The following is a 144,179-nucleotide window of genomic DNA, read 5'->3' as shown; positions in this document are numbered from 1 at the left end:
GGGCTAATAAATAATATACATTGAAATTGACAAAATGAATAGATTCAGTTAAAAAACTGCTTTTTATGATGCAGTTACAAAAGCTTCTAAGAAAGTTTTTCCTTCCAAAAATTTACTTTTTGCTTATGGTCTATGCCACTGAGAAAATGATTAAAAAAAATATAATAAACCAAAAGTTAATGTCCAGAGCTGTCAGCGTAACGTCAAAAAGCTAATATTATGCATGATGCTTAACATCAAAGAATCACAAAAATACAAGTAAAAGGGAGCGGGAATGATTTCGAACCTTTAAACCTGAAACAGATGCTTAAAGTGTTCAAAATAAAATACTTTTTTTCCCTTAAAAATGACAGCTTTTTTCCTACAACAGTGCTTGTATTTCTATGCATACCTTGAGTTCTACTGAATATAAGTTTTTAATTTCTCTGGAAGAGGGGTTTACGAAACTACAGTTTTGTAAACATTCCAGGCTGTTTCGTCACCAGGCTGTTCGTTAACATTCAAAAGTTGTTTCTTGGGAGAAGGTTCTTTCATTTTTTTTCCTGTAAAACTTTTACAAACTATTTTGTCTTGCTGGTATATAAAACATACTTGCTAACTCTTTCAGATTAGAAGTTGAATTTACGCATTTTAGCCTTTTTTTACGCATCAGTCCCAATCTTTTATGGATTTTAAACTCCAATTGCATCTACCTCAGTAAAACTCGCCAATCATTATTTGCTATGTCACAGGCTGAGGAGTCGGTCACTTTTCTCACCGTCTCACCTTTTTCTCAAAAAGTCACTCATTGTCATTTTTTAAATCTTTGTTCAAGTATGTTTGTGGGAAACTTAGAAAATTCTTCGAAATTTGTGATAATGCCCAAAAAAAAAAAAAGCTTGAACATTGTGAATTATAAAATTTTATAAAAAAACCCCTCTTTCCTGCTCCTGTAGTTGAGTTTGATTTATACAAAATTTCAAAACATAAATATGTGCAAGCTTTAATGTCTAAGGAAGTCATCAAGAATTAGAGCATCTGTAGGTTAGAGCAAAAGTTCATACCTCGAAAGAGTTTACAGCAGAGTTAGTAGTTGCAAAATAATCACTTGAGAAAAAGTTCCGAAGAAAAGTATTCTTTTGTTCAGCTTCAAACATCTCTTAAGTTTTTTAAATTAATGCAATAGCTTTAAATCAAGTTCAACTGGAAATTAATTAACACTAAACATCTTTTAATCTATTTCATCACTGAGTTAGCAAGCGACTAATACAAATTTTTATAGTGCAAAGGCGACAACACTTCTCAAAAACAGATTTAGGCCAGAGCCTTTTCTTTTTCAGGTGCTTCTAGCTATTGCAAAACAACAACTACATGAACTACACAGCACATCACAGAAATTGTAAAAAATCAAGCAAACAAGGCACAAATTCTCAAACGAGACATTACATAGCATTCTCCCCACGTGCAAGGAGAATCTCTTCATTGCTACCATTGTTGCCAAACTAAAAAACTTTGAAGAAATTCTCGCAGTTAAGAGAGAGAGAGAGAAAAAAACTTTTGTGCCCATTGTAAAACTTTCTTCTATATCTATCATGAATTCTTGGGTTTAATGGTATAATTACTTATGTAATCGCAACTACAAAATTTTGCTATTTGCAGGGAAGATTTCGATAATTGGGAAATTTGCAATCTTAATTCATTGCTGATAAATTTTTGGCACCAGTGCCTGCGTGAGAAATGTTTTTCCTTTGAGTATGTTAACAAAGTTGAAGGAAATATCTATTTGCATAGGGTTACTATTCAAGAACAAGGTTACCAAAATGAAATTACTTGTGCAAAAATTTGACCGTGCCAATTTTTGAACTATACAAATATTCCAGCTGAAGCAGAGTCAAAATGCGAAAATTGAAAATCATCTTAAAAGCCTTGTTTAAATTAATTACAAACATTTTATTTGTTAACAAATAGAAAATGGCAACAGAATTTTTTTTAACTCATTCCGATTTTTCCAATCCCTTGTGTTTCAAATTATGTAGATCATTCAATTGATTCAGTTTTCTGTTCTTACACTTACATCAATTTTCTAGGAAACTGGTTTTCTTCCTGGTGGTGCCACACTCCATAGTATGATGACTGCGCATGGACCAGATGCGGACTGTTTTAATAAAGCATCATCTGTCAAATTGGGGCCAGAGAAAGTAGCCGAAAATACAATGGTGAGTGCAAACACTCCAGACTGTGGCGAGGGAGATCGTAAAGCTTGATTTATTCGCAAGTATGTGCAGTATTTAGTTTAATTTCAGATCTGACCATTGAAAGCATTTTTTAAAGTGAGGTATATAAAGGGTGTCTCAAAATTAACGCAAAATTTGAATTTGCCACAATTTTTGCTATGAATTGTTGGCAGCTACGGAAAAAGAACAATTTGACAGCTGGGAGTTTAGGGTTAGTAAAAATGGAGTGTTATGCTATTATACAGCCAGCGAAACAATTCAATCACTGCATGAGGAATTTCCTGTTCGTATACTCTCTTATTTCGGTGATACGAATTGTACCCTAGATCGTGTGATTTTACATCATTAGACTTCTTCCTATGGGGTTATTTGAAGTCAAACGTCTATGTCAGCAATCCCACAACCACCTGCGCATTACCTAATTGCGAGATCGAGCGCCAATAACAGTAAACCGCTTGACCCGCCCAAACTTTCATTATTTTTCAAAAAATTGTTCGATAATGAAAACGCATTATAGAATCGAAAACGCTCTATTTGTAATAACCCTAAACCTTCAGCTGCCAAATTGTTCTTTTTCCAAGATTGCCCACAATTTATTGCAAAAATGGCGGCAAATTCAAATCTTGCATTAATTTTGGGACACCCTTTATTTCGTTTGAAAACTTAATAATTTTGGAGTAGTGAACTGATTTTCTCTTCACTTCTAAAAAAGAATATTGCATACTTTAACTACTTTTACATAATTCCTTCGACCAGTGCTGTAGTTGGGAAACAATATTTGGAAGGACCTCACCTTTTTGTAAGTAGGTTACATGTCATGGTTAACAGATTTTTGATAGACCAAAAAAGGTTATTATGAAGTATGTTACCACCCTTAAGCAGGGCTATGTCAGAACTGCATGCAATATACTAACAGCCCAGTTAAGGAGGATACAGTCTCTGGATGTCATAACCAGACTGTTGTTATATTGCATGTACAAAAAAGTTAGTTTAATTACTTCACCAGCTTCTATTTTATAAACCAGTTTTTTTTTTTTTTTTTCCTTTTTCTTAAAGTTTTGAACCAATTTCCATTAAAACTAGCATCATTGGCTTTGCTGCCAATGATGCTAGTCTTAATGAATTAAAATTAAATCGTCAATCGAATTAAATCGTCATGTACACTCCTTCTAACATAGATTTGATTTTCAAAATACTGAATGAATAAGCATCATATTTTGAATAAAACTTTGAAAATTATTTCTTTCACTCTTATGTGATAAAATTTTCAAAATCATAACTTAAAGAAAGATTCATGTGTGTTTGAGATCAAACATTGAGGATTTGGGATTTTATTTATTTATTTATTTATTTATTTTAAGTTTATTTTGTTTATTTCACTTACAGGCTTTCATGTTTGAAACTTCCCTAAGTCTGAGGGTCACTTCTTGGGGAGAGAAAACCTGCCAAAAGTTAGATCCAGAATACTACAAATGTTGGCAAGCCTTGAAGAAAAATTTTGACCCTAACTGGAAATCAAGCATGTGAGTAGTCCTTTCTAAAATACATTTGCATAATTAAAGAGTAGTAGTTTAAACAGAACTTCAAAAGCTCTATAAAAACTCATGAACAAAGCCCATGCTAAGGACTTAAAATTGCTAGCCAACCGATTAGTCAAATTTTAAAAGTTGTAGCCAAATTCCAAAAGTTTTAGTCAAAGACTTACTTTTAATGAATTTTTAGGTATGATTTTTTAAAAGAAAATATCAACCAGAAAACAAAGTAATAATTTTATAAAAATATACAATGTAAATGCTTATATTTTAACTAATACAGCTTGCATTTTACTTAAGTTTGATAAACACTTAATAATGCATAAGACATTAAATTGACAATTTGGTTTTTTTCCCTTGCAAAATTTCTAATAATAATTTTGAGGACTAAGGAGAATTTTTTTTCTTTTTTTTCCCCCTGTGTATGGAAATTTCTGAGAATTTTCCATTTGACACCACTTTTGCCAAGTCGTTCTCTTTTGAAAAAGGAACAACTTGTAATTAAACTGGTTGTAATTACTCCCTTTTTTATAGTATAGTCAATTAAAAGTCATTTTAATTAAAAACAGTTATAGCAATTACCTACTAAAACAAAATAGTAAAAGAAGAGTCTGGTAACATTTTACAAACTTTTTCTAAGTCAATTGTTTTTTTAAAGATGTTACCTTTTTAAAGTAAACCATTCAATTATGCATCAGCATTAAAACTAAATTTGTTTTGGAAGAAATAAAAAAATAAGTAGTTGTATTTTGAAAAGTAAAAAAAAAAATAAAATTATTTTAATGTTTTGTAATTTAAAATGTTTTTATTATATGAGGTGTGTTTTTAACCTAAGGTTTGTTTTGAAATAAAAAAGAATGAGTACAGGGGCTAGAGCAAAGAAATTTATAGTACAAAAATCTACCACCCTTATGCTATATTACGACATTGCTCCAATGATTTTCCAAGCATTTGTCATAGCATGGTACAGGTTTTTGTGTACATATTCGTACAAAGCTGTCGCCTGTGTAGTCAACCATGAGTACTCCTACAGGGTTCTGGCTGGGACATTTTTGAACATCCTCTGATCTGCCCCCACCTCGTTCGCAGCAACTTTCATTTGTTTCGGCATTTCAAGTCTTTCCTAGGTGGCCTGTGGCACAACAGCAATAATAAGCTCAGAGAACATGTTACTCCATGGTTGACTACACAGGCGGCAATTTTCTACGAATAGGTATACAAAAACCTCTACCACACTATGACAAATGTTTGGAAAATCATTGGAGCAATGCCAAAATATAGCTTAAGGGTGGTAGATTTTTGTGCTGAAAATTTCTTTGCTCTATCTGCACTCATTCTTTTTTATTTCAAAACAGACCTTTCTTTAAAAACGTCCCTCGTTTTTTTTCTTAGAAAATATTTTTAAAATATTCAGTATTTAAAGATAATCCAATCCATATTATTTTTCTTTTTAGCAGAAATGTCGAAAATTTATTAAAAATAACCAGTAACTTTCTTTGTTTAAGCCAGCAAAAATTATCTAAATGAGTCAAATCACTAATTTTGAGTAAGATGTAATTTTTGTGTTAAATCAAATATTTTTGTAGATGTTTTTTGTAAATTATGAGATGCTTAGTGGCAATGCAAAGTTGCTTTTTTTACTTACTTTTACAAAAAAGGAAGTTTTCGCAAAAAAAAAATTTCACTCAAAAATCGACCTTAATTTCTATTTTGCTCACCCCCAAATGAATATTGAGTTTTTTTCCCGTCCCGACCACAGGTGCATGTATACCTAAGAACGTATAAACGCCTGAAATATCCATTTTGACGATTCCTGAGTTAATCGAGAAACTCGGGGAGTTCAATGAATTTTCTCGTGACCTCTGTATGTACGCATGCGCGTATGTATGTTGCATAACTCAAGAACGGAATGTCCTAGAAAGTTGAAATTTGGTACGTAGATTCCTTGTGGGGTCTAGTTGTGCACCTTCCCTTTTGGTTGCATTCGGGTGTTTCTAAAGGGGTCTTTTGCACCTTTTTGGGGGGAAATCATTGTTAATTTCGATGCAAACTCAAGGGTGTTATAAATTTGCGGACACTTGGCGATATATCGCCAGTCTTTTAGTCGCCAACTTGGTGACAAATTTGGCGATTTTTGAGCAATCACGATTGCTTATTGCTTTCATTTGACTGTTTTTGGCGTTCCTTTGATTTTTCCCACCGCCACCCTCTGCACCATCACCGTGGACAGGCGGGCTCCTCACGCTGCTGCTCCTCTAGCGAAAGCCGTCTCCAGGTTGCATCCATGTCCTACACACACGCGCATACATACACAACTACACACACACGCGCACATACACACACACACAAACACATACACACATACACCTACACACACAAACACATACACCTACACACATATACACCTACACACACAAACACATACACACACACACGCATACATACACACACACACGCATACATACACACAACTACCCACACATTCATGCCTGCACACAGACACAAACACATATGCCGACATACACATACGCATACATACACACACATACACACAACTACCCACACATTCCTGCCTGCACACAGACACATATGCCTACACACACATACACATACCCCCCCACACACACATACACATACCCCCCCCCACACTTATGCCAGCACACAGACACAAACACACATACCCCGTACACACAAACACCCCCCCCCCCCCACACACACACACAAACACACATGCCTACATACACACACTCGTGATTGCGAAAAACATAATTTGAATTCAAGATGACAAAATTCAAATTAATTTTTTTTTATTTTTTTTGGCCACTGTTGGTGACATTTAGAGAGTTAATTATTGAATCACATAAAAATTGCCAATAATGGGGAAATAACATTAAATTGGTGTAAAAGGAAGTCATGGGATGCACGCATCAGCTTGTTTTCTTTTGTGTTCGTTACATGCATTTATATGTGCGTTGTGTACATAAGTGTAATGCATAGGTATTAAACACACATATTAATTAAAATAATTCAAAATTTTCAGTGAAACATTTCCACTAATTTATATTGATGTACTAAATCTGTTCCGTGCATACATAGTATTAGTGTTAATTACAAAAGTATCAAATAATACTTAGGTGTACATGCAAATTAAATAATGTTACAGCTGAGTTATGGTAGATAAGGTTTTCACATGGGATATTGAGCATTAGAAAATATTTTCACAAAAAAAGCATAGGAATGTAAAAGTAATAAATATCTGAACAAATATATTTTGTACTCAAAATTCCAAAATTTTCATTTTTTCCAGAATAGCAATAAATCCCTTCGGCGGGGGGGGGGGGGGGACTGGTTCTCTCACTCAAAATTTTTGTTTTTCTCGATTATTCACATTTTTTATTGCAATTGAGTAATATTTTTTTAAAGTTACTACCTGATAAAAATATAAATAATTATATTGCATGTGTTTAATGTATATATATATATATATATATATATATGTAATATGAAAAATCCTTTGCTAGGCCTTTTCCATATTAAGTTCTGTTCACTTATATGTCAGCGCGTATGAGTCACTGACATTATTTATTACACACTTAAATGCTTCTCACACCATATATGGCTATGTTCTAGGCTCAGATGAGATTCCCCTTAAAGTACCTACCAGACACTTTTTTCCCTTCCAGACTTAAGCCAGCCTCTGTCTGCGGTGCAAAGCCCAATAATATTTCGTTATTGCAATTTGCTCCTCCTATACAGATCACGTGAGATCACATGATCGAGGGATAATTATTTGTAATCTTTTAATGATATTCCCTATATAAAAATCGTGGCACAACTAAACAAGTGGGTTAGTTAAGAGAAGTTCCTGCTGTTATATTCCATGTAAAAATAAAGATGTGATTTGTGAATGTAGCTTTGTCCTCTTCCTACGTGGTGGATTATCACGGCACAACACTGCAACTTGCAAAAACCAAGATTCGTAATAAGAACCGAGCGGCGGTTCTCTCATATACATATTTATTGTTCAAAACTTGTTGGCACTAAAAAAAAAAAGTGGGATATTGTATTTAGGGGCTGTCTACAAATGATGTCACTTTTTATTACAAATCTTACTCGTCCATGTGTCGCACTTCATCTTACCCCTCCCCTGCTCTTGTCACATGTGACTCGGTTTTTTATGTATATATTTTCAAAAAAAAATTATGCGACACCTCTTGTTACCCCCTTCCCCCTTGTCACAAACTCACTATTTCATGAACCCTCTCTTTCCACAAAACGTGACAGCATTTGTCGAGGACCCTTTATCAAAAAAAAATGCACATAGACTAATTTCAACTGTAGCCATAATTTGTTCAGAGTGAAAATGGGAATGGTTAGGGGGAAAACAGAAAGTGGGGGGGGGGTCCAAAGCAGTTTATTTCCACTAGGGAAAAATTTAAATTTCTAGCCCAAAATTATGTACAGTCGACTTCCGCTACAACGCGATTCAACTTACGCGAAATGGCTATGACGCGAATTTTTCACGAGTAATGAATTTTAGAGGTTACGTGTATTCCTTGTCCACAGCATGATTTTTTTTTCTTGAAGGAAGTAAGTTATGATTCTCAATATGCTTGAACAACTACAAAACGTCGATGGTAGTGCAACAATAAGTATGAGTGAATCGTCCATACGTACAATTAATAGTCAAAACAAAAAGATAACCGTAAAAATTTAGAACTTAGTTTCAATATTGAAGCTTCCAGAGCAGTCTAGCAAAGTAAATGTTATGAAAATGGACTCTGCTCATGTATTGTGGATTAATAAAGAGATCAGAAAGAGTGGCTGTTGCTCCAAATTGAAATGTTATAAAAGAAAAGGCGAAGCTACCATATTTAAAGATGTATTAAAAAAGAATAACTATCTGATCATGGAGCATAAATTATCATCATCTTCTTTTTTTAACTCATAAATGTTATTACTGTATCTACTGTACAGTACTATTATAGTGCAGCATTTTATTATTGCTACATCTGTGCATACCCTGTTGACGTTCTGTGCGTACCGTTTCATGTCTTTTCCTTCCATCGATCATTAATTTTGTGTATCTAAAAGTATTTTATGTTAAATAAAACAATTTTTTTTATTTTTTAACCACAGTAAAAGTTCAGTTCTTCAGGTACGAAACTATAATTTATAGTTGAGGAATGCTTTAAAGCACTTTGAGGGGTGTTTAACAGTGTCTAGAAAATATTGGTACGTTTCTAAAGAAATTGTATGCATACATTTTTCCACAACCTGAAATTTCAACTTACGCGAGGATGCTTGGAACGCATCCCTCGTGTAAGTCGGGACTTGACTGTATTCAGAAATTAAAATACTTAAACTGGATTACCCTTTTTTTTTTTTTTTGTATGTGCGTGTGTGTTCTACACATGAAGTAGTCAACATGAAAGCATTGTTAATGCAAGCTCTAAGGTAACTTAATTTCCCTGCACACCAAAGTATTATTTGCAATTATTGTTGCTTCTCATTGATACTATAAATGTATACACATAACAGAATGCATTATATTGATAATATCAGTTTCTGGAAATGTGTGAGCAAAAAGTTTAACATATTTTCATTTAATGAATGTGTATATCTGTACACAAATGTGTATAAATGCATGTTACAAATTGAAAATAAAATAAAAAAAAAAACTTTTTGTTTAATGTCTCAAAACATACAAAAAAAAAAGCAAATTTCTCTTTAAAAATTTTAATTAACTAATTGACATAATTTTTGGTGTTCTGAACAAAGAAAGATACTGTCTTTTGTAACAGCTAAAGTTTTATGTGAATTTATGTTTAAAAGAAAATAATAACATATATTGCATGTCTCTTTCATGGTTTCATCTTTTTTTTTCCTAAAAAAATATAGCTATTAAATTCATTTTAATTTGCAAAAAAAAAAAAAAACCTTTCTTTTACCTGGGGGGGGAGGGGGGCTGTTTTTTTTCCCCCACTGCCTTAAAGGTTTTGGAAATTTTACATCTCTAGTTCAGAGTTACGTAAGTGAATGTGTGTGCCATATTAACTCATTTATTTTCTTTCTAGTTCTGATATAGTGTGATAACCTGCCTATGCAATAAAGACAAGATCAAAGGGGACGAAATCAACAAAAGATCTGTTTTTATCTTTATGCTTGGGGACTTAAGATTTTTATCGAACTGTTTTGTTATTCACTGTTTGTACAAAATAAAAAGTCATGTATTTTTGATTAAAAATATGCATTTTGTTTTTATGTTGTTAAGATTTTATTTTAATATGCTACAGTTAAATAAACTGTTAATTAATTAAAGCTGCTCTTTTAGTAGAAAATTTAGCTTTCTAAAATTACCAACACTGCTGTTAACTTTTCATGCAATCTTGCAGGATTTCAGTAGCTTTTGTTTTTAGCTTCCTTTGAAATATAAGTTTTGCTTTTTCTATCATCAGCTAGAAATACTTCCATTAAAACTATTTAACATAAAATCATGTTATTTGGTAAAATAGAATCCACCAACCATGGAATATGACTGAATCCCTTTTGGCACAAAACTTTCAAAACTCCTACCCACACTGAAATCCCATTATCAGTGGCACACACAAGGGAGGGGTCCAGGGGGTCCGGACCCCTTCCATAGGTCTTGCTTTTTTACCGATTGATTATGATTCTATGTATTTTGTACGTAGAATAATTTCAAACAAAGGTAACAATACTTTCAGTTGTTATAAGTGAAATAATAAAATCCTCATGTCAAAAGATTTTTTTAAATGTTGTGCTCTTTTTCTATAACGAATTGCTTGTAAGAAGCAGAATGGTGATTATAAATGAATACACCGCAATAACCATGTTTTTAGTTTTGTAATTACAGAATAAAATGAAAGTCTATGAAATTGAATCAATTTTTTAATTATAAGAAAAGTAAAAGCATAAATTATTTTGCTCTCTGGTTATTTTTTTAAGTATATTTCATTAAACAATGCTAATTCAATTTCAATAGTTTATTTTTTACTGTTTTTCATTCCCAGGAATCGATAAAATCAAGCCAATATATTTGACGGCATATTGGGGTATGATAAGAGAATAAGGCTTTTGATCTTGGACCCTCCCCATACAAAATTCCTGTGTGCGCCACTGCCCATTATAATGAAATATCCGTTTCAATGAAATAAAACTTCAATCCTGATTTATTTTCCATTGCATCCCTTGAATTCCATTACAACAAAATTTCCGTCACAAAGAAGAAGATTTGTGGTTCCTTGAAGTTGATTGTAATGGAATTTCTGTGTGCTTTAAATACGTTGTTAGCCATGTGCTGCATCACAAAGTCCAATTTTAACTTAACACCTTTTGAAAATAAGTACTTCAATTGAAAAAATGAAACAAATTACAAAAAAATAATTAATTTGAATTTTGACATCTTGAATTCAAATTATGTTTTTCGCAATCACGAGTGTGTGTATGTAGGCATGTGTGTTTGTGTGTGGGGAGGGGGGGTGTTTGTGTGTAGGGGGTATGTTTTGTTTATGTCTGTGTGCTGGCATAAGTGTGGGGGGGGGGGGGGTATGTGTATGGGTGTGTAGTGCCTGTGTGCATGCAGGAATGTGTGGGTAGTTGTGTGTATGCGTATGTGTATGTCGGCATATGTGTCTGTGTGCAGGCATGAATGTGTGGGTAGTTGTGTGTATGCGTGTGTGTTTGTGTGTGTAGGTGTATGTGTTTGTGTGTGTGTGTAGTCGTGTACAGGGCTGATCCTAGGGTGTCGGCCGCCCGTGTGCAAAGACCTGATGTGGCGCCCCTCAAGAGTAATTTGCATATTTTGACTAATCTTTAAAACGTCTATATAAATCTTTCTTCAAATTTCTGTATCAAGTTATAATTTAAAAAAGTGAGAAAAAAAAAAACCAGAAGAATGTTGAATTTGTAAAAAGGAAGAAAAGTTTTATAATAAGAAACTCCTTAGGTACAATTTATATCTTTGAAGAAAGTAATTGATACCGAAATTTACTAGTCTTAAAAACGCATTTTATAATCTGTCTTCGGTGACATCAGGGGAAGGACGGAAGCAGGGCGGGGGGGGGGGGGGGGATTACTCCGAGAAAATTATCGAAATTGGCGTATGAAAAATAGTTTTAGTTAGTCTTTGGTTGCATTCGGTTGCAAGGACAAAAGAGTCGGGTATATTCAAGGTGCATGGAGAAATTTTCGAAATTGACGTCAAATATCGCAATTTTAGGAACTTTTTCAAGACTTCAGGTGATAGTAATGTTGGAGTTCTTTCCTAAAATTCTTTCAAAATTTAAATCAGTTTGAAGCTATTTTTGTGACCGTAGCATAGGAAGGATCGGCGCTCTTCCCGAAAATTTTCCGAAACTGAAGTTTTTAAACACGCAATTTTGGGTTACCTTTGTTGACCTTGCTAGAGTGAGGGAGATTCAATCGTCTCCCATCGAAAGTTTTCGAAGTTGAAGTTCGCAAATTTAGGCTGTCTTTGGTGACGGTAGGGGATCTAGCGGCTTTCCACCGGTAATTTCTCGGCGCAATTGTTTCAAAAACCCATTTTTGGCTGTATTTGAAAACAATAGGGGAAACGTGAAAATATTCCGAAACGAAATATTTTTCAGAACTAAAATCTATTACAGGCTATTTTTTTTAGAAGGAAGGGTTTTGGGACTCCCAAGCTGATGTTTCTAAAAGCGCTATTTTATACTACTTTTGGTGACGTTAACGAAACTGGGAAGCTTTGGCGGATCTTTACGGATGTTCTTCGATATTAATACCGGAAAAATACAACTATAGAATTTTTTCCACCTTACCTTGACGACTGGTGGTTATGCCCTAGTGCGGTAGAAAGTTACATATGCCAAGCAGTTCTCCTCCGGAAATTTTTAGAAATTGAAGTCCCAAAAACGTATTTTAGGCATTGTTTGATAACGATGGGACTAAGAGCGGACGGGGGTTCAGTGTGTCCTCACGAACTGTGTTTTTTTTAAACTGAAGTCAATTTCAGGCTAGTTTAGGCAGGAAGGGTTCTGTGGCTCCACGGAACCGTCTAAACGAAATTTTGAGGTATAGTGATATTGCATTGGAGAAAAGGGGGATCTGGGGTCCTTCCCCGAAATTTCTTGAAACTGGTGTTTGAAAAACGCAACTTTACTTTGTTTTTCAATAAATTAAGTGAGAGGGGTAGGGATTAGGGGCCTCTCTAAAGACGCTAATTGAGACTGTCTTTGTTAGTAATCGCAAAAAGTCCATCGCAAAAATTTCGAAAAAGAAATCCGAAAAATGTCATTAAGCAATTTTTGAGGACAGTAGGAAGGGCTGTCTTCTAAAAACACATTTTGGATTTTGAAGCCAACATTTTTAGGCTATGTTTGATTAAGTTAAGGTGGAAGGGGTGAATCAAAGACTTAATAAATAATTTTAATTGGGAATCAGAGACTTAAGATCAGTGGTTCAACCAGCAAAATTTTCCGAAATTAAAGTCCTAGAAATGCAATTTTAAGCCTTCTTTAGTCTCGTAAAGGAGGTCATGGCATCCTTTTTGATCTTCGTTGAGGAGCTTCGTTTAAATTTGCTACCCGGGGGAAGAGCCCTGTCCTCCTACCTGATTTGAAATCAGGCAGTTCATTCGGGATTATAATTAGAAAAAATTTCCGTAAAGGGGGGAAATTACAAAATTCTAGTTCGTCATTCATATATGTTTGACTCTCAGAGTTGTCGCAATTTTCCACTTTCTTTCCATGCATCCACGATTGTTGAACACAGAATTTGTTGTTTGAAATGCTTGCGAGAGTGTCTAATCAGTATAGCTTTTTTTTCTATATAAATAAAATATGTCTTCATTGTTTAGGTCTATAAAAGCTTGGGGGGTAAACATTAGTGGCCGCCCTCGGTGCTCCCTTTAGAAGGCACCCTTTCATGCTTCAGGAGGGGGCCATTTCTCCTCCCCTGTATCCATGCCTGATTACCGGTTCTGTCACAAACTTTGCAACCAAATGAAGCATGTGTGTAAAGAGAAAATACTAATGGACAATGAACCAACACAATGTTCCTAAACATTCTATTTTTCTTAAACTATGCTATACTGCCGGGAAACCGACACTTACTTTGATAATTGAACATTTAAAATTCAGCATATTTATTCGACTAATTATAAGTTTTCTTGTGAGAAATTCTTGAGGAATTTTTCTTGCTTATAAGAACTACATGATGCGGCCTGCGGCCGCCCCTTGCTTTGGCCGCCCTTGTGCGGTGCACACTCTGCACACCTGCTAGGATCGGCCCTGGTTGTGTATGTATGCGCGTGTGTGTAGGACATGGATGCAACCTGGAGACGGCTTTCGCTATACTGCCGTGCTAAGCACAGATGTGGTATCTGCACATTTTATTAAAATTGAGTTATTGTCACCAGGTGGTCGTTAGTAATTTAATTTACCTAAATGTCAAGTTTTTTGGCGATTTGTGAACGCGAAATATTAAGAAAAAAGTCGTAACTGCATAGTTTGCGGAGTTTGCTAAGGCAACTTGAACGTAAGTGACAAATACTAAGCCTTTAAAGTGGTATCTGCGCAGTTACCACTTTTTTCCTTAGTATTTTTTTCGGATACGACTTTTATACCTTAGTAAAGCAGCATATTTAATAATGTAGCAGTTTATTGTAACAGTGAATATTAAAATTAGTTTACTTTGAATAGTTGATGCAGGTTGATAATAAAAACTAATACAACTTTGCATAATTGTTAAAGTATTTTTCTGCTTGAATGTTTATTTAAAATGCAAATTCTAAAAATGAAATGCATGTAAAATACTCATATTTAATTCTTTCATGCAAAAAAAAAAACGCATTTCATTCTACGGCCAGTAATATTTTTATTTAAGTATCGTCTGCTGTCAAAATTATCTTCATGCTCGGTAAAAATGAATCTAGAACTTAAAACATTATAAAAAACACATTCTTTGAATATAAAAAACAGAAAATTGTAATGGATTATAGTTTTAACTGTCCGGAATTTTAAAAATGGTATCTTTCAGAAGGTAGATTCTGTTATATTTGTATTAACAAAGCACAGCGAAACAGCTAAATCTAAAGAAAGCAGGTGTTTTCAGTATTATTTAATGATACTCCGAGCACGTTTTACTAAGCTATTTTTATCGTATCTGTGCAGATACCCCTAAAAATGCCTAGTAATTGTCACTTACGGTGAAAATAGCTTAGTATATGAAAAGGTTTTGAAAAGAAAATTTGTCGTAACTACATTTATTAATTTTAAATTAAGATTTTTACAAAAATACTCTCTTACAGTTTTTAGATAAGTTATTTACAAAACAACTACCGCAAGTTGAGCATTTAATTAAGTCATAAATCAAAGAAACGAGTTGTAAAACTTTAATCGTCAATTTCTCGTTTTGATCTCTACTGCAGATACCACATCTGTCCTTAGCACGGCAGTATAGGAGCAGCATCGTGAGGAGCCCGCCTGTCCACGGTGATGGTGCGGAGGGTGGCGGTGGGAAAATAAAATGATAGGACACCAAAATAACTGTCAAATGAAAGCAATAAGCAATCGTGATTGCTCAAAAACAAATAGAAAAATTTATAAAGATTTATTATTATTTACATTAATTTGTCATTTTTTTCTGAATATGAGATATAAGCTTGAGACAATAGAATTCCTTATAGCTGGCAGGTAACTTGGATAAGGTTGCAAGTGCCTTGTCCACTGACATAAAAGCTTGCTGTGCCGGTAGGTGGTCTTTATTTCCATAAGGATCCTTCTTGTCATACAACATAGGATCAAGCTCTTTCCAAAACACATTAACAGCTATACCAAAATCCAAGTACTTCATGTTGTGGAACCATAAAGCTTAAAACAGAAGAGGTAAATTTGTGTAACTATTGTAATGACACATAGTCGAGGCAGTGAAAGGGGGTGTAAATGCCAAAATCAGAAATTTGGAGATAAACAGTACAATTGGTAAAAGAACCTCTTCTTTGTTTTAAGACAAGTGGTGGTACTAGTAGCTCTGGTGGGTGCTACCATTCAGCCTGATTTAGAAAGACTTTTTGATGTTTATTACGCTTTGTTAAGAGGTAAACAATTAAAATAACTTTTTATTTTTGTTAAAATCACGGAATTTATACATTTTAAACGAAATTCTGTGCTTTTTAAGAGTGTCTTGGGTCACAAAGTTAAATGCTGAACCCTATTCTGAATTTTATTTATTTATTTATTTTTTTGTTACAATTATTTTAAATACTGGACAGAAATACTTGTAGTATAATTTAACAAAATGTAGAATGGTAGATAAATATTGATACTTGAGAGAGCGATGCGCCCCCCCCCCCCCCCGCCAAATATCAGAAAAACACTCCAGAATTATATTCTCGGCATAGAAGAGGAAAACACTCAACTTTAAGTTTAATTGATGCAGTTTGTGCCATCTCTAAATTATAAAATTTCGTTTTAACAAAAAAAATTTTTTTTTTTTTTTTTTTTTCGAAATTAATTATTTTTCACAAAATTTATTCATTTTTCACAAAATTATTTAATTTTTCACAAAAAACGGACCCTGTGAAAAATCCTGGACAGACCCCTGGTGTTACCATCTATACTCCCATGTAATTTATTTGCTACCGTGGAATACTGAAAACCTGAAAAATTTCAACATTCACCTAGCAAACATCAAAAGATTGGATATTTCTGGAGAATCATCTGCGAATACTGACATTCTGCAATTTTGATCTTTCTCTGTATCACATACATTTATGGTGATTGTTTTTGGGAATAAACAGAAAATTATGACAAAAATGAAGTTTCAAAGCAAACTCACCAGGAATGAAGAGAACATCCCCAGGTAATAAGCAACTTTCATATCTTGTTGCGTTACTGAATTTGGGAAACTTCTTTAAATCTGGATGATCTATGTCCAATACTTCCGATTTATCTCCTATAAGTTTTTAAAATGAGCTAGTTATAATGCATTTAATTTCTCTTCTTTAGTCAAGAACAACCGATGAGTTTTTGACCAAATGTAGTTTATGATAGAACTATATCCACTCAACTTTTCAGTGCAACAACAACCAATGTGATGCAAGGCCTGAGTCTTGAGTTATAGTCATGATCACATTTAACCGAGTCCGGAAATATTTTTTTCATCTACTAGTCTGTTTATTTAGAGCGTAAACAACTATAGTTGGGGCAAACCTTACCTGGTAGCCAGTGGCGGCTCGTGGGAGGGGTACCGGGCTCCCTCACTTTTTTTCAGAGGACAGTAATTTATAACTTTTCATTTATTTTCCTTTTTTTGTGCGTTCGTGCTTGTAATTTCAAAAAAAAAAAAAGATTGTACCGTACTATCCTGCATATAATCCGCAGATTATCTGTTAAAAAGTATAAAATTAATGAGGTGCGGATTATACGTTCTTGCGGGTTATCTGAACGTGTGTGTGTGTGTGTGTTTTTCCCTCAACACCAATGCATTGAACTTCAATATTTTCAGTAGGATTCGCAGAGATCGTTACCCTACCTGTATGCTGTTTATTTTACATAGCTTGAATGTTCTTAAGTGATTCAGGCTATGTAAAATAAACAACAGTAAAGAAAGAAGCCTTCATTTGCACAAGATTAGACCGTTTGCTCCTTTCTTGACTCTTTGTCTTCAAGTAATTAGCTTCATGGGCGTCGCGGTCGGGGGGGGGGGGCCGGACCCCCCCTTCCCAATATTTGAGGACCGGATCCCCTCAATATTTGAAAATCGGACCCCCTCGATGATTGTCAAGATGAAATTCATTATTTTGGGGAAATTATTTTTGCTTTGAAGACTTTAAACAGTTGCATAATACATAATTTACCATGTTTAATTCATGTCAAATAAAACGAAATGAACATCGAAAAAAAATGAACTAAAGAAAACAAAATAGGTGATGTGTATAGTGAACGGAAAGTTGGAAAGTGAACTCCAATGACAAACCATTGCTCTGCTTTCTGCGCACACTAGCTTCAGTGGAGGATGCTAGAAAGGGGACACCTTCACCCGAGTGCAATGTCAAACATCCATAGTCGTTCGCCGGCCTCCCTAGCTTGAAAGTCATTCCAGCATATTTGTTGCTATTTAGGGGGAAACAACGGGACAACTTTGAGATACTGAAACTAGATGGATAACTCCCCCCCCCCTTTTTTTTACGACTCTCGTGCTAATAAGTCAAAAATCACACGTGTATCTGAGTTTCTGCCCCTTTCTTTCTTATCTCGTTTCTTGGCGCTTAAAGGTTTCTGTTTCGAGTTTTGCAGTGTTTGTTTCTCCGATTCGATTCAATTTATAGCAACCCCAATGTTACCCAAACAAAATGAATCACCAGATCTCTTTGGCGGTTTTTTTTGCAACTGGGAACAACACCCTGGCCAAAGGGTGCACAAAAATTTAGAAGACCATTTAGCTGGTCAAAGGTTAAGTTTGGGGAAGAAAGGATAAGGAGACGTGTCATGTGTTTGACATTATTCAACACGTGGCTTCAAAGTACCTACCGAAGCGCGGTTTCTCAAATGTGATTGCGGCATCTCGAATTTGACCAAAAAAGCGTTACGTTACAGGAAAAAAAGAGGAGTCGTCTAAAAATTAACATGCAATTTCAAAAGCAAATCGTAAGCCAGCATAATGATGGATACTGTGATGTCACTTCCGATAGACCAACGAAAAAAGAAGCGCAAGATGACCAGAAAAAAAAAGGCAGAAATAAAAGAAGCTTCCCTATTGAGAAATGTTCCGACAAAAATAAAGATAATTTCATGTGGTCTTTTGGTCTCCTTGAGAGTAGGTGGCCTGAAGAGCGCTCCTATTTTGGTACAAAACTTTTTTTACATACTCGATTACGGCTATGGAGCTTGAAACAGGAAAATCTAGCAAACCTTCTACATCAAATGAACCTGAGCAATTTTTAACTACTGAATCATCATCAACATCCACGGAACCATCTTCAAAAAGTCAAAAGACCATGATAGGTAAGTACCATTCTGTTTAGTGTAATACATGCAGGGGCTCCCCGATTTTACACTATTCAGATGGGGTTACTTCTCAATTTTCCGAATGAAATTCCTAATTACTCACATCGCTACATCTAATGAGAATACCTTTTTAATGCAATATTTCACAAAAAACTACTCGAAATTTGAAGACTCGTCAGACAAAATTTTCTGGGAAAGGAAAGTTTATGAAAGTTCACAGTGACCTCCTATCGAGTAGCCCCTGAATGCCTTCTAATCAGGTATGCTTTACAGTCAATATTTTGACATTATGACTCCTATCGGAGCTAATGCGTTCAACTTTCTTTTTTTTTTTTTTTTTAAATGTTTCATCTTTTATAAATTTTAATGGAATAAATAATACTCCTTTTAGTTATTAAAGCTTAACAGAAAATTATCCATTAATAATCCTGCTTTACTGAACAAATTTTATTAAAATAACAATTTCAAAGCTTATTGTCACGTGTCAGAAAAAAGCAGTTCATTTCTCTATCTCTTTCCCCATCGTCCTCTGATCAGAATTCAATTATACACCAAATACTGTTTGTTCTCTGTGTAGGCCTGTACTTTTCAATCTGTGGGGTGTGCCTCTCAAGGCAGGCCTGTCACTTAAAGGGGATCAGGAGGGGCCCTTTCCCAGCTGACTTTGAGAAATCAGAAATTAATGTATTTACATGGGCATGGTTTTTGCTGTTTTTTGGTTTCATATGCAAAATTTTAGTGCATTTGTTACAAAAAACCTGAAAAAATTAAGAAAATACTTTAAAAGTTTGCACTATTAAAATATGATATTATGAGAGCTTAATTATTTGTGTTTTATTTTATTTTTGTAGTTGTGTTTTTCGTAGGTTCGTGAATGTCATAACGGTGAATTATATACTTTAACTTTTTTATTAAAAAACATCAAATTGCCAAGAACTTAGAGCTGCAGGGTTTATCACAATGTAATATGAAAATTTAATCATACAGTTGTCACGGCTTATATATAAGTCACATTTTGTTCTAAACAGATTTGATTCCATAAAGCAGCTGATTCAATGAATCTGGATTTAATTTTTGATGATTTCATTCATTAAGAACGGTTAATTCAATTGTCCACTGTTTCAAAATGTTGAAAATTTGGTGCGGCTTCTCTTGGTATGCCGCCCTTCGTCATGTAAAGCTGAAAGAAGCTTCAGTGCGCTGAGAAAGCTGAAATTGTATCTAAGATCGACTATGACACAAAAGCGGTTGAATCATGTTGCTTTATGTTATGTTCACAAAAACATCTTGGAGGAAATTGATCACAAGAAATAGCACGAATATTCGTATCCCATGTGCAGTCTAGAAAAAATGTATTTGTTGGTATTTAATTTTTTTTTCTTATTGTGTAATTATGTAAATCAAGATGTACCCGTTTAAAAGTATTGTATTAAATGTAAACCCATTTCTATTTGATGTCAAGTTTTTATCTATATATATATATCTTGAAAATAACAGAGTCAGAATGGTCCCCCCCAATAAGTTTCAGCTGACGACGCCAATGATTAGCTTACTATAACGACAATTTAGAGAAGCAATCATTATTTTTTAGATTATTTTCATATTCATTTTGAATGTACCTTAAAAATTACTACTTCCTCACGTTTTTAATTTAGTTGCAAAAATAAATTTAATTTTATTGATTTAACAAAAAAAAAGTTTGAATATTTAAAAAAATTCTCTTTTTTTTTCAAAAACCAAGCCGGGGGGGGGGGGGCGAGTGCACCCATGATCTGGCCCCCTCTCTTTTTCAAGGCACGAGCCGCCACTGCTGGTAGCATCGTAATGCAGTGATTAGGATCTGCATAGCCTTCACAATGTTGCCAGGTTAAGTTGTTAGGTTTGCCCCAACTATAATTTCAAATTATATCATTGACATCCCTACTGGGCTAGGGCTTGAAAGTTTGATAGATTCTGAAAACAAAGAAACTTCAGGGCCCCTTTTCTCTAAAAACATACTTTTTACATTGGTAGTTCTTGCTCCAAAGTACAGAGTTGATGAGCAGTAAAATGTTTACGGCTACTGAAACGAAAAATTGGAAAAATCATTTTTAAACCACAAATTGCAAAAATATAACAGATACATGCTTTATGGTTTCAAAGAACTCCTTGATACTTTTTTTATTACCCCCTTGATACCTCTATATTGAAGCTCTTCATTCATTGATTGGGTAACAAACAAAAGCCTTGAATTACGAGTCATTTCATGCATAAGCTCACTTATTTTGCATTGAAAAAGGGGTTCTTTTTAACCTCAAAACATGTGAATGCAGCAATCTGCAATTTTACAATGTTTTTTTCTTATTTATACTTTTTTAGATTTTCAAAAGTTGGCAGCTCTGCCGATACATCACCAAGTGGTGTGCTTTACGACACCACTTCCGTTAGCATTGAAATTAATTTGTTTGACATAAAAAACTAGAGCCCTTTTGGAACGTCAGTTTTCAACTATAAAAGACTATACAGACTCTGTATGTGCATGCTGTCAACCTACAATTTTCTATCTTTTTTCAGTTATACAGTGAAACTTCTATGAACAACCACCTCTATATAGCGACCACCTACATTAACAACCACTTTTCGGGGCACTGATTTTCCCCCGTATATATCTAATGTTAAAATACCTCTGAGAAAGACCATTGAAACCTCTCACTACGACTGGCCAATCGTAAACCTCAGCATTAACAAATATAGGAGTTTTTGTTAGAGAACCCCCCCCCCCCCCAAAAAAAAAAGAGAAACAACAAAAGAAAAGCAATAGAACATTTAGTTTGCTCATAGATCAGCTTTCACTTGTTAACCAAAGTGGAAAGAAACCAGAATAAGGGATTAAAATCTATTCTCTTGTGGGCATAAACATGTTCTTTTCTTGCCCTCTCTGTTTTGAACCTCAAAAAGGAGGGCGTTATTTTTCGGACCAATGGGAAGCTAAAGTAGCAATGCACATCTTGAGGCATGTCAAGCGTGCGCCCCTGTCATTGAAGGGGGCTGATAAGAATAGAAGTTCTCTAAATGTTTCTTGGAATTTCTTGGTTGCTTACAGGAGAACCGGAGAGGGGGATTAGAACAGAGCTTATTAAGTGGTCAAAATCTACTTTTAGCACATTTGAATAGCTCAAGAATTCATTTCGGTGAAGTTGCATTCTGCATTTCATCACCATGCATCGCAGTCAAAATGTTGAAAAAGTGAGTTATCTCATGCTCGAGAAAATAGTAGAAGTCATAAACTTACATAGGAAAGTTAATAAATAGTTTTTGAATGGAAAAATCATGTAAGAAATATATTTAATATTGAAAAAAAAAAGTTTATTTAAATGCATACTTCTCATAATATCCTTGATTAATAGACTACAGGAAGTAGATAAATGAAAGCTACTGGTGCTATATTTGAATGTTCGAAAATGACCTCTATGAGCGACCAACCTCCATTAACGACCACTTTTTTCAGGAACGGAGAGTGGTCGCTCCAGAGAAGTTTCACTGTACAAGATAAAGGATAGTCAAAGTAGATATTTGATCAAAATGAAAATTTATGACAAAAATTGAAACATAGAGCAAAATTTGAGGGAAAAAATCTTTATATGATAACAATACTTCCTTTACTTCATGCAAGGTAGTAAAAAAAAATGTTCAAATTGCCATTTTTTTCAATTTTCTGAAAATATTTTCTTTTAGTCTGCTATTTTAAGTGCCTTTGAAACAGTAATTTACTCGGAGAAACACTGAGCTCTACTCCATCCCCCCCCCCTTTTTTTTTTATTTTCTCCAGCATTAAAGGACTCGGTCTCTTTAACAGTTGAAAAGTTTTTAATACTTTAGCACAGTTTGAGATACAAATTAATTGTTTCTTCATTAGGATTTCTTGTCTTCATTGTTAGGTTTTTTAAATTAAATTTTTATTAATTTTTGCATACAGTTATATCTATTATTTGGTGAAAATTATAATCTAAAATCAAAATGCACTAACCATTTAAATACAAGTTGAGGGCGTCAGTTGGTGGAAACAAGACGGCCTTTTTACGTCCTTTTACCTGTATGAGTGCATTGTCCATCACCTATAATACAAATTGCTAGTTAAAACAAGATAAGATGTAATATCCTTTCAGCTCTTGCAAAAATCCACCAAGGATAGACTATAAGCATTATTTACTTACTAGTGGTACCCGCACAGCTTTGCCCATAGTTGAAAATTAAAATTTCATTCGGTTCGCCTGTATATTTACAAATAATGGATGACGAATTTCTCTCCAATTGGCTATGTTCATTCGCTCTCCCATTCCACGTCATGATAATTTCGTAATTTACTCGTCCATCTTATGATAATTTTGCTCTGGAAAATATTCTTAAAATTGAAATAGAAAAAGAACAAAATTGAATTTTCAAAAAATCGCTTGGAGGTGCACACCCCCATGCTACAAACTAACTTTGTGCCAAATTTCATGAAAATCGGCCGAACGGTCTAGGCGCAATCTGGATGCGCGTCACAGAGATCCAGACATCCTACAGACAGAGAGACTTTGAGCTTTATTATTAGTAAAGATAAAGATGTAAATATATCAGCCATTCTTTTTATTTTATATTTTCTTTCTGAATAATTGGACGATAGAACTCAAACAATGAGAAATCAGAGCTATAGACTGAGTAAAAAAATTCATTACATAACATGGGAGAATTGGATAACCTGAATTACAGCTCTGATGTTAGTTACAATACCTTTGAACTTTCTAAATAGTTGGAAATATTTACAGGATGCAAAAGGATTGAAAATTCAAACACTGTATGCAATGGCTTTTGTCGAATGTCTTTTTATCTATAAATTCATATCTTTTGCATTGAAAAAGGCATTCTGTGTAACACCGCAACGCCTGTATGCAGTAATCTATAAGAGAGTTTTGTGGGCGATTCTCAAAAAAATGTCCTGTGCGTAATGCTAAGTTTTTTATTTTTTCCAGCGAACCAAAGCCTTCAAAAAATAAGGCTGTTGGGGATATACATGATTTAATATACTATCAAAGCATAACGGTTAATTCCATGTTTAATTAATAGTTACTTGAATAAAACAATAAAACTTAGCGTTATGCACGGGAGATTTTTTCGAGAATCGCCCAAGTGCAATAAAACATTTATTCTATTTAATGTTTTGATGAAGTACGTGTTTCCATAACTGTTTTTTACCTATACTTGTTGGAAGTTATGAAAATTCAATGAAATGCTTGAGATATTTTTTTAAGTTCACAAAAGTTCTTCCTAATTCATTTTTTTCCCTTCTACAAAAGAAAATTTTTTCCTTTTTTAAAACACTTTAAAAAAGAAGTACAACACACTGAAAATGGTAAAATTCTCATCTCTAGATTAATTGGTGGCAAAATGAGCATTGCTGTGTTTTATAACTCATATTTCATTATTAACTATAATTACCAAAAGATCTTAACTAGCTATTATTTTTTTAAAACACAAAGAAATATTATAGAGCAATATTTTACAGTAGATGATTTTTTTTTTTTTAATTATGATTCAAATTGTTGCAACTATAACTTACATCATAATGTGTCCAGATGGAAACATTGGCGGAGGCCACCCTAAAAATACTGGAAAATATTTGATTTTCTGGAACAAAACCAGGAAAAAGCAAGTCCTGAGACAATTCAGGATATTGTTGCCGTATATCCGCAACTTCCTTTCTTGGATCCTTACCGACAGAACGCAGGTAGTAATACTCTGACTAAAAATATAAAAAAAATTACTTGAGAGCATTAAATCAAACCGTTTTCTAACATATATTTTTTTAATGCGATAAAATTTAAACAAACTATTTTAATGAATCCTTTTTCCTTACGCAAAAAGTTACTGTGTTTTATTATTGAAAGAATTATAAAAGAAAAGGAAACAAAATGCAAAAGGCTTTCAATGTTTTAATTCACTTAAATGTAACAATGTTATTTTTTAGAAATATTACATATATATATGCTGTGTAACACTTCCTTCAAAAATAAATCCTACAAAATGAATTAAACTCAAAAGAATTTTTTTCCTGTATGTGTTTAAGTTTACAACTCTTGTAGGTATAGATAATTTCTTCTGCACTATGCATTTTTTTTTCCCCCATTCTTGGAAATGCTTATTGTGAATAGACTATTTTTGTTAGCAATTTAATGTAAAAAAATTTAAATGCAGAATTTATTTAATCTTTTACATTTCCTTTCATTTTAATAATTTGTTTCAAATGCAAATTCAAAAGTAACAACCAGCAACAGGCTATGGTCTCTGGTCCTCGTCAATAAATCAATCCCTAATGAAGATGAGAATCCTTTCAAAACAACTTACCCCGTCGTAAGTAACAGCTGCCTGACAAACTATTTCAAAAACCTGTTGAAGTAGACATTTGGAATAGTTTGAAGCAGCTATTTTTCTATTGCATGATTAGCTTGGATTTGAAAAGTTTAAAACAACGACCCCTGGTTTGCTATCTATGCAGGAATTTAGCCCAAGGACAGCTTCCATTTTAATTAATTTAAATAACTGAATCATGTCCCCTCTTACTCTCCTTTGCTCAAGATTATACATATTAAGAATTTTAAACTTAAGTTTCATTATAACTTAAGATTTTACAAAAATGTTGTCATATTTACTTTGGATATGAAATAATGTTTTTCACTATGCGCTTCCTCAGCTGCACGTGAAAGCAGTTCTCCAAATTTTAGAGTCCTAGGAAAATAAAATTATTTAGTTAAATATACTGTTTAGGATTTTAATAGGCAGGGGGGGAGAGATTTGTTGAAAGAAATTGCATTTTATGAATTTTGTTATATTATAATATCAATAAAAGTTGAAAATAAAATATAAGTATATACATTTAGTCTCTTACACATTTGCTATTATCATTCATTTAATTTAATCCCCCCCCCCATTATATCCTTATCCCTTCTGCACTACCAATGAAGGATCCAGATTCTGGTTTACAGGGGTGATTGTGTTCCGGTATTTCACCGGATTTCCGGTATTTTCATCTTGAATTCCGGTATCTTCATCTTCGAAAATACTGGAACTTCTATATTTTCAGAAACACCCACTTTTGTAAAATTTAGGGCGATTAAATGAAATGCCAAAAGTCCAAATTGAAGACGTTTCGTTTGGTATAAAGCTTAAGCTAGGGTCATGGTTTTTAAACTCTATGGTAATTATCGAAGAACAGCTGGGGTGGGGGATTGAATAAAGGCTAGATAAGAAGAATCCTTAAAAAATTTTAAGAAATGAGAAAAATTAAAAAAATTTAATTCCCACCATTCGAGTTTTAGCCCCAACAAATAATTATGTATATAAGTGATTTAAATACATAATATAATGTGTACATACACATAATGTATATATATATGCCCATCAAAACACTTTTTTTTCTTGGGGAAAAAAAAGTTCAGGTATTTTTTCATGGAGTCACAATCACCCCTGGGTTTAGGAGGGGAGTGTTATAGAAATTAATTTTACCCACACTTGAAATGCTCAATTATAGTTGAGGCAAATCTAACCTGGCAGCATAGTGAAAGCTATGCAGATCCTAATCAAGGCATTACGATGCTTCTAGGTTAGGCTTGCCCCTACTATTGTAATATTTATCAATAAAAAAAGTGAAAGACTAAAAATAAATGTCATTTCAAACATACTTATATGCAAAATTCTTCTGCAGAAAATCTAAAGAGGGTGACTCTGAGACATGGATTTTCACTTCCTCATCCCCTATCATTTTTGACAGATACTCATTTGTCCATTTTTCCACACAAGATCCGATATCACACCCTCTCAACACAAATGGTTTTCTCTACAAAATATGTATAGTATATTTTTAATAAAAGACCAAAGCAATTATCATAACTAAATGATGATCAAAAAAAAAAAAAAGAAATGAATTCAAAAAAAAATACAAGGATAAATATTTCATAAAAGTTAGAAAAGATACTATTTAAAGAGAAAAAAATTAAAGAAAAAGAAAATGTACCTTGAAACAGTCAAAAAAAAAAAAAAAAAAAAAAAAAAATCAAGAGGTATATGGTTAGTTTTAGTCCTTCCAGTAGTCAAATAAGGAAAATTTCTGAGCTTCGAAAAGGGATATACATCTCTAAATCCCTTTCTCTGGCTATACCGCTCAATGTGTCTGGAAATTTAAAAAAAAAAACAATATCGCCTCAAAGCAACAGTAGGATATCTTACAGTTATTCCTGGGATTAGATGTCTTACTATATATTTTTAACCCATTCATGATATTTTTCTCAAAAATATAGCATAAATAGGTTCTACACATTTGTGGATTGAATTGAATGCAATATTGAGAGTATGTTAGATTTTAAAATAAATTTAAACTGATTTTTAAAAGATACATATTTATATAACTCCCACACAGCTTCATTCCATAAATACTTGAAAATGCTATTTTAAGAGTAATGTTGAGCAAAATATTCAGCTTTGTGTTGCAAAGGTAAGCTCAATCAAAGGTGGACCTAGATGCATGAGGAGGGGGACTACAGGAAGGTTTAATGCTAACAATTTTAATAGCACTTGTTGGCTTTAAGATGCAGTATTACACTATATCTATCAATATTTTTTTTTTTTTTTTGTTGAATGGTCTACTGACCAAATATATGAAAAAAAAAAAAAAAAAGATTCATTATAAGACAAAGACATTTGTGGCAAAGACTCATTGTAACAAACAAAGACATTCTAGGAAAATGCGTTTTGCCGAAAAAATTATTTCTCAACTAATCATAAAAGATGATATTTGATGAAGTTTTTTGCGATTGAAAAAATACCGTTTTTAAACAATGCCTTTATGCATGAAATACATAAAGGCATAGGGGGCGGTAACTTACTGAAAATATGCCTTTATGATTGAAATCATTATACAGAATACGATAAAATGTTACCAATAAAAACGTAACGTTCCTATTAATGCTTAGTTTTTCCTAATTCTAAAAAAAAAATTGAATCAAGCACTACTGCATCTGCATGCAGTAGTGCTAAGATTCACGTTTTGAGGAGATTATTGAACAAAATTAATCAATAATCATTCGATTGATTATTTATTAACACAATCAATAGGATGATTGTTCATTAATTTCGTTAATTAATCTCTTCCAAGATATAGAAGATAGAATCAGGCTACCTCAATGTAGGAGCTGTTTACGTCTTCCAACTGGACAATCGGGATGTTTATTGCAGCCATATCTTCTAAATATCACTTATGAGAATTGACATTTCTGTGCTAACAGAGTAAGACTCATGCTGCATTTGTTTACATCGCTCATTTGTTTACTTTACTTTTTTTTACACGGTTGTGCTTCGCCACAAAAGATTGGAAGATTTGTTTTAAAAATTCCCATTATTTCTAGACGTTTTCCATAAATTTACGTTTTAACAAACGTAATTCTATCTTTAAATGCTTCATAAACATTTTATTTCACTTAAAATATTTTTAAAAAATTTCTCTTAGGCTGCGTTCGGAAACGATCCACCGGTTACACCGCGTGGTTAGTCCGGTGTGGTTATGACGTATTTGGAATTTCTCTAGGAATTCCGGTAGAACAGCTGTGTTTCCGAACGCTCGTGTTTAAACCGCGGTAGTTCTAGTTCAGCAGCAAACGACACTCCAATCAACGCGTAACTTTCATAATAGGCAAGTCACGTGTGTTACGATCAAAACATGAAACACGACCGGATTGGCCAATACAGACTTTGTGATCTCGCTAACCGCTTCCAGACAGCGGTGCCACAGGTTGCTACCAAGTCGACCGCCAGAAAACAACCGCAGTGTTTCCGAACGCGGTTAAGTGACGTCAGCGGTTCCACCGCAAGCGTTTCCGAACGCTTGCGGTTGCACCGAGGCGACTGATCCGCGTTTCCGAATGCACCCTTAATGACCTTAACAGTGTAACTGTAACTGCAAAATTTAAAGGGGAGGAATTGTTTATGTTTTGAAATTTGAGTTTTCATTTCACGAAAACAATAAAATTACTCTTAATCTGTTCCTAAATAGAATCAAAATGTTATAATCCTCGAAAGAAAACACATACTGATAATTACCAATGCCATTATATGGAAATATATTTATTATGTATTACGAAAGCATCTGAAGAAAGTATGTCTCAATGTCATGTGCTTGTTTTCGATGTTATACCCAAATTTCTTATTTTGAATCGAGTTATGTTTAAAATACAATGAGATAACAAATGCAATAAATTTTAAGAATCATGCAACATATCTTCACACAATTTCAATAGCTCATCCAGCGGAATCGAGCAATTGTATAAAATCAAGTACGTTTTTCCTCTATGTAATAGTAAATATTTTTTAGCAAAGCACTGGCCTTCTGGTAAATTTACGATTACAGTCGAGTCCCGACTTACGCGAGGGATGCGTTCCAAGACACCTCGCGTAAGTCGGAATTTCGCGTTGTGGAACAAGGTATTTTTGTAATTTTTTTATAAGCATACCCAATTGTTTCAGACGTTTGTAAACACCCTTCATATTGTTTCAAACCATTTATTAACAATATATTGCAGTATCTTTTACAAAGAACCGACTTTTTCTGGGGAAGATTTCGATAATTGGGAATCTGGCTCTCTTTCTTCATTGGCGTTAATTTTTGGCTCCAGCGCCTGCGCGAGAGGTAGTTTTCTTTGCAAATCAAAACAAAAAGATCGGAAACATCTATTCACATAGGGTTACTATAAATCAGCAGGGTTATCAAAAATAAAATTATTTACGCCAAAAATGAGATGACCACGCCAGATTCCCAATTATCGAAATATGCCCTTTTTCTGTATTTTAGAAAAAACGTTATTATTTGACATAAAATTTTGTAATTAAGCACAAAATCAATGATTAATGGGGGAGAGAAATTTAAAATAAAGCAACTTACAGTAGCATTATTATAGCACTTAACAGTATATCAGGGGTCTGTACAGAATTTTTCACAGGGTCCGTTTTTTGTGAAAAATTAAATAATTTTGTGAAAAATGAATAAATTTTGTGAAAAATAATTAATTTCGCCAAAAAAAAAAAAAAGAATTTTTTTTGTTAAAACGAAATTTTATAATTTAGAGATGGCACAAACTGCATCAATTAAACTTAAAGTTGAGTGTTTTCCTCTTCTATGTCGAGAATATCATTCTGGAGTGTTTATCTGATATTTGGCGGGGGGGGGGGGGGCATCGCTGTCTCAAGTATCAATATTTATCTACCATTCTACATTTTGTTAAATTATACTACAAATATTTTTGTCCAGTATTTAAAATAATTGTAACAAAAAAAAAAAAAAAAAAAAATTCAGAATAGGGTTCAGCATTTAACTTTGTGACCCAAGACACTCTTAAAAAGCACAGAATTTCGTTTAAAACGTATAAATTCTGTGATTTTAACAAGAATAAAAAGTTATTTTAATTGTTTACCTCTTAACAAAGCGTAATAAACATCAAAAATTCGAAAAATCGGATTCCGATAGCGGATGCAAAGAGATCGCAATTCTCAAAGGGAAGGCATCAAAAGTATAAAAACGACTTGTAAAAGAAATATTTTTGATAAAATTATTTTAAAATTGCATTTTAGAGTCCTATGATAAACATTTCATTAACATCTGTGGACACAGTTGAAGCAAAAAAAAAAAAAAAAAATAAATGAATAAATAAATAAATGAAATAAAATAAACCATCTATTCAGCATTTTAATTTTTGACTCATAACAGAAAATGGAATTTTGCTTTTAAAACTTGAAATGAGAGTTCTAACAGAAATAAAGAGACTTTTCATTTATTTGCATCCTAATAAAGCGAAGTTAGCTCGAAAAAAGAACAAAATATGACTCTCATATCAGATTTAAAGGATTGCATTTTTCAAAATGTAGACATCTAAGGAAAAAAAATGGTAATTAAAAGAGTTTATTTAAAGTTAATCATCCTTCTTAGCATCGAAAAATCAAAACCCATATAATTTTCTCCCAAAATAACAATTAAACATCGCACCCGCACTGTAAAAACGCAAATATTGACAAGCTAGTAAAATGAGAATATTTTCTAATCAAGTCATTATAAAGGTTCAACGCCAGATGCTAAGTGGTGATAATTTTGAAGTTGGTAACCCTAGACCATATTTTTTCCCCACCCTTACTATCCTTTTGCAGTTCTAAGTTCATTTCGCAGATATATATTATTATTGTTTATTAAATATTATTATTGTTTATTAAATCATGAGCCTGGAGAAAAGTGCTTACAAATGCCTTTTCAGAAAAGTTTACAACAACACCGCTGCTAATTAGCTGTGATAAAACAAACAAACAACCATTATATTTATTTGGCAGTAGCAATTATTTATTGCTTGCAGGAGCATCAGCATCATTGCAAGAGTGCTGATTTTTTTCTTTCAAAATTAGCCGATTTTGTATAAGCTGATCCCTCTAATTTGACTTCAAAACAGGTTCCAAAAATTATCGGTTTATACACAGAAATATGCATTGTTCAGATTTGCTCTTCCAATTAACAATTTGTGAAAGATCCGATCCTGTTTATCAGAATTTTGTGAAGGGTCCGTTTTGTTTGATCGGGATTTTGTGAAAGGTCCGTTTTGTTTGATCGGGATTTTGTGAAAGGTCCGTTTTGGTTGATCGGATTTTTGTGAAGGGTCCGTTAACGGACCCAAATATCCTCTGGCCAGACTCCTGTATATAGTAAATATATTTATAATTTAAAAAATGAAGATGGTTTATGCAGCGCGATCAGAATGTTATCAGAATGTATTTTATCATCGTTCATATGTAAAATGAAAAAAAAAGTTAAGAATCTGAGTGGTTATTTGTATAAACTAAAGCAAAGCATTGTTTATACTAATACAATGGGTGAACTTCCACTTTCAGTGATGCTAAAGGGATGAAAGTCCATTCACAAAACCAATATTCAGTGTCAACGAAGCCCATTCTAACTCTCTGCCGCTCTTTTCCGAAAAATTTCATGTTGCAGGCGAGTAATTTGTGTCCGCACTAAAAAATTCATTACTCATGAAAAACCCACGTTATAGCCATTTCGCGCAAGTAGGATCGCGTTGTAGCGGGATCCAACTGTAGAGTAAATGCAACAAACTGTTGTGTAAAGTATTTTTTCACATTTCTTACTTTATTTTTTCTACAAAACAGTCATTTGAAAGGTAAAAGAAAAATTCTAAAATAATTGGCAGTAAAAAAAAAATATTTTTTGTTTTTGAGTCAATATTTAAATGCAGCATTTTTTGCTGTTGACGAAAAGATATTTTTACTGATTGTCAAAATTACATTATTAATAGGTTTTTCTTCATTAAGGTCATGAGTGAGAACGAATATTCGGCCCTTGGTTATCCATGGTTACAGGAGTTCCCTCTTGAGTCCGATTTTCTTAAGCACATTCCAGCTCGTGCACAAAGAGGACTGACAACTTTTGACCTGGTCTTAAGCTGTTTGGATGTGGATGGTTCCTACATTGCTCTTGGATCCAATGTGGGCATCGTTTACCTTTTCGACCGCAAGCGAGGCTGTTTGCAGAAGTTAAAAGATGCAGTATGATGGATTTTTCTTACATTACTTTTTATCTCTTAGTGGCTTTTAAATTATGTGTTTTTGTATAGTATATTTATGCTTAACCTTCAGTTATCTACAGTGAAGGCAGACCTATCATTTAGGAGGTCAGATGCAAAGCTTAATTTCTACTAAAAATGCGTAAGCCCCATATTTTTCAGAATCTATGTTTATATGTCATTGGTATGAAATTAGCCAAGAATTATATCTCTGCCCCCCTAATTAAAAATAATAAAAATAAAATTTAGGGAATGCAGTTCCCAGTTAGTGTGGAGGAGAGCTCTAATAATTTTCAGTTCGGGAATTTTCAATTTTATATTTGGCAGATTGCATTGGTTCAATACACCAGGCAAACTATACTATGACAGATGTCCATTATTTTAATAGTATAATTATAATGTAAACTTCTTTTTAATCAGGCAGTATAAAAGAGAAAAAGCATCTTGTACATCCACTTATATTTCAGTTGCAATTAGAACCATAACAATGGCAGCAAAAATATGAGAAATTTAATGATGTGCAAAATTGTTTTATTTGCTGAAAATTGGGAATGCTGGTAAGAAGCAAAATCATAAATAAAAGAATTAACGGCAGATATGGTAGATAGTCCTTAGTAATCGTTTTAGCTACATTACGTACAGAAGTATACCTACTTATCTTTTAGAAAGAAAATGAGAATCCCACCAAAAACATTCTGTAAAAAACTAGCCAAGTCTCGATGGAGCTGCTTGTTTATCTCTAAAAAGTAGTGAAATCTAGACAAAGTCATGACAAGTCTAAGGTTCCTTACTGCGATTTCTTTATTATTATAGTTAACGTTGTGTGACTTGGCCGTTAAACATTCTTTATACGTTAGTGGGTACAAGTCAATTTTGTTTACACGTTTTCCAAGTGGCAATTTTCCATCGTCAATGGGTAGCGGTTCTGGCGAAAGATTGGTGCAATGGTGTCATGGAGCACCTGGTTTTATACTCTTGTGTACCATTTAACGGCCAAGTCACACAACATTAACTATAATAATAAAGAAATCGCAGTAAGGAACCTTAGACTTGTCATGACTTTGTCTAGATTTCACTACTTTTTAGAGATAAACAAGCAGCTCCATCGAGACTTGGCTAGTTTTTTACAGAATGTTTTTGGTGGGATTTCACTTCTTTTTGTAGAAACATTTAATTTGTGCAATGTTCGAGTAGACTAAAGTTAGGCTAGATTAAATTAGAAGATGTGTCCCACTACGCTGGACTTTAGCAATGACAGTCGATTTTTTTATGTACCAATAGTAGAAGGGGGCATTACCATATCTCTAATACACCTGAGGGTTCTTCATTAGATACTTCAGCTTTCGATTTTTGACATCAAATAAAGCGGCCCGCCAAGTTGAATATTTTTTATAAAGGCGTTATGTCGATCTCGAATAGTTTGGTTGGGCTCTTGTGTTTTCTAATCAGGGTCACTCCAGATCTTCAATTAGCTTAGTTTTTATAGTTTTCCCTTTATGTGGCTATCAAACCCTAACTCTGTACCAAATTTCACATCTCTGAGTTCATGGGAAGTACTAGTTCTATTTTGATGATCATGAGTGAGTGAGTGTCATAAATGCGAAACTTTGCTTTCGCTTAACTTCAGAACTAAATGACCTACAGACTTGAAATTTCGGATTTTAAGTATGTGATGATAGCTTACTGGATGACGAAAATTTCTGCGTTCTAGTCTCACCAGAAGGTTCTCAAATAGGGGCCCGAAAATGCGGCGAAATGGTTCCAGTAAAGATGGTACGGCAGTGTTTGCTTCGCGCTCGACTTGGCGGGGGCACTGCCGTGCCCCCAAATACATCAGTTTGAAATTGATATATTTGTGAGCTCAGGAGCGTAATATCCAGGGGTGCTCATCAGGGTTGACGAGAGGCCTTGTTAGTCCTGTCTAGTTTTCCCGCTAGGCCGTTTTTGAAGGGCGCAGCGACCTCCCCTTTTCCACATCAGCAGAAGGCGCCCTGCCCTTCTTTTACATCGCAAAATTCGCCCAGCCCTTTAAAACAAAAGGGAAATTGCACCCTGTGTGTTTAAAAAGATGCCTTGTTAATAAACATTGTTGAATGCATTCTGGCTTTAAAGGGTTCAGTACTCAAATTTTAAAATGAAATATATATTTAATTCTTTTATGATTTATCATAAGGCACAGTTTTAAATTTAAAGGACAATATCATATAATAATAATTGTAAAAGAAAAATCTCAACACAAATTGATTCAGGCCGAAGCAGCCAAATCACAGCTCATGATTCGGCCAGGTCAAAGCTTTTGAGGAATGGCTGAAGCTTCGTTCCATTTCTAATCACAATCAATATTTTTAAATGAGCAAAATACTCAGGCAGCTGTTAAAAGCCAAAACATTTTTTTTTTAAAGCTTTCGTGGAAACAAATACAGTCAGGTGTTTAACAATTTCTTCTTGATGAGAATTATGCAATAAAGTTTGGCTCTAAGTTTCATTTTGTTTACCTTCAACTTTTACTGTTTAAACTGTCTTTTCTTTCACCTCACTGTTAGGAGCTATTTTGAAAGTTTAGGAGCTTGTCTCAATGCAGTTTTTGGGGCCCATTTGTCAATCACAGAACTAATTAAAACTGTTATCATGTGCAGTTTTGTTTCCCTTTGGGGCCCCTATGGTCATGGGTGCCCCTCTCACTTTAGGTGTGTTAAATCCGCTGTTGCACATTGCTTTTGTTGGTTGACTTTACTCCTTTTTCAATGCACTTTATTGCATTGAGAATGAAGTTCCTTGATACCCCAAAACATGTTTCTGCAAGCAGTTTCTAATTTGTGCTTTACCTATATCGTTTACTACTGTTTAGCAAAAGCTTGCTTATTCTGCATTCAAATAACCAAAATTTTAGCAGACAGCCTTTATTATCTGCGTTATTTAAAGAAAATGCATTTATATACAGTTCTGGTTTTTATGTTAAATGCAGAGCCTCTAGATGTTTTTTTCTCCTTGCTAACAGCTATGTTCACTAATTTCTAAAACTTAATTTGTAATTGTAATATATTTTCTCACCTGTTACCACTTACTCAGCCGGAATTCAATTTGAAAGAGGGGGGGGAGGAAGTAAAAAACGTTTTTACGGTATTAGAATTTGTGACACGGGTTTAAACAAAGGGCCCTCCCACCCCTAGGCACGACCTCTCACTGCATCCTTGCATGTTATAGAATGTTTATCTGCACTCTTAATTTGAAAACAAAAAAATTAAAAGCAGTGATATTGTCTATAAGAATTTACATGGCCGTATTTAAGGAAAGGCAGGCCGGGCTACTGCCCCGGGGCCTCCACAACAAAGGGGCCACCACAATAAAATTTTTACAAAAGATCCTAACTTTCACGGGTCAAAAATATTGGATATATACATATATATTAAAATATTCGGATATATATCAAAGTATATATCAAAGGATAGTTTTGAAAATATCATAATCTTTTCGAACCCTGATTAGGGGTAAAGTAAGACAAAACAACGTTAGAAGAAGCACAAATTTGCAAATTACAGCAGACTCGTGTTTCGGCATTACAGGGAACGCCTTTTTCAGTGCCCCAATTTTCTTCTATTTATCTTTATTTTTCCTTTTTTCGAATATTTTTTGTTTCTGTTTATTTTATTTCATGGTTTTTCCATTCAGCTTTTCCTTTCTTGCAATTCACGGTTACTGACAATTTCTTTTCTTTTTGTTTAAGCCTCGGCTTAATCTTTGTCCAATTGAATTCTTTCTTTCTGGGTTCGTACCTAAGAGAAAGCTCTTGGCCCTTTGCTTGCATTCCTATTGGTTCCTGATTGGTTTATAACTTTGTCATTGATGTTTGGCTAATCCGCTGTTTTTATCTTTTAAGCTGTATGCTTATCTGCTCTTGGCTTTTGTCGGATGTCTTTTCATCCATAAGCTCATTATTTTTTGCATTGAAAAAGGCGTTCCCTGTAACGCCGAAACAGGTGTCTGCTGTAATTTGCAAACTTCTTCTAACGTTGTTTTGTCTTACTTTACTGTTCAGTACAAAGGTATTTATTTACCTGATTAGGGGCCTCCACTCCTTTGTTGCCCCGGGGCCTCCACACTTCTAAATCCGGCCTTGAGAATTTAATCTGTTTTTACTTTGTATACTATTTTATTTTTATCCCTTATATTGGTATAGAGTTTGAATTATTTTATGTCATGTGAATACTATTTGTTTATCAACTTTTCTTTAAAGGAATTCAAAGATGAAGTGACTTGTGTTAAACTTTTATTATCCTTGGAGTGCTTAGTTGCTGTTGGTTTCAAAAATGGTCATGTTCTCATCTTCAGAGTGCCCTTTATCCAAGAGAATGAGGTACTGTTTACTTTTGTACTTGATCAAAAGCTTCTTAAAATACTGTATTGATAACTTTATACGTGCTAATAGTTTTTACTTTTTGTAATTTTCCCCCCAGGGTCATCCTTTTCATGCTTATAATGCGATAATCTAATTTTTAAACTTGCATTTGTAGTTTTAACATCTTGTTTATAATACACGGCGTTAACATATCAAACTGGGAAGGAACGATCGAACTTTCCATGTTTTCTCTGGCCCCAATGTGGACTCTGCTCTCTAACAGTTACATTTTAGCTTACTTATCAAAAAATTTTATGGCATAGCCTGATTCTTTTACTTTTCAGCATGGTTTATTTATGGTAATAATCAAGTTAATGCAATTAATCTGTCAAGATCAGCTGTAAAGTTTTAGGTGTGAAGAAAGTTTAACATCATAAGAAATATAATGATATCAATTAAAACTGTTTACTCTTGGATATTACTAATACAGTCGAGCCTCCATATATCAAACTTCCACGTATCGAAAGTTTCTATATATCCAAATTTCAGCAAATTTCAATGTTCATTACATAGAAAAATTGTTTCTATATATCGAAAAAATCTCTACATATCGAAAAAAATTTCGAGACATTCGTAGATTTTTTTTTTCCACTTTAGACTGTTTGTCTCATGAAAAATGAAGGTTATGGGAGAAAATTATGTTTACTAAAGGTTGCTAAGAAACTCATAAGAAATCTGGGTTTGAGGGGTGTGTACATAGGTCGTTGTTCCGTTCTGAAATTCTTAAATTCCCTCAAGTTTATTTCAAATCTTAGTTGTAACCAGTAACACTGTCAGTTTCGAGCTATCCGTTTTGTCTGTTGATTATCATTCCTAGTCTTTTTAGCTTCAGTAAAAATCAATCAAGTTAAGTAGATAGATTTTTTACTTTTCTCTCGATAGCATTGTTAAAACGAAAATCCCCTCATGTTGCGAATCAAGTTGAACTGCCGAAGAATGAAGATGTATGAAGGCACAAAAATGTAATTTCTGTTAATTTTTCAGTTATTAACTTTCGTTTAATCCAATGTTCGTATAAATTAGAAATTGGGTTTCATGCACAAAAATTAGCTTTAATTTTAATGTTTTAGGAGATTTTTATGATAAAATAAGATCGTTTCTATATATCAAATTTTTTTCCGGCAATTTGCTACTTGGATGTATTGAGGTCCGACTGTATTATCTACTGGGCTGCACAGAACTTAAATTTTTAGTGGGGCAGAAATTCTCAATTTGTGTAATGGAACTCAAAATTTTGCCGAATGATAAAATACTATACACATACAAGTACGTTGAATGAAAAAGGACATTTGGGCGTTTAAAAATTACAATTATCTAAAAATTTGCTGAATCGTCAGTTAAAATTTGCCGAACAAAAATTTTTTTGGAAAGTCACAGTGACCTCCCCTGACCTGCATATTCTGTAAAATTTGGATTTTAAAAACATTTTTGGGTAAATATTGCATGGCTTTCAAACAAATACCAAACAGATAAAATAATTTGCTTTCTTTTCCCTTTAAATTCAAGCTTGAAAATTCAAAACTGGAAAAATTTCAAATAAAGGGCTTGCATACATCTGCCATAACTGCTCTGGAGTGGTCCACAAATGGTACTACTATCTACAGTGGGGATCAAAATGGTCTTGTAGTATGCACAGAAATTGATCACTTGGAAGTAAGAGATTTTTTTTTTTTTTTTTGCTGTTTTACATAATTATTTATTTTATGATGTTTTTAATTTAATTTGATTCTTAATGTTTATTTAGCGCCAGAGTCGGTCAAAAGCTTTAAGAGAGGAAGGAAATCAAGTTCTGCAATTGAGTTGCAATAAGTACTTTCTCGTCATATCCACCGTGTTCCGATCTTTGGTGTTTTCCTTGAACCATGATACCTGTGTTCAGATAGGCCAGAAGGAAAGAAAACGGTAAATGCAGTAAACCTTTTTTGTAATGTTTCGCTTGGAAGTCTAAAAGTCTGACAAAATGGAAATCCACTGGGAGAGGGGGATGGGAAGAGAGAGATCAGACTTTTTGAAGGTTCATGCTGAGTTTATATTTTCTATTTAAAAAGGTTTTTTTTATATAAAAAAAAAGCCTCAGTTTTTCTTTTCTGTGACATGGATTAGAAACAGCATCCTTTTTTGACCCGGTAATCGTAAATGGTTTTTTAAAAACTTGCCCACCGTTGAGGGTTTTTTTTTTTACAAAAAAGAAAAAAAGAAAAAAACAAATTAGAAAATATATATATATATATATATATATATATATAATGCATTTCAGAACTTAAGAGATGAACTTAAGTTAAATTAAGGATTTTTATTGTAATATACTTGCAGTAGTACTTAAATGTAAAGATAAGTAGTTGTTGCAATTAGTATAGAAAAACCGCAGAATAATATGAAAAGTAAGCACATAATCTAATTAATAAATACCATATAAAATGTTGTTATTAACTTTTAAGAAGGAAAAAAAAAGACTAGAAACAGGTAAATTCTTCTAAGGATGAAACTGATGGTAGAAAATTGCTAAATTAGAAAGATTCCTTTTTTTTTTCTGAAAGAGATATTTATTCTGCTCAAAAGCTAATATGACATGGTTTATAAGTTTATATAAAAGTATTGAAACATATACTTCCTATAGGAAGATAATATTCTTATTGGTAATATTTCCTCTATTAAATCTTATGGATTACTTACTAGTTAGTGTAATCCATTTATGTTGTTATTTTTAGTTGAGCAATACTAAAAATATTTTGAAGTCCCACCCTCTTATCTCTTTTCCTCTCCATTTTTTCCCTTTTTACTCAATTTTATTGCTAGTCAACAAGTCTATATTGAACAATTTCTAGTATTTTTTAAGTTATCACACAACTATAATTAAGATAAGCTCAACATCTGTTTGTCTAATAATGAAGAAAATAAAACTATTCATCTGAAATGAAATACAAAATGTAATGCCTACCAAGGCATGATTTTGTTTTAAAAATCAGTAGCTAAGTTGGCTTATGCTAAAAACTAGAAGTAGCAAAATTAAGAGTTCATAGTAGAATTTTTTAAACCTCCAAACCTTTTTTCATACAAAAAATGCAACAAAATCTTTGTGCACTGTGTGACAAATTGCAATGTAAAGTAGTTATTAATGATTAATATTAAATAGTAAAATACATTTTAGTGAAAATAAATAGAATAAATACCTAGTTCAGCAAAATTTCTGCAAATTAAGCATATAGAAACATGAAAATAATTTCTATTTACAAAAGGCAGTGGTTGCAGACCCGACCGCCGGAAATGTAATGAAGCACCGACCAACTTCTGTGCATGCGCAGAGTAGAAATTACTGTCTGGGGTCGGGACTGTTTTATGAACCTGACCAAGGGGGCGTTACGATGGGCGGGATCTAATTTCAACAGCTGACCAATGATATTCTAAGCGATCGGACGAATTATGTATGGCCGACCACACAAATTAAGATGTATATGCCGAGCAAATGATAGTTCTGGAAACAATATAGATATTAAAACGGCATACACTATCTGTAATTATGCTTTAATCATATTTCAATTATTCGCTGCGATACATCGACCATCTCCGACCCATGCCCTCGGGTGCCGTTGCTTTGGGTCGGACATGATTTAAATAGACCTTATATGAATTTCCAGTGAAATACTATGTTTAGCGATAATTTAATAAGAATTTAGGTAGATTTACGGCGACTAACCGACGTCACCGCTGGTCGTATAATAAGGCAGTAATTCTTTTTCGAACTCGGACTCATGCCCTTGAGTGCGAAATTCTAGGGAGGTCCGAAGTGGTATTTTTGGTCGGGACAAGCATTAGCAACACAATTTGGATAGTGCTTTCTAGCTGCTTCCAAACTTCTGCAATCAGCGATGAAAAAATCCGAATAACTTTTCATTTTGAACTCTTTCAAACAGTTTTCGAATTCAATGTACGATTTGAAATTCGCACCGCGTTCCATGACGGTAGGCATTATTACACGAACCCACGCACGCACGATGTTCGGAAGCGGCGAAGTGGTTGGTAATGAGCAAGAGAATGCTCAAGACTAATAACTTCTAAATGCAATAACCCAATTAACTGTATGTCTAGAAATGCATGATTAAAAATAGTTGAAGACAACTTAAAAATAAAAACCAAATTTATTTGGTCATTTAGTAAAGTTAGTTAAAAATTAAAAACATTCGAAACAACGCGAACTAGAGCTGAGCTATATCAATCTATTATATATCTATTAAAAAGAACCCGCATCGTTGCATAAAAGCAAACGAACGCTCAAGTCAACCTTCCAGAGAGAAAACACCGAAGAAGTCTCCTTTCTACTCGAAACATTTCCTTTTATCGTAAGTGAACTCATTTGCATGCGGACGCCAAATCACTTGATACACGCCAGCATAGCACCTGGCCAATGAGCATCAGGCACGTGCCGATCTGTTATGATGCATCACCGATTACGTGAAGGTCGTGATGTCATAGATCGGCGACTGCACGTGCGAGATACGTCATCAGGCGTCCGCATTAGAAGAAAGAAAAACATTGTTGAAAATTTCTCAATGATTAGGCAAGTGACTGATATTATGGTGGGATAAGTGGTGAGATGAATTCGTTAATTATTATATAAGGGGCGCTAGGCCAACAGTTGGAACCGCCGCGCAAAGCGAAGGAGGTGTGTCAATCCGTTGAAAGTGTCAGATTTGCGCATGTGCTAGTTTCTAGGTCGGATGCCGAATCCAGCTCTGATGGTCGGTGCTGCAACCACTGCGTTTACAAAATGTGTAATCATATGCTTGACTTTGAAAAAACATCTTCTCAACTCTGTCTTTCTTTCCGGAATTCTCATCAGATTCGGGCCGTTCGGAGCCATCCTCTTCGAGAAAGACAGCCACGACCAAACCGTGTTCGCATCCCGTCCCGGCCAACGACTCTGGCGATCGGACACTTCCGGCTTCATCCACGAGACGATGATCTTCAAAGACGCCCTCTGTGATCCAAAACTTCCCTTACTGCCGCTGTCGTCCAGTACGAACGTACCATGTGATCCGTCAGAGATCCAGTTTGGCCCTCTGGCTGTGTACGACTACAGATACGTCCTCGTCTGGTCGGATTCTGCCGTCCTGTTGATAGATCCCGAGCAGAAGTCTGTCATCGGGTGTTCTCCGAAGCTGGATCCGGTCCTCGGTGTTGCCACTTCCGGGAATGAAATTTTCATCCTGAGAGGGCTGCGTGAGATTGTTAGAGTATCACCTCAACCAGATCCCTTCTGTGGTGTCAAAAGTATGCATTATTGCTGCAATTTTAACATGATAAATATTAGCTTGTTTTAATTTCTTCTGTAAATATGAAATATTTTGGTTGCGTTCGACGAGCTCGACCGAGAGCGACCGGTTAGTTAATCACGTGACAGCTAATGATCACGTGCACCAATCAACCAATCAACTGCTTAGAATGGTAACCGCCGTGGTAACCGGTTGATCATAGAACGATTTGGTTAGTAACCAGTTACTTACCAGTCGACCGGTGAGTTTCATCGAACGCAACCTTTGTGTCTACATGAAATACACCGCCAGCTCAGTCAATTCCAGCCGAAGACTGCAGTTTCGTGCTTATTAGCATTCATCAGCCCGGCATAGGACCAAGGGCGGATACAAGGGAGGGGCGATGGGGGCGATCGCCCCCTCCTTGAGCCGAGAAACTAGTACTTTCTTCAAGTATATTTTCAATATTAAAGTTCCAAAAACGCAATTTTACATAATCTTCACTGGTGTTAGAAGAAAAGGAGCTAGCTATTCCCCGGAATTCTTCCAGAATCGAAGTTTTGAAAACGCAATCGTAGCACATCTCTTATTACTCTGGGGATAGGAACTAGAACTTTCAATAAGATTTCTTTTTTGAAATTGAAGTTTTAAAATCTCATTTTTAGACGATCTTAGATGATAATTAGGGATAGGTTTAAAGGCTCACCCTGAATGTGTTTTAAAAGAAACACAATTATAGGACACCTTTGTTTACATAAGGGTAAGCGATGAGGTTCAGTACACTCCTTTGAAAGTTTTAAGAGATTGAAGTTCCAAAGAGTGAACAGTAAAAAACAATCGCCCCCTCCTTGAACATTTTCTGGATCCGCCCTTGCATAGGACTAACTGAGCTGGGGGTGGAAAACCTCTTAAGGAAGCCAGAAGTGCCAAACAAATGTGCTGGCAGTGTATTTCATGTATTTCTGCCTTAGCCCTGGCTATAGGTCGGTAACCTGCTGAATATTTTGTGTCTGTTCTTTGTTAATTTTATTTTTGTGGAAATATAATCTTTTCCCCTTTTGAAGCTTTTTTTTTTTTTTCAAGTTTGAGAGGCAACTTTAATTTACTTCCGAATTAAACCTTCAATTTAATTGAAAATATCTCCTAAACTATATGAATTAGTCTTTACAAAATTAAATAAATGAAATATGTAAATTTAATTATTTTATGACAATATGAAGGACTGTTTTTAATGTAAAAAATAGTAAAATGTGACTTGGTTTTTAAGAACCCAATTTCATAATAAATTAGATTCCTAAAAACAACCCCAAAACATATTCTTATTAGATTCCTAAGTACATGAAATAAAACATGTGAGTTATGAAAATGACTGCCTAACTTGGATCAAAACCAAAAAAAAAAAAAAGGGCAAGTATTTTTTCTGGAAAGTATTTCAAAACCTTAAAACTTTTGAAAACACATTGCACAAAGCAAATAATATTGAATTGTGGTTCAAGTTACATTCTTAGATTTTTGAATCAGTTCTGCCCAACCTAGGGCCTGCAAAACTAATTCATGTGGCTAAATGTTATGTTTTGTGCAAAAAATGGAAAATTATGTTCTGAAACCTTCTAAACCAACCAATCATCTTCATTTGGTATTAAAATTAATTGCTTTGCAATTTCAAACCCAAATAGTCAGAAGTTGATTTCAAAAAAAAAAAAAGGTGGAAACGTTGTATTAGTAAAATAAGCCTTTTGTAATGATATCAGCAATTATTGGTTTAACTACCTTTCTTTTTCTGTGTTTTCCCATATTAACTAGAGAAAAAAATGGGGTTATTTAAATGTTATTTGTGTTCTGGCCTGGGAGATTCATCTCAATATGTAGTGCAGCCCTCAGGTTAAAAAAAAAGTTGAGCACCACTGTGTTTAAATGAAATACTGTGTAAGTATTTCTTAAGTTTTAAATTTCAATTTGCTCCGTATTTTAAAAATTTGTCCACAATCTTATGTTGCTTTTCAATTAATATATATTTGAAATTTATAAAGCAAGTGTCATTAGTTCCAGTTTTTTCATGTGACCCAAACTTAACCTCTTCCATATACATCCAATCAAGTACATTAGTTTAAAAAATATAAAAAAATCATAAAAAAACGTTTTGAACAAACATCATTTAAAACTTTCTAATTTCATTTCCATGAAAGTGGCAGCGTAGGTTAGATTTTTTTATGTGTTGATCTAAAACAAAAATAGCAAATAATATAACTTGCTGAAATCTGGTCTTTCCTGTCATTTAAAACATTAAGTTATTTTCCTCTTCTGTTTTGAATTTTCAATTTTAATGTAAAAAAATCAAATATTTATTTTTCTAGTTACTTCCTTTTACAAAAAAGGAAGTATTGTATTTGCAAAAAAAAATTTCACTCAAAAATCAGCCTTAATTTCCATTTTGCTCACCCCCAAATGAATGTTGAGTTTATTTTTCAACCCGACCACACGTGGATAGAGGCCTAGGAACGTACAGACACCCGAAATATCCATTTTGACATTCTCCAAGTTAGTTACAACGAGTTTTCTCGTGACATCTGTATGTACATATGTATGTGCGTATGTGTGTATGTATTTTCACATAACTCAAGAACGGAATGTCCTAGAAAGTTGAAATTTGGTACTTAAGACTCCTAGTGGGGCCTAGTTGTGCACCTCCCTTTTTGGTTGCATTCGGATGCTCAAAAGGGGGTCTTTTGCACCTTTTTGGGGGGAACATTCTTAATTTCCATGTAAACTCAAGTTGTGTTATAATTTGGCGGACACTTGGCGATATATCGCCAAGTGTCCTTTTGGTCGCCAAGTTTTGTCGCCAACTTGGCGACAAATTTTTTCGATTTTTTTTTTTTTTTTTTAAAATCTGGTTTTAATTTGGCCACTGTTGGTAAAGCACATTAAAACTGCCAATAATGAGAAAATGACATTAAATTGGAGTAAAAGGAAGTCATGTGATGCACACATTGGTTTGTTTTTTATGCTATTAGATTTATAAAACAACAACATATAACAAAGAAATAATATATTTGAACCGTGATTTTTTTTTCTCAGGTGTTTAGAGGTTAAGAAAAAAATTTCTCAGTGTTACGTTTGTGCAGCACGTTCACATTATAATTTATTTTTTAATATAACTATTTTTCTTTGTATAGTTCCAGAAGAGCCCTCCCTAGTGGACGAAATCTTAGTTCCCTTGAAAGGTCTGAGCACTTTTATGAGAGAAAGAAGCGATTCGCTTTCACTACAGGTCAACGCCTCTTCTGACCTGTTCGGTTGGCTGAGAAAGAAAAGGTCTGAAAGCTCACCTACTGTGTTGGAACAGGAAATAGAGTTGGAAAGTGAGGACACAAAACTTCCCGAGATAGTGAACTTGAGTTTCGAGGATTGCATCCCGGTGCAGTTGGAGGCTGAAGCCAACAGACCTCGGATAAAGATTGAGGAGCCCCTGGAGAGCGAATACGATGACATAGTGTTCAAGCCTAAGAAGAAAAAGAAAAAGAAAGGTGTCTTGTTTGTTTCATTTCTGATGTTTCAAAATCTTATTGTTTTCTTGTGTCACTAGCATAGACTAATAATAAGAGTAGACCGAGCTTTTTCATTCTTGCTGATGAAGAAAATTGGTTCATAGATGTATCACGTGACTAGTGGAAGGGCTTGGCGAAGACTTTGGCAGCATGGTTGCTAGATGGCAGCATTATCTATAGTTTGGCACTCGACATGTATTTTAAGACAATGTATTTTCATTAAAAAAAACTTCCAGGTGCAGAGATTGAACTGTTTATTTTTTAGTTATGCATTATTTTGACATTAGTAATAGTTTTTGGTCACAGTTTTCAGTAACTTTTATTTCATTCGGAACTACTACGTCAGCGTTGGCGTGAACGTAATGGCGTAAACGTTTTGCGTTAACGCAAAAATGTACTAATCGGAATCTTAAATTGAAATTGTAGGTAAAAATCTTACCGTTTGCCGGTTCTTTTTTGGACGCTTGCATCTTTAATTGCTTAGAGATTTATTGAAACTGACTAAAGAAAATGCACAATACTATCTAAACGAAAAACTCACTATATTAACAAAATATTTACAACTTAGAATAACAAATTTACAAATCAGACTCCATAAAAGATCATTCTTCCGTGTTTCATAAATTCTATTTATTTTATTTCTCGCTCGCGTTGATCGTCTGCTACGATCAACGCCCGCTGTTGCTAGGATATCCACCAGTCACATGGTTTGGTTTATGAGCAGCAAAAGGGTTGCCATAGCTCGGTCTATTCTTATTATTAGTCTATGGTCACTAGCTAAAGCAGTTGGAACACCGCCAGCTGTTCCTAGAGAAATTAGTTATTAAGAAAGATGGTCGCTCTGAGAAGTGCCAACATTAGACTACTTAAACAAATTCAATAAAATTTTACTACTATTTTATACTTAAAATAATTGTTTTTGCTTTTATCTGTTGATTTTTTTTTTTTTTTAATGAACTGTTTCATATTTTGGAAAGAAATGTACTTGGACTCTTTAGGAAAAAGTTAAGATTTTTATTTTCCGGATTTCACTTGGATTTTTTCCCCCCATGAGAAGTATTTCTTCATATTTTGTTGTTTTTCTCCAAAGAACAAGCATTGAAGCATTGATATGTATGCTCTCTGAATTTGACATGATGCAGTGTATTTATTACTAGTAGTACCCGCACGGCTTTGCCCGTAATATAAAAATTAAAAGGTCTTTTGGTTCGCCTGTACATTTACAAATAGTGTATAGTGAATTTTTTCGCCAATTGGCTTGTGCCCATGTTACGGTTCCACGTTGTGATAATTTCGAATCTCGCCAATTGGCTTGTGCCCATGTTACGGTTCCACGTTATGATAATTTCGTAATTTATGATAGTTTTTTTCTTAAAATTGGAATAGAAAAAGAACCACATCGAATTTTCGAAAAATCGCTTCTAGGTGTACACCACCATGCTACAAGCTAACTTTGTGCCAGATTTCATGAAAATCGGCCGAACGGTCTAGGCGCTATGCGCGTCACAGACATCCTGACAGACAGAGACTTTCAGCTTTATTATTAGTAAAGATAAAATTTGTAAGGGATGGGGCTGTCATCGTAGGTTTATTTACTGAACGACCTCATTAGATGCACTCCCTTTACTTCTAATGTTATTTATGCCACAAAAGTCTACTTTTATTACCCTACTCTTAATGAGCCGTATTTGTTTTATGCTGGGTTGATATTGATTTTCATATTTTCAATTTTATGTATATTCATTATCCCCCCCCCCCTTCTTTTTTTCAAAGTAAAAAGAGCACAATTCTGTAACTTACTGGCATCCTTTCAAAATTAACTACTTTTTTTTAATAAAAAATTAAACGTGTACAAACATAACACTGGCAAAGGTTTTCAGAAAGTATTCTGCCTGTTTTTTACTTTAAATATTAAAAGAATTTCTATAAGATGTTTTCCATTAAAAAAATTTTTACAGATGCTGTAAATCACATGTAATTAACTTTCGCCATTTGAAGTGCACAAAAAATTATGTATCGAATACGTAATTGTTTATTAAGTCACAATTCAGTCCTTTTATATTTAAAAAAAATTCCAAATTTTTACATCAAGATGATTTTTTTTAATTTATTTTCTTTAATTAAGTTTTTGTTTTGTTTTGTTTGGGGAATATGTGATAGATTTTCAACTGAAATCTGAAATAAAATGTGAAGGTGATTGTATTATTAATTCAATTATCATGAAAGGGACTGACCCAATGAAGGAATGTTAACATAAACCTTTAAAGAGATTGTTTTTATACTAAAATGCACTAATAATTTTGTAAAGGGTCTGTTTTTCTGATTGTGGTTGTTTTCAAGGGTGTACCAGCAAGCTGGAACTTTGAAAAGGGCCTGCTGTTTAATATTAAAAAAAAGCGCTTAGAAAGGAAGGCTGTTAGGCTGTAGGGAGTTTCCTGCTCTATAGCCCTTTCCTTTGAAAATCAGCACTACAAAATGCTTATACTGCAATTCCTTTATTTTTTAAAGATGTTATATTAACTGTACAATAATTAATGCATGCTTTCTTGAGAACCTATTGACAGGGATCGAAGTAGTCCTATATATCCTATATTTTCAGGAAAAGCATCAAAATCATCCTATATTTTTGAAAAATGTCCTATATTTCCTATATTCCCGTTTTTTTTGTTGTTGTTGAACCAGGAGGACATTAATTCTACAAATTTTGGTGCATGGTGCACTAAAGGAAAAGATGATTTTACCGCTTTTTGCCATTTTTGCAACTGTTCAGTGCCCATAAGCAATAGTGGATTTTCGCAATTGAGGCAGCATGCTAAAACATTCAAGCATAAGGAAAACTCTGAAAAACGTCAGAAGAATCCTTCTCAAGCTCTGTTTGTTCTTAATACAAGTGGTAAAGGGTTCAGTTTAGATATAAAATCTAAGAGCAGTGGAATTAGTACTTGGGTCATGAGTGAAGAAGAAAAATAAAAATTATTTTTGTTCAAATTTTGTTTAATTATTTTTTCTATAAAGTACACTGTTTTTTTTTTTTTTCAAAAATTATTCTTTCAACTACAGGAAAGTCATTTCAGATGTAAGGAATAATTTGACTTGGGTTTTTTTTAAACAAAATCATTGATAAGAATAAATAAATAATATATGATATGTATTATTTCTTTTTTCATAGCAAAATTATTCATATAATGTGTCCTATATTTGTTCTATATTTTTTGCGGAAAATGTCCTATATGTGACAAGTCGGTCACTTCTACCCCTGTATTAAGTTTTGACTTATATATGAAAACCAAGGCCGGATTTGGAAGTGTGGAGGCCCCGGGGCAACGAAGGAGTGGAGGCCCCTAATCAGGGTTTGAAAAAATCATCATATTTTCGAAAATATCCGATACATTGATATATATCCAAATATTTTGATATATATGTATATATCCGATATTTTCAACCCGTGAAAGTTAGGATATTTTGTAAAAAATTTACTGTGGGGGCCCCTTTGTTGTGGAGGCCCCGGGGCAGTAGCCCCGCCGGCCCTCCTCTAAATCCAGCCCTGATGAAAACAATGAAATGTTTTTAACGTAAAAGTCACTGTCAGTTTTTTTGAGAAGATTGGCATAAAGCATTATAATAAAAGTACAGAGATTTTAACAGCACAGGTAAAACATTTTAAATTTCTAAGCTGTTTTATACAGGAACAGCTACTGTTTGTTTTTGAATCATTAGAATCAGGGTTGGCAAGTTTCTGACGAGGTGGTTAAAACCACTGGTAGAAACCGGTTAAAACCGGCATGGCAAAAACCCCTTTCTGCCACATTTGTGGCAGAAACTGGCAAAAACTCAAAAAATGACATAAAAGAAATCTTTAATACCCAATAAGAATTTAGCACGGAAAATAATGAAATTAATGAATTGTAAGCCCTCCCCCTCCCAAAGCACAATTTAATTACAATATTATTAAAAATCAAACATTATGTTTTTTGCACTATGCAGCTGTCTCTAAGAAAAGGTGGATTGAAAATGTAAATGATTTCTTAATTTAATATGAATAGAGGAGAAATTACAGAATACTCTCGCAACAGAAGAACTAGATGGCAATGCCATCAAGGATCCAGCAAAAATTCATGAAACTTTCATCAATTGTACATATTTTTTTAACTGGTCCATTATGTAGTAACTGGGGTGGTTTTAAAACTTGATTGGAAAAAAAAATTGTGGGAAATAGGGTAAATTTGTTTTGTAAAGCTGTAATATTAGGTATAAAATCGAGGTTACTGTCAGCAAGAAAAATTCTGGCATTTTCTTCTTGAGCACATGATAATTTCAATCCCAAGCATTTTAGATGACGCGTATAAGCTAGCAAGTGATAACCAGTAACTGCCTATTTAGTTCTGTATGTCACTTCTTTTTCTTAAGTACCCTTAAGATTCTCGTCCTTTAGATTAATCCAAATGTGTTACGAGCATCTGCAGTTGAACAGTTCTCTTTCTGATCAAACTAAATCAAGGGCAATGCGTTTTATTTTTTACAATGATGAAATAGAATTACATTTTTTAGTTTACTTAAACAAATATCATTTTGTAATTGCCTGAATTAATAAAGATGCTTTTTAATTTTTGCCAGTTTTTGCCGGTTTTTACCGGTTATAACCAGTTTCTGCCACCGGCAGGGCAGAAACCAGTTCCTGCCGGCAGAAAGCCAACCCTGATTAGAATTATACACATTTAACTGTGATTGGATAAATAATTTTAACAACAGAATCACATTTGTTATTCTCTTAATATGCTTGTGAAGTGTATAAAGTGATGCTGTTTTTGTACATTTTCAGTACGTTTTTCAAATGATACTAAAAGTAATGATGGAAAACAATCATTGGTGATAGTTGAACAAGTTGAAACTTCTTCTGAAAAAAGTTCTGGCACTTCAGTAACCAAGCATAATTCTATTGATGAAAATGGACAATCATCTCCTTCCGAAATTGTAAATTGCAGTGATACCTCTGATGATGCCTCCACTCCTAGTCCTGAAATTATCATGCCAAATGAATCAAACTGTGTAGATGCAAATCAAAACTTCAGTGACAATCAACCTCTACAAAATACTTTAAATGGATCATTAGAACATGTTGAAAATCAAATCACTGATCAAACGGACACCATCAATAATAATAATAGTTCAGTTGAAATTTCTGAATTTGAAGAAAGTATGCAATTTGAGGGTGAAAATGTTCTTAATGAAAATGATTTAAATCAAAACTACTTAAATAAATGTGATAACTCGTCTCAGCCAAAAGATCAAGAACTTGATCCGTTTGACATATATTCACTGTCCGATTCCTCAAAAGATGTTCAAAGCAATCCATCCACTGCTGTTGTTGAGAAGAACACCCCTGAAGCACCCACCAACCAGGATTCCTTGACCAGTTCCACAGATTCCTTGACGACAGAGCCTCCAAAATATGGGGTGGATTGGGTGGAATACAAAGCTCCCGAGATGCTACTGGATCTCTGCACCAGCAACGACCACATCTTCTGCGTGGACATTAGAAACCAGCTGTATTTCTCGAAGTATCCAGTACTGGGCTTGCACTGGATAGAACTGCCTCAGCCAGCGGAAAAAATTGCCTCTTCTCCGTCAGAAAGTATTGTCTGGGCTCTGTACAGAGGTACTGTATTCGGTGTTGTGCAGAAGGCGAAGTTGCTGTGGCTTGATACCGAATGGATGTCGGTGGCACGAGATGTCATATCCATTGCGGTTGAAGATGACTGTGGTTGGTAAATATGCAGTTCATATAGTTTTTTTTTTTTTTTTTTTAAAAGAAAGACATCAATATTTTAGATGTTGAGTTGATTAACTTATTTTTATTTTCAAAATTTATCTCTGATATCAATAAAATGTTCTGTACAAACTCTTTCCCTTTTTAGAAAGTATTCATATTACAAATATTTTTTTTAATCCTGCAGCAAATCATTTTTTGGAACTAATTTAGTTTTAGATGATTTTTATTGCTAGATGATTGTTGAAACATCAAAATGTATAAATTCATGGTAGGGTTAGACATTCAAGCGATATTATTTGTTTATATATATATATATTCATTTTCATATAGATTTGTATTTATTGTAAACATTTTTAGAAAATTCATGTCAAATCTAAGAACGAGACATTTGTTCATGGTGTTTATTTGCTGAAGAGACAGGGTACTGAAGTACAGTGGGATCAAAACTTTCTTCCGTACTTCTAATGTCATTATAATTAATTTCATTTATTTGTAAATCTTGACTTCAGGCTCTCTAAATTAAGTTATTCTAAGGTATTCTGCTCAGAATGTTCACCTTAAAAACAGTGGCTTAGAATGAAGTTGTTACTACTGGCGATTCGCCACTGGCATTTGAAAAATTTGCCAGTTTTAGCCTTGATCATTTGGTATTTATAAATTGTGCAAATTCTATAAAATCATTATTCAATTTTCTCAATATCTTTAGTTCTAAATCTGAATTCAATCTAATGATCATTGTACATTTCTGTCCTCAGAGCCAGAATAGCGTAAGTTCAAAAATTGTGATTATTAGTGCATTGTGAATCCTATTCCGCATTGACCCATATGAATGTATTTCTGAAGATTTTTTTTTTGTAATTATTTACCAGTGTTAAAAAAGCTCAAGTCCCATCCCTTTGTATGCACCATGCAAAAATTTTTCCTCTCTTTCGTAAAGTAGCGATTATGTGAATGCGACTTACGCTAGTCTGGCTCTAAGGTACAGATTTGAGAATAAATAGTGTTTAATGAATAGAGCTGATTGTTCTGTTTTTGTTATTTAATTACAGTAGAGTCTCGAATTTGAGGTGCTTACTTAATGTGTTCAGTTACATTTTTTTTTAATTCCAGAAAGAATGATTTTGATAGGAATCTGAAAATATAGAAATATTTTGCTACTGTTATACTCATTTAGCTGCATGCAGCAAATAATAAAAAATGCATTGAGAAGCTGCTGTCAACAGCGCTCTCTAAGTGACACCTAATATTCATCGACTACAAAATATGGATTAAGAAATGCCTCGGAGATAATAACTTGATACGTAAAAATTACATCATTTTGTGCCACAAAGAATGCGTAAACATGCCTTTTGAATAACTGATTGGAATCAAAAAAGAAGGTTCAAAAATTGACACGGCACAAGTCGTATACACCTTCTACAACGAACTGTTTTTGTGCTATGCGAGTTATAGACATACCCTCGCAAGAAGATAGATACACACGTAATGACAAAACTCATCAAAACAGATTCAGGCACTGTCAAAATGCATACTTGGTTGCCTTCAAATTTGCACACATAAATATTTACAGACACTAAAAAAAGTCAAAATTCATTTAGACGTAATTGAAAAGCGAAATTTGCTGAAATTTCACTGATAAATTTTTCGTGAAGACAATACATCTTTTTCTTTGTGCAAGGACATGAAAGGTGCTCCTCCTTATGCTATTCGAAAGAGTAAAATTTTAACCTGGAAGAATTTTCCGGATAATCCGAGTTTTCAATAATTCAAGGTTGCATGAGCAGCAATTATCTCGGATTTTCGAGACTCTACTGTATGTCCGGAACTTTCTGTTGCCATATTGTAAACCTCAGTATTGTTGTTTTTCAGGTATGTGAGCTCCACTGGCAAACTTCTGGTTCAAAGGAATTTAACATCATCTCAGCCTTATGGGTACCCCGAGAAAGTTCCTTGTAAATATGTGATCTCTCAAGTAGCAGCTAAAAATGGGGTTGTGTGGGCTCTGTCTGAAGGGGGTTGCTTGTATTGCTGTAAAAGCTTGAACAGCAAGACCCAATATCAGTGGAAGCAAATAGTGTAATTTATTCATATTTGTTTTTATTTATATATTTATTTTAAAAAAATCTTTTTTTGGTAAACTTTTTTTTTTGTTCTAATATTTTCTTTTTTTTTTCTTTGTGTTTTTTTTTTTTTTTTTTGAGCAATCACGATTGCTTATTGTTCTCACTTGACTGTTTTTGGCGTTACGCTGATTTTATTTTCCCACCACCTCCCTCTGCCAACACCACCCTCGTGTCGACCAGTCTCACGATGCTGCTCCTCTTGCCAAAACAGTCTCCAGGTTGCATCTATATCCTACATACACACGCTTACATACACACACACACACACACACACACACCTGCCCACACACTCATGCCTGTACACAGACACAAACACACACGCTTACATATACTCACATTTGTGACGTGAAAAACACACAAAATTATGTGAAAACCATAATTTGAATTCTAGATGCCAAAATTCAAATAATTTTTTTTTTTTTAGCTTTTATAAAAATTAAAGTTATGCACTTTAAAACTTGATATTTTTCATGGTATATCTTTTATGCTGATGAAATTTTTTTCAAATTTGTATGTGTGGCAATAAAGTCTAATATCTTTACCTCTCAACCTATGACCTGCATTGACAAAGTCAAAACTTTGAGGAGTTGTGATGTTTGTTTATTTACGGGGTTTAAAATGTGCATATAGGCAAAATTAAAATTGTTGTTGTTTTTCTATTCTTCGTGAGAATACCCGACCTGTCATTTAGTTAGGTCAGAAGGGTCGATTGACCCCCCCCCCCCCCCATCAAATTAACATCTTTACGTATAAGTAGGTGTGATTTTGGTTGCTTTTCGGCATAATTTGCAGAGTATTCACCCTTTTATCCTCCCTCCCCTGGCGAAAATATCAAATGACAGGCCTGCTGTGATGTGTGGACCTATTGTGAGTACTTTCAAATGATTATTTTTTCTTTCTAATGGGGCTGCAGTGGAGGTACTGCCTTTTGCAGAGCTAGCAGTGGCGCAGCCAGAAAATTTTTCTGGGAGGGGTTTTCAAAATCGAAAATTGTTGCTTTCCTTTCCATTCATTTACAATGCATAATTATTTAATATCGAAGAATTTCTACAGATTAGTAATTATTCATTCAAAGTAACTGCTTAAAAACAATTAATAATTCGTATTGATATCACTATGAAACGAAGAAAGTGGAAAAAAGCACATAATATTTACTATTAGTTTTACTTTAATTTTATATCCCTTTTTTTTGTGTGTGTGTTTTTGCGAGATCATTTAAAACCTCCTCCTCAAATACATTCATGTCTTTATGAATGTCAAATGCTAGCTAATAACGGTTTCGATCTTTCGATGAGAATTGGTTAAGAACCTCAGAAAATCCGGTGCGGAAGGTTTCCTCTCTCTAGATATCCTTAAAAAGGATTTATGCAGTGATGGAAGTGCTGAGGGACCATGATACTCTGTAGAACTTTATTGACACCATTTTAGCTATCTTATACAGGGTGGACGTGGGTTGCTCATCATGAAATACAACTTTTATATTTAAGAATTGAAAAGTAATTTCTGACTGCTTCCCAATCATTAAAAGCAGTAAGATATTTTGTTGAAACCTATTCTGCTAGGAAAAACTCAAATACTCTGCTTTTTTTCCCTTGATTTCAACGGAGGAAATGAATGTGCTTGTGTTCTGGGAGGGGTTTTAACCCCAAAACCCCTCCCGTGGCTGCGCCACTGAGAGCTAGTGCAATCTCCCGGCATCGCATTCACTCTTTCACGTAGCACCACCATTGGTGGAGTGCCATTGCCATGAGAATTTTAACACCCAGTTTCCCCACTAGATGGAGGCACCTGAGCTCTATTTGATGCAAAACTGCACTAGGAATTTTTCATTTTACCATTAGATACTCTATGCCAAACGAGTTTCAGGCACAGCTAATAACACTGTGAATTCAAAGCATTTTTTGTCACTTTGATGTGTATTTGGGCACATTCTTTTTCAGTGGCTGCTGTCAACACTGTTGCTGGTTTTGTGCTCTAAACTTTGCTTGACATGCCCCCACAGAAAAAATATTATCAGGGTCAAATCAAGACTGTAGGGTGTTGTGTGGGAGTTGATCATCCTATTCAAATTTTGCACAGTCTCACGCACAAAATTCGATTCTCCGGTCACGATCATTTTTATTTAGAGTGGGTCAAATCTAAGAGTAAAACTTTTTCATTGGGCACGGTTCAAAATGCGATAGACGCACAGCTGTCTCACGAACTGCTTGCCGGATGCATTTTCTAAGAGATTGAAGAAGCATTTCAGTGACTTTTCTTTCTTGTTTGAAGCTGTGGATGATTTTATTCATCCATATTCTTATCAAAACTCTTAACAGTTTCTTCTCCTTTAAACGTGTTAACCAAGCAAACAATTTTGAGTTTCATTGGCACATCTGTTGAATACTCTTTCCGAAACTAATTTAGGACTTCCCTCATGTTCTCAGTTTACCAATAGCAAGAAGTGAGAATGAATTTTTCTTTACTCAAAATTTGGTCTGAGTTTAGCCATTATTTTAAGCTGTCTTGCTCTTGAAAAAAGGACAAAACGTGTGGCGGCTATAAGTATGCAAAGAGGGTAAACGTTTATGACACTGTATAATATTGAAATTTATTCAAAATAACTTTGATTTTTAAGCACATTTATTATACTTGGCCTGATTATCACAGGAAAATCTGAGGCCTGCTATTGCTTATATCTCAATCTATAGACCACTTAGAGACTTTGGGACTTCACTAAATGATTTGCTTAATCTTAAGTTACAACTTAATGCTAAAAAATTCAATTCTAAAATAAAATTTTTATTCCAGTTAGGATGGAAAACAGCAAATTTCATGTAATTTCCCCATTAAGTGCTTAAATATAAAATCCATCGTTATATATTTTGTTGCCTTACAACATCAATATTAACAGTAATCATAATAAAAATTTTGAATCAAAGCTTATCTGGAGCAAGCATGAAATTTATCCACTATCATTTCTTTCTTAGGATATCCTCATCTATTGTATGCCAATGATCAAAAACGCGGCTTAAGTAAAGACACATATTAGGATCTTTATCACGAGAATTATTTTTTCTGAAATACATTTACACTAAAAAGAATAAAACAACAGAATTTTTCAAAAAATACCAAGCACGTTTCATAATGCACTCAAAAGGACAAAATAACTTTTCTGGGTCAGAAAAGACAATACTTAAGTCTTCCTGTAGTTTTCAATTATTTAAAAAAAAAATGACTCCTCAAACGAGGAAAAGTGCGGCTCAAGTCATTTCAAACCAACTTCCCCAGAAAAATATGCATGTTTCAACACTCAATTTTATAACAGAAAGTTAGATAATGATAAAAAAAATTCTCTTCCTGACTTGAGCTGCACTTTTCCTCGTTTGTAGAGTCATTTCCTTGGAACAATTGAAAACTACAGGAATACTTAAATAATGTCCTTTCTGACCCAGGAAAGTTACTTTGTCCTTTTGAGTGCTTTATGAAAAATGCTTGGCATTTTTTGAAAAATTGTTAATTTTTTTTATGTTGTCATACTCTGCATATCTTAGAAGTTTCACTTGCATATCTTGGAGGTTTCACTTAAGGTTCTTTAGTCCTTTTTTAAATACATTTATTTACTTTTAGTAAATGGCAGTAGTCTTCTGGATTTTATTCCAGATTCTTGTTGTTGATGCAATTTATGATGTTTGCATAAAAAGATGTGTAATTTTTAGTTTTTCTGAATGAAATCATTCAGCTATTTAGAAAGTATTTAAAATTATTTTTCAAAATTCAGTGTAAACCAAAAAAAAGTTTTAATCTGGCCCGTCATTTCAAATTTTTCCAGGGGAAGGAGTCAAAGAGGATATACTCAATGCAAATTTTATCGGAAAAATACAAAAACCAAGCCCTCTTATGTGTAAAACCATCAACTTTTCAAAACCACGGAGCCAATTGACCCCCAGAATTCCTTAAATAGTGTGCCAGGTGTTAACTGATGTATAAAATATTACATTTTTTGAGCAATCATGATTGCTAATTGCTTTCACTTGACCGTCCTTGATGCCCTGTTCCTTTTTCAACCCCTCCGCCCTCTGCAGGCACTCCGGTCCTAAGCACTGTTCCCCACTAGCCACTGCTCCTGGTCGGAGGCATCCATGTCCTAGACACACGCACGCTCATACACACACACACACAAGCCTACGCATAAACAACTATACACTTGTTGCTGCCCATGAGGCGTGACAGGGACCGTTTCTAGAGACAATCAAGTGGGGTAGTAACCAATGAGCAGGGTCCTTTCTCAATTCGTGATTGTAAAAAACATAATTTGAATTCAAAACTTCAGAATTCAAATTATTTTTTTTTCTTTTTTTTCTTCTTTAGCATCCAGGAAGCTGTAGACATTGACACTATCCACCTTGGAGAGCAAAAAACTGGCTGGATGGTGGATTCTGCTGGCATTATACTTTTCAAAATTGGAGTCATGTCTGAGAATCCTGCTGGAATAGAAAAATCCTGGCAGGTCAGCACTTCAGATTTTCTGTGATGTACATATGTAGGGATCAATATAAACACATCTCAAAGCCCTTGAAGCTTTCATTTAATTCAATATCTCTTAGGGTGCTGGGTCAGGGGTTTCCTCATAGTTTCTGAAAATTTCACACCGTCTTCAGAAAATTTTACTTGAGTCTGCTGTCACTCCTGAATTGTCCATAAAACATTGTATTTGTGTGAAATATTTTACAAAGAACCACCTGATGACCGTGACTCAATTTTGATAAAAAGTGCAGATACAACATTTTTGCTGAGTATGACAGTATATGCGACTTCTGATCTGTATCAAAAGGACTGAACTTTCTTCTGAGTATCCAACCAGGAAAATCACTTGTAATGGGAGGCAGGTTGGGACCCTGAGTTGTGGTTTGATATATAGCAGGGGCTCTCAAACTGGAGGATGCACCCCTCTAATACAGTGGAAAACGTTTAACACGAAGCTGAAATGACCGGAAATTTTTTTCATTTTACACGAATTTTGTGTTAAAAGATTTATATTTAATTGCGCAGTATACACTCCGGATCTCTATTCCAGTTTGCGTAAACCGATTTTTCATGTTAAGCGTTTTCGTGTTAAAGTGTTAAACGTATTTCACTGTAGGCTTTGAAGAATTTCAAGGAAAATGTGAATTTTTGAAAAATTTAAATCAAAAAGTAAAACTAACAAAAAACTTTAATTTTTTGTGGTCTTAAGTATGTGCTTTTGACGTTTTGTTTTTTTTCATTTTTCATTGACGTGTCTCTGAGGAACCTATTTACATTTTTGATTAGTAACCAGTTTCAAGATTAGCCTTAGTTTTAGGCACCAATTCTAGTACTTGTATTGACACATATGGTAGTGGGAGGGGGTTCTTTGCGTCATCTTACGTTCAAAAGGGGAAGAAAATCCTGAAAAGTTGAGAGCCCCTGATGAATAGGATAATTGGCATGATATGAGCAAAAACAGAACGCAAGTTTTTCAAGTCCTGAACTGACAGCTTGAGCTGTCCTTTGATCAGAAATAACTCTTGGGCACCTTCTTTGTCCTTGTAGGTAACAAGGCATTGTTCATTGCGCTAGAAGAGATCAGGCTAGTTAATGTCCTAGCCTCAGAGCAACAGTAGGATATCTTAGCTTGCGTTCGAGGAACCTCACCGGTCAACCGGTGAGTAACCGCAGCGTTCTTGAGAACTACTGCTTAACTGGTTGCTTCCAATGTCATTCTATGAGCCTCAACGGTTGATCTACCAGTCAACCACAACTTAAGCTGGTTGATTGGTTGAGGGAACCACATGACATTTTTGACCAATTATAAATAATTTTCACCTGCATGTTGTTCGTCTGCGCCATGTCTGCGCAAATAACCGGTGATCAACCGAAAGTGTTCGATGAAGAATTGGTTCATGAACAACCGGTTAGTAACCGCTGACGTCATTGCTGTCACGTGATTAACCAACCGGGCGAAGTGCAGAAAAAAAATCTGAAAACCCTAAAAAGTTATTATATTTTTAAAAATTTGATCCCTAATACTGATTTGGTGTCCAATATCATTGACAGTGCAGTGCTTTCTATCCTAAATTATGTGTTAAGAGTATGTTTGATGTGTGATATTATGAGTACAGAAAGTAGTCTGATTTGACAAGAGCAGTGATTAAACTGTTTTGTATTCAATTAACATTTGTTTCCAAAAAATTCATTTTGATAATGTTTGTCTAATTGAACATACAGCTAATGGTATTTCTGATGTGTATGTTTATTGCCCAAATTGAAAACTGGGCAGAATCTGTGCATTAAACACTTCTATAGACTATGATGTCAAAAACAGTTTCGAAATTAAACATTCTGCCACTATTTCCAGTCTTGAAAGTGAAACAATAATGTCATTTACAAAATATAAATAACATAAAATAATGCTCATAAGTTTATTGATGACATTTTGCATTTTAGGTTGAGTCAAGCAGCTACTTAGTCCAGCATGCAAATGGTCGCCAAAAACTGCCAAAAATATCTGTCAACAGTGAGATGCTGACTAATCTCATTCGAGGGAAGCAGCACATTTGCTTGTCAACATCGACCTTTGGGGTCTGGTTTTGCAAAACATTTGATCATCTAGTCTACTCAAATCAAAGGAATATAATCGGTATATTTTCTTTATTTTATCTGTTCAATAATTTATGTTAGTTCTATGGCAAAATGTATTTCATTATCCTGTACAAAATGTTTTAGTATACAACCAAAGTGTCAGTATTCCTATGACCTGTTCCAGTTTCACTTCTAGATTCATTTTGTTAAATCTTTCAAAGCTGATTTATTTGATATAGTTTTCAGTCATGCATAGCTTTTGCAAAACCTAATGACAACCTAGCTTACCTGATTGTTGGTTAATGACCTAATTTTTTTATAGTGGTTCCCTAGATGCATAGCTCAGTGTCACAATTGCTCCAGTAGTCATTCTGAGGTTAAAAAAAAAAAAAAATAGCAGAACATTTATGTAGACAGAGAAAAAGAGGACAATAAATGTAAAGTGCCACTTTATACGAGGGCCATCCGGAAAGTAGTACCCGTTTGTAAAATAAAGACACAGAAGTAAATATTAACAAATGTAAACTTTTTTATTGAAAAGAGCATACCTTAAACTACTTCTCCACATAATCTCCAAGCAAATTTAAGCATTTGTCATAACGTGTGACGAGTTTTTATACTCCAGCGTCATATTCCTCCACCGCTAGCCGATTGAAATACAGGGTCCATTATGAAAGTAATGAGCATTTACTGGCAAAATATACTTATTGATCGTAATTTGTACAAATGTTCAATATTCTTCAAAATACATTCCTCCTGCATCAATACACTTGCGGAGACGTGTTTGCTACGCCTGAAAGGCACCCTGAAACTCTTCCAAGGGAATGCCTCTCAGGAACGTTGTAACATGGTGTTGGATGTTTCCCAAGGTTCCCCAATGTTTTCCTTTCTTCTCTCTCTCTCTTGAGTCGCGGAAACAAAAAGAAGTCACATGAAGCTAAGTAGGGACTGTAAGGTGGTGAGGGACCACCGGGGGGGGGGGACATCCATGACGGGGTTCGTCGGCGACCTCCTCCTGGCTCTCTTTGAATGCCTTGTGCCACTTCCCAGACTGTGATCTTGAAATGCAATCGTCCTTGAAGGCTTCTTGCAGCATCTGGAATGTTTCGGTTGCATTTTTTCCAAACCTCACGCAAAACTTTATGGCGTATCATTGTTCAAGTGAACGCTCCATTGCGTTATGTTACAAAAGTTGAAAACATACTTCAAGCGGTGGCACTTATCTCCGCACCACATTTCCCAGCCGGTTTTACCGTGCTGCCATCTATCGTCGCGTCACAATAACATTATGCTCATTACTTTCATAATGGACCCTGTACGTAGTCACGCCTTGTTTAAGTTCTTCATCGCTATCAAATCTTTTTCCCGCCAAAAACTCTTTACGTTTTGTAAAGAGATGAAAATCTGAAGGGGCCAAGTCCGGGCTGTACGGTGGTTGGTCGAATATTTCCCAATTGAACTGCTGCAGAAGTTGCTGTGTTCTCCCCGCTACACGAGGCCTGGCATTGTCATGGAGGAGAATGACGCCATCAGACAATAGACCTCTCCGTCAATTTTGTATTGCCCGCCATAATCACAGCCCTCACTTCACAACTGGCGGTGTTCTCAATTTTTTCAAACATTATGAACGGCCACAGAAACAACGCAAGCAATGCTAGCGTCACGGAACTTGCAGCACAGAACATAGACTAATAATAAGAGTAGACCGAGCTATGGCAACCCTTTTGCCGCTCATAAACCAAACCATGTGACTGGTGGATATCCTAGCAACAGCGGGCGTTGATCGTAGCAGACGATCAACGCCGCGAGAAATAAAATAAATAGAATTTGATGGAACACGGAAGAATGATCTTTAATGGAGTCCGATTTGTGAATTTGTTATTCTAAGTTGTAAATATTTTGTTAATATAGTGAGTTTTTCGTTTAGATAGTACTATGCCTTTTCTTTAGTCAATTTCAATAATTCTCTGAGCAATTAAAGATGCAAGCGCACAAAAAGAATCGGCAAACGGTAAGATTTTTACCTACAAATTCAATTTAAGATACCGATTAGTACATTTTTGCGTTAACGCAAAACGTTTACGCCATTACATTCACGCCAACGCTGACGTAGCAGTTCCAAATGAAATAAAAGTTACTGAAAACTGCGATCAAAAACTAATTACTAATCATGGGCGGATTTATGGGGGGGCAGAGGGGGGCAATGCCCCCCCAGTTTTGGGAGGATTTTATGTAGTAACAACACATCTTCCAAAAACTAAAAATTATTTTTTTTTCTTTTTTGAATATTTCAGAAGAGTATGGCTGGATTTACAAGGGGGGGGGCATAGGGGGCAATGCCCCCCAGTTTTGGGAGGACTTTATATAGTAACAACATATCTTCCAAAATCTTAAAACAAAAAAATCATGACTTTTTCTTTTTTGAATAGTTTAATGAAAATGAAGAGAAAAGCAAATGTCCTTTTCTGATGGGAGAAAAGAAAAGGAAAAAAAAAAAACGAACATAAAATACAAATAAAACAGCTGTCACTGGGGTGCTAAAAACGTGTCTAAATTCACTATTTTGGACTGAAAACCATTTGGGCAAGTATATGGTATATGAATGAAAATATAGGCTAAGCGAGCTTTACATTAAGCTGCAACACTTATAATAATTGACGATTATTTTGACAAATTAGAACCTAAAGCAAAGGAGGGAAAACTCCCCCCGCCCCCATTCTCGCTAACAGAACAATCTACTGGTTATGATTTGTGTCCACATTTCAAGTATATTTGTGCATAATATTTATGTTCTTGGTAGATTAATTGACCCTTTAAGAAATTCTAAAAAGCATAGTTTTTTTCCTTCTATCTCTCTTTTTTAAGAGAAAGAGAGAGAGAGAATAAATATTATCGCAAACTGAATACATTTCAGTTATCTGAGTGTTCTGATTAAATGAATCTTTTTACTTAGAGGGAGAGTACAATTTTACTTACTTTATAAATACTGTTTAAATAGTAAGGTTAGTCATAATCATCTAAGTCTAAGTGAGTCAGTCCTTGTCATTATTGAAATCTAATAATTGAGTCATCAAAGGTTTTGGAGAATTTTGCTGAAATTTTATAAAAGTTTATAAAAACCTAACAAAGATTGGTAAAATCGTAAAAATCCTTTAACCGTAAAAACTGACGAATTTTCGTAAAAATTACAAAAAATCAAGCAAAAATTTGCAGGTAAGAGTGAATTACAAACAGGGCCAAATTTGCCTATAAGATAAACAAGCTATTGCTTAGGGCCCCTGCTTTGAAGTGGACCCCTAACTCCCCAAAAAAAAATTCATGATTCGTTCCTTAAAAAATAGAAATTGCTTGAAAAAACTAATTTCATTTTTAAGTGCTTGAAAACCTTGAATGTTTCAAAACGTATGACTACAAACCTTAAATTTTAAAATGTCTAACAAATGGTAGAGGGGGAGAAATGCCAAAATATGTCAAAATCAGCTCCTTGCCACATCCTGTATTAAAAATGTAAATATCATGGTTCTCACGTTTGTAACATTATTTGAAATAAATTTTTGTGAGTCATATGTTTCATATTTTGCTAGTTATTCAATCCCAAATGCAGTAATTTGGAAATTCTTTTGTATTGATTGCTTTTATCTTACTTCTTCTGCATATTGTCTATCTGTTTAGCACGAAAAAAAATACACAATACACTACTTCTATTTCTTTTCGTTTTCTGCCCCACTTGCAACTGAAGAAAAATGCTGTCATGAGAAATCTATGGTTACTTTTTCTCTTTTAAATTTAAAATAGCTATTTCTCAAAGTTAGAACAGGACTGTAAAAATTTACAATCAAGTACTAAAATATCAGAGACTGGAAAGTACAAATGAAGTGCATTAAATACTTTTATTTATTTTATTTATTCTAGAGTCCTTGAAAATAATTAGATAAGACTCTGAAAATCCTAAGCAAAATGGGCTCCAATTACTTCTACTGCATATTGTTAATCTTTTTAGCCAGGAAAAAAAATGATACACTACCTCTATTCCTTTTCGTTTTCTGCACTCTACTTATAATTAAAAAAAGGTTGTTATAATGAGAAATCTATAGTTTATTTTTTCTTTAAAACTTAAAATGGCTGTTTCTTACAAAGTTTGAACTTAACTGTACAACTGCATAATCTACCTATCAATTTCTATGTCTATTAACTTCTATAAGGCTTCAAAATGCAGAATTTTATATCCATTTTTAAAAATTTCCTGCGGAGGAAAAACCCCTGGCCCCCTAAAATTTTAGATATTCTATTTTCCACTTAAAAGGGAGCGCTGTATCACTCTCTTGATACCGGCTCCCTCTCTTAAGGTCAATTCAAAAAGGACAGCATGAAAACACACATTAATCAAAACGACACAAAAAAGTAAAGCATAGACTTATGCATCACAGGAAAAAGACAAAAACATGGGAGTGGGGGGGGGGGTAATAAAAATGTTGCTAAAAAAAAAAACTCCTGCCCCCCCAGGACCTCAGTGCTAAATCCGCCTATGTTACTAATGTCAAAATAATGCATAACTAAAAGAAAAACAGTTCAATCATCTCTGCACCTGGGGAAAAAAATTATAATAAAAACACATTACGTCTTAAAATACATGCCGAGTGCCAAACTATAGGTAATCCTGCCAGCTGGCAACCATGCTGCCAAAGTTTTCGCCGAGCCTTCCACCAGTCACGTGATGTATCCATGAACCAATTTTTTCATCAGCAAGTCTGGGGAAGCTCGGTCTACTCTTATTATTAGTCTATGGCACAGAAGGCAGACAAGCCACTGAAGTGGTCTGACCTTGACCGGCAGCTACTTGCATCATCAGCGCCTCATGCGGCAGAAACGGGTACTACTTTCCAGATGGCCCTCGTAGTACTTGTAAGGAATTAGGGTGTTTTTTCCACGACTTAACCCAAATTACTTTTACACAAAACTATGAGATACTTCAGGTTTTTAGTTTCTCAGACTTGAACATATGCAAAGCTTTCAATGCTGAAAAATTCCTAATTAAATTAGACTTAAAGAGGAGATTTGCCTCTTACCTATTAAACAAAACTAGAAAAAAGACCAGGGAGTGTTTCACATGTTCAAACCTTGTTATACTTGGTTTTCCTCACACTGTTGCTGTGGCAACGTTTTGTCTTATGGCTCTGCATGACTGTTTGAATGCCCATCTTTTCGTAAGATTGACCTTAAAGACTCTCCCATTTGTACACTATGTCAGTAGTTCTCAACCAGTGGACCAGGACGGGTCGTCTTAGATTTTTACTTGCCCACGTAAATTTCCTTACAAAAAAAACAAAACTCCATCTTAATAATCCTATTCTACATCTTTTATGTGAATTTTGTGATTGTTTTCTATAGTTGTCTATGATTTTTCAACATTGTGCATTATTTATATATAATTATATTGCAATAACTGCTTATCTTATTCTAGAAATTTAATTTTTTTGTAATAGTCCTTTAACAACAAGTAAAGTTTTATTTATGTATTAATTCATTTATTATTATAATTATTTTGTAAAAAAAAAGGCAGCAAAATTTTTCCACAAATGTTTAAGAGTGCTGGAGATAAAAGTTCTTCTTTTCCACTAAAAGGAGGGAGAAGGGGGGAACCTCACCAGTTTGTATATATTCATGTGGTTTTAAGGGTATGCAAATGGAAGGTTTTTTTTTTCCTTTCTTTGCAAAAAAAGGAAAAGAGAAAAAAGAAAGAAAACAAGAAGGGGAAATAACATCACACCAGTGTGTAAGTTTTTTTTAGAAAAGCTCTTGCCAGTCCACTAGTCAAAAAAGTTTGAGAAACGCTGTTCTATGTGACCCTGGACAAGTTATGAACAGTGAGTACATTGACAAATGCTCTGCTCTAATGGGGTCGTTTCCCCATTATGAGCATGCTTAAAAACATAGGATTTGACCATTTTTTAAATAATTTATTTAAGCTTATTATTTTTAAAAAATTACTTAAATCTGTGCGCTTTTATTGTTTACACTTCTGTCATGTGACATCACAAATGATGAAATGCCATTCAATGTTGCCATTCGCAGAACAAAATATTTAATTCGTATCTTTACTCACGTGTATTGGCAACGATATGGTTGGTAGCAAGCGTAGAGAGCAATTTTAATTTGCTGCTTGATTATTATAACGTGGAAACGTAGTAGAAAGATGCTCCAAATTGCATCATTTGTGACGTCATAAAGACCATGCCTTGTTGGAAAAATTGGACATTTTAAAAAATTAATTTAAAAAAAAAAACTGTTGGGAAAATGAAAGTATTTTCTGGGTCCATGCTTATTTTTTTTTTCTCATTCTATTCATTTCAATGACTAAAAGTAGTACTTTTGACTGAAGGAAACCACCCCTTTGCTTTTAATTTTGTGACCTTTAAGTATTAGTAAACAAGACAAGGGTTTAGAAGCCAAAAGCCTGGCAGTTGTACAAATAAAACTTAACTGATGTGCTAAAAATGTTTCATTTTCATATATTTATTGATTTATAAACCTGTCACTTCTAAACCCTTTTTTATCCCTTTGTGTCTGACAAAAGAATGTGCATTCATAGGATCTTTTTTTATGCAAGTGTTGCATGTGGAGTTTTTGCTGCTGCTTAGATAAGTTAAGGAGACTTTCGGATTTAGATTATCATGTTACCCTTAAACGTATTAATATGTATAGCCTGGAGCAAAGGAGAGTCAGAAGGGACATGATTCAGCTGTTTAAATTTTTCAAAATGAAAAATGTTAATGGGTTAAATTTTTGCTTGATAACAGGACAAGTGGCCGTTTCTGTAAGCTATTCAAACCTCAGGCTAACCTTCAATTTAGGAAAAATTACTACTTCAGTAAGGGTTGTGAGTAGTTGGAACTAGTGATGTGCGGGATCGTTAAAGAAGTAGATCCGCGGATACGGATATGGATCATTAGTGTCAAGATCCGCGGATACGAATACGGATCTAAAAAATTTTTTGCCCAATTCAACTATCCAAGTTTAAAAGTTATTACGGAAGGTATTCCCGTCATAATAATAACGCTGCTTCTTCAAAAAATGTCATCTACTGCAAAAATATAATCAAGACTATGATTTACTCTTTGAAGAAATCTCGTTAAAATTGAGGGAGAGTTGGAAGGAACGGGTCAGCGCTGCATTAATGCTTGGATAGAATGTCAAAAACTATTTCTAATTTGCTCGGTAGATGTAGGATACAGGAGCAAGAGTGTAAAGCTGCTACTGGACAGGCTAGAAATATTTTTTAGCATTTTATTTCAGCATAAATGCAGTGCTGACCCATTCCACCCAGATTACTCTGACCGAAACTAAAAATTAAAAAAGAAAAAAACATGTCTCAGAGGGCCGTCGGTATCTGAAATGATACTTTATAATTTAAATAGGGAATAAAACCTAATTTAAATGGAATTTAAGTCTTTTATTCAAATATTGAAAAAATTTTAGAATAGAAAAGATCCGTTGAAAATCCGTCAAAAAAGAAACGGACACGGAGACGGATACAGATCTTTATTTTTCCTCGGATATCCATGGATCATCACTAGTTGAAACAGCTTATTGGAAGAGGTTATAATTAATGGGGGGGGGGGGGAAATAGCTGCAAAAGGGTCCCTAATCTTCATTGGGGACTAATGAATTGACTAGGACCAGCCTAGCTGATCACAGTACCTGTTGCTGGACCTCTAATTGTATTTATAGTATTTGTTTAAATTATTTATCTCTTCTATGCGTTTCAGGTCATGCATGGGAACAAGTCATTCCTCCCAGCACTGCTTCAACCACCAAGTGGAATATGATAGCAACAACAAATGCTGTTAATAGTGAAGGTGATAACACACAAGTTCTCTTTTTCATATTTTTTGGTGTATTACCTTGAGGAACAAAATTTTTGTTGCATTAATACCAGTACTTGATCTTAACTAATTTGAGTGTAATAATTTCGGATCTACTATACTAACTTTGTTCCAAAAGCTTTAGATTTCTTTTTAGGTGGCAGATAGTTTTATTTAGTTTCCTCACTTTTTTTTTAGTGCACAAGTTTACAAAGACCTGTAGGTTTTTTAGCCTTAGATATTTAACAGATTCATAAAGTTTCACAATGGAAAATTAAAAACTTTAGTTCTTTTGCTGCATTATAATTTTATTCTTAAAGAATAAACTTTTTGATGAATTATGTCTTTAAATTCATTTAAACACAGAATGGCACTTTTTTTTTGTCTCAAATATGATTCTAATATTTCAAAAATATAGACAACTAGCTGACCCGGCCAGGCCTTGCTGTGGCTAAGGTTTTTGTTGTATGACGATGTATTTTAGCTCTCCTCGGCATGGGCAAATATTTCATAAGCTGAGGGTCTTCCTCTTTTACGCACATTTACAAAATAAACACAGATGTTTTCCAAATTACAAAAAAAAAAAGCATTAGCTAATAATAAAAGTAATTATTAGTCTCTGGTTTAAACAAACCTTTAATGTGTTGTCCTTCAGAAAAATTAATAAAATTGTTGCCAAACAACTATTTAAAATTAAAACAAATTACAAAATTAAACCCATAAAAATGCAAAATAAAGATTTTTCAAAATTTCATAAAAAATACAAAAATAGCTCTATCTGCAAAATTATTTTTTTCATCATAGTTAAAATAAAATTTCCTACATTTTAGTACAAAAATTTTTAATCTGGCGCAATTGGTTCGGGGTCTGTTGGGTAAAAAGCACTAAAAATCACATAAAACATTATACAACTTTTTAAAACTAATTGTTTTTGAAATAAATTATACCCTATTATAATTCCTGATAATGTAGCTATTTAATAGTGAAAAAATGGTTAAAATCGGTCCAGTAGTTTTAGAGCCTATACGATACAAACACAGAAACAAAACTTTCCTCTTTATAATAGTAATATAGCTATGCAAGACATAGATGCTGAGAACATCCATGCTAATGACATTTCAGACTTTTATTCTGTTGTTAAAGCGTTTTTAATTGAAAATGAATAATGTTGTTTCTCAAATAAAGAATAATAACAAATCAAACATATCTGAAGTTTAAAAAATTCTTGGAAGCCTGCCAAATTGGATGCTTAAGGACAAAAGTTCTGCCCTATTTTCGGAATTGCCCCTGAACATACACCCATTTTACAAGACTTAATATTTTAGGTGCTCTGTGGTGTGTCAACAGCAATGGTGAACTCTTCTGCTACTGCCTTTCCTCAAAAGCTATCTATGCTGTTGAGCTTCCTCCGATTAGCAGAATCAAGTGCTTACAACAGTGCGATCAGTCATTGTGGCTGCTGTCTGAAGAAGGTACCATTTATATCCGAAGAGGCATCACGCCAACTTGCCAGCAAGGGATGTTCTGGCAGCCTCTTGATACAAAAGAACTAGGTAAGCATGAGTAAAGTTTCAGTTACTCTACTTCTGTAGCATATTTTTTTCTCGTAGGCGTCAAAAGTTTGTCCGGTATTTGCACTCAGTGGCGGATACAAACCCGCAGGAGTATTTGAATGTTTACTCAAAAAAATAAAAAACTTGATCAAAAGCGTAAGAAGTGGATACAAAAAGGGTATGGAGAGGATCATGGGGGTCATGACCCCCCCCCCCCCGCCCCCGCCCTCCCATCGAAATCTGTGACAATACTTTGTAATCTGTTTTAAGGTTCACTGCATATGAGTAGTGAAAATGACTGCTTGAAAAAAAAAAGAAAGAAAAGTCGGACCGAAACCATAATAAGAAACAGTAAATAGTTCTTGAATTTTCTTTTTTAATTTTTAATTTTTTTTGGGGGGGTGGTATTAATTGTCACTTTCCTATTTATAGCATATGTCTTTAAAATATGTAGACAGTAAAATAGCTTTTCTTGAGACAGTTAATCTGCGGCGCTGAGTTCAGGAGCCAGTATAACAAAAAGTAACAAAGAAGTGTCTGACACCCGATCGCTTTTTATGCATGAATTTAATAAACAATAGCTATTATAAAACCATTCTTCTCCATGGTTATTAGAGACAAATATAAACAGCAGTAATAAGCTGCATATTACCTCCCTTATAACTGATGGTAGCTTATTGTGTATTACCTGAGCTTTTACCTTCAATTTGTTGAGCCGCACCATCACTTGAGCACTTTTTGCTAGTTTGCTAAATTAATTTTTGCTGTCAGTTTGAAGGCAACCTCAGCTTCAGTGACAGAACATCTGCCTCCAGCTCGGTTATTGACTATTCCAGAGTCAATAATGAGAAAGAAACTGCAGTTTCTGGGCAGCATAGGGGGCCTGTTCACATATTGGTTGTCCGTTTCGTCCATCACGTTTTTTTCCTGCCGAAGCAGGTTTTCTTTGCTGGTTGCCATGACAGCAAGCCATCTTGGACGGGACCGGTTTCGATCAGAAGAATCTTGCTACAGTGGCTCCCAAAAGTGTTCGTACACCTACGACATTCAATGAAATAGGACCCTATCCATTGGTTAGAATTAATATTTCGGAATAGGTATTTAATTATAAGATCTATGATCAATTTTCAACAAAACGACATAATTTTTTTTTTAAGTATTAAAACTCAATTTTTTAAAAATCAGAAACCAAAAAGTGCCGGAAATTTTATCTCACAAAAGTCTTCGTACACTTTAAAAAATGTCTATATATTATTGAACAATCTAACTTTTTATTAAGTTATTATTTAGTAGAATATCATGCAGTATCAATAACACCTTTTAAACGTCTGGGAACAGATTTCATTCTTTTTTTATTTCTTTTTTTGCGTAATTTCTAAGTAAGTGTTGAACCACACTTCGAGTCTTATTGTTACTAGCTCTATTTTCGTTTCAAAGCAGTATTTTCGTAATCTAACCTCCAGATATCTCTAAATATGTTACATTAAGTTCAAATCTGGAGATTGAAGGGGTATTTTCTAAACTTTAGGACCATTTTTGAGGCACTAGAGGCAAACGTTGAAAATCGTGTGCTTCTTATCGTTGTCTTGATAAAAAACAAAGTTGTTTCCGATAACCAAATTTTTGGCTAATAGTTCAAAATTGGGTTTTAAAATATTTAAATGAACAGCATGATTCATTATTTCAGCGAAAAATTCCAAACTACCAAGTCCTGGTGCTGATATGCACCCTCACACAAGAACGCCTTCACCGTCTTGATTAACTGGTTCAACTAAATTCTTAAGATTAAGTTCTTAATTTTTTTCGTCTATTTACAATTATTCAAAAATTTAACCAAAAATTTTGAATTCATTTTTATCCGTAAGTAAGATGTAATTTCAAAACGTTTTGGGCTTATTTATCATTGCTTTTGCGTCGAAAAGAGTAAGCTTTCTGTTTTTCGCATGGCCGAGAAAATTTCTGCGGGAAGAGGTCCCATTTAATCTAGCAAATCAGAGAACTTGGCGAACAATTTTAGGTGAACATTAAATGTAAAAAATTTTATTTAACTCTGGAAAAACTTTTACAGCTCTCAAATGTGTCTTTTTCATAATTATTTTATTTGTAAATCTCCGATCACGCTTTGTCAATTTTGCCGGTTGACCTTTTCTTACCTTGTTTTTGGTCCGATTCTTTTCTTTAAAGCATTTTATCAAGCAATTTAATATAGAGTGGAATAAATTAACTAATTTAGAGACATTTCAAACCAATTTACCGCTACTGTGAGGAAAAAAATTCAAATTTCGAATGGTGTTTGTAGTTTTTTACAAATACCAGCCATTTTAAAGTAATAAGCACAGTATCAAGGAATAAATAAACAAAAATATAAAGCCAAATGACTTTTAAGGATCAACACAATGGAAAAATAATAAAAAAAACGACATATGATAATTTTAATCATGAATTTATTTGAAAATATTTGAGTGTACGATGACTTATGTGGCATATGATTTCTCTGTCTCTTCGTTTTTTGACCCATTTCAAAAAGAAGATCCGTCAATATTTTTAAAAGAATACAATGTTTTATTTAGAATGACATAGCAATGATGTGAAAAAAAATTGGACTTCATATGCGAATTCAGTTTTGCGTTATTTTGGTTTTACTAAAAAATTTCAAAGTGTACGAACACTTTTGGGAGCCACTGTATCTGACGGGCGTCAAAAGTAGAACGGCATTTCATAGGTTTCCGCCAAGCAGCGCACTCTTCTCTCTGGCGGGTGAATTCAGTCACATGATTGATGTACAGCGACCGTATGTGAATGCTACTCTGCTTTCGTCGGCAGTCCGTCACATCAAAAAATGGGATGAATGGGATGCACGGCCGATAAGTGAACAGCCCTTAACTGGGCTGATATGCTTGTATATCTTCTGATACTTTTCTTCTGACGCTTTGACGTTTTTGTTTATGCTTCATGATATGTCTTAGAATCTATAAATTGCTTGGAAACCTTACAACAGCATGGTATAATATACAATTCATATTGTACTTTTGAAATGGTGCTTAAAGAATGTTTTTGTTTCTTTAGAACTTTCATCTCTTGCTGTTACTTCTCAAGATGCTCCATATTCAAAAGGTATTGTGAATTGATCATCTTTGCCTTTATGGTAATGTTTCAGTTTTCTTTTAAGTTATGAAGCGTGATGTGCCAATATATGTTCTATGTTCTTCTTAGAAGGTGTTATAATCAAATTTTAAAGGGTTAAAAAAAAATTTTAAAAGCAGAATATTAAATGTTTACATCATTATTGTACGAAAGTATTGTCAACACTTTGTTTATTTTTTGCTATTGTATAGAAATTCATTTTTCAGGAAGCTATCAAATCAAGAACATCAGTTGCTCCCACAATGTTGTGTGGGGCTGTACTGCCGAAGGCCAAGCACTGTTGAGACTTGGCTCATTGAATCCTTCTCCAAATTCCGTCCTGCTCCAAGCTTGGTTTCCGATCGATAATGAAGAAGAATTAGAAGCTGTCAAGGTAGTCTGTAATTCTGTTTAGCTCAAAAATATGAGTATTGAAAAAAATTGATTGAAACTTATTATTAATTTGAATTACAATTTCTAAAAGAGAACAGTAATAGTTACTCTGGAGAAGAGACATTTTATTTCATCAAGTTTAAAGCTAAGAACAAAAGAACAAAAAAAAGAACAAAATATTCAGAGCACAAATATTGCAACATTTGTTCAGGGTTTCCAGGAACCACTTTTTCAATGTAGAAGAGCACACTTTTGTAGGTAAAGTGATCCGACAAAAGTTCTGGTCTTGTCTATTTTTACTTCCTTTTACAAGAAAAGGAAGTATTGTATTCGCGAAACAATTTTCACTCAAAAATCGGCCTTGATTTCCTTTTTTCTCACCCCCGAATGAATGTTGAGTTTTTTTTTTTCAACCCGACCACACATGGATAGATGCCTACAGACACCCGAAATATCCATTTTGACTATTCTCGAGTTAATCACAACGAATTTTCTCGTGACATCCGTATGTATGTTCATATGTGTGTATGTATGTTGCATAACTCAAGAATGGAATGTCCTAGAAAGTTGAAATTTGGTACTTAGACTCCTAGTGGGACCTAGTTGGACACCTTCCGTTTTGGTGGCATTTGGATGTTCCTAAGGGGGTCTTTTGCCCTTTTTAAGGCAAAATCATTGTTAATTTCGATGTAAACTCAAGTAGTGTTATAATTTGTCAGACACTTGGCGATATATCGCCAGTCGTTTGGTCGCCAACTTTGCGACAAATTTGGCGATTTTTTTTTAAAAATCTGTTTTAATTTGGCAACTGTTGGTGATATTTAGAGAGTAACTATTGAATCACATTAAAACTGCCAATAATGAGAAAATGACATTAAATTGGAGTAAAAGGAAGTCATGTGATGCACACATCAGCTCGTTTTTTTACGCTGTTCTGTTGTGGTTATTTTTTGCACTAAGGTTATTTTTTATTCTTTTCTTAAGTCTAAGGCTATTCCACTTTAATCTATATTTTTAGACTCTTTGTATGCTCTTGATTTTCTTCTAGGGACAGTTTTGACCTTCAAGATTTTTAATGGATTAGTGCAACTTACAAAGAATGTCCTCTTTAAGCAACAATAGTTTCCTAGAGGTGACAGTAAACATCCTTCATACAAAACTGATCAACAACATGGTATTGTATCTGAGATGGGTAAAATTGCGAAGCAATAATAATGTAACGGATCCGGTGCGACTTCCAACTTTCTTGAAAGGACGGCACAGTTCTTGAGGGAAACACAGGAAATTTATTTACACTATGTACAGGAAAGATCGTTAACAACTGCTAAATTAATCATCAGCAATTAAGCAAATATCACACAACACCGTAAACTCAACGGTTTACTTCCAAATACGAAAAACAACGCAGCGAAATGCCTCGCAATAAACAGAGCTAATACACTCTCAGTACAAATTCTCGATCGAAACTAAACTCTTTATCATGCAAAACGGCTTTTTATACACACCGAAAAAGACCTCTCACCTATTCCAGAAAATGCTACACCGTTCTATACTTTCTTATTTCATTCACAAATTTTATCAATGAAAAAAAAAGAATAGGGGGATCGTATACTTCAGCCGAATGTATAGGGGCTGTATATTCATTACGGGGAAACTATTTACAGGTTACGTTACTACAATAATTACTATTTACAGAATTTGTAACAATAATAATAATAATAATAACCATACAAGTTGTGATGTTGAACATGAACATGCAACAGCATGTACTAGGAACATTAACTTAACATGTATGTCCATTCAAAGTAGGTTTCTTTACAAGCCTTTCTGTCGGAATAATTGCTTTTTGTCATCTGCAAAGTGATGTAGTTTTTAGCTGTTCCTGTAGTAAAAATGCATTCAGTTCAACAATTTAAATTTTTATTGTTGACTAGTGGTACCCGCACGGCTTTGCCCGTAATAGGAAAATTAAAGGGTCTTTTGGTTTGCCTGTATACTTACACATAATGTATAGTGAATTTTCTCGCCAGTTGTCTTGTTCCCATGTTACGGTTCCACGTTATGATAATTTCGTATCTCGCCATTAAGCTTGTGCCCATGTTACGGTTCCACGTTATGCTAATTTCAAAATTTACTCGTCCGTCTTATGATAATTTTGTTCTTAAAATTGGAATAGAAAAAGAACCACATCGAATTTTCGCAAAATCGCTTCAAGGTGCACACTCCTATGCTACAAACTAACTTTGTGCCAAATTTCATAAAAATCGGCTGAACGGTCTAGGCGCTATGCGCCTCACAAAGATCCAGACATCCTCCTGACATCCAGACAGAGAGACTTTCAGCTTTATTATTAGCAAAGATAATGCTATACAGCAAAACCTCTCCGAGCGGCCACCCCTCCATTCCGAAAAATTTTCGACCGTTCAGAGGGGGTGGCCGCTTTAAAGGGTTTTCGTTACAGTTGCAATATAATGACTTTAATACATAATCTAGTCAAGTATAACAAATAAAAGAAAGTTTGAGACCTTTCTAAAGATATTTTATTAAATTATTTTTTACATTTTTCGAAGAAAGGATACAATTGGTGACTAAGTTTTTACTCTTCTCCAACAATTGTTTTCAAATTCATTTCTCAGTTCAAAACGTAAATCTCTAACCAATTTATTTGTCATTGCATCCAAATTTCCAATGGCGATCTATTTTTCCCAAAATCACTTCAGTTGAAAATTAAGCTTGCTGACAATTACAAAATGTATTAGTAAGTTGATGGTCTAAGGCTGAATTAGTGCCTGAAGGGCACAAAGTTATTAGTTATAAAAACTTTAATAATGCTCTCGGCGAACTGATTAGTAAAATTAAATCAATATCAAATTAATATTAGATTTGATTGAAAAACGCTATTTTCATTACCCAGGAGAGGTTTCTCTCAGTTGGCATTGTAATTATTAAAGCACTTCACTGCTGTTTCGTACTGGAAATAATACGAAATCTTACTCTATTAATTCTCTTGCCGATTTTCTATGCTCATATGAATACGTTGATCGAGATTCATGAGAATGATCTTGGGCAGTGTAGTTTACAACCCAGATCACACACACACTGACCTACTAATAAAATAAGCGTGAGTGACATTTTTGCTCCAATATTTCTCCTTGAACTGAAAGGCTATTGATTAGAAATGGGATATGAACAAATTTTCCTGAAAAATGGATGGACGCAGCCACCCAACGGCCGTTCAGATAGGTTGGGTGGCTGTTGCTAGAGTTGTTTTTAACATGAAGATTATGGGCTAAAAAATCTGTGCCTCGAAAAATTGGCCGTTAAGAGGAGTGGCCTCTTAAGACAGGCTGCTGCTCGAAGAGGTTTCTCTGTATTGGGATCCTATTAAATGCAAACAGGGTTCCACATTACTTGTGATAAATATTCATATTGTGGGCTTGTAATTTTTTCCAGTAATGACGACTTAATGTTAGTGATATTTTTTTAAATATATGTTCTTCTTTTTATATATTTATTTATTTATGGTTTAAATTATAACTTTTGACAGTTTTTTTTTTTTTTTTTTTTGTGAACAGCCAACCATATTGTTTTTTGAGCAATCACATTGCTTATTGTTCTCATTTGACTGTTTTGGCGTCCTTTGATTTTATTCCCCCCCCCCCCCCCCACCTCCCTCTGAGCGCCACCGTCGACCGGCCTCACGATGCTGCTCCTCTAGCGAAAACCGTCTCCAGGTTGCGTCCATATCCTACACACACACGCATACATACACACACATACCACACTCATGCCTGCACACAAACACAAACACACACGCCTACATACACACGCACACGTGATTGAGAAAAACATAATTTGAATTCAAGATGTCAAAATTCAATTTTTTTTTTTTTTTCAATCCTGCTCATTTTTTACTTCAATTGAACATGTAGTTCATATATGGATGCCTCACTTGTCAAATCATTTAACTCCATAAAACAAAAAGTAGAGAGCAGTAAATAGGACCTTGTGTTACATTGTCTGCCATCACATGGTCAGAAATGTACTGAACCAAAACTTTATTATAGATTCACATGCTAAGCATTGATTAAGCACTATTAAAGCAGAAATGATGATTTTTTTTTAAGTGGAGTTAATTGATTTGGCAACTAAGTCATCCATCTATCAAAGAAATGTCTTTCGCCTCTGTTAGCAATTCCTCCAGATTTCTGAAGCATAGAAGTTTAAATCCAGTTGTGGCAAAAGTAAAGGGTGTTTTTTTTTTTAGAGGTATAGAACTTTAAGTCGGGAACACTGTTTGATATGTGTGCCATTTCGATAGCTGTCACTAGTTTTGTGTTCAGTCGGTTTGCCATTTCATCATGAATAGACAACAAGGCGGTGCAACATGCCACACAGCGCGTGTCACAATTGATTTGTTGAAAGAAACATTCGGTGAACGAATAATTTCGCGTAATGGACCGGTGAATTGGTCTGCAAGATCATGTGATTTAACACCGCTGGACTACTTTTTGTGGGGCTATGTGGAGTCTCTGGTCTGCACCGATAATACACATAGGATTGACGCCTTGGAAGAGAACATTCGCCACCTTATTACTGACATACGGCCTCTATTGTTGCAAAAAGTGAGAAAATTGGACTTTCTCCGAGCCAGCCGAGGTGGCCATATGCCAGAAATCATTTTTAAATAAAAATGGCAAAGAATCATCTTTCGAATAAAGCAACATTCATGGCAATTAACAACATTTAACTGTGTTTTATTTGAACCTAAAGTTCTCTACCTCTAAAAAAACACCCTTTCTTTACTTTTAAATGTGATTTTAAAATAGTTCAGCTTTTTCTAATAAAATATTTTAATTCTTGAATTTCATATGCATGCACAGTGTTAGTTAACAACTATTTTCTTTCATACTGATTAGTTGGTATCAATGCTATCAATCTACTAGCAAGTGCACTAACTGACCATTTTTTTTAATGCTACAAGACTCCTAAATCTACATATTACCTACAGTCATATTTTAAATTTTTTTTTAAAACATTTGATTTATAAATTACGTACATGCAAAGTATCGCTGTAATTAATATATTGAGAGGTGATTACTAAAACTAGGTTATTACCGTTCAGTTTTTTTGTGGGGTGCTCAATACCTTATAATGTTTTCCCATGATTTTTGAAGACTGTAAAGACTTGATTTAATTGCTTAAATGTTATTAAACTAAATTATTTCTAAATTTTATTTAATTGGAATCATTTATGTTTTCTTTTGAACAAAAATTTTCAACAAAAGTGGCGTATAATTTTGCTAAATTTGTAGTTGTAGAATTCACTCGTCAATAGGATCTTGTTTTTTTTTTTTTTTCATTAATAATTTTACCGCCTCATCTTAGTATGCAAATTAATCATAATCTGTACGACTTAGATTTTGCTCTAAATAGTTAAATATTTCTAATATTTTTCACATCATCATACAGGAAATTTATTGCTTGTCCGTTGAAGTGTTTTTCCTTCCTTTGTACTTTACAATGCATTTTTACCTTGTCCCTTAAAATATTCAATGTATGAGTTCATAAGTTGTTTATGTCTTATGTGCTGAAATATTTTTTATACTGTTTGCTGGGCCGACAGAAGAGGGGAGCGAATGGGGCAATCGCCCCGGGCGCCAAGACATGAGAGGGTGTTGTAAACTAAGCATTTGCTGCACAACAATTTAGTTCTTTTCCCCTTTTTATTAAGTTTTTTCTCAGATAGATTTTACAGTTCTAATACATAAGGTTAAGTTTCTGTCTTTTTTGAAACACAAAGATAACGTGTTCAATTCCTTATATTCGTTATGATTAGCAATTTAGATATGAAAGTACAGTCGAACCTCCATGTATCGAGCTTCCACATATCAAAATTTTCTATGTATCGAAATCCCAACAAATTTCTATGTTCATTACATAGAAAAAAAATTTCTATATATCGAAAAAATCTCTACATATAGAAATCTTTCTCGAGACATTCGTAGATTTGTTTTCCACTTTAGATTGTTTGTTTCATGAAAAATAAAGTTTAGGGGAGTAAATTATGTTCACTAAAGGTTGCTACGAAACTCATAAGGAATATGAGGTTGAGGGGTGTGTAGATAGGTCGTTGTTTCGTTCTGGAGTTCTTAATTCCCTGAAGCTTATTTCAGATATCTTAGTTGCAACCACTAACATTGTATAATCAATTTCAAGTTAGTCCTTTTTGTCTGTTGTCTTTTTAGCTGCAGTAAAAATCATCCAAGTTAAGCAGATTGATTTTTTACTTTTATCGCGATTACATTGTCAAAACGAAAATTCCCTACTGTTGCGGATCAAGTTGAATTACCGAAGAATAAAGGTGTATGAAGGCGCAAAAATGTAATTTCTGTTACTTTTTTAATTATTAACTTTCATTTAATCCAATGTTCATATAAATTAGAAATTGGGTTTCATGCACAAAAATTAGCTTTAATTTTAATGTTTTAGGAGACTTTTAGGATAAAATAAGATCGTTTCTATATATCGAAATTTCTATATATAGAATTTTTTCCGACAATTTGCTACTTCGATATATGGAGGTCCGACTGTATTATCTACTGGGCTGCACAGAACTTAAATTTTTAGTGGGGCAGAAATTCTCAATTTGTGTAATGCAACTCAAAATTTTGCCGAATGATAAGCAATTTCATGCAAGAAAATTGTGATAGAGATGAACTTTAATTTTAATGTTTTAGGAGATTTTTATGATAAAATAAGATCGTTTCTATATATCGAAGTTTCCATATATCGAATTTTTTTCCCACAATTTGCTACTTCAATATATGGAGGTCCGACTGTATTCAGTACTTTTCCATTATACGCTCACTAGAGTTGTTAGCATCAGTTTGGCTGCTTTAAAAGAAGGCCACGTTCGTCTTACTGTATATTGAAGTATTTTTTAATCAAACCAGCTGAATTTCTGTATGTGGGAGGGGGAGAGCGTCTGCAACGATTCGCCCCTGGTGCCAACGTCTCTTCGGGCGGCCCTGACTGTTTGCATTTTTTCCTCCTTTGTGCCATTGTACTTTGATGAGTGATTTTTCTCCCTCTGTGTTTTGTTTCCTTTCAAGTTAAAAGTGCTTGGAAAATGTATTCCCTTACCCATCAAGCATCCTGCCCGGACCCTGGACGTAATCTGCCAGGTTGGTATGATTTTAATACAAATACAAATACAAAAGTGACCACCAGCAACAGGCTCTGGGCCCAGCTAGGCTGGTCCTAGTCAATTTAAAATCCCCAGTGAAGATCAATGGCCCTCTTAAAACTATCTACTCCCTTGCCCATTACCACCTCTTCCGGTAAGCTGTTCCAAGGTTCCACTACCCTGCCAAAATAATAATTTTTCCTAACATCCATGTTATCCTGAGATTTAAATAGCTTAAAACAATGACCCCTCGTCCTGTTTTCAGTGCTAAACTTCAGCCCCGTAACATCTTTCATTTTAATAAATTTAAACTGCTGAATCATGTCCCCTCGGTCTCTTCTTTGCTCAAGACTGTACATTTTTAGCCTTCTAAGCCTGGAATCATAGTCTAAGTGGGAAATTCCATTTATTAGCCTTGTATCCCGCCTTTGAACCCTTTCCAATACGTTAATGTCTTTCTTAAGATAAGGAGACCAAAACTGAACAGCATACTCCAAATGAGGTCTTACCAAACTTCTATATTAGGGCAGAAGAACTTCTTTAGATTTGTTTGAAATAGATCTATTGATAAACCCAAGCATCTTATTGGCCTTGTTACTAGCAATGCTGCACTGTTGGCTAAACTTTAAATCCTGACTTATTAAGACCCCCAGATCAGTAACTTTGTCTGCCTGACTAATGACTGAACCTTGCAAATAATAACTTGTACACTTATTTCCGTGTCCTAAATGTAGCATTTGACATTTCCCAACATTAACAGCCATACCCCATTTATCAGCCCACTCCCTAATATGATCTAGATCCTCTTGCAGAGAATCTAGATGTCTTGCATCACTCAGTTGAGATGTCGTTTTGAATGAAAACATGCTCACGGGTGGATTTACATTAGTATTTGCAAATATACTCCAAACAGTGGCGCAAACAGGAATTTTGCAAGGGGCGAGTTCATAGTCGAAAGCTTCATTCTCATACCGTATTCCAATACACCGTCAAACATATTGACTTGATTCTATCAATTCCCAAAAAGGAAAAACATTAAAAAATAAACTATTGAATAAATAATTCATATTATTTAATAAAATATACTTAAATAAGAAACCAGAAAGCAAAATAATTTACGCTTTTATTTTCTCATGAATTAAAAAATGGATTCAAGTTCATAGAATCTCATTTAAGTCTATAATTACAAAACTAAAAACATGGTAATTACAGTGCATCCATTTATAATCACCGTGAAAAAAGTGTGCACAAGATTTAAGAAAATCTTTTAACATGAGAATTTTATTTTTTCACTTATTATAACTGAAATTATACAAAATACAAATACAAATACAAAAGTGACGACCAGCAACAGGCTCTGGGCCCAGCTAGACTGGTCCTAGTCAATTTACAATCCCCAGTGAAGATCAATGGCCCTCTTAAAACCATCTACTCCCTTGCTCATTACCACCTCTTCCGGTAAACTGTTCCAAGGTTCCACTACCCTGCTATAATAATAATTTTTCCTAACATCCAAGCTAGCCTGAGATTTAAATAGCTTAAAACAATGACCCCTTGTCCTGTTTTCAGTGCTAAACTTCAGCCCCGTAACATCTTTCATTTTAATAAATTTAAACAACTGAATCATGTCCCCTCAGTCTCTTCTTTGCTCGAGACTACATTTTTAGCCTTCTAAGCCTGGAATCATAGTCTAAGTGAGAAAGTCCATTTATTAGCCTTGTAGCTCGCCTTTGAACCCTTTCCAATACATTAATGTCTTTCTTAAGATAAGGAATGTCTTTCTTAAGATTATTATTGTCTTCGTTTGAAATTATTCAATCTACAAAATACGTAGAATCGTAATCATTCAAGTGAAAAAGCAAGACCTATGGGGGCCCTCCCTTGTGTGCGCCACTGACTCTCAATGACTGTACTTCATACTTTTCAGTTCTTAGAATATATTATCTCGTAACACTTCTCTTCTGATTCATTCAGATCTATGTTGGTCCCCTGGGTTACCCGGTGTGGATTATTGACAGCCGCAGAAACGTGTATGCCCGAGAAAAGGTCAGCAGCAGCTTTCCCTTTGGAGAAAAGTGGACCCTGGTGCCAGAATTGCAGGCACAAGAATTGTGCATCAGCAGGGGCGCAGTCTGGCTGCTCACAGAATCGGGGAAAATTTATCGCCGTTTCGGAGTGACCGAAAGGAACCCTTGCGGAGATTATTGGAAGCAGATGCCTGGATTAATGGATCACTTAACAGGTGATGATTATTGTACACTGGATTTCAAGTGGAAGTGATAAATATTTTTTATGTTATAAAGCTACTCATTGTCACTGCATGAAAAGGCGTAGCCAGAATAGGGGCAACAACATATGTGTTTGAATTAATCGGGGAAAAAGCTATTTTTGCAGACTTTCAAGTTGATTGCCAGCTAGCTCCAGCAGGTCCCATTAAGCTGTTGTATCTGTCTTAATTCGATGTGGATGTCAGTTTTGATTGCTTAGAACTGGTTTAGATGAGAAATTATGAAATTTTTCAACTTCTTTCTGTGAGAAGAGGAATTTACATTTTGCATTCGTTCGTTTTGGCGCTCTAAAGAGGGAAATATCTCCTAGAAAGTTAGCAAAGATACTTAACAGTCATCCATCTACAGCTGTAAAAAATACTATACTTCTATGATTAATATTGGAAAATCGAGTTTCTCCAGGCGTCTGAAGAAATGCATTTAACTGAACCGTTTCCTCCTCGAAGAAAGGGCAAATGTGAAGGAGAAAAGAAAAAACTCCCAAATGGTGTCAGTTCCAACTTTGAAATAGCATTATTAGACCTTCAAGAACTAGCCAATACCTTATGAGGTATTTATAGCCTATTGATATTCATTGTCCGAGACTGCAGCCGCGACCTCTCACTTTTCATTAGAAGAGAAGTTGTCAGTTCAGTATCCCAATACCAACCACAGGAAATTTTTTTTTACCCCCATGGATTTGTGCCTCTGAGTCTGATTAGCTTTGGCATTGCTCCCTTCTCACTCTCAAACTGTTGCATCCCTATTTTGTGCACAATAATAAAAGAATGGAAAATGTTACTTTTTCCTCTTACAGAAACAAATTGAAGAATTTTTCAATGTTCTCAATTTCTCATTTATACTAGTCTCAAGCAGCCTTCACTTTCTTGCATTAAGACAGAAAGACAGAATTTCTTAGGAGAACCCAGGAGCTAACTGACAGCCAAGTTGAAAGTCCCCGAAAAAAAACTTCGTCCGAATTAATTCAAACCCCATAGTAGAGGTTTTAGACACCATAGTAGTGGTATAGAACGCAAAAAATTCATGAAGAGGAATTAATATCCTGATCTCTGTTTAAGATTTTTTCTTCTTCCCATGAGAGGATAAAAAATTCTAAAAAGAATGCCGGAATCGGAGTTGGAGTAGGAGGTTTCAAAATCCCAGAGTCTGCCATTTTTCCTCCAACTCCGCAGCCCTGGTAAAATCTCATATCAATGAATACCAATATGAAGAAATATCCTTTTCAATGAATCAAATGTTCAGTCCCATCTTAATTTCCATTACATTGCTTGATGGGACAGAATCGACTTAAATGGTCTTAAGGGCTTAGAGGGGAAATGGTCTTAAGGGCTAAATGCCATCAAACTTAAATGCCATTGCAAGCAATGACTTAAATGCCAAGCAGTGACTTAACCCTTTATATCTCAACAACTCTGTTTCGAAGAATAAAAAATGCATCATTTGAAACATGTTGTTGTCATATAGCAAGTGCAAAATGAAATACAATAAAACAAAAAAAAAGAGAGCCAAAAACTTCAAGAACGACTTTGGCGACTTCTTCGACCTTGTATGTGTAGAGCGTTCTCTTTGTGCAGTTCAGGTCTATTTTGAATAGGGCCGCTATGATGGACGGGCAATTGAAAATGTGTTCCGGGTCAAGCTATCTGCGTGGGTAATGTAGGCAATCTTGGAAGATTCTGGATCCATCAGGCATAATCTTCATGCCCTTCAATTGCCCCATTTTAAGTCTGGTGATCATGGTAGTTACGTCCTGTTGTAGTTTAGTTCGGGTAAGGAGTATTTCTTCATTGAGTTAGCACAAAGTCTTATTTTGTGACTGCATTTGTGTCAGGCGATGTTGTAGATAAGGGAGTAGGATCAATAGTTCTAGCTTCCTTGGCAAGAAAACCGGCTTGCTCGTTGCCTTCAATTTTAACATGAGCTGGGATCCATTGTAAGGTACAGGATTTCTTTGACAAGGCAATGGAAGTCAGAAGCCTACTGATATCAGGGCTAGAAAAATCTTTAAAATTTTATATGCCCTGCCTAGCATGTTTGTCTAAGAAATGCATGCCGGAATAAAATTTTAACATGTTCAGTTTTCTTTATTGTTTATTAATAAAAACATTTGAGTTTGTCGTACAGCATTAATCAGACAAAAAATTAATCTAACAACTTTATATCTGAATCAAGAATTACTATTAGTATAAATTAAAAAAAATGAGTTTGAATAAATAAAACAAAAAAAAGCCGTCGTTAAAATCAAAATTTAAATTATATTGCGGAAAGGATCGCTTCCACGCAAACCAGAAAAAACTCTTTTTCTACTCAACTTTAGGCAATCCCTTTTGCGGTGAAAAAAACATTCCCTTTACACTCAACTTAAGACAGATCGCTCACTGACTTTGCCGACGATTCATAATGGTTTTATGTCTGTCCAAATATGATTTTAGTGGTAATGCTTGAAATAGATTATGAGCTCAAAGTTAGATTGTAGTAAATGTTCAATGAAATATGAAATAATAAAGTTTTAGAAAGAAATATTTGATTGAAATATTACATGCCCTGCCTGGGCGTGTAAGGGTAAAAGATTCATGCCCAATCAAATTTTTACATGCCCCGGGCATGTCAGGCAATATAATTTTTGAGCCCTGATTAATGTCATGTACTAACTTAGTTTTCCCGCTCTGGATTTGCAGTCTGTGAAAGTAATGATACCATCGGTGGGAACGAATGTCACCCCGTGAGATACATGGTCAATGCTTCTCTCAGGACCCGATTTGGAAGTGTGGAGGCCCCAAGGCAATGAAGGAGTGGAGGCCCCTAAACAGAGTTCAAAAAGATCTTCATATTTTCGAAAATATCCAATACTTTGATATATATCTGAATATTTTAACATACATGTATATATCCGATATTTTCGACCCGTAAAAGTTAATATATTTTGTAAAAAAATTTTTATTGTTGGGGGCCCCTTTGTTGTGGAGGCCCCAGGGCAGTAGTCCCGCCTGCCCTCCCTTGAATCCGGTCCTGCCTTTTCGACAACTCATAGCAATCAGAGAAGCCAGGGCCGGATTTAGGGGAGGGCAGAAGCTGTGAAGTTGGAAGTGATTTTTCCTGCTGGGACTTTGTGTCTAGAGGTAGTCTTGTCTGGGTAAATGAAGTATGAAACACGTAAAAGGTAGTTTTAAAAATAACAGCCTTAATTCTATAATCTATTGCAGAAAAAAAAATTGATTGTTGCAACAGAGGAAAAACTATGAATTTTATGTAGATATTCTAAATTTTCTACAACAAAAGTACTTGGACACAAAGAATTTGGTCTTACATTCATGAAGAAAGAAAAACTATTTCTAAATGTCTCTAATCTTTAAAACATTATAAAATGTGAATAAAATGTTTGCGAATAAATACGTACAAACTAATTAGTGATAAACTGAAATCATTCCAGTCTTTTCATCTGTTAGATAGAAGTTGAGCAATATGTGCCAATTAAAATGTTCAAAAATAAAGAATCGCCAAAAACTTGCTGGGTAAGCGTTTGTGATAGTTGCAGATTTTCAACTGGGTGACATAAAGGGTTCATTGCCATTACCTAGTTTTCTGTCACAAGAGTTTAGTTTTCAATGAAATTCCCGTTATAACAAGCAAAATTAGATGTCCCTTGAAATTTGTTGTTACAGAATTTAACAGTATCTGCATAAATGTGTGTATATACAGTAGAACCTCTCAATAAGGGACACTAAGGGGACTGGAAGTTTTGTCCCTTCTTCGGAGGTACATGAAATTATGCATGTAGTATATTGACTCATTATAACTTCGTACTAAACAAACTATTAGCATTTAAGATAAAATGCTGAAAATGATTTATACTGAATGCAATTCAAAAGTAATTAAATTTCAAACGTTATTCTTTAAATAATTAAAATTTAATTTTAAAAAATGGCAATGGTATAGTTTTGTTACATACATGAATTATTTTGAAGTAATTCCATGACTGAACATGAATGTACATCATGAACTTGTTCCATTTCATGCAATTTAAAATTTAATATGATATAAATTTCAATCAGAGTTGACATTTCAAGTTTTTTTTCACGAAGCTATTCCTGAGCCTTTGGTAATCCTTCGGCTGTTAGCCTGCTTGAAAAAAATACTAAGAGGGGAAAACATGCATGCAAATTTTAGCAAGTACATCATATTTGTACGCGTTAATGTCTACAGGGTGGCGACAGATCAGGGAAATCAGGGAGATCAGGGAAAAGTCAGGGAACTTTATTAATCAGGGAAAAGTCAGGGAAATATCAGGGAATTTTGAAAAAATAACAAAAAATCAGGGAAAATTAATTTTTGGAGGAAAAAAAATTTTTTTTGCTTTACAAAATTAAGTAATCTTAATTCCCTACGCATTTTCCACCAATTATATGTTCAAAAAAAAAGTAAAATTAATGAGGTGCGATTATACACTGCCGCATATTTGTGCATCTTTTTTCCTCAACGTTAAAGTATTGAATCTTACTTATTAACCACAGGATGAACTCCTAAGATTGTTTTTGTGTCTGTTAGGTTGTTTATTTTACCTAGCTTGAAATTTCCTTTTACGCTTTCGATGCTACGTAAAATAAACAACTATACAGGCAAAGAGGAAGCCTTCAATTATGCCTTAGCTCCTTTGCCTTTATTCCATTGTCTTGAAGTAATTAGCGTACTCTAATCACGATTTCAAGAAGAAAGCTTTGTTTTTTGAATTAATACTATAAAATCTTAAAAGTTATTACTTCTTCGCATTTTTAATTTAATTGCTAAAATTGAACTTTCAATTAAAAAAACTTTGTTTTTTGCCGTTATACTATTTGTTGTCACCGAAGATTATAAAGGTTCCTTCAGACTTTAGTGATTCTTTAATTTTATAACCAAGTTGTATTCTTCTTTTATATATTTTAAAATTAACTAATTGCTTTTTTTTTCTTTTCTTTCCCTTGCATTTCAAAGTTGTTTGTTACAAAAGCAATCTAAGATTTTTTCTCGTTACATACTGAAATCATTTGAAATAGAGTTAACTTGTGTACTTAAGTAAATATCTTTATTTTTTTTATTGTTAAAATACTGTATTCATTCATTAAAACCTATGTTCTTGATTAGAGAAAAGCTCCCTATGAATGGTTGTCAAATGGTTTCATCTGTTTTGCATAAATATGTCAATTAGTTATGTAAGAATAACTACATCTATTCTTTCACTATTACTTGTTATTCTTGCAACAATTATTATACTGTTTGAAAACTTAGTTCAAAATAATTTCAATTACTTTTTAGTTCTATCATAAATGCACATGTTTTTAAAAGTAATTTTAATAGTTTCTTAAAATTCTTATGCTAAGTGGTTTCTGGAAGTAAATTATTTTTTTCTTAAATTTTCTATAATCTTCCATGTATAAAAATTTAATATGCTGTATTGTAGGTTGTTCCCCCCCCCCCCAAAAAAAAAAATTGTCTTTTTTTTAACCATTTTATTGAAAAAAGTAGCATCTTTTTAAAATATATCTTTAGTTCAACAACTTTACCTAACTTAAAACGTTTAAAATACTGCATTTTATACAAACATGCAATGGATTTCAAGTAGAGTAAAGAAAGAAAACCATTATCATTGGTAACGTAAATCAGGGAAATTTGGTGAACTTAATCAGGGAAATCAGGGAAAAGTCAGGGAACTTTTTTTCACAGTTCCTGTCGCCACCCTGTGTCTAACTTAATTCCAGTAAATGCAATATTTTGTATGATGCATTTGTGCAGTTATTGTTGTAAGTTTTCTCTGTAACTGTCCCTTATGTAGAGTATCCCTTATTCAGAGTAGTGATGTGCCGGATCGTTAAAAAAGTAGATCCGCGGATCCGGATACGGATCCGGATCATTAGTGTCAAGATCCGCGGATACGGATCTCAAAATGTTTTTTGCTCAATTCAACTATCCAAGGGTAAAATTTATTACGGAAGGTATTCCCGTCACTATAATAACACTGTTTCTTCAAAAAATGTCATCTACGGCGAAAATATAATCAAGACTATGATTTACTCTTTGAAGAAATCGTCGTTAATATTGATGGAGAGTTGGAAGGAACGGGTTAGCGCAGCATTAATGCTTAGATGGAATGTGAAAAATTATTTCTAGCTTGCTCGGTAGATGTAGGATACAGGAACAAGAATGTAAAGCTGCTACTGGATAGGCTAGAAATAATTTTTTGCATTTTAGTTCAGCATAAATGCACGCTGACCCATTCCACCCAAATAACTCCGACCGACGGAATAACAGAACCTTTACAAACAGTAAATAGAGACTTTTGTGTCACTTTTTTTGAAGGATGCCGGGAAAAACCAAAACGAAGAAAAACAGAAACCCCATATCAATAACAAGAACTAATATTAAACTAAAAATTAAAAAAAAAAAACATGTCTCAGAGGGCCGTTGGCTTCTGAAATGATACCTTATAATTTAAATAATGAATAAAACCTAATTTAAACGAAATTTAAGTCTCTTATTCAAATATTGAAAAAATTTTAGAGTAGAAAAGATCCGTTTAAGATCCGTCAAAAAAAATAACGGATACGGATACAGATCTTTATTTTTCCTCGGATATCCGCGGATACGGATACGGATACGGATATCCGGAACATCACTAATTCAGAGGTAAACACATGGAGGTCCTGATTCACAGGGACTGGGACCAGAAAAAATGTCCCTTAAATAGAGGTGTCCCTTATTTGGAGGTGTCCCTCACAAGAGGTACTACTGTATATATGTGTGACTTTTAAATACTTTCAGTGACCGAGAGTGACGACCTGTGGGGCTTGAGAGATGGTTCCATATTCTGCCATTCCTCCTTCGTCTTGAATTATTCACAGAAAGCAACGGAGCGGATTCCCGTGCGAAGCATCAGCGAGGATGATTGGGAAGACATCACTGCCGATGAATATGGCGATGACACGTAGCTCAAGAACAATTCAATTACCTCTCCCAGCTCAAAATGAATTGCTTTCCGGTGATAGTGTATAGTTGTGAATCTAAATTTGATGCTGGCCAAGAAATCTTAGGATAGTGTGATAATGAAAAATTCTGAATGCATAGGAGTTGAAAGAGCATGGTAAAAAACATTTCTGGATGCATAAATCATTTGCCCTCCTCTCCCTGTTATAAAAATATAAAAGCTTAAAGTCTGCTAAAAATTTCAGAAAAGTGGCCAAATTTAGCAAGTTTTGGTGAGAAATGGAAGACGTCTTTCACCGCCAGTAAATTACCGCCCTTAAGCCAGGACTAAGAAAGAGCAATAAGCCATATACCGTCAGTCAGGTGTATGGCATAACTGTGCTATCTGTATAGGGCCTGCATATTTGCCAGCTCTGCTGTTTTTAACGGGAGACTCCCGTTTTTTGCTTCCATCTCCTGATTTCCCGTTTTTTTACAATTTCTTCCTGTTTTTTACGATTTCCTCCCGTTTTTGCAGTTTTTTCAGACAATCATCAAAGAGTTTCACTTTCTTCGCAATAGATGGCGCCCTTTTCTAATCTACTAATGTCAGGAAACAAGTATTTTTCCAATTAATAACTCATTTAGTAAAACTTAATTTTTTGGAAGCTTTTCACATTGCATGTTCAACGAAGCACGTGCTTTGCCGAAAATTGCAGCAGATTTCAATCCTTTTGCATCTTGAAAATATTTCGATTATTTTGAAAGTTTGAAGTTATTTTAACATGTGCTCCCCTATACCTACTTATTTTATATTGTATTTTCATTATATATTGATTTTTGTTATGCGGATTTTAGTAATTAAATTTTTGTAGCTACTTTTTTGGTAGAGACTGGAGGATGTACAAAACTTTAAGCAAATTCACTCCTTATCATTTCGTTTTCCCCTTTGCAGTATATTTTTCTTGCTGCTACCAACTAGCTTACATTTGCAAAAAAATCCTCATTTCACTTTAAATTTAGTACTCATGTTATTTAAAACATTATTTAATAATTCTGTTGTGAAGACGTGTCGCTGGTGAGTCACCTACATACTTCTAGTGGAACCTCCTGTTTTTTTCCTTCGAAAGTTGGCAAGTATGGGACATGTAGTTCCCATAGACTAATAATAAGAGTAGACCGAGCTATGGCAACCCTTTTGCTGCTCATAAACCAAACCATGTGACTGGTGGATATCCTAGCAACAGCGGGCGTGGATCGTAGCAGACGATCAACGCCAGCGCGAAATAAAATAAATAGAATTGATAGAACACGGAAGAATGATCTTTTATGGAGTCCGATTTGTAAATTTGTTATTCTAAGTTGTAAATATTTTGTTAATATAGTGAGTTTTTCGTTTAGATAGTACTGTGCATTTTCTTTAGTCAATTTCAATAACTCTCTAAGCAATTAAAGATGCAAGCGACCAAGAAGGATCAGCAAACGGTAAGATTTTTACCTGCAGTTTCAATTTAAGATACCGATTAGTACATTTTTGCGTTAACGCAAAACATTTACGCCATTTCGTTCACGCCAACGCTGACAGCTCCAAATGAAATAAAAGTTACCGAAAACTGATCAAAAACTATTACTAATGTCAAAATAATGCATAACTAAAAGAAAAACAGTTCAGTCTCTGCACCTGGAAGTTTTTTTTAATGAAAACACATTGTCGTAAAATACATGTCGAGTGCCAAACTGTAGATAATGCTGCCATCTAGCAACCATGCTGCCAAAGTCTTCGCCAAGCCCTTCCACTAGTCACATGATACATCTATGAACCAATTTTCTTCATCAGCAAGAATGAGAAAGCTCGGTCTACTCTTATTATTAGTCTATGGTAGTTCCTCCTTATCCTTGGCTTAAGGGCGATTATTTACTACTTAAGCACCCAAGCTTTATATTCAATTTACTAGTTGAACCGCACCATGGCTACAGACTAGCTGTTGAGATAAATTTAATATATCTACCAGTTTATTGGCACTCTCAGCTTCAATGAGATGACACCTGCCTTCAACTTGGTTACTCACTATTCCAGACTGTTGAGTCTGTAACCAAGATGAAACTGCAGTCTCTGGGTGTGATAACCGAGCTGTTGATGTATGTCATGTGATCTTTCACATGCTTTGCAGATGGTTGTCCTGCCACATGTAGACAGTAAAGTCATGTGGTACCTTCAGTTTCTCGTTAAGTCTTTATATTTGGCAACTTTTCTTAAAATTCCAGCAAACTGGAACTTTAACAAACCTTTATATCTCAATAAGTGGGAGATGAGAGCAAATGTGTAAAAAAAATGTTTCACTTTGCTATTTCCATTGTTACCATTTTTTTTTCCTTATTACACAATTCATGGTGAGAATCATTTGACCAGCAAGGTTTCATGTTTGCAGCTATTTTAAGATAGTTTCATTTGCAAATACAAATACAAAAGTGCCGACCAGCAACAGGCTCTGGACCCAGCTAGACTAGTCCTACTCAATTTACAATCCCCAGTGAAGATCAATGGCCCTCTTAAAACTATCTACTCCCTTGCTCATTACCACCTCTTCCGGTAAGCTGTTGCAAGGTTCCACTACCCTGCTAAAATAATAATTTTTCCTAACATCCATGTTAGCCTGAGATTTAAATAGCTTAAAACAATGACCCCTTGTCCTGTTTTCAGTGCTAAACTTCAGCCCCGTAACATCTTTCATTTTAATAAATTTAAACAGCTGAATCATGTCCCCTCGGTCTCTTCATTGCTCAAGACTACATTTTTAGCCTTCTAAGCCTGGAATCGTAGTCTAAGTGAGAAAGTCCATTTATTAGCCTTGTAGCCCGCCTTTGAACCCTTTCCAATAAATTAATGTCTTTCTTAAGATAAGGAGACCAAAACTGAACAGCATACTCCAAATGGGGTCTTACCAAACTTCTTTATAAGGGCAGAAGAACTTCTTTAGATTTGTTTGAAATAGATCTATTGATAAACCCAAGCATCTTATTGGCCTTGTTACTAGCAATGCTGCACTGTTGGCTAAACTTTAAATCCTGACTTATTAAGACCCCCAGATCAGTAACTTTGTCTGCCTGACTAGTGACTAAACCTTGCAAATAATAACTTGTACACTTATTTCCATGCCCTAAATGTAGCACTTGACATTTCCCAACATGAACAGCCATACCCCTTTTATCAGCCCACTCCATTATATGATCTAGATCCTCTTGCTGCTGTTTTGCTTGTTCTTCATTATCTACAGTCCCCATAACTTTGACATCATCAGCAAAACAATTCGTGTTTCCAGAAATATTTTTGTGAATATCGTTCATAAAAACAATGAACAAAACAGGCCCTAACACTGATCCTTGAGGAACCCCGCTTAAAACCTCACTCCAATTAGAGTAATTTCCCCTTACAACTACCCTTTGTTTCCTTCCGGTCAGCCAGTTTTTTACCCAAATGAAAGTTTTCCCTCCTATTCCTATATCAGCTAATTTGCTAAGTAGAGCAACATGCGGTACCTTATCAAAAGCTTTTTGAAAATCAATGTAAACAACATCTACAGGCTTCTTATTGAAAGCCTGTAGATGTTGTTTACATTACCAAATTATTTGTAGTATGGCTTAGGGAAGTATTGAAAATTCAACAATATCCTCCCATTTATAAATTTATAGATAGTTTATCAACACATTGGTATTGTTCAGAAAAGGGAGAAATTCACCCATATCGCTAAAAAATTTTAAAGATAAAAATGTCCCAAAATGATGAAACAAGAGCTAAAATGTTATGCAAGAAGAATTTATAGTTTAATTTTGTTTGAAAGATTATGCTTTGAGAAATTCAATTCAATAATTTTCCGCCATATTTCCTTGAAACGTTCAATACTAACAGCCACGTGACAGAAGCAAACTGATAAAATGAATCTTTTCTTTCTTCGTTTTTTTTTTTTGAAATGTCACTGGTTCACACTCAAAATCTATTTGAGACAAGAATAGTTAGTTCCTAAATTCTAAGAGCTAATTTTAAAAGAATCTAGTGCTTTAGTCCTGTTCTTCAACCTCAAACAGGTTGGAATTAACTATTTTTGTTTATTATAAAAACAGATTCTTCTCTTTTTTTTTTATAGACAAGTGTGACTAAACTAAACAGTTTTTAAGAGCTTTTTGTGATCAAGTTTTTACAATGTGTATTAGTAAATGTCGACCAGTAAATTGTGGTGATAATAGTCTACTTCTGTTTTAATCTGTTTTGTATAATTAAATTTACCAGGAAAAATGCTTCAATCCATTTGCAGTCTTCACTTGCTTTTTTTTTTTTTTTTTTGGTGTGTGTGTGTGTTTGAAGACAATGTGCAATGTTTTGATTGATATATATTGTTGTTGAATATATCGCGAGCAGTGGCGATGCCACAGGGTGGATTTTGGGATTGAAACCCCTCCCAGAACTCCAACACATTCATTTCTTTCCTCAAATAAGGGGAAAAAAAACAGTATTTAAACTAAACTGAATGGGATAGGCTTCAACAGAATAATTTACTTATTGGGAAGCAATCATAAATCATTTCCTAATTCTTAACCATTCAATTTATGTTTTGTGATAAACACCCCTCAGCATAATTAGAGACCTGGAATTGTCTCAATAAAACACAAAAAAGGATCATGGATCCCACAGCATTTCCAGTCCTGCACCAATCCTTTTTAGGGAAGCCTTGGCTGAGGGTGCCTACCACACAGAATTTTCTCTGTTCCTTCCCAATCCTCAAAAGATTGAAGCAGTTTTTAGCCTACATTTGACAAAGTGACCTTACTGTTTGACCACGGATTGTATGTAATTTGGCAATCTGCCAAGTAAAGACTATTCCATCTGAATGAATCTAGCCGGTGAGATGGGAAAATAACGATGGGATTTTGATTCACTCGTTTTATAATGTCACTAGTGCCTTACTCATTTATTGCATTCTCAAAAATAAAATAAGGGGAAACAAAAATAGTTACCATGGAAACAACAAAAATAAAATGAAACATTTTCATTTCGTTCAGGAACGTAAAAGCAAAATGGTAAGCTCAAAACTTTGTTGTGAATAAATAAATCAATTAATTTTTGCCGTGAGAATATAGATCGATTATACTTTAAATTTAAAAAATGTTGCTGAGAGCGAATTTTCATTTTTACAAAACTAAGGCTAAATAATAGAGAGGCAAAAGTGCACATCTGTAACAAACCAACTAAGAACCCTATAAACTAATAGATACGTCCATTTCCGCCTATAAACCGGATATTAGCCTTTCCATGTAATCGATGGTCGGACAGTACTGATTTTAATCTACATGATGTGTTTTGCGGGAGTTTTAAATAGCTATTTGAGTAAAATAAATGTCTCTCCTTAAGGCTTAGGACATTCTTTGGTTGAATTTAAAACTTCTAGATTGCAATTTCAGAAGAATGAAGAAATGGGGCAGCTTCTATATAGATTCCTAAAGGCATTGACGTCTGAAGAGGAGGTTTCAAATTATCTTACTAGAAATCACGCAAATTAAATAAAGTATATACAAAGGTGGTCAACATTACAGGTTTTACTGTACGAATAATAATTATTTTTAAGCAAGTGATATAAATGAATAACTACTAAGCCATAGAAACTGTTTGGTAAAATATATTTTGCTCATTAGACATGAATGAGAAAGAAATTTGAAAACACCCCTCTCAAAAAATTTTCCTATCTGCGCCACTGATGAGGAGTATAGTTTTTTCTGCCTTTCAATTTTCAATCCCACATTTTATTGATTAGTGCAATTCTGCTGTCTGATATTTTGAGTATTATGAATAGATGTAGTATTTTTTTTTTTTAATTTTGAGACTGCAAATGCTATTTTGTTCCCTTTTGTGTCAAAAAATGTAGCGTTTGTAATTCATTTCTTGTGTAAGCTGTACTGCTGCTCAAAGTGCTTACGCTTTTATACTGCCAATCAACCGGTGATTGTGAAATCAAAAAATGTTAGCATTATTTTCTAATTGTGGAATGTAAATAAAAATTATTTTCATATCAGTGGTATTATAGACTTTTATTCTAATTGAATTCATTTCAAAAATTGTACACTGCTGGAAAAATCAAAAAGTTAAAATGTACTTTTCTGTTGAAGATACAACAGGTGAAGATGTGTATATCACTTGGCACATTTTTAAAAAAAAAATATTTGGCCATTTTAATTGATTTATCGCTATTGCGACCTAAAAATTATGTAGTAGGTGACATTCAACAACTTCAAATTTTAAATTTTAGGGTTGCCATTTGCTTGTAGATATCGCCAATCACTTTAATCAATTTTTCTATTGTCATCGATGTAGAAAGTAAACAAGTTGCCAAACCAAGTGACGTTTCTTTAACGCAGTAAAAAAATGAGTAAACCTACAAAACAGTTAGGAGTACAAAATGAACAAAATTTGAATTTTATTTTGAAAGTTGCACTATGTACATAAAGAGCAAAAATTGTATTTTTCCTAAAACTTGTATTAAATCCTCCCCCCCCCCCCCATTTTTGGCATAATCCTTTTAATGTAAGTGGAAAAATATCACTCAAGGGCGCTCACAAGGGAGGGGGAGGGGATTCATAGCGCAGACTGCCATTGAAATTTTTAAGGGGGGGCGGGTATTTTGCAGGATTTTTGGTTTTATTTTAGGGGGTGTTCTTGGGAGGGGGGAGTTTTCCACAGCATTTGAGGGCTTACACCCTTGCCTGTGGGGGGATGGGCACCTCCTGTATCATTAGCTCCATATACGGGGCAAAGTGATAATTCAAATATTTTTCTTTCAAAACGTTTTCTACTCGATTATTTTTTAATGATTGAATAAATAAATTAATGAATGATAGGAAAATAAATGTTTTAATTTATTATTCCTATTTTATTTTTTGATTCTCCAATTTGATTGTTTATTTTCACAGGGGAAATGTGCATTTTGTATTATACTGTCCTACAAAATTCTTTTATTATAATATCTGGTGTACAAATAAGTTTTAAAGGATTTTCAAGAGGTGGCGTCATTGGTATTAAATCAAAACGGACAATGTTGCAACTATCTTCATTTTATAACCTCATCGTTAGGCTGTCATTTTCAGTATGTGACATTTCGCTGAAGTGGAAACAACATAGTTTTTGTGTGCTCTGAATATGTCAACTTAAACTGAACTAACAAAACACAATTTTGAGGAAAAGTTTACCTTTCTGCATCCATTTGAAGAAAAGTCGCTGAAGGCCATCGAATGCTGCAAGCAGAGCCTGACTAACTAAAAGTGAGGCCCTAGGCACACATTAATTTGGAGGCCCACTGAAGACTTTGTTTTACATTTTTAAAGCACGAATGCACTTTTGGAGGCCTCTTTGTCTAATCACACAACTATGTATAAATCACTTATGTGCATTTATGAATCCCCTTTGGCCCCCCTTATAATCGTGACCAAGTGAATTCGTTACTGGCAGAATGATTAAAAATTCCCCTTTAAAGAAGTTTTTTTCCAATTAATAAGTGCTATTTTTTTTAAATACATGTATTTTTCATATCGTTTTGCAATGCTATGCATAATTTTTTAAAAAATGTGGGGCCCCTTAGGAACATGGGGCCCCAGGCCTAGGCCTAGTCGGCCTGTGTGGTAATCACTGGCTGCAAGATGCTTACGGGTAACATGCTTCATCGATTTCCCTATGTGAGTTTTGGTATAGACGTTTTAGAAGTGGTGATTTTGATACCAATGACAAAAAGCACGATGGACGGCCAAAAAAGTTCGAAGAGACCGAATTGAAGGCTATATTGGACAAAGACTGGTGCCAATCAACTTTTCCGAACTCAATCAATGCGTTGATCGATGCGCGTTGACAAGGTAATTTCGCAACATGACAACGCTTGGCCACATTGTGCGCCGCAGGGCGAAACATACCTTGATACCCTGAAATGGACAATCCTACCCCACCCGCTATATAGCCTAGACATTGCCCCTTCCGACTATTATTTGTTTTCTTCGATGACGCATGCCCTTAAGGATCAGCACTTCTGCTCCTTTGAAGAAGTCCAAAATTGGATCGATTCGTGGATTGCATCAAAAGACGCATCGTTTTTTCGAGAAGGCATCCGAAATCGCCAGAAAGATGTGAAAAGGTAATGACCAACGATGGACAATACTTCGAAAACGGAACATGAAACCATTTTTTCACAATAAAGTGTCAAACTTGAAAAAAAATCAAAACTTATTTGTACACCAAATATATTTCTAAAATCTTCTGGAACCAATTCCGCATTTTCAAGGTTCAGTATAGGGAAGTTTTCGATTTTTCAATTTTATTTTTATATGATAGAGTAACATGTGGACATCATAGGTGAAAAATTTTTTGCGATACGATAAGTAGTTTTTTTTAAATTAATTTTTAAAGTTCAAGCTCTTGTGACGTCAAATGGCATAGGAAGTAACGTCATGCCCTCTTCCGATAGGGGAGAAGCCGAAGGTCACGCATTCGACTTCGAAGACGAAACGTAAAAGGCTTACCTCCTCGCATTTAACTCCTCGCGTTTCTGGAACATTAAACCTCTCATCCTCTCGGAAATATTCGAATATCCTCATTGACGTTACATGAGGAAGATTATTTAGATTGTGCTTTAACGAATCGGGTCTCCATAGTGTGTTCAAAAGGATTATTGAATTTCTAAAAAATAAAAATATCAGCGCGCTCAAAATGTCCCTAGCGAAAACAAGGGATCTTCGGCGGAAGGCTGCCCATTCGCGGCCTTGTGACGTTTCAGAAGAGCGCACTTTTGTGCGTGGATTTTTAAAAATTCATTAACGGTGTTTTAAAATTCGACGATGGTAAATTTTTTAGTTTTGAGGGTTAATTAACAATATCCAATACCCAAAATATGAACATTTAATAGGTTGCTACTTCCCTATTGTCCGTTTTCCACGAGAAGACACTTAACTTTTCCTTCGACGCGTGGTATCCGATGATTCTATTTCGCTGTTTTCGGCAGAAGGTATATTCAGATCATAGCATTTTGTTGCAAAAGCAGCAGTTTTTAAAATGTAAGAACAACCAAAATGGCAACAGACAAGGAAAGCAAATGATGAAAAGGACATTAAGACTTTTTTGCACATTAAAATGCATTTCCAAGTTGAGATTGTCTGGTTGTCTCATTTAGAAGCGCGTGGATATGTTTACCGATCACCCCTGCGTAAAATGAACCTCTGCGTTGGAGAAGGCGGGGCGAAGTGCCTTCTCGTGAAAAACGGACAACAGTTTCATCTAAAGTTTCAATTCACATTAATGTAATGCGATTTCAATGAATAGTCAACACTTCAGAGTTTTAATACATAATTTTATTTTTGATTTTATTTTTATTTCATTTACATTCACACTTCTTAAAATAGCAGTTCATCGTGAAATCAAGCTACAAATTTTTTGTACAGTCATGTAAAATTATGAATGTTAAAAAATACATTTCTTTTATCTTTCTAACAATTTCTTTGCATTTCTGCTTCTTAGAAGCTACATGATTTTAGTAATAAATTTGCATGTAAAATGTGACAGAGATAAAATTAATGCTTCATCCTGCAGATGTTTTTTTCTAATGCCAGAGCTGAGTTTTAGACATAGTTTTCACTCATCCGACAAACGATTACCGAAATCCACAAACATCCAACTAATAAAGACCTTAGCCAATCAAATTACAGATCTTGTCGAAAATGTGTTGTAAATTCGAAATTGATTAGTTAAGGTCTTTGATGATCGATGGATAATGGTTATCATCTGCTGGATAAGTTTTAGCGACGCTTTAAATTATTCCTCTTAGATTTCTTTACTAACCTTATAAATAAAGTGTGCCGAAAAAAATTTTTAATCAAAAATTTATTTTTCTTAAATTTTAGATTAAAAAAAAAATTCTAAACTCAAATAAAGTGGAACCTCGATTTTATGTTTTCTGCCGGACCAGTGATTAAAAACCAAAGTGGGAAAACGTAAAATCGGTTTTCCTAATATCCATGTTGGCCTGAGATTTAAATAGCTTAAAACAAAGACCCCTTGTCCTGTTTTCAGTGCTAAACTTTAGCCCCGTAACATCTTTCATTTTAATAAATTTAAACAACTGAATCATGTCCCCTCGGTCTCTTCGTTGCTCAAGACTACATTTTTAGCATTCGAAGCCTGAAATTGTAGTCTAAATGAGAAAGTCCATATATTAGCCTTGTAGCCCGCCTTTGAACCTTTTCCAATACATTAATATCTTTCTTAAGGTAAGGAGACCAAAACTGAACAGCATACTCCAAATGAGGTCTTACCAAACTTCTAAGGGCAGAAGAACTTCTTTAGATTTGTTTGATATAGATCTATTGATTAACCCAAGCATCTTATTGACTTTGTTACTAGCTGTGCTGCACTGTTGCTTAAACTTTAAATCCTGACTTAGTAAGACGCCCAGATCAGTAACTTTTTCTGCCTGACTAATGACTGAACCTTACAAATAATAACATGTCCACTTATTTCCATGCCCTAAATGTAGCACTTGACATTTCCCAACATGAACAGCCATACCCCATTTATCAGCCCACACCATTATATGATCTAGATCCTCTTGCAGCTGATTTGCTTGTTCTTCATTTTCTATAATCCTCATAACTTTGACATCATCAGCAAAACAATTCATGTTCCCAGAAATATTTTTATGAATATCGTTCATAAAAACAATGAACAAAACAGGCCCTAACACTGATCCCTGAGGAACCCTGCTTAAAACCTCACTCCATTTAGAATAATTTCCCCTTACAACTACCCTTTATTTCCTTAAGGGAACAAGGGACTTTTGAATTTTACTTTTCAATTTTATAATTTTACACCATGTATTTGAAGTAATAGAACAAAAATAATATTTTCATATCAATATTAGACATTTTAAATGTTAATTTAAAAATTTTAGGGTTAAAAAAGGTGTTTTGTGAGGCATATGGAACGCAACATGGGCAGAATTGAAAACACTCCAGGCGCAATTCATGTAAACGAAAACCAACAGTATTTTTTTTCCAGATGTAGTTTATCCGTATGAACATAAATGGGCATTGAATTCAATCTATGTGCGTATATAAACTAGAAAACAAAAAAAGCATATTATGAATAGAATTTTACGTTTTTTTAATACGTATGCTACTTTGCTAACAGCGGATAAATAGTAAATTTTTGTATTTGGGTAAAGTAATGCCCAGTTTTATGAAGTATAAGACTGTTAATGTGCTCAAAAAATTTTGAAGCGATACAGTGAAAAATAATGCGGTGGGAGCATTTCGAGCCAAAAATGATGATTAAAAACGTGTAAACAAAAATCAGCTGATACTTTTATCTCTTTAAATACCACGCCCCTTTTTTTAAAAATGTAAGTAAAATGCGTAAAAATCATAATATCGCAAAAATGAAAATGGATTATCAAAGCTGGTACTAAGCTCTATTTTTTTTTTTGGCGCAAAAACAATTTTTGTGAAATTTGGTTGATTTTCCGAATGTATAAGGTCCCTTGTCCCCTTAAGGTCAGCCAGTTTTTTACTCAAATGAAAATTTTCCCTCTTTATTCCAATATCAGCTAATTTGTTAAGTAGTGAGGTAACTGGGCTTTGAAATTCTCACGACGATGGTATCCCACCGATAGTGGTGCTATACAAGGGGATAACACTAGGTCTGCAAAACGCAGTGCTTCTACTGCAGCCCCATTTAAAAGGGGAAAAAAAAATGCTTTCGCGAACGGAATTTGTGATGCTAGTAAGTGTGTATACTCAGGGTAATCTTAAGGGGACCGTGGACCTTGAAAGCTTTTTCTTTTATTTATTAATTCTGAAATATGAAACTGGGCATAAAAGTTAGTAAGTTTATTAGAATGCGAAATATCAAGCAAAAAATGCAACAATATAAAAATTTAATTAAAATTAAAAATTTTGAAATTTAAGATAAAAAATTTTAAATGCTCCATGCGACTCAATTTTTGCTCTTTTCTCAAACAATTTGCATTTTATCAAAGAACAGAACATTGCCAAGAACTTTGGGTATCTATTTAAGGATTGGTCCATTATTAACTGCACAGTATTTTTTTTTTCGCGTAAAGCAGTAGTTTTTGTTGCGAATATTACATAAAAATCAAAACTTTAATATTTTTAAGCAACATAAAATTCTCTTAAACCTTAATGCATACCCAGTTTTATCAAACTACTACCAAAGTATCATATTCTGAAATTTGAAGCATATCGAACAAAAATTAAGTCGCATGGAGTGTTTTTAAATCTGTGTCGCATCGAATTTTCCAGTCCGAGATAAATGACGTTAAAGTCGAATTTCACCTACATTTCATGTTCTTCGTATTTTAATACCTCCTGAAAGATATTTTCACGATGATTAAATATTTGACATTAATACCAATGTAAGAATTTATTGAAACTTAGTTTACATGCTTGATACTTAGTTTTACTTAGTTTTTCGACTTTGTTTACATGTTTTACAGCCATTTTAATGGAAAATAAGTTCTGTTTACTTTTTTTTAAACGCATATAACTTCGCGATAAAACGTCAGATCAACAAGAGGTTTTTTTCATACGATTCAGCACGCTTCATATATTGTTACATCAACGGAATAAAAAAAATCATATTTTTGACCGATTTGAGCTATTTGGAAGGTCTACGGTCCCCTTAAGAGAAATCGAACTACAGAGGCAATGTGATTTTCTTTCAATTTTACATCAAGCATTCAACGAAAGCTATGTTTTTACTTATGGGAGAGAGGAAGAGACAAGCTACCCTACCGTGGGATTGCTTTCATGTTATCTGGTGTGAGAAATTTATGTTTGTAAAGGACAGCAACAAACGAATTTCACTTGAGATTTTGTTTAAAATTTTATAAAAAAATATTTACAGTTCTTGAAGTATGGTCAGAGCCCGATCATCCTGACATTGGACATGGGGCACATTTCTATTTCAGGGACCCCCTAAGGTCCAACTAAGATTTTTGAAGACACTGGGCAAGAAATTCATTTTTGCCCCTCCCCCCTCCCCCCATTCCTACTTTTTTTAATATTTTGAAGCAATAAAATATTTCGATACTTGCGTTTTTACACAAGCATACTAGCATACTAAATTTGGTGATACCTCATATCATAATCTTAATATATAAAAATCAATGTCCTGAGATAACATATATATATATACTAGCATTCCCGTACCCGGCATTGCTCGGGTAATGGAATTAGCAGGGATAACAGTGCTTGGTGCACCTAGTTTCGAAAATCCCCTATAATAATTACTTATTACCTATAACTTTTTCTAATTTGGGGAGGATCCCGGGGCCCCTGGACTCCTTACATATATGCCCTTGTCCTTAACCGATCTTTAACTGTTATTAACGATCCTTTTAAAGTATTGATTATCTTTGCAAACACAGGCCATCCACATTTTATTGATATACCTATGTTTAAGCAAAAACTTCTTTGTATACAACATTTTTAGTTTTTTTTTTTTTTTTTTTTTTTTTTTCTGGTGCTAAAATTATTAAGCTGCTTGATGAACTGACTTTGGAGCAAGCTACATAACATTGGCCGTGTGAAAAAAAGTCTTCTCTTAAATGGATCCCTGCTACTTTTAATGTCTGTCCTTGTGACTTATTAATGGTTATTGCAAAGCAAACTTTAACAGGAAACTGCAGTCTTCTAAAATTCAAAAGGATAGTCCGGCTGTGATGATGTTCTTAAAAATTTCGTTTCTAGTTTTGAAAAAACGAAAGCAATAGACAGAAAAAATTATGATTTGACTTGAGAAAAGCCTCGAAGAATCACGTGAGAAACAAAAACAATATCAAATTTATAGTTCGCTATCGACCAAAAGTTGAGATGAAGTATTGAATAATGATTTGAATGGAGGAAAGCCTTCGAAAATAAAGAATTTGAATTTCAATGACAGGTTTTAATTTCGCAGAAATTAATGGGTTTTAATTAATTTCTCCCGAACTAATTGAGACTTCGAAAAATCCTTTCTTAGTGGTTACTTTCGTAATCATGCGGACATGCCTGCCAAATTTCAAGTCTGAAGCTTCAGTGGTTTTTGCTGTGCGTTGATATTCGCAACTCCAACGAACTATAGGGGGCACTGCAGTCACTGTCTAATGGCGGAATTGAAAACTAAAACAAACGCATGTGGTAACGAAGAAAATGCTAAAAGTGTTGTGATTTTTGTTCGTATGTATGATTTTTTCGCTTTATTCATTTGAAAAGATTTTTCAAAGTCTTTTGGTTATTCTGACCCATATAGAAAGAGATTAGAAACCAAAAAGTATTACGAAAGTAAACAATTAATGCAGAACACACAGTAAGTTGTTCTCAAGCAGCCATTTTCACGATGTTGAATTCGGAATTCATAAATTTTTGGTTCGCTTCGAACGGCATTTTCATTTTGTACCGTTTTTTCTATACATTAGTACATATTAAGTTCAGTTTCGTGACATTTCCGGCATTTGTTGACATTTTTGTCACATAGTGCACATACGTGGCAGACTGTCAAGAGTAACGTTTAACACTAGATAATTTATTTCTATGACTATATGATTGGATATCCAAAGAAATCATGCATTTAATTCATTCGTCATGGAAATGATTTACCTGATATGCGAAATCTTGTCAAGATACATTATTCTTTCACACAATTTTAAAACCATGACCCTATAAACAGATTTTTGGCGAACTTTTATTTTTTATTGTTCAAATTCTTAACGTTCTTTCTGGATTTTTCAATCTGTTCTGCGATAAATATTTTCAAGAAAATTTATTTGCATACTGTCTATTTCAGTAGGATACTGTAGTAACAAAGGTTATTTAAATCATTTATGTGGAATTAGGTTAAGGAAAAGTGTCCAGTCAATGTTGTTAAGTTCGTTTTTTTTTCCATCGAATTGAAAAACTGATTCAAATTCACTCAGAACAAAATAAATAAAATGTGTACTCAGTTTATATATGGTGGTAGTTTTCTTTTCAGTTGATTGACCATTATTTCTTTTTGCTTATCGAATTCTGTAATCTTACTATCATTTTATTCCACTCATGATAAAAATTAAAAATGGTTTAACTAAAAATGCGAAAACTCGCCAAGGCTACTTTGCTTGCACAATACTAAAACTACTATAACCCTAAACAAATTTGGCGAAACCTTTCAGCTGAGAATAAAAGGAATAAAGTAAATTCTTTCTCGGTTAAACATTTTTCATTTTGTTCTACGATAATAAATTCAAGAAAATATTTTGCATACTGTCCATTCCAACTAAATGCTGCTGTAAAATATGATTAGTTAAATTAATTTAAGATTAAAAAAAACTCATATTCTTACAAATTCATACAAAACAATAAAAAATTTTACCTGGTATTACGTTATCCAATTTTGTTAATCCAGACTTTTCTTGTTTACGCTTCCACCATTTAATACTTTTTTTGAAAGAAATAAGAAAAACTAACATTATTTTGAGAAGCTCGAGAATACTACTAAGGGACGAATTAATTTCTGTAGCTGAAAGCAAACTAAGACACATCGATTGCGTTAATAAATACTCAGAACAAACTGCCTGTGTTTACGTCAACAGACACACGTGATGCGCAACGTGGCAATGTTTTAGGTGCAGACGCAGTTTTATAAATCACCGCAAGGTAGCGTTTTCGAGCGCTGGAGTTCCGAATACTATATATATATGTATATATGTATATATATATGTTATCTCAGGACATTGATTTTATATATATTAAGATATATCAACGCACAGCCAATACCGCTGAAGCCTCAGACTTGAAATTTGGCAGGCATGTCCACATGATTACGAAAGTATCCACTAAGAAAGGATTTTTCGAAATATCAATTAGTTCAGTAGGAATTAATTAAAACCCCTTAATTTCTGTGAAATTAAAACCTGTCACTGAAATTTAAATCCCTTATTTTCGGAGGCTTTCCTCCATTCAAATCATTATTCAGTACTTCATCTCAACTTTTGTTTCTCACGTGATTCTTCGAGGCTTTTCTCAAGTCAAATAATAATGTTTCTGTCTTTTGCTTTCATTTTTCAAAACTAGAAACGAAGTTTTTAGGAACATCATCACAGGCGAACTATCCTTTTGAATTTAGAAGAGTGCAGTTTCCTGTAAAAATTCCCCTGCTAATTCCATTACCCGAGCAATGCCGGGTACGGGAATGCTAGTATAATATATACATTTAAAAAGTAGAAGAGATATAGTAGCATACGATAAATATATAAAATGTGGTTAAACTTTGCCCGTTGCAGTAAACTGTAAATACCAAAATTATCTATGATATAACTTTTAATAGTAAATACAGACTAAATTTGGAGTTTTTTTCTGATTTGCAAAGAGATCACATTTTTAAGGGGAATTTTTATCAACAAATAGATTTTTTCCATGTTTTGGCATTTGCAAAACTATCAATGATATCATTGTACTCCAGATTCTGAGTGAAATCATTATTTTTAATTACCATGATAAATTAAGGGGACTTTGGGCCCCCTGAAATCTAAGAGGAGGGGCCTGTGCCCCACATGCCCTTGCTGTAATCAGGCTCTGAGTATGATATCCTAGTGGAAACTTCCTTCATCGAGCGTCTAAAAGCAATGAAAAGACAATGAGCACGTTTTCTTAAGATTAAAAATTTATGCATACAAAATGGAGTTTGTACAGTGAATTTACATTTGATTTTATTGGTCCCATTTGTATTGCGTTCAACAGGAAATTCTCATTGATTAAATAATGATGAATGTCTGAAAGCTTTAGCACTAATCAAAGGTAGTATTCACAACATTTTTCGCTGCTTTTGTAAAAACGTTTTTACATTCACACAGTTGAAAAGTCTTTTTTTTTCTCCTGTTGTGAAAATTTTATGAGTGCATCCAATATCTTTAATTTGTCACTGGTGTTCATTTTTTACATGTATGAATGTATTTCTAACACTTTTCGAAATTTTACTTTCAACACTTTTATGAATCGATGATGTCATTCAGAAGTCGTGAAGTTAGATGAATTCATGCAGTATTTTGAAAATAAGCAGTAGTTACTGTTGAGCACAAGAGTCCTGTAAGCACCCACTAAGCTATAACACGAACTAGAGTAACGATATCAATGAACCAAACCTAGGCCGACTACATGCAGTCTGTCTTATCTTTACCTGCGGCATTTCGACGGTCGATTTAATTTTTCGTCTGAGGGTATTTATATTCTGTGTTAATGGTAACGTTATAGAATTAAAAAATATCTTTTTATTATTATTTTTTTTATTATTTATTTATTTTATTTATTTATTATTATTATTATTTTTTTTTTTTTTTTGAGCAATCACGATTGCTTATTGTTCTCAATTGACTGTTATTGGCGTTCCTATGATTTTATTTTCCCACTGCCACCCTCCGCAGCATCACCGTCGACCGGCTCCTCACGATGCTGCACCTCTAGCGAAAAACGTCTCCAGGTTTCGTCAATATCCTACACTTACACGCATACATATACGCACCTACACACATATTCATAAATACACCTACACGCACATATATACACCTAAACACATAAAAACACACACCTACACACTCACTTACACACAACTACTCACACACTCATGCCTGCACGCAGACACAAACACATATGCCTACACACATACATATACCCCTCACACACCTACACACATACACACAAATACACCTACACACACATACATACACCTAAACACATAAAAACACACACCTGCACACTCACTTACACACAACTACCCACACACTCATGCCTGCACGCAGACACAAACACATATGCCTACACACACATACATATACCCCCCACACACCTACACACATACACACAACTACCCACACACTCATGCCTGCACACAGACACAAACACACATGCCTATACAAACGCACATACACATACCCCCATCACAAACACACATACCCCCATCACAAACACACAAACCCCCATCACAAACACACATACCCCATCACAAACACACATACCCCCATCACAAACACACATACCCCCATCACAAACACACATACCCCCATCACAAACACACATACCCCCATCACAAACACACATACCCCCTACACACAAGCACACATACCCCCCACACACAAACACACATACCCCACACACAAACACATACGCCTACATATACACACACACTCGTGATTGCGAAAAACATAATTTGAATTCAAGATGACAAAATTCATTTTTTTTTTTTTTTTTTTTTTTTTGAATAATCACTGGACCCAGTATACATCCTGAACGGAGGGATGTCCAGAATTGCGCCTTCGAAATTTTTAGTGGGAGGGGGTTAGGGTATTTTAAAGGATTTTTCCCCCTTTTTGGGGGGGGGGAGGCGCTCATTATGGAGGAATATTCTATAGCATTTGATGGGTGCACCATCGCTGTTGGTCTAATAGCACCCCTGTTGAACATGCGTAGGTTTTATTCAGACTTACGGTTATGTCAAGAACCCTAAAAAAGAGGATAAATAACGAATACCTGAATTTTCTCTGTAATTTCTCTAAAGCAACCAAAAAGTTTAACTTCCAGAAAATACGATTTAAAAAGTGAGTTTTATGTAAAATGAATAGTTCGTCCTTCTTTTAGAATATCTGTAAGAGAAAAAATTTCAAAAAGACGCTTTTTTGAAGATAAAGAAGAGTTAATAGGAGCCAGAATGTTCGAACTCCGTCCGCTAAGTTTATGTTTGAGAGTTCATATACCAACAGTGACGTACAGTAGTTTCTATTTTGGGAACACAAATAGAAGTTGTGGATCATTGAAATTGTATTACTTCATTGCGTTGTAACCTCTTGTTATATCGCTATCTCTTTTCTTCCTTTATGGAACTTAAAGAGTCACAGTACCTTTCAAGCAATTTCTTTTAATTTATATAAATTTTATATTTCTTTGAAACCATAACATGCATACTTATTTTGTAATCAATAATTTATTTTCAAAATTTAAAAATATTGCCAACAAATTGAGGAAAATTTCAACTTTTTAAAATTCCTAAGGCTTTTTTTATTTTTGCACTAATTTAAAAAACGTTTTTTGAAAAACGATCACTATAATCATCTCTAAAAATCTGTACATTCATTTGCTTATGAGTTCATTTGAAAATTTTCTGTGATTAATTATGTAAAAAATCAAAGTTTTTTGAAAACAAATTTGGTTTTTAAAGGTTTAACATGCTCTAAACATTAGAGTAATTCATAAAATACTTATCCAATGCACAGTTTTGTCAAATATGTTATCCCAATTGCAAAAAGTATTACTTTAAAACTGTATCTTTAATAGAAAAAAATCCTTAGGGATTCTAATGACATGAAAACACAAAAAAAAACGATCACCGAAAAAAAGCAATTTGAAGTTTTTCTTTTGCATAAGAACACATAGGGAGCATGGCCTAAAACCACTCATAACTTTTTAAATATTTGAACTAAAGCATTGAAACTTTTCCCCTGTGTTTAGAATAGTTTTTTGTTTTGAAATAAGCAATAATTTTTTTTTTTTTTTTTTGATCGTTTCATCATTTTTGAGGTACTGTAATCCCTTAAGGACTTGGGGGAAAATATACACGATGCTGGAAGAGTGAACTTTTCCAAGCATCGTGTATATTTTCTCAATTTTCAAACTCGAAGCGCTAATGATGGAAATGTCTTCCGTACCACAGCTCTTGGGAAAGGTAAACAAACCATCTTTTCAAATGAATGCAAAGGCGGTGTGGAAAGTGGGATAACCTGATCTAATAACATAGATTTTTTTTTCTGATGCATTTACTTTGACGAAAGTATAATTTTCAGTTTTTGTAGGTCATTACTATGTAACGAAAACAGAAAATATGCATGTTCGTATTCTAACACCGAGTAATATTTCAAAAGAATTTGGTTGTTTATTAAAAATTACTTAGGTTCGTCCAACTAACAGAAAAGAACCAATGTCATAATTGAAACATTTTTTATGTATAAAATTTAATATAGCTTTGCATCAGAATATAATTTCGGTTTATATCGGCACCATACGAACATTAACTAGTGGTTACTATTTTCTTGTAAAAAAGAAAGAAAAAACACCCCTGGCGTTTTAAAATTAAAAGAAAATCTCCCAAGCCCTTCCTTTCTCGTTTGCAATATGTCGACTTTTTCTTTTTTTTTCAAAAATCTCCAAAATCACCACCTCCGAAATCGCCTCCTCCAAAATCTCCACCATCATAGTCTCCTCCCCCGAAATCCCCTCCATCGAAAACCCCGCCCCCTAAGTCATCTTCTACTGCTATCATATCCCCCATGACAACGTTTCCAGCTATCTCTGGTGCTTCTTGCTCTATTGCAACATTGTTTGTCATGTCCAGATTGTTATTGACGATTGACGTGTCATTGTCATAGTAATTGTTGACGGTGATGTCTGTGTCGTTGTGGGAGGGACCATGATATCCATTGCCCCACCCACCTCCCCATCCGCCATAATGATGGTGATGCCCACCACCCCACATTGTGCCGATGGCTCCGCCCATGAGCATTCCCATGGCGAAATCTCCACCACCACCGCCTCCTCCGTATCCTGGTCGATCTCCTTGTACCACCACTGTGGTACCTCCTCCTCCTACACCACTTGATGGATAAACTGGTTGGGGATGAACTGTGTTATGTCCTATGTATGGTGGAGGACGGTACGTTGGTTGGCTGGGGTACCGCGTCGGCATTCCTGTAAACAGAAAAACAAGTTTATACAAATTAAGTTACAAATAAAATACTACTTTTTGCAAGCAAACACCGAACAGCTTTTTACAACATCCAGAGAGCCTTCAATTTCGGTCATGTTGAGCTCATCATTCTGGAATAGCCATAACAAAGCTGAAGGCAGAAAAAAAAACACCTCAAACAAAAGCTGAATTTATCTTTACGTTGGTAGCTAAAAATATTTCAATGCGCGTTCGAGAGTTCTGCAAACATGGTACAGCTCCACTTCAACAAAAGAACATTCAAGCTTTGGTACAAAGCCATGTGTTACTGCCCTATTGCCGGAGTTAAGGCCTAATTGCAAGCAAAATACCGAGCAGCTTGTTCGGGAGTTGTTTTCAATTCAGTGTTTCAAAATCTAGGCGAAACAGGGACTAGTTTTGTCCAGGATATGTCTTGATAACGCAACTAATTACATTTGTGGTACAGTGAAACCTGTGTAAGTTGACCACTACTTTAGTGGTCAACTTAAACAGGTGGTCAACTTACAGAGGTTGATTTATATGATAAAGGCTAAAACCGCGCCTGAAAACAGCGGTCAACTTAGACAGGTGGTCAACTTAAAAGGGTGGTCAGCTTCACAAGTTTTACTGTAGTTGCTGTAGTTTTGTGCAAAAAAAAAAAAAAACAAAAAAAACTTTGATTTATGAATTTTTTTTCTCAAAAACTTATTTTTAAAGCTTTATTTTTTTAACTGTAAAGTGATTTGTCAGTTTTTATTGCTCGATTTTTGCATCCAGTTACATGAAGTCAGCTGTAATACCAATGAATAATGACATAGAGTAGTCAAGAATAATTTGAAAATATGCGTCAGATTTGTTTTTCCTTTCGAAATCATAATGAGTTGTCTCTACAAATATGTTGCCTAAAAACAGGAACTTTCTAACAGATACTATAAAAATCTTAAACTTCTTTTACGGGCAGAGGCGGATTCAGGGGAGGGTCAAAGGGTCAGCTGACCTCCCCCCCCCCCTGTGACAAGAATTTTATCATGATCATTTTTGAAGTTAATTTTTTTAGATTCGAAAAAATAGTGCGTGGAATCAATAAAAAACATTTTTTTTTTTACTTGATTCTGCATGGTATTTCTTCTCAGCGTATCATAATTAAAAGGGTTGACTGGGTACGTTTACTGGGCTGTTGCTATTTTGAGTTTTGTGTTCATTTTCTAAAGAATAATAATACCTAACGAGCTTAACGTTTTTTCAGAGCACTCTTCATTCTCAAACCACATATGTTTGGGCGCGTGCTTTTCCCATCATGACTAACCTGTCTGCCTAAGGAAATGTTGCTTTTGATGAAAATATGAGGGAAATATAATCCAAGGTGCAGGTTAAGCCATTCGAAGTTTTAGGAGGAGAGGGGGATGGCAATTTGAAAGGGTTTATTTCTCATTTGAGGTGAGAGGGGGGGGGTGTTACGTAGCATATAAGGGGTGCTCCATCACCCTTGGGTGGACGGGAACACCTGCTTAACTGAGTTTTTTACGATGGAGGTCTGTCCATTGAAACTTGACCCTCCTTACAAAAATTTCTGGATCCGCCCCTGTTTACGGGTGATTTGGATCCTCGGAAAATTTTAGCTATTTTGCTCCTCTTGTGTTCTGAGCTTAGATGTCCTGCAAAAAAATCGTCTTTAAGGGGTCACAGTACCTTTCAAACATTTTTTTTAAATTTAAGTAAATTTTATATTTTTTTGAAACTATAACATGCATACTTATTTTTTAATCAATAATTAATTTTCAAAATTTAAAAATATTGCCTTTTTTTAAATTCAAAAAATTGTGGAAAATTTCAATTTTTTTGAAATTTCTAAGGCTTTTTTATTTTTGCACTAATTTTAAAAAAAGTTTTTTGCTAAACGATCACTATAATCATCTCTAAAAATCTGTGCATTCATTTGCTTATGAGTTTATTCGAAAATTTTCTGTGATTAATTATGTAAAAAATCAAAGTTTTTTTTTTTTAATTTGATTTTTAAAGGTATGCTCTAAACATTTGAGTAATTTATAAAATGCTTATCCAATGCACAGTTTTGTCAAATTTGTTATTCCAATTGCAAAAAGTATTACTTTAAAGCTGTATCTTTAATAGAAAAAAATCCTTAGGGATTCTAATGACATGAAAACACAAAAAAAAAAAAAAACCATCATCGAGAAAAATAAATTCAAAGTTTTTCTTTTGCATAAGAACACATAGCGAGCATGGCCTAAAACCACGCATAACTTTTTAAATATTTGAACTAAAGCAATGAAACTTTTCCCCTGTGTTCAGAATAGTTTTTAGTTTTGAAATAAGCGATAAAAAAATTTTTGATCGTTTCATCATTTTTGAGGTGCTGTAACCTCTCAATGAAGCTTACCTTGTTGAGGACCATAAGGCGAAACTTGCATTGGCTGTGGTGTGTATTGTGGAGGCTGGGATGGATAATAAGGAGGAGCCTGAGCTGGTTGAGGCGGAGCTTGTGATGGATGAGGTGGGATTTGTGGCATATTAGCTTGAGGCTGAGATTGCATTTGCATCGGATCTATTTTCTGAGGTTCCGGCATACCAGGTGGAGGAGGAAGCTGAAAGAAGTCATGAAAGATTCTAAGTGTGCTTAAAGCCTCAACTTTTTTTACATAACTTTTATTCACTTATTGAGCTTGTTATAATTATTTTTAAAATCTATTTTTTGGTTTTTTTTTTATCAAAAATATCTCGGAAGTGTGGTTGTTGTTTGTTGTTGTTGCTATTTTGGATGCGCTGCTTCTTTCCAACTGTACCTTAATTTGGTGTGAAGTCCGACTTCCACTGTTACACATATGCCGTAAGTACCCATTTATAGGGTAGGCAACCATTCAATGCACAACAACACATTCACACGAAGAAAGGATAAGGACAGACGAGAGAAAGTACATCCATGCCCGAGCCGGGATTCGAACCCGGGACCTCCCCATCGCAGTCAGATATATGAATTGGCAAAAATAGAATTGATCCAAAGTCACACCGGTTATGAGAGCAGTCGCTCCCTTCATCTGCCACGTGATGACCAGAAAATTAACTCCCAGAAAGCAGTTTAAACCAGTATTGCCAGATTGGGGGAAATTTCCCCATTTCGGGGAAATCTTGTGCTCTCTGGGGAAATTTTGGGGAAATGGGTTTTGAGGGGAATTCTTTGGGGAAAATTTTTTTTCTTGGGGAAAAGCTGGGGAATTTTTTTTTTTTTTTTTTTCGTATTTAAATTCGTGTCTTGACGTCTGGTAGTTATATTGTTTGTATCAAGCAGCGTTGGTTTAGCTTTGCTCAACTTTATGGAATTCGCATGAATAGTTCTGCGTGAGTAACTAGTTGATACGTGAAACAGGCAAAAATAAGTGTGATGAAGGATGTTCTTGGATAAATATATACAAAAATCATGGTTTAAATGTACATACAGAAGCAGAGTAGTAAATGCGAGTAGAAAAAAATTTTGGTTATTTCTTATCTTTCGGTCAGGCACTTGTATTTATGACTAGTGGCACCCGCACGGCTTTGCCCATAGTAGAAAATTAAAAGGTATTTTGGTTCCCCTGTATATTTACAAATAATGCATGATGAATTTCTCGCCAATTCGCTTGCCCACGTTACGGTTCCACATTATAATAACTTGGTAATTTAGTCGTCCATCTTATGATAATTTTGCTTGGGAAAATGTTCTTAAAATTGGAATAGAAAAAGAACAAAATCGAATTTTCGAAAAATCGCTTAAAGGTGCACACCCCCGTGCTACAAACTAATCCTTTGCCAAATTTCATGAAAATCGGTGGAACGGTCTAGGCGCTATGCGCGCCACAGAGATCCTAACAGAGAGAGAGAGGGAGAGATCCGGACAGAGAGTCTTTCAGTTTTATTATTAGTAAAGATAAAAAAAGATAAAGATAAAGAAAACAAAAAAAAAAAAAGGCGAAAATGGGAAGAAAAAAAAAGTTGGGGAATTTTATAAGAAAATTTGGCTATTTGGGGGGAAAAAAAATTTCAAGAGACAAAAATATCAGAGAAAGTCTATTCATTTTATGAAAATATTAGTGGAAAAATAATTTTTGAATTTGGGGAAATTTGATAGAAAACATCGCATTTTGGGGAAAAGTTGGAAGGGAATTGTGGAAATCTGGATTTGACCATCTGGCAACACTGGTTTAAACACCATAGAAACGTCTTCAAAACTATTCAAGATTTAGTATTAGTAGAACCAAAACTAGCTGACAGAAAAAAATTCAAATTTTATTCCCCTTTCAACGAATTCGATATTTCCAGGGACTTTCTCAGTATTACACCTGTTTCAAAAAAGTTAGTCCTCTTTGGTTTTGTAGTCGTTTTTAAAGCGTTTAAACTCTCTACCCCTCTATTTCTCTCCTTCTTTTCTTCTTTTTTTTTGGGGGGGGGGGGACAGATTTGTCTATTTTTCTCTTTCCTCTAACGGATTGAGTAATTGCTCCTTAAACCGATATTTCGATTAACATTATTTTTACCTTGCACGCTTATGTTTCATTAAACTAGACCTAGCGCAAAATAACTTATTTATAGGAAACTAGAGGACCCGACAGACGTTGTTCTATTCAAACTTTGTAAATTGATAGTTTATTAAAAATTTTCAACTTTCCAAATGTTTGAACCGTTTTGTTGAAAAAAATAAGTAAAAAGAAATGTTTTAAGCTGCTTGGTGTCAGAATGCGTTTGCTTATTACAACTTATTTATCTAATGCCAACTGAACAGTTGTTTTATCAACTATTTTTTCTTCCATACTTGATGGTTTGTTTCTTCAGCCATACATAAATGATAAAAAGCGTCTTCAGATATTAAGTATAAAAAACAAACTACCCATTTAGAACAAACGGGAAATCCCGCTGCAACATTCCCCATATGAAAAAGAATAAAACAATCGAAAGGATATCGTTTAAAAAAAATGATAAATGTAAAAACAGTTCCCTGAATAAGCAAAAATCACTACCCCCCCCCCCCCCCCCCCCACCCGATGTAAAATAAACACCTTCTTCAACTAAAATGACTAAACACTCTTTAAAAACCAAAAATAATTCTTTGCAATTTAAAATATTTCACCAAATGAACAAAAAATACAATAAATTACATTAACAGAAGTAAACAAATAATCACGCAACTGTATTGCTATAGCCAATGTCACCAAACCACCACGTTCCTGTAATCCAGCCGATCAGTGACTCAGTGAGCGAAGCGAACTCCGACCGATTAGCGGTCGAATCTTTTGAACGAAAACTTCATATATTGCCTAACTTGTTCTTTCCAACAAAGATAAAAATCTTCAACTGCACTGATCTTGTGTGTACAGAACTACCCTGTTGTAATTTATCTGGACGAAAATAAAACTCGTCTTCAAATTCCACCATTTTTTCCTTTAATAATGTACTGATTAGTTTGATAATCCTTAAAGTATTCTTGCCATTGGAGTCAATACTCAGACGGATTTGAACCGAGAAAAAATGTTGTTATGTACGGTACTTTTCCGATCATTTGGTTAGGAAAACCTAAAGCACCGATCCGATCACATGGTTTAACTACTAAGAAAAATAATCGTTTTGCGTGAACCTAGTGAAAGAAACCCGATATCTTCCAGTACCTTTACTTTAAAATATATCACTGGGCCTAAAGTCGTTGCTTTAAAGAAATGAAGGCTTCTCTCTCTCTCTTTCTCTCTCTACGTTTTATCTATTTTCAATTGACATTTTCGCAGCAAGAAATTTCATTACAAAAAGCAGAGCTGGCTTTCTTATTTTCCTTTGGCAACGGATTAAATATTTATTTCAGTTCTCGCTCAACAATAGGTTAAAATAAATATTACTCATTTGGGAAATATAACCATCCAATGTTTTAATTAATTAATTAAATAACAAAAACGTTTCCGATTCGATCCATCGCGCTTCAAAACCATGCTTGCCACAACTTAATTACACACAAAAAATTTGATCGAAATCGGTCCAGCCGTTTAAAAGCCTTATGGTGACAAACGTCCGCACAGAAGATTTTTATATATTAAGATAAATTTTCCTGCAGTCTTTAACATTTGATGAAGATAAACGGATGTTGAAAGAGGTAAAATTTATTTTGAAATCAATATTAATCGAAACTATCTTTCATTCCAAATTTGGTCTGAATCATTTTTATCCTTTTGTGTTATTTAGTTATAATTTTCATATAAACTAGTTACATTAATTTTCCACCATTTAATATTTGAACATTAGTAAATGAAATCCAATGAAAACTATTTCACTCAAATCATTTTCTTTGATTTCAAGAGTATAAATCGATCTCTTTATTATACTTACTCAAAATAAAGAGATAAAAATAGAGGGTTTTTTTCATCCAAACATGTATAGAATATGAGCCGTTTATTTCAAAAGTGGGGCTTTTTTTTTCTTTTATTGCGGGACATTTAAAAACTAGTGTTTCAATAAACAGGTTCATTAGTAAAGAGCTAAAACTACCAGCTCCCAAACTTTAGAATTCTGATTTTTTTTTTTTTGAGCAATCACGATTGCTTATTGTTCTCACTTGACGGTTTTGAATTCTTATGATTTTATTTCCCCCCCCCCCCCTCCTCCCTCTGCAGCACCACCGTCGACCGGCCTCACGATGCTGCTCCTCTAGCGAAAACCGTCTCCAGATTGCGTCCATATCCTACACACACACACACACACGCATACATACACGCACATACACACCCGCACAACTACACATACACACAATTACGCAAACATTCATGCCTGCACACAGATACAAACATGCCTACAGCACACAGATACATGTTTGTACGCAGGCACATGTTTGTATCTGTGTGCTGCATCTTTGTACAGCACACAGATACAAACATGCACACAGAAACACACATGCCTACACACACATACACATACCCCCCCCCCACACACACACACTCAAACACACTTGCCTACACACGCATACACATACCCCTTCCACACACAAACAAACATACCTCCTCCCCCCCCCTACACACAAATACACACTTCTACATACACACACATACACACTCGTGATTGCGAAAAACATAATTTGAATTCAAAATGAAAAATTTCAAATTATTATTATTATTATTTTATTTATTTATTTTATTTTATTATTATTATTATTTTATTTTATTTATTTATTTTTTATTTATTTATTTATTTATTTATTTTGACTTTAAATTGTTTGCAAGTAGAAAAAAATCATACTAAGTTTTATCTAATTACTTATTTTCAAAAATGGACTTGACCCACTTTCAAAATAAACTGCTCGTGAAATGAATAAATTTCAATTACATCGAAGGGATATTTTTCCGGTGTCTATGGGGGAAAAAAAGGGGTTAAGAACCGCTGTCGAACAGTACATTAGTGTTTGGTTGCCGCGACAACGCATTTTCTTTTATACGCTGGGAAACTTTTACACCGAGATCCACGGAAGTGTATTCTTTTCTGCTAACGGAGGTTTTTCTAACGTTCAACTGAATTGACGTTTCGAAACAGTTCATTATTTGGTTTAAAATTACATCCTGCGCAGAGAGTTGTGTAACGAGGGGGGTGGCATTGCAGCTCCCATAAATAAATTAAATAATCGTACTCTGCCAATCAAAAACTTCCTTTCCGAAAATACAATTTCTATATGCGTCTATCTTTCTTTTCAGCTACCACTCTTATCATTTATCTATTGAACACTTAATGCCAATTCTTAAAAAGGAATCTTTATCTTTACTAATAATAAAGCTGAAAGTCTCTCTGTCTGGATGTCCGGAGGATGTTTGTAGGATGTCTGGATCTCTGTGACGCGCATAGCGCTTATACCGTTCGGCCGATTTTCATGAAACTTGGCACAAAGTTAGTTTGTAGCATGGGGGTGTGCACCTCGATTCGATTTTTCGAAAATTCAGTGTAGTTCTTTTGCTATTCCAATTTTAAGAACAAAATTATCATAAGATGGACGAATTAAATTACGAAATTATCATAACGTGGAACCGTAACATGGGCACAAGCCAATTGGCGAGATACGAAATTATCATAACGTGGAACCGCAACATGGGTACAAGCCAACAGGCGAAAAAATTCATTATACATTATTTGCAAATATACAGGCGAACCAAAAGACCTTTTAATTTTTCTATTACGTGCAAAGCAATGCGGGTACCACTAGTTCTAAATAAACTTGTGGCAATACGCGAGAAAGCTCGCACTATGAACTTTTAATGTATATATTCACACAAACAGTCAAAATACAAATGAAAAAAGCAATTACGGTACACTTTTGTATTTATTCTTTCAGTTTTTTAATGTCGTTGATTTTTCAATTTCTTTGAATTTCTATTTTAAATTTGTCTTAAATTGTATCTCTTGTTATATATATATATATATATATATATATATACATACATATATATATATATATATATATATATATATATATATATATATATATATAGACATCATGTTGACAGCTTTATGACGTTTAATTGTAGAAAAAGGACATTTGAGCATTTCCGCTGTTTTGTATTGGTTTGTACATCTCACAGCTTAGCTCCCATATTCTTCCTCCAAGAGGAAAATTCTTAGATAAGATATAACAAGTATTGGTATACAAGTATTGGTCACTCTGAGAAAACACATTCATGCTATTTACTGCACCCTCCTACTCTCTCTCTCTCTCTCTCTGTCTATACTTCCCACTCTTTGTCTACATTAAATCATGCAAACTTTCTGCCAGCGCCTGCACAGCGTGTTTTTTTTTTTTTGGGGGGGGGGGAGTGGGATGGCTTCTAATAACTTTTCTTTTTTTTAAATTAAATTTAAGCATTTATTTAATCAGTTTAGCGCCCCCAAAATCTGGCGTTCGGGGCACGGGCCCCGTCTGTCCCCTTTAGTTACGTCCCTGGTGCTGAGGGATGTCGTCTTCAGGTAGCTTCCCCGCTCTGCTACTGCATCTCTGTTGTATTGGACTGCAAGGTGCCTTATGTCCGAGAGGACGTTGGTGGGCGTAAATTAAAAAAAAAAAAAAAAAAACTTAATATTATTACTACTTAAATACTAAGGCATTTTTGCAATCTTTATCGATGTTTTGGGGTATTTGATGGTAAATTGTTTGTTGTTTTTCTGAGAAAGATTGATGTTGCCAAGTGATTTTTTAACTATATAAAGCATCTTTATACTAAACTGATTCTTTAAAGCATTTTTCTCATGATTTGAACAGAAGTTTAAAACCAAAGAGCCTATTTTAAAGTGCTTAAAAAAAGCATGCATTAAGGGGTTAAATTTTGTTTATAATCTACATTAAACGTATACCTCCCGGACCTTGTATTCTTTCCCTAGAAACTATATTCACGACAAATATGTTGGCAAATCCAACAACCGAAGAGTAAAATATTATTCCTTGGAATCTGTCGTACCGAAACGGATATACAGTGACTCCCAAAAGTCTTCGTACACCTACGACTTTCAATGAAATAGGCCCTTATCCATTGGTTAGAATTATTATTTCGAAATAGGTATTTTATTATAAGATCTATGATCCATTTTTAACAAAACTACATGAAAATGTTTAATAAAACATTAAAACATATAATTTTTAAAAAATCAAAAACCAAAAATTGCCGGAAATTTTATCTCACAAATGTCTTTGTACACTTTGATAAAATGTCAAAAAATTAGTAAATAATCTAACTTTTTCAAAGTTATTATTTAGTAGAGTATCATGCAGTATCAACAACAGCTTTTAAACGTCTGGAAATAGAGTTCATTGTTTTTTCTTTCTTTTTTTGTGCAATTTCTGAGTAAGTGCTCAGCCGCACTTTGAGTCTTACTGTTTCTAGTTCGCTTTTCGTTTCAATGGTGTATTTTCGCAATCTAGCTACCAGATACATCCAAATATGTTCCATTAAGTTTAAATCTGGTGATTGAAGATATATTTCTAAGCTTAAGGACAATTTTTGAGGCACCAAACGCAAACGTGTGCTTCTTATCGTTATCTCGATAAAAAACAAAGTTGTTTCCGATTACCAAATTTTGGGCTAATAGTTTAAAATTGTTTTTTAAAATATTTAAATGAACAGCATGATTCATTATTTCATTAAAAAATTCCAAATTTCCAAGACCCTCACGCTAGAACACCTTCACCGTTCTGATTAACTGATCCAACTTAGTTCTTCAGATTAAATTCCTCACTTTTTTCTTCTATTTACAATTATACAACAATTTAACCAAAAATGTTGAATTTATTTTCATCTATAAGTAAGACGTTGTTCCAAAATGTTTTGAGATTATTTATCATTGATATTACGACGGAAAGCGTAAGGTTACTGTTTTTCGCACGAACAAGAAAATTTCTGCGGGAATAGGTCCCATTTAATCCAGCTAATCAGAGAACTTGGCGAACAATTTTAGGTGAAAATTAAACGTAAAATGTTTCATTCAATTCTACAGAAACTTTTTCAGCACTCAAATGTGTATTTTTCATAATTTGTTTAACTGTAAACCTCCGATCACGCATTGTTAATTTTGCCAGTTGACCTTTTCTTACATTGTTTTTGATCCGATTCGTGTCTTTAACGCTTTTTATCAAGCACTTCACTATAGAATGGTATAAATTACCTAATTTAGAGACATTTCAAACCAATTTATGGCTACTGTGAGGAGGAAAAAAATCAAATTTCGAATCGTGTTTGTTGTTTTCTACGCATATCTGCCATTTTAAAATAGGCAGAATATTAGGGAATAAATAGACAAAAAACTAACCGCAAATAACTTTACAGTGTCATTACAATGCAAAAATAATAAAAAAAAACCACATATGATAATTTTAATCAGGAATTTATTCGAAACTATTTCAGTGTACGATGACTTTGGTGGCGTATTTTTTCTTTTTCTCTTCGTTTTTTGACAAATTTTAAAAATAAAAATCTGGCAAAATTAAAAAAAAAATACTGGATTTTATTCAGAATGGCATAGGAATGGTGTGAAAAAAAGGACTTCATATTCGAATTCAGTTTTACGTTATTTTGGTTTTACTGTAAAATTTCAAGGTGTACGAACATTTTTGGGAGCCACTGTATTTAGTTGAGGCAGCGCTGACCTGGCAGTTCACAAAATTACGTCCTCAGGCTATCTAACATTCTCAATGCTGCTAAATTAGCTTTGCTTGAACTATCGGTGCAGTTAGGATTCAATTAGAAATGAAGAACTGGGCGATCAAGTTCAGGAATATTTGAAAATATCTCGCATAAATACAAGGGCGCCCATATGCAAAATTTTAAGGAGGGGGGGGGGGGCGGCTCAAAAAATTTTCCCATGGTTTAGCAGAATATTTTTCTCATAGAAAACGATTTCAGTACAGGTTAGAGATATTAAAATTTGACATTTTTAATAACTTATTCATTAATGGCTGGAAAAGAAATTGTTTAGACATTTTTGCAAAGAAAAAAGCACTAAAAGCAAGGAAGTTCTCATTTCTAAGGGGGAGCTCAAGCCCCCCCCCCCCTATATGGGCACCCTTGCATAAATATTTTGGAAGACTAGAAGGTTTTTATAGGAGTGACTATGAGATTCTTGAAAGAAATATATGAACATGACACACCTTCCGCCTCGCGAAGTCAATGTACTTAAAGGTCTACGATAATGCTTACAGCAGTCTAAGTACAACCTTCAGAAAATGAGTGACTTAAGTTCCTTAGCTCTAAACAATGGGGTCGTTTCCGAAATTTTAAAAGAATTTTTTCTTAAAGAGCATGCTTGGAAACATAGGATTTGACTATTTTAAAAATAATTTTACTAAGTTTAATATTTTTTAACAATTATTTTAATCGGTGCGTAGATTCAATCTCATTTTTTTACGCTTCCGCACATGACATCACAAGTGATGAAATGCCATTCACTGATGCCATTAGCGAAGAGCGCAATATTTAATTCGCTTCTTTACTCATATGAACTGGCAACGATAGCAAGGATAGTGCGCAATATTTAATTCGCTTCTTTATTATCATAATCTGGAAACGTGGTAGACAGTAAGCGTAAGCATTCAACGCGCCAGTGAAGTAGCACGCCAAAGTTCTTCTCTTGTGACGTCATAAAGATCATGCCTTATTTGAAAAATCGGACATTGAAAAAAATTTCATTCTATCAACTTCAGTGACTAAAAGTTGTACTGTTGATTGATGGAAACAACCCTGTTAAGGCAGAGAAAATATAAATACGCATATGACTTTGAGTGATGTCACAGGTACCATCGATAAGAGAATATATTTTTCGAACTGAAGTTAAAAAGATTGTAAGTTTTCCAATCTTGCATCTTTTATTGAATTTTCATTCTTACATTCAGCGTTCGAAAATCAAAGCAAATTACAATGCCTTCAAGAAACAGCCTGACATTTGTTCAGTAACAGCAATATTTTTCAAAACGTTTCGATAGCTATGTTGCAAAAGTTTCCCCTATTTTTAAAAAACGACTGCGCTGCGCATCCGAAAGATTAAGTAGAAAAAATAAAATACGTACTGTGCTTGTAATGGCTGTCATCCAACTTCTAGAATAAAACGGAAAATAAAACAAATTATCAGCATGAAATATCCAAATGCAATGAACATTGAAATACTAGTACTACTTGTCAGAAACCAAAATTGTAAAGTACAAATTGCTAACTTTATACGTTAGGGAAAAAGAGAGCACATGTAAACAATTTTTTTTCTTTTCTAAATTTCTCAAAAACATATTATCAAATTTTAGGGGAAATTGTGTCCCCATGATTGAATAGTCTTTTCTTTGTGTCCTGGAATTTTTTCAGATTTTTTAAAAATTATTTCTTTACTTGATGGAATTTTCAAAAAATGTTTTCAATGGGGTCGTTATCAAAATTTTAAAAGTATTTTTTTCTGAAAGAGCATGCTTAAAAACATAGGATCTCACCATTTTTTAAATAATTTATTTATGTTTAATATTTTTAAAAAATAACTTAAATCTTTGCGCAAATTTCTGTCGTGTGACATCACAAATGATGAAATGCCATTCAATGTTGCCATTCACAGAACAAAATATTTAATTCGCATCTTTACTCACGTGTATTGGCAACGATATAGTTGGTAGCAAGCGTAGAGCGCAATTTTAATTCGCTGCTTGATTATCATAACGTGGAAACGTTGTAGAAAGATGCGCCAAATTGCTTCATTTGTGACGTCATGAAGACCACGCCTTGTTTGAAAAACCGGACATTAAAAAAAAAAAAATAATTAAAAAAAAAACTGTTGGGAAAATGAAAGTATTTTCTGGGTCCATGTAATTTATTTTGCTCATTCTATACATTTCAATGACTAAAAGTAGTACTTTTGACTGAAGGAAACCACCCCATTGTTCCCATTACAGCTATGGGGGGGGGGGTATATATGAACAATCCTTGGGCTTATATGAACAAGATTGAAAAATGCAGGGCAAGCATCATATTTCAACTCTTTAATATGAAACATATGCGCATATACCAAATGCATTGAAGGGTTTGTAACCTATAATATGTCAGTTTAAACTGTACAGTAACTGTCAATTAGAAAATATTTTTTCCGAACTGTATAACCCTGCTCACTGTCAAATTTTTAAAAGTTACGCAGCATGTTCTAATTACTGGATCGACAAGAAGAAAACTTATAAGACTAAACAATACAAAGGGTATTTTATTACGTAAAGTTATGGGCCGTGGTAGCCCGATCGGTAGAGTGTCGGATTCCGGGCCGGAGGGTCCTGAGTTCGAACCTCGATGGTCGAAGATCCACCGTCGTCATTAAAGGGGACTGGGCGACGTTAAATATGCTCGTGGTCTCAATGTCCTCCAAGTGAAACGATACCTTTGGGGGTGCTAGCACCAGGTAACTAATAGCTTCTAGACTAGTTCTAAATTCTCATTAACTGTACGATCCGGTGATGGTGCTGTCATCTATCGGTATAAAAAATAATGGAGGCAAGGCACTTAGTATGCAGTCCTCGACATAAATACAGTTGTAGTCAGTTGTGACTCGGAATTGGAAAGCGGAATTACGTAAAGTTTATTATTGATATATAGTGCGTTTAAGCTTAATACATGTATGATGATGAATTTTAAAATTATTTTAAACTTCAGTTTTTAGTTAAAGGAAAATATTTTGCCTTTTTTTTGTGAATAAAATGTAACACTAAATTTTTGGCTAACTATTTAGTAACAATAGAATTTAAAAATTCAAAAATAATAAAATAAATAATTAATAATAATGTATAGTAATAATTAACAATGAATGTTGCAAGTGATTATAGCAAAATAATAATTATAAATTTTCACAACCTTTTTACCACTTATAATAACCCTACACTAATATTTATATTACGGAGAGGATATGGCAACTTTTCACATGTGCCCAAACATGTTGTGTTCACAAGTGCTCCGTCATATACCTTAGAACTAATTTTCAAAATAAAGAATTCTTAATTTAGTTAAAAAAATTTAAACATTGTCGTAAATTTACTTTGATACTCATACAATGGTTTGCAATAATTATGTTTAATTTATTAGTTAGTTTAAAATATGTTTTCCCATGAAGAGGCAATGATAAAATTACATCAGCATCTGCTAAAACAATTAAGCTGTCACCACAAAGTTATAATTATGTTTAGCTTATTAGTTAGTTTAAAATATGTTTTCACATGAAGAAGACAATGATAAAATTACATCAGCATCTGCTAAAACAATTAAGCTGTCACCACAGAGTTATAAACTGGCTCATTGCTCTAAAAGTTTGGTCAAGAAGTATGGCTGGTACTGCCATTAGTTAAGAATTTTTCAAGATTTTTTGCTTGACGTTATCAAGATAAAACATACCATGTTCACATGTGCAATTTTACTGTGGATGCGTATTTTCTAACAGCCGCTTAATCAGAGTGGGGACTTAAACTGGTCTGATTTAGCCCCCTGTGACTATTTCCTGTGGAGTTATCTGAAGTCACGGGTTTATAACGATCGTATACGAACCCTGGAGTACCTGAAGAACCACATCCGACCCGTACAGCTGCTGTCGTCGTATTTTCTAACAGCCGCTTAATCAGAGTGGGGACTTAAACTGGTCTGATTTAGCCCCCTGTGACTATTTCCTGTGGAGTTATCTGAAGTCACGGGTTTATAACGATTGTCCACGAACCCTGGAGGACCTGAAGAACCACATCTGAGCCGAAACTGCCAATATACCGGTCGACATTCTGCAAAGAGTTGACCAAAACTTCCGAGTTCGACTGAATCAGTATATTGACAATGGAGGGCAACGCTTACAAGATATTATTTTCAAAACAGTGTAAAGCATAATCTCCCATTATGTGTGACAGGAAAAAGATAATGATGAAGGATTTTTTATATATAGGTATGTAAATTTTTTTATTTCATTTTCAAAAAAGCAAGTTCCCGCGCCTCACCCTGTAGATCAGGGGCGGCTCGTCACTATGGCCCGGGTGGACCAAGCCCACCCAGAAAAATTGTACACAACTAATACAAATACAAATACAAAAGTGACGACCAGCAACAGGCTCTGGGCCCAGCTAGACTGGTCCTAGTCAATTTACAATCCCCAGTGACGATCAATGGCCCTCTTAAAACTATCTACTCCCGTGCTCATTACCACCTCTTCCGGTAAGCTGTTCCAAGGTTCCACTGCCCTGCTATAATAATAATTTTTCCTAATATCCATGTTAGCCTGGGATTTAAATAGCTTAAAACAATGACCCCTTGTCCTGTTTTCAGTGCTAAACTTCAGCCCCGTAACATCTTTCATTTTAATAAATTTAAACAACTGAATCATGTCCCCTCGGTCTTTTCTTTGCTAAATAGGTCATGTAAAAATATCGTTTAGTATTTCGCTAAATTTTTTTAAAAAAACAACAAACAAACAACGAATTGGGGACATGAAACACATTTTAAATCTCTAACACTCTGCATATCGCTTATAAAATGTGAAAATTTTTCCATCTGTAAGCGTTTGCGCTTTCAAGCCCTGAGAATGATTCTTGGGGTTTCGACTGGTTTGCCCCAGGACTTCCCCTGCCACACCTGCGCTCCTAACCAATCACGACGATTCAACCAGACACCAAAACGGCAAGTCCGCGCCACCCCGATTCCTTCTGCATGGGCTCCAGCTCCCTGGCCCTCCGAAAAATAACTTTGCCCAATACAGTAGAAGGGCAATAGCAGGACGGTCATTCCAAGCTCGTCAGCTTGCGAGATCGAGATTTTCGCTCACGTGATCGGTTGGGACGTAGAAATGTTGCACAAAGTAGTATTCTAATCTACTCGAACCTAGCCGCAAGCTAAGTTCTAGTAGACTAGAATACTACTTTGCGACATCTCTACATCACAACCGATCACGTGAGCCAAAATCTCGATCTCGCAAACTAACGAGCTTGGAATGACCGCCCAGCAGGTGGGGAAGGATTTGACACATGTCACTTGTACGAAACAACGGCTCAGAAAAGGGCAAAATACGGCTAGCCCACTGAATGAAAGAAAGTGCTCTTATCGTTTTCCACCGTCCTTCTTTTGTATTTGTCTTTAATCTTAAACGGCTGTTAATATCTGGAACTGGCGTTTACCATTTTATCGGTCCCCCCCCCCCCCCCGATTCTACCGCATCACATCGCATACATATTTTTATTTACTTATTTTTCTGTTTAGAACTAATATGATCGGAATTTCTGAATGAAGAGTTTGTTTTCGAATAGTTGGTTTTGAGTGTGAAAAGTTCTGAATTGGTCGGAAACTTTTACAAAAATACTTCAACTGGACGAGATCTATTCAATTTTCTTTTTATTCTTATATTTGGCTAAAGTAATAAGCATTAATCGCATGATAGGTCTTATCGTTATGTGTTTTCTATTCTGTAGTACTCTAAGGCGGAACAAACCTAAATTATTTCAATTTGATCCAGTACATCGCTTTAAGTCCTTAAAGGCGTAGGGCCACATAACCTCAAAAATGACCAAACTATTCGATTTTTTTTATTGTTTATTTTAAAACTCCAGATTGTTTCAAACTTTATGAGAGTTTCAACGCTCTAGTTTAATTATTTAAAAAGAAATTAGCTTTAGGTCATTCACACTAGGTGCGCCTTTTCTCGATTTCGAACTCTTTTTGAGCAATCACGAATTGCTTATAGTTTTCACTTGACCGTTGAATGATGTCTGCCTTTGATTTTATTTTTTTATTCTTATAATGCAGGAATTCATGTGCCTTGGAATCAAATTATTTATTATTGATTTTCACAACTTTACACAATCCTTTTTACGCAAAAATAGTATCCAGTACATAACATCCAACATCCAGCCCTTTGCATTCGTTTGAATTTTGATGTCATGAATTCAAACTATGGTTACGATAAAACCCATTAGTAGAAAAAAGAAACTCCTCCTATCGCAATCCGCGATAGTGAAAACCATAATTTGAACTCAAGGTCTCAAAATTTATTCTTTTAAAAAAATTGAAATATTCTTTAGTGTTTTGATTTTTGTTTAAATGGCATGAAAGTTAATTATTAGCTAATAAGTAAGCGCATACAAGTATTCCAAGGAATTACATATTTTATTTAAGGGGGTCCGAGACACATTTTGAAAAAATTTTTATTATGTACTTTAGAGTTTTGAAATTTTTTGAACTGATTCATCATTTATTTAATAAGCAAAATCATAACATAAATATGAAAAAAAAATTTTATTTAAATTTAATTATTTTTTTTCAAAAAAAATGGGGTTGCTTTAAATTGCTATAACTCAAAATATTGTTGGTCAATTTTCAATTTTTTTTCAAAAATGTATGCACAAATATCTAAGCTTTAATTTTTATTCGGCGATTTTAAAAATATTAATTCAATAAAAATAAAAAATATTTGAAGAAAAATTTCGAAAAATTCGAAGATACTTTTTTTAAAAAAATCATAATTTTTGCAGTAAACGTTTTTTTCAAATTCGCCGAATAAAAATTAAAGTAAATTGCTTGAAAAAGATATGCTCCAAGTTTCATTGCTTTATCTCTATCGGTTCCTGACTTATAAGAGTTTGAATGCAAGAAATCGGGAAAAATTGCATCATGGAGAAAAACGCGTTTAAAGTTTTAAAGTTATGTACACATTCGTTAGATACATGCAACAAAAATAACTATAACTTTCGTTCTATTTAAGGTAAAAACAAGATTCAAACGTCCTCTTAAGCAGAAACAATCGGAGCAATTTTTCAAATTATAAAAAAAATTGCAAAATTTGAGGATTTTTGTGTCCCGGACCCCCTTAAATGTTTTTAAAAATGCTATGAATGTGATGTGACTATTAGGTATTGTGATGTAGTTTCACACAATAAAAATTGAAGGTAATTCTAATTTTGATATATATAAAGAATATACTGGCGATTGAGGAAACTGTTTGTGCATCTAGAAGAAAATAGTTACCAATTTCGTAATTTGACATAAGGAAGCATGCTAAAACGAAAGTTAATGCTGCTGCGTGATCATGTGATCGTATTGGCATCAAAAGTGTAATGTAGTAGTTTGATTAATGCTGTGTGTTGTATATTACTAGTTGCATGGAGTGGGTGTCTTTAAACGTTGGTTGTTTACCTTGAAATTGTAATAAAAATGCTCAAGTGGATATTTTTCTAAACAATTTCAACTTTGACGCTAGAAGAGAAGTTCGAAATAAAGAAACTGCAAGTCCGGCATTACTAACTGCAGCTCTCCCCATTTTCTTCTATATATATAAAAATGAATGTTTGTCTGTATGTCATCCATGAACTCAAAAACTACCCGGCAGATTTGGCTGAAACTTTCACCGTTTGTTATTTTTGGTACTGGGAATGTTTATAGACCAGTTCGAAAAAAATCCGATCGATAGTTCCTTTTTTATTCCAATTTAAGTCACAATCCATTGGATGAATACGAATAAAATGATCGGCTGCAGAAATTAATTCGCGTGAAAGATCTCATTGATAAGAAGTTAGCTGTTGCCATTTTTCTTGAGTTTGAACAAATAAATTCTTTCTTTATTGTTTTATGGCTTTTCATGCAACGGGGGGATTTAAAACTTTTTCTATTTGATATTTTTAGCGATGGAATGATCTTCCAAACTGCGTGAGTACAAAATTTGAGTATAGTCACGCCTTCACTTGATACCTGGACCGATTATTATGAAAATTGCTATATATATGTATTTTTCCACGGAGAAGGAGCATAATATGCTCATTGAAGCCACTCGCCACCAGGTGGCACTGCACAGTAGCAACTTCTGCCCCGTTCAACCGATTGTCATGAAAATCAGTGTAATGATGTATTTTTTTGTTGGCGTAGCAACGCGCGTTGGGTACAGCTAGTATCTTTATAAATATTATTGTGAAAATTTTATACAGCGAGCCCACCCGCTAAATTAAGGCACGAACCGCCACTGCTGTAGATATATGTTTAGTTAGCTGAAACATGGTCATTGCTAGGAATCGCAGACGATACTTACTGGACTTCCTCCTCGTTTGGGCAGAGGAACCAGTAGACGAGATCTTTTCCTCTCACTCCGAAGGCCAGCAGCTCCTTGGGCTCGTAGTGCTCCGGAAGGGAAGGTCTGTCGGGCACCTGGGAGGTGTAGGGACCAAAGGCGATGAGTTCGGGGGCGTTCTTCAGCACGACACCCCCCTCCTGCTCCTGCCGAGACTTATCCTTGTACCAGAGCAAGCTGCTGTCGTTGTACAGTACGGAGTGCACGTCTCGCCAGTTGCTGCCGAACAGGCGCCCTGGTGAAAAGAAACACCGATTCCATGCTGGAATAAATTTAACTAATGGACAGTATTCATCTGACGTCACTGCGGGTAAAAACCCTCACTGCAGTGCATTGTGGGAACTGCAGCAGACGAAAATCCGGCACTACAGCGTATAATAACACTTGCTTTTGTGTGGCTTATAAACTCTTCTTTCTATTTAAAAATGGGAGGTTTTTTACGTTTTTAACTAAGAAACGTTGCAAAAGAATGATGAACGATTCATTTGATACGAAATAATCTCTTTATTTTCGTATTTTCATGGGTTTAAGCCTCTTTGGTTCCTTATCAGAAACATGGTGAGGTTTAAGCCTTTTTGGTTCCTTATCAGAAACATGGTGAAAACTCGAATTCTCTTTTTATTTTCCCCGTTTCTCGGCATTTTCCATGCATTCGTACGTCTTTTTAAACCTTAAACATGTTCATTATGCGCATGAAGTCCATTAATACCTAATTAAAACGAGATTTTTTAGCACTACTGACACTACGTAATTGGTCAAAATACCCGCAGACGGACAGCTGATGGGACCGTTGCCAAACCGTGAATAAGGTCCATTCCTTAAAGATGATAAATTTGCGTGATGAGGATCAAACGGTTTTTCTGTACATATATAAAGTTCTATATATAGACACGTGCTTATGTTTCCCCCCCCCCCCCCCCCAATGGGGCTGTTTAAGAGACCCACCTGAAGATATTATTCAAAAACTATTAAAAAAAAGTGCTGTCTCACCTAAAAAAAAAGCAGTGGATATCCTTTCATAATGGATGTTGATGATGATGATTACCAGTATCATCATCAACAGCAGTAGAAACTTCATCATCCTTATTATTATTGTTATCACAATAACAACAGTAAACATTTTTGTCCTGTTTTGAATTCAAAAGCCCTGCTGAAATCAATTTGAATTCAAAGCAGGGCAAAAGTGGCCTACAGCTTCATTATTATTATTATTATTATTATTATTATTATTATTATTATCATCATCATCATCATTATTATTTTTACTACTACTACTACTATCATTATTGTTCTTTCTTTCTTTCACACACACAGATTGAGGTTTCTGCTATTCCACTAAGGAAGCTTATACTTCTATTAATCCACAATGTTTCCAGGATTTTGCTTTCCCAGGACAGTACAAAGACAACACAATAGATGGTGGTGCCATCTATGGACAGTTCGAGAGACAATTTAGAACCAGGCCAGGAGCCGAATAACTTCCTAGTCTGGCACCCCCAGGTATCGTTTCACTTGGAGGACATTGTGACCACGAGCATATTTAACGTCGCCCAGTCACCATTAATGACGACGGTGGGTCTTCGACCAGTGAGGATCGAACCCGAGACCCTCCGGTCCCGAGTCCAATGCCTTACCGATCAGGCTAGCACGGCCCCTCATTATTGTTATTGATGTTATTGTTACGAAAACAATAATAATAATGATAATTGTGCCACTGCCACCACTACTAATAATTATAATAATAAATAATAACAAAAATAATAATTATAATAACAATAAAAACTAATAATAATAATAATGTAATGTAGGATTTTTTTTTCCCCTGCTTTGAATTCAAAATCTCTGAAAAACAGCTGGATTCTATGGAATTGGCTTCTGAGCAAGTCAAACTGTCGACTCGTTTGTATCGTTAAACTAGGACAAGTTTATTTCTCAGCATTGACACTACGCTGGTAGAGAAACAAGTTTTACAGATTTGCTTTAATGAATAATGTCGACTAAATGGCAACTAAATAAACTCCGCAAAAGTTTTTTCTTTGCCAGCATAGTGTCGATGCAGAGAAGAAAACATATTTGAGTCGCTAAGAAGCCAATTCCATTGAATCCAGCTGCAGGATTTAGGGCTTTTAAATTCAAAGCCCTTTCAACACTTTCCTGCAGGTTTATTATTATTACTAGTGGTACCCGCACGGCTTTGCCAGTAATAGAAAAATTAAAAGGTCTTTTGGTTCGCCTGTGTATTTACAAATAATGTATGGTGAATTTTTTCTCGCCAATTGGCTTGTACCCGTGTTAAGGTTCCACGTTATGATAATTTCGTATCTCGCCAATTGGCTTGTGCCCATGTTACGGTTCCACGTTATGATAATTTCGTAATTTACTCGTCCATCTTGTGATAGTTTTGTTCTTAAAATTGGAATAGAAAAAGAACCACATCGAATTTTCGAAAAAACGCTTCGAGGTGCACACCCCCATGCTACAAACTAACTTTGTGCCAAATTTCATGAAAATCGGCCGAACGGTCTAGGGGCTATGCGCGTCACAGAGATCCAGACATCCTCCGGACAGACTTTCAGCTTTATTATTAGTAAAGATAAAGATTGAAATAAATTACTCAAAAGCGGTTGGTCAACGGATCTTGAACTTATGATCTGAACTTTCGGAAGTCTGTGTTATCAAACGCTTCTTTTATTTCGCACAAAACAAAAATGAAATGTCTATTTGCCATTCAAATATGTGTATCCTCTGTGGCCTGGTTTTCGATGAGCTTCGATTTTACAAACTCTCGCTTTTAAGAAGTTTTTTTTTTTTTTTTGGTTCCAAAGAGTTCGTAGAATTGAGTATTCCCTGTATCACTTTTATTGATTTTGCTGTTGTTATTCGATAATAACAATAATATTAGTTATAACTAATATTATTATTAATACTACTACTACTACTACTAATCCTCATATAAATAATAGCCGATGATCGAGTAACCCGCGAGTTTCAACAATGAAATTCGCGCCACGGCATGATCATTTGATAATATGTTTTAGTAATGTTTAATATGCAGGGAAAGGCTCTATTGTGACAAGGCACTTGTAAGACTGTGTCATCCTATTCCTATTCAGAGTCACAACTGACTACAACTGTATTTATGTCGAGGACTGCATACTAAGTGCCTTGCCTCCATTATTTTATATACCGATAGATGGCAGCACCATCACCGGAACGAACAGTTTTATGAGAATTTGGAACTAGTCCAGGAGCTAATAGCTACCTGGTGCTAGCACCCCCAGAGGTATCGTTTCACTTGGAGGACATTGAGACCACGAGCATATTTAACGTCGCCCAGTCCCCTTTAATGACGACGGTGGGTCTTCGATCATCGAGGTTGGAACCCAGGACCCTCCGGCCCGAATCCGACACTCTACCGATCGGGCTACTAAGACTGTCATTTCAGGGGAATGAAGAAACGAAAGAATGGTCAACTATGAACGCCACCTTGTTTAGGGTTGATCCACTGGAGTTAGGGTTAAGATTTCAACCATCCAAATATCATCAAACAGGCAATGGCTTCGCTAAAATGTAGAAGCAATTTTCACTCGTCATTTCTTGACGGGCGATTTTCTAGTAATAATAATAAAAATAATTATTATTATCCATACTAATATTATAAAGAGAGAGGGCGAATTTTTGTGTGTTTATATGTTCGAAGTAATCTCCGGAACCATTGCAGCTATTTGAAAAATTGTTTCACTACATGAAAGGTGCATTCATACTTAGTGACATAGGCTATAAACTATGCATATATGTACTTATACTAATTTTTAAAACCATTAGTTTGTCTTCGCTACCAATTTATGTTTCGTACTGATATGTTATATACGTAAACACATACGCTTACTGTCTCGCGATTGTAATGAAAAGAGAGTTTAAGATTCCGTTTGAACTAAATGCTAAGGGATAGAAACAAGAAAAAGAAAAAAAATCGCTATGGCGGCATGAGATTCGTCAAAATCGTTATATGTATTTGAGGCTGCAAAGGGTAAGGCATGTAGCACTATATTAGCCTCAGACGTTGCGAATCATTTAGAGTCGCAGTATGTTAATGCATCAAAATTTATTTATATGAATTATATCTGGGATTCGCTTCAAGCAAATTAGTTTTTTATTTAAAAAAATACGGATAGACGGTGATAATTTTTGTTTCTAAAAGTTGTAATTTTGCATGCATTTCGGGCCACCCTTTGAGGTTTTTTATCTATACTAATATTATAAAGAGAGAAGGTTTATTTTGTATGTTTTTATGTTATCGACAAGATTGATACATGATTGCAACCAACTGAATGAGTACGTTTCCAATTCCGAAACCAGCAACTGTTTTTTAAGCGGATTGGTTTCTGGGCGAATCAAATTGTTTACCCGTTTGTATCGTAAGGAGGACAGGTTTACTTCTCCGCAGCGATACTACACTAGCAAAGAAACAACATTTACAGAGTTTATTTAGTTACCATTAAGTTGGAGATGGGTAATGTCGTCCTTTTTAATGATCCGTTCATCAGAGGATCGTTTTAATACGTTCATTAGACTTATTCATTTAAAAATGTTCTAAGTTATCTTTCTGCGAGAGATACTCGCGTACACATTAAAAATGTTTTATTGGATCAATTGTGTTATTTTAAGGAAAAGCGGGAAAAATTACCACAGAGCTAGAAAATATTCCAATAAAAACTTAATACAAAAAATATTTTTATTAATTTCTAGATGCATATAGCAATTATAGTTCACTTTCTATTGTATTTTTTGGTGACCGAGTGGAGAAAAATAAGGCATGACATCTGTTTTTCATCCCAAAAACCCGTTATTATTACTATTATTATTATCACTAGAAAATCGCCGGTCACCCAAGGTATGACGGGTAAAATATGCTTCTGCATTTGAACGAAGCCATTGCCTGTTTGGTAATATTTTAATTGTTGAAATTGTAACCCTAACTCCAGTGGATTAACCCTAAACTCCGGTAGGTAGCACTCATTGTTGACCATTTTTTCGTTTCTTCATTCCCCTGAAATGAGTCTTACCAGTAAAACAGTTAAATTGCCGGATCGAGTTCAGCCTTGTCACAATAAAGCCTTTCCCTGCATGTTAAACATTACCAAAAACATGTTATAAAATTATCATGCCGTGGCGCGAATTTCATTGTTGAAACTCGCGGGTTACTCTATGATCGGCTATTATATATATGAGGATTTACTTATTTATTTACTTTAATATTATTGTTGTTATTATTGTTGCTGCTGCTGCTGTTGTTGTTTCTGTTGTGCCTGTTTTCACGTAATAATAATAATAATAAATAATAATAATAATAATAAATAATAACAACAACAATAATAATAATAAATAATGGGATCTTTTGTTGGCAATGTTTGTAAGACGTTGAATTCAAAAGCCCTGAACCCAAAAAAGGGAAAACCGGATTGGTTTCTCAGCGGCTCAAATTGTAGTACCGTTTGTAGTGTAAAAAAAGATATATTTTCTTTCCCTGCATTGATATTAAGCTGGCAGAGAAAACAACTTTTACACACACCCTTACCGCAAGTCAGTTTAAAATAGAGAAATTGAAGATTAAAGTTAACCTGACCGACTGTTGTGCAACAGCTCAGCAGCGTAATAGGTTCATTGAAAAAGTCAAAAAATGTATCAAAGATGCCCTGAACAACTGTTGTGTAACAGCTCAGCAGCGTAATAGGTTCATTCTAAAAGTCAAAAACTATATTTAAGTTACCCTGAACGACTGTTGTGTAACAGCTCAGCAGCGTAATAGGTTCATTGTAAAAGTCAAAAAATGTATCAAAGATGCCCTGAACAACTGTTGTGTAACAGCTCAGCAGCGTAATAGGTTCATTCTAAAAGTCAAAAACTATATTTAAGTTACCCTGAACGACTGTTGTGTAACAGCTCAGCAGCGTAATAGGTTCATTGTAAAAGTCAAAAAATGTATCAAAGATGCCCTGAACAACTGTTGTGTAACAGCTCAGCAGCGTAATAGGTTCATTCTAAAAGTCAAAAACTATATTTAAGTTACCCTGAACGACTGTTGTGTAACAGCTCAGTAGCGTAATAGGTTCATTGTAAAAGTCAAAAAATATATATTTATAACTATGAAAGAATGTAAAATGGATAGAATTTCACGTTTGGGTTATTTTCATGTCGTTTTCATACTGTGTGTTAAATAAAACTTGGTACTTACTTTTGTGCCATAGCATGGGTCCGCTTTTAAGTTCGAGCGCCATTTCTGTAAAGAAGAAAATAACAGGTTTTCAATTATTTTTAATACCGTTACATGAGTATGGAAAGAAAAAAAAAAAACGAGTTTCAAATTTAATTCCCTAAAATGACATGTAATGGCAATTATTTTGTCTAAGAAAACTGATAGTTTGTTAATCTTTAAAATCAGTCGCATTGTTTTATTTTTTATGGAATATTCATAATTTTTATAAACTGCTCGCTAAAAAAAGAAGATAACATTTATATATGAATTTAGTTACATTTTCCCTTTACTTATGCGTTGTTTTATCTTCGAAGGAGTACACGTAGCAACTATTGCTTCAAACCAAATTTCCGGTGACCCGTAAGCTTGCATAGGTTTACCTCTGTTTTTTTCTTTTTTTTCCCTTAAAGTAATTTAGCGGAACTTTTGTTTGCAACCATGCCTGAAAAAATCACCATTACGTAAACGTAATCGACCGTAATCGATTATATGTTTTTGCAGTCACAATCTTAATCAAGTAATCAGTAACATTTTGGATTTTTTTTTTTACAGTGTAAGAACTTTGTACTCATATCCGTAATCAAAATCATTACGTTTATGTGCAATAGCATAAAACTAATCATAATTTCATTCTCTCATAGCTATTAGAAATTTAACTGATATTCTCCAAAGTTTAAGTTTAAGGACTTGAGATGCTCAAATATATACATACAGTGAACACAAATACGTACTTCATCTTTTGTGAAAATGTGGAAAAGTGTGCAACTAATGCTTTTTATATTGTCGGAGAATCTGAGATAAGGTGAAACATCGGGGCAAAAAGAAATGGTAAAAGATTTCACTCTAATGCAGCGCCACATATCTGGAGGTGTTTTTACTGTGTTATTTAACATTCTATAGATTCCAATTCAAAAAATTAAATTGAATTTTGACATCTTGAATTCAAATTATGTTTTTCGCAATCACGAGTGTGTGTGTGTGTGAGTGTAGGCGTGTGTGCTTGTGTGTGGGGGGGTATGTGTGTTTGTGTGTAGGGGTATGTGTATGTGTGTGTATAGGCATGTGCATTTGTGTCTGTGTGCAGGCATGACTGTGTGGGTAGTTGTGTGCGTGTTGGCGAGGTATGTGCATGTGTGTGTAGGTATATGTGTTTGTGTGCATGCATGAATATGTGTGTGTATGTGTTTGTGTGTGTCTGTAGGTGTCTGTATGTATGCATGTGTGTATGTGTTTGTGTATGTGTGTAGGTATGTGTGTGTACGTGTTTGTGTGTGGTTGTGTGTGGTTGTGTGTGTGTGTGTGTATGTATGCGCGCGTGTGTAAGATATTGACGCAACCTGGAGACGGTTTTCGCTAGAGGAGCAGCATCGTGAGGAGCCGGTCGTCGGTGGTGCTGGCAGAGGGTGCTGGCGGGAAAATAAAATGATAGCACATCAAAACAATCAAATGAAAGCAATAAGCAATCGTGATTGCTCAAAAAAGCAGTTTCCTCTGAAAATCTAGGTGAGTACAATCCAAAGTTTATATTGTTGTTGTAATGATGTGTTACACACTCAGAATTATTTTTATTCTCATAAAAAGAGAAACTTCTTGTTGTTAACATTTCAAATACGAATTGAGACCTAGTGATGCTCAGTGCTGCACTTATTTTCTTAATATTACGCATGTTTTGATTTTAATTGATTTATTAACGAATTCTTAGGCAGTCATTTTGTTGATCATTGTACTATTAATTTAACATTCACTAATTTAATCACACATTTATTCATTAATTCATTCATTTTTTATTCATTCATGAATTATTTCACAAATTAATTCATTTAGTCGTGTATTCACTCATTTTTTTTTTTTTAAAGGAAAATATTTTGAACAAGGCTTTACTTGATACGCGCATCGAGTGAAGCCTTGGTTTTGAATAAACAAGTATCATCTATTCCATTAGAAAAATATCTAAGTACAGGTATTCGCAACTCCAGAGATTGAATACACTACCTTGCGGTGATTAACAATACTAAAGAAAAAGGTAAAACATTAAAAAAGGTTTTCTTTGGGGAAAATTACAGGCTTCATACAGTTTTTGGTGTAATGTAATTTCAGAAGAATAGAAAAGAAAGCTTCCCACAAACACGATGAAAAATTACTGCCATTCGCTAAGCGTCAAAGCAAGTTATAAGTTACGGCATTTGTTTGTTTTACCTTTTTCATCCGCCATTAGATAATGGCTGCAGCGTCCCCTATAGTTTATTGGAGTTGCGAATACTTTATTGCTCTGAAAAAGCTGCTATTATCGGTGGAAGAGATTCGCTAAAAGTTTGCTTAGGGTTATTGTTTTAGCGTTGTGTGAAAGAATAATGTATCTTGACAACATTTCGCTTATCAGTTGAATCATTTCCATGACGAATGAATTAAAATGTATGAAGATTTAAAACAGAACTGCCACTACATATCCGTGAGCACTTTGTGGATGATTTACACAGCATTACATGACAGAATATTATCATTTAGTTGAGAAATAGAAGCATATGAAACAGCGAAAATTAAAATAAACAGATTCGGAGAAATAACTCAATTACATACAGTGGCTCCCAAAAGTGTTCGTACACTTTGAAATTTTTTAGTAAAACCAAAATAACTCGAAACTGAATTCGAATATGAAGTTCAATATTTTTTCACATCATTCCTATGTCATTCTAAATACAACCCATTGGTTTTTTCAAAATATTGAAGGATCTTCTTTTTGAAATGGGTCAGAAAACGAAGAGACAGAGAAATAACACGCCACAAAAGTCATCGTACACTCAAATATTTTCGAATAAATTCATGATTAAAGTTATCATATGCCGTTTTATTAATATTTTTGCATTGTGTTCACCCTTATAACTCATTTGGCTTTAATTTGTTGTTTATTGATTCCTTAATATTGTGCTTAAAAATTACTGTAAAATGGCTGGTATTCGTTAAAAACCGCAAACACCATTCAAAATTTGTTTTTTCCCCACAAAAGTGGTAAATTGGTTTGAAATGTCTCTAAATTAGTTAAATTATTTGTTTGTATAGTAAAGTGCTTGATAAAATGCTTTAAAGAAAGGAATCGGACCGAAAACAAGGTAAGAAAAGGTCAACCGGCAAAGTTGACAAAACGTGATCGGAGATTTAAAGTTAAAAAATTTTATGAAAAATACACATTTTAATGCTGTAAAAGTTTCTGCAGAGTTAAATGAAACATTTTACATTTAATTTTCACCTAAAATTGTTCGCCAAGTTCTCTGATTAGCTGGATTAAATGGGACCTCTTCCCTCAGAAATTTTCTTGGTCGTGCGAAAAACAGAAAACTTACGCTTTTCGTCGCAAAATCAGTGATAAATAAGCTAAAAACACTTTAGAATCACGTCTTACTTACAGATAAAAATGAATTTAACATTTTTGGCTAAATTGTTGTATAACTGTAAGTAGAAGAAAAAATCAGGAATTTAATCTTAAGAACTTATTTGGATCCGTTAATCAGAACGGTGGAGGTATTCTAGTGTGAGGGTGCATATCAGCACCAGGACTTGGTAGTTTGTATTTTTTGATCAAATAATGAATCATGCTGTTCCTTTAAATATTTTAAAAACCAATTTTGAACTCTTAGCCAAAACTTTGGTTATTGCAAACAACTTTATTTTTTATCAAGATAACGATAAGAAGAACACGGCTTTCAACGTTTGCGTCTAGTGCTTCGAAAATTGTCCTAAAGTTTAGAAAATACACCCTCAATCTCCATATTTTAACTTAATGTAACGTATTTAAAGATATCTGGACGCTAGATTACGAAAATACGGCTTTAAAACGAAAACAGAGCTGGGAAACAGTAAGACTCGAAGTGTGGCTGAACACTTACTCAGAAATTACGCAAAAAAAAGAAGAAAAAGAACGAAATTTATTCCCAGACGTTTAAGAGGTGTTATGAAATACTGTATGATATTCTACTAATTAATAACTTAATCAAAAGTTAGATAATTCAATAATATATAGACTTTTTATAAAGTGTACGAAGACTTTTGTGAGATAAAATTTCCGGCAGTTTTTGGATTTTGATTTTTAAAAAAATTAAGTTTTAATATTTTTTAAAAACTTTTCATGTAGTTTTGTTAAAAATTGATCACAGATCTTATAATTAAATACCTATTCCGAAATATTAATTCTAACCAATGGATTGGGGCCTATTTCGTTGAAAGTCGTAGGTGTACGAAGACTTTTGGGAGCCACTGTAAATAAAACAATCTGCGTCTGCTAAATAGAACATGAAATATCATCTTCTTCTTTTGATATTCAATAATATAGTCATGGAAATAAATTATCTAGTATTAAATGTTACTCTTGACAGTCTTACGGTCATGTATGTGTACTATGTGACAAAAATGTCATCAAATGCAGGAAATGTCACGAAACTGGACATAATAAATACCAATGTATAGAAAAAAAGTGTAAAATGAAAATGTTGTTCGAAGTAAACCAAAAATTTAGGAATATCGAATTCAACATCGTGAAAATGACTGCTTCAGAACAACTTACTGTGTGTTTTGCATTAATTTCTTACTTTCGTAATACTTTTTTGATTTCTCATCTCTTTCTACATGGGGGTCAGAATAACCAAAAGACTTTTGAAATGTTTTCAAAAAAACGAAGAACAAAAAAATCATAGATACGAACAAAAATTTCTATCATTTACTAAGATTACATGCAATTTATACGTTACAGCGTTACGTTTGTTTAACTTTTTTCATCCGCCATTAGACAGTGACTGCAGCGTCCCCTAAAGTTTGTTGGAGTTGCGAATTGGGAGAGTCATCAAGTTTTGGCGTGTGTATTATTATTATTATTATTTTTTTTTTTTTGGAAATATTGCTTTTTCGTCAAGCATAGAAAGGGAGGATCCCCCTCCCCCACCCCCCGGTAGCGACGCCTTCCGCCATAACTCCAGTCTGGCTACGAGTAGTTTTTCGGATTTTTGGCGTAAAATTAATCGGAGCACAAAAACTAATGTCTTTCCAAAACCAGCAGAACAAGAAATATCGAAGACCAAAACAAGCATGCCCCTTTTTACTGCCTCGGTAACGGCAACGCATAAACCCAGACACACCGGGCCATTTTCTTCCATCTCCTTATTTGCTGCAGTCTTTAATGGACCAGGAAATAGCCGCCGCCGGAACGAACTGACCCCTGAATTAAATTGCGGATCACGTACGGGCACCTTTACATTTAACATTTCGTCGTCATGGCGACAGGAGTGGCACGCTCCTGCGTCCAGCACATGCTGGAGTACGGCGACCCATCCGGCATTTTGGATCCCATCTTGTCTAAAGCTGAGGTTTACCACCTGGGTTCCGTGGAAGCCTAGGGTTCCTTGGAAGTTTTCTAGAGGTTCTGAAAGAGGTCAATCATTATTTTCACTATCAAAGCGGTCCCAATAGAAACTCTTAAAGGTGCTTGCTTGTAAGAAAAAAGCATAAATAATTACAGTTGGACCTCTATATATCGAAGTAGCAAATTGCCGGAAAAAATGGATATATAGAAATTTCGATACATGGAAATTATCTTATTTTATAATAAAAATCTCCCAAAACATTAAAATTAAAGCTAATATTGTGTATGAAACCCTATTTCTAATTTATACGAGCATCGGGTTAAATGAAAATTAATAATTAAAAAAATAACAGAAATTACACATTTTTGCGCTTTCATACATCTTCATTCTTCGGCAATTCAACTTGATCCGCAACATAAGGGGGATTTTCGTTTTGACAAAGGTAATCGAGAGAAAATTAAAAAATCATTCTCCCTAACTTGAATAATTTTTACTGAAGCTAAAAAGACTAGGAATGGTATTCAACAGAGAAAGGGGATAACTTGAAACTGATTTTACAGTGCTACTGGTTAAAACTAAGATTTGAAATAAATTTGAGGGACTTTAAGAACTCCAGAACGGAACAACGACCTATCTACATATTTATACGTCTACATTCAACCGCAGATTCCTTATGAGTTTCGTAGCAACCTTTAGTGAACATAATTTTCTCCCGTAACCTTCAGTTTTCATGAGACAAACAGTTAAAAGTGGAAAGAAATCTCGAATGTCATTAAAAATTTTTCGATATATAGAAATTTTTTCGATATATAGAAACAATTTTTCTATGTAAAGAACATAAAAATTTGCTGGGATTTCCATAAATATTAAATTTTGATATGTGGAAGTTCGATATATGGAGGTTCGACTGTATTTGTTGATTTCTTTTATCATTCATAGAGCACATTTTTGAAAGCAAACAAACAACCCCATTAGCTACTGTGCCATTATTTATATTATTAAGGTGTTTGTATAGTGAAAAAGATTCAAAAATGATTGCATAAATTTAAGAATGTTTAAGCTTTTTCTTTTTTTATGTTTTTAGCAATCTTACTGCTCTGACTTATTACTTGCTTTTAAGCTAAGTGAATGACTGATTATTCTTCATGTTTATGGAGTTTTACTATTTTATTCTTTTGAAATTACATTGACATCATAGATTGTCTGAAGCCTACGTTTTACCTTCAAGTACAAATGGAATGTTTTACCTCTTTGGCTCATTTCTTAAATCACTGTGGGGTGGCATATTCAGCTCTAGAACTGCGAATACCAGCATACGATCATGAAATATTTTTATTGCATAGTATGTATTCGCAACTCTAACGAACTATAGGGGGCACTGCAGTCACTGTCTAATGGCTGACTTAAAAACTAAAACAAACGCATGTGGTAACGAAGAAAATGCTAAAAGTGTTGTGATTTTTGTTCGTGTGTATGATATTTTTCGCTTTATTCTTTTTAAATTAATTTTCAAAGTCTTGTGGATATTCTGGCCCACGTAGAAAGAAATGAGAATGCAAGAAGCATTACTAAACGTCAAAGATTAATGCAAACTACGTAGTTCGTAGTTCTAAGCAGCTATTTCCACGATGTTGAATTCGATATTTATCAATTCTTGATAAAACTAAATAATAATTGTGGCCTGACAAGAACAACAATTAATGCTAGAAAATTCAATATGACATTACAAATTATTATCGAAAGAAGATGATACTTCTTTGCCTTGCTTGGCTAGCGCTTTGCATTTGTTGCTGAGTTATTTCTCTCGAATTCCCGAATCGGTTAATTTAAAATTTTTCTGTTTCGATTTTTCTAATTTCTGAGTTACGATTTAATTATGTCAAGTTATGCAAATCATCTACAGAATTCTTACGGATATATGGTGGTAGTTTTCTTTTCAGTTGATTGACGATTATTTCTTTTTACTTATCGAATTCTGTAATCTTACTACCATTTTATTCCACTCATGATAAAAATTAAAAATGGTTTAACTAAAAACGCGAAATCTCGCCAAGGCTACTTTGCTCGCACAATACTAAAACTATAACCCTAAACAAATTTGGCGAAACCTTTCAGCTGAGAATAAAAGGAATAAAGTAAATTCTTTCTCTGTGAAACATTTTTCATTTTGTTCTACGATAATATATTCAAGAAAATATTTTGCATACCGTCCATTCCAACTAAATGCTGCTGTAAAAGATGGTTAGTTAAATTAATTTAAGATTAAAAAAGACTCATATTCTTACGAATTCATACAAAACAATAAAAAATTTTACCTTGTATAACGTTATCCAAGTTTGTTAATCCAGTTTTTGCTTTCACTATTTTCAATCAACTCATATTTTAGAAGGAAATAAGGAAAACTAACATTATTTTGAGAAGCTCGAGAATACTACTAAGGGACGAATTAATTTCTGTAGCTGAAAGCAAACTAAGACTCATCGATTGCGTTAATAAATACTCAGAACAAACTGCCTGTGTTTACGTCAACAGACACACGTGGAACGCAACGTGGCAATGTTTTAGTTTCATCAGCAGTTTTGTAAATCACCGCAAGGTAGCGTATTCGAGCGCTGGAGTTCCGAATTTAAATTGTATTAGCGTGAGCAGACGATTCTTATGTTTAAATTCTTTTTACCTATATTTATTTTAACGGAATGGCAACAAGAGGAGAAATTTGATCAATTAAAAAAAAAAGTATTGTTAGAATGGTTTTGTGTGGGGTAGAATTCAATAGAGCGTTGATTGGGGCTCTTCTTCAGTTTTGTTTTACAGAATGAACG

At 34.4% G+C, this 144,179-nt stretch overlaps 4 protein-coding genes across 5 annotated transcripts in view; 2 read left to right on the top strand and 2 right to left on the bottom strand.

Annotated features, from left to right (window-relative positions):
- LOC129216894 (homogentisate 1,2-dioxygenase-like) overlaps positions 1–9,992 on the top strand; it is a 72,534-nt gene extending 62,542 nt beyond the window's left edge. For both annotated transcript variants that reach the window (XM_054851111.1, XM_054851110.1), the window contains 3 exons: positions 2,067–2,195; positions 3,600–3,736; positions 9,823–9,992. In XM_054851111.1, coding sequence (XP_054707086.1) covers positions 2,067–2,195; positions 3,600–3,736; positions 9,823–9,838 — 282 coding nt within the window. In that variant the 3' untranslated portion in view covers positions 9,839–9,992. The remainder of the gene's footprint in view (positions 1–2,066; positions 2,196–3,599; positions 3,737–9,822) is intronic.
- A 5,393-nt stretch (positions 9,993–15,385) lies between these two features.
- On the bottom strand, positions 15,386–28,084 carry LOC129217034 (tRNA wybutosine-synthesizing protein 5-like; the record flags this gene model as incomplete). Its single annotated transcript, XM_054851268.1, has 7 exons — positions 27,947–28,084; positions 26,454–26,608; positions 25,425–25,500; positions 24,335–24,517; positions 22,763–22,850; positions 16,586–16,702; positions 15,386–15,618 (listed from the first exon to the last, which is right to left on the bottom strand). Coding segments are annotated over exons 1-7 (912 nt in total), but the record flags the coding sequence as incomplete, so codon positions are not given.
- A 4,043-nt stretch (positions 28,085–32,127) lies between these two features.
- Positions 32,128–89,413, top strand: LOC129235103 (tectonin beta-propeller repeat-containing protein 2-like). Its single transcript, XM_054868787.1, has 15 exons — positions 32,128–32,355; positions 36,610–36,729; positions 38,278–38,424; positions 38,516–38,673; positions 41,609–42,039; positions 45,197–45,547; positions 50,388–51,333; positions 53,208–53,414; positions 57,812–57,950; positions 59,909–60,101; positions 67,810–67,899; positions 69,231–69,458; positions 72,809–72,975; positions 82,138–82,405; positions 89,247–89,413. Exons 1-15 carry the CDS (start codon positions 32,128–32,130, stop codon positions 89,411–89,413), a joined length of 3,840 nt encoding a protein of 1,279 aa, XP_054724762.1.
- A 20,182-nt stretch (positions 89,414–109,595) lies between these two features.
- LOC129235101 (uncharacterized) overlaps positions 109,596–144,179 on the bottom strand; it is a 51,147-nt gene continuing 16,563 nt past the window's right edge. Inside the window, exons 2-6 of the mRNA XM_054868786.1 lie at positions 135,989–136,033; positions 129,715–129,988; positions 122,651–122,753; positions 112,568–112,772; positions 109,596–110,171 (exon numbers count right to left, since the gene is read on the bottom strand). Coding sequence (XP_054724761.1) covers positions 109,621–110,171; positions 112,568–112,772; positions 122,651–122,753; positions 129,715–129,988; positions 135,989–136,033 — 1,178 coding nt within the window. The 3' untranslated portion in view covers positions 109,596–109,620. The remainder of the gene's footprint in view (positions 110,172–112,567; positions 112,773–122,650; positions 122,754–129,714; positions 129,989–135,988; positions 136,034–144,179) is intronic.

Source organism: Uloborus diversus, chromosome 2, assembly GCF_026930045.1.
Source record: "Uloborus diversus isolate 005 chromosome 2, Udiv.v.3.1, whole genome shotgun sequence".
Classification (NCBI taxonomy): Eukaryota; Metazoa; Arthropoda; class Arachnida; order Araneae; family Uloboridae; genus Uloborus; species Uloborus diversus.
Note: the sequence above shows the minus strand (reverse complement) of the source record. Positions and strands in the feature narration are given on the sequence as shown.

What these genes read in the sequence shown, in the direction of transcription:
- LOC129235103 (XM_054868787.1), top strand. Translation starts at nt 32,128, where the DNA reads ATGAGTGAGAACGAATATTCGGCCCTTGGTTATCCATGGTTACAGGAG. An exon ending in CAGAAATTGATCACTTGGAA is followed by an intron (nt 38,425 to 38,515) that starts GTAAGAGATTTT and finishes ATGTTTATTTAG; the next exon opens with CGCCAGAGTCGGTCAAAAGC. An exon ending in GAATAGAAAAATCCTGGCAG is followed by an intron (nt 57,951 to 59,908) that starts GTCAGCACTTCA and finishes TTTGCATTTTAG; the next exon opens with GTTGAGTCAAGCAGCTACTT.